Genomic DNA, 144,179 nt, shown 5'->3' with positions numbered 1-144,179 from the left:
GTTGAGTGTCTACCACTTGCCGGGCACCTCACCTCTATTTTAAAAATGAGAAGGGGGCGCCTGGGTGACTCAGTCCGTTAAGTGTCCCACTCGTGATTTCTGCCCAGGTCATGATCTCACGGTTCATGAGGTCGCACCCCACGTGAGGCTCTGCACTGACAGCACAGAGCCTGCTTGAGATTCCCTTTCTCTCTCTGCCCCTTACCCATGTGTGCGTTCTCTCTCTCTCTCTCAAAATCAATAAAGGGGTTTTTTGTTTGTTTTTAATGAGGAAACAGAGGGTCAGAGAGTCTAATTTATCAAAGCACACATACCTAGTGGGTAGAGGGAATGATGGGGATGATCAAACTTTCTTCCTAATACATTATTTCTACTTCTAAATATTAAATGACTAGCACTGTGTGTCACCGGATGCAGAATCATCTATGTAAGAGGTAATTTTGTTTTTATTCCTACACATGTTTAGAGTTTTCCTTGTTTAATTATCTAAACCATTAAAACTGGACATAACCATTGTCCATTTTGGAATTATTTGGAATGATTGTGTTTCAATTATCCACATTCTTCTATTTTCAAAAGTAATTTATTGTTTTGGATAAATCTTCCTTAATCTTGTTTTCACTTATGATGATTATCTCAAAATTAAATTGGGTTTACAGATGTCCCATTGTTCTTATGTTTACGGGATAATAGTAGAATATTGTTTGAGAGCTCCCATTTCTTTCAAATAATAAATCCCAAATAAGTAATTTAATAATTATTTTAGCAGAATTTTTCTTTTACATCTGCAAATGCCCCTTCTATTTTTGTATCAACTAAAATTCTGATGCTTCCATGAGTACAATGAATGATTTTGCCAAATTGGCAGATTTTGCCAATCTGCCAAATCATATTTTCTATGTGCCCTCTGGGACCTAACAGGAGACCCTCTAAACCACACCTTGTCCAATCAGGCAGATTGTATCAGGAATATTGTAAATGTGCTTTATGAAAAACTAATTTAGATAAGGAAGTCTTAGAAAAGGAAGAGCTATCGATCATCTTTCTAGGAAAAAAAAAATGTCCATAAAGGAGCTCGCAGCAAAATATGGGAAATAGGGCTGTGATCACCGCAGTAACAGTAGCAGGCGTTTGTGTCCACTTCCCATCTACCTGTAGCCCAGGTGATTTCAGGACCTCCCCTGGGCACATACAGGCACGTCCACACCCGCAGGTACCCAACTGTTCCTCCACCACTGCTTGCATCCACAATTAAACATAATGTGTGTTACTTTTTTTTTTTAACTGTTTATTTATTCTTGGAGGGAGAGAGAGAGAGGGAGTAGGGGAGGGGCAGAGAGAGAGGGAGACACAGAATCTGAAGCAGGCTCCGGCTCCGAGCTGTCAGCACAGAGCCCGAGGAGGGGCTTGAACTCACAAACTACTATAGCATGACCTGAGCAGAAGTCAGACGCTTAACCAAGGCGCCCCAAACCAGAATCTGTTTTAAATGGAGGGCTGTTGAGGGAACACTTAGAAGAGAATGAATGCCACCTAAAGGTCAATGGGTCAACCTGTTCCCTAGCATGTGGTAGTCCTGGGCGGTGACTGGGAGAATCGGAGGCAGAGGCATCTCAGGTGGAGGGAGCCAGGGACAAAAGACACAGTCAAAAAACTTACAGAATTATTGCTAAGGTTCTATTCAACTTAACGACAACAGGCTAGGAAAAATGGGGCAGAGCATGGGGCCGGGGGGGGGGGAGGGGGTTGATATCACCTATAATGACGGAGAGCTGCACTTTGCATCATTTAGATTTTTCTTTTTCTTTTTAAATTTAACACACCTGATTTCTAATCAAAGCATTTCCTTCTCGGGGGGATTTGTTTTTTTGAGTGCTAACCACATAAGTAAGAGCTGTCATTTATCTGAGAATTTTAAATATATGTAACTGGAAAAGGATTTTTAGAGGTAACTTTACTTTTCTTATGAACATGCCAGGCATCAGGTGGATGTCAGATCATACAAGGTTTTATGCTGCCAATTATTTTTTAATATTTATTTTGAAATAATTGCAAACTTTAGAAAAGTTGCAAAAATAGTACAGAGAATTTCTCTATATTCACAAAATATGCTGTTAACACTTGTTTCTCTTTTCCTCTCCCTCTCTGTCTTTATATATACATTAATATTAGCATTAGTATTTTAATATATACACACACTTTTTTCTTAATTATTTTCATGTAAGTTGCAGGCAAGGTGCTCCTTTGCTTCAGTATCATTGCCTAAAACAAGATTTGTTTTTTAAGAAAAAAGTTATTAGTCTTAAATCTCTGGGGTAAATCTAGCACACTATTCTATCCATTTTAAGTTGCAAACGTCCAAGTGCCATGAAGCTCAGTTGGGAGCAAATGATGACATCCATTCTATTCTAGACCATACATTTAAATATTGAGTAGAGCACAACCTGGGTTTTAAAAAAGGAAAATGCAAATTGATACTTTGGGCTGAACTACCAACACGAATTAAACATTTCTAACTACCAACAGGACTCAAACATTTCTTTTTACTAGGGCACAAAATGACAAACATTCCGACAAAATTTAATTCATTTGACTCAGTAATATCCCAGAACCTTAAAATCAATTGATTGAACGACTACAATGAATCCAAGATATCGAGGATGCGGCAAGGTGGGGATGAGCATGGGTCTAACAGGCTATGGTAGAACTTACTGTTACATAAACCTTTAAAGCTGTTTGAGCGCTTGATGCAGGCTTTTGTTTCTAATGTTTCTGACTTACAAGGAACAAGAAAACATAGAAAATTGGAAAATGCGCAGAATATGATTTTCAGTTCCTACCACTGCCATGTGGCCTCACGTTAGCCATTCTGACCCTCTGACACTTAATTTCCTGAACTGTAAGATGAGGGAATCACATGAAATTATTTCTAAGTTCTCCTTCAGCTTAAATATTTTAAGATTCTAAGATGGAAAGAAAAAATAAATACAATGTTAGAAAAAAAATCAAAGAAGATAATAAAATATAAAATGTGACTAAAAGTAAAAGTTGCTAAGCCAAAGAAACATTTTAAGATATGGATGAAAGATCACTATAATTTTCAACACTTAAAAATTCACCTAAGTTTAATTAAAACCTTGATAGTGAACAAAAGTAAAAGGAATAAAATACATGGTTTCGCTGTATTTTAGAATAAAGAAAACAGAACGAGGACACAGTCAAAAAACTAAATGCAAATCACAATTACTTACTAAATATGTCTTGTGTTGTGATGTCGATGAGACAGGGTTACAGCTCTAGACAAAAATCTCAATTATGGAATAATGCACAACTTGAAAAATCAAGCAACATAAAGTTAAAACATTTCTATCTATTGAAAGCCTGTAAGTCATGGGGGGGAGGGGAGAAAAATATATAACTAAGTGAAGTCAACAACTGTGAAACCAACTCAAGTAAAGAGTAAGCTGATTATTTTTTAACTTCCTAGGAAAAAATATCAAAAATTCATTCACTGCCCTTACAAAATATAGAAGACGCTCGTAATCGTGATTGCACTCATAAGCAGCTTGAATTCCAGCACACCAAGCTTCAGCCTTAGCCCTAGCCAAGGGACTGTGTGTTCTGACCAACCTCTCAACTGGGCCAATAATTCTTTCTTCTGTGGCTTCTCACCAGGATTAAATGAGATAAGGTATGCAAAATGTAAACCTTCGTGACTGGCACATAGTTAAGGGCTCAAAAATATGAACTCTAATATCAACTTTTCCACAATTCATACTCAGTTTTCCACTTTGGGGAGGAAAAGCCAGAGCTTGAGTGGCAGAGATAAAAGAAAATGGGGGGTATTGGAAGCCAGAGAAAGAACGGGGGTCTGACTGATGTGGGGGTGCTGGGTGCCCACCTTCCTGGACCAGTTAACAGGCCCCGTTTCTTCAACACTGCTCTTTGGAACACCAAACTTTCCGGTAATTCCTTTTTCGGTCTGTGTTAACAGCTTTTCTGATCTGACTTTCAAAAATAGAAGTTAATTTTTAAAACAAATATTTACTTTTCTGTGGACTTCTTTAGAATATGCACCCGAGAAATGGAAGATTCATCAAGAGAGTCTTAGGAGTGATGACTAGACATTAGTCTGAACAATACTCTGTCATAGATAACTCATTTGCCTTTTTCTTTTGTTGAATGAATAAAGCTCCTTATGAGAAAAATTAAAACAAGGATTGTTTTAAAACAAGGATTTAAGTAGCAAAGACTACTTGCCTTTTTAGGGAGTTTTTTCTAGGCCTTAGGAAATAGTGTTTAGTCAGTATCAGAAAAAGAATCACTGATGAAAATAAAGGCTATCATTTACTGAACCTGTGCCATGTGCTTTACTCATCAAACTACATTTATCCTTCTAATGAGTCTACGAAATAGGATTATTATCTCCTTTTACAGATACAGAGCTCCAAAACAAAATGACTAAGTACAAGTTCACAAAGACAAAAAGACTTTGGACTTAAACCTAAATCACCATGAATTCACCCACAAATCTTCAGCTGCCCGAGCTACCGGAGGGACCTGATTTGTAGGAGAAAACTACCGTTTAGTTTTCATACTTAAACCTCGGTTTGATATTTTATTAACAGGTTTTTACCTTGAATTTTCTTGAGACTTATTTTTAGTGCACATAATCAAGGGAGAAAAAATAATGAAGGGAAAGGCTGACTCTTCCAGCACCAGGTTATATTTAATCTTAGGGAAAGGCAACATGTTGTTTAATTTTCAAGCCCCACTGAGAAATAATATGACAGATTTTAACTGTATTTTTATGGAAGAAATACAGGACATGTTGCTTATTGAATATTCTTGCACTTTTAACCATATGTGATTGATTTAAGGTGAGTATTTAAGAGTAGTTTTTAAAATTATTTATTTTTGGTAAATTGTAACCAGTTGTTTCCTCCAAAACAACAGTCTCTAGAAGCACTTTCTTCCTTTTGGCTGTGAAAAATATTCACAAAATAAAATATGCACATCAATTAGATGTGGCAAATTGTGTAGCCTCTTAGAAAGACTTGAGTTATATTAGACCTTCTTTTGATTAATGGGCATTCTTTAAATGAATTAGCCCAGATTCTGCCCAGGAGCATAGTCTGGGCATCCCAGGGGAATGCACTAGAACAAGTCAGAATGTGGAATATCTGTCTTCATCATCAAATACTGTTCAAAAGCAATTGGTTTTGAAGTACTCTTCAGACAGAGGTCACAAACTCCAGTGCCTAGAGGAGGTAGGCAGGTGATACAGAGTCAAGTGGGCTGGGTGGAGGAAAGGACCTGACACATCATGGTGACAAATGGCACCTGACACTTGGCCATGGTGTTAGGGAGATGAGCTGGTGCCATGGGACTCTGGCAAACCGGCCATGGAAAGGGGCAGCTGTTTTTCAATTTTGGCTGACTGAGGCCATTTGGGAATCGGGGCTCAATGCTTTCAGATCATTTGATTTTTAAAGAGGAATTAGAATTTCAAATTTTGATGGGTATCTTCTAATGTTTAATAGTTGACGATTACTTTTGAAAATACTAGTTGGGCCAATTAAAAAAAAAAAATACCCTGGACCACTTCTGGTCAACAGGCTACCAAGGGTGCAACTTCTGATTTAAGGAAATGAGACAAATAGTAATAGAAGTGATACCTGCAAATGATCTCATGGTTCTGAATTCTTATACCTCTTTACTAGCCTTTATATAACATTAAAAATGCACTTAAGTTATACTTGACCAAAACAAACAGGAAAGAAGGTGTAGGCCTGGCGTCCTATATGAAACCATATGGTGCGTTCCTTGATGTGTGAACTCTATACCACCTCCTTCAGAATTAACTAAAGAGCTTATTTAAAATGTGCATGCTGGATTTACATTAATTAGGTCTCAGGTGGCTGCTACAAATCTGACTTTGTGCAAGCAAGCACCTCAATCCCCAGATGATTCTAACCGCCATTAACGGAGCTCCCCCATTCTGAGAACACGCAGGGGATGTGGTCACTTCCTTCACGTCTGTATCATCCCTGTACTCCCAAGCAGACACAGCTCTGATTTAAAAAGGGTTAAGTTTTGGACCCTCTGGATCCCTGGTTGCTTGGGTGACCCAGAACACGTCTGTGCTTTTGGGTCATTCAATTCTGTAGTTCACAGTGACAAATGTCTACCTCATTAGCTTGCAGTTTATAGATGCTCAGTACACGTCTTCATTTAGCTAATGTCTTAGTGGGTTATTTCCTCCTGGCTCCATACTGAGGATCAATGTAGTGTACCTGATAGGCGCCCAGTAAGTAATTTTTGATCGACTATAATAATGTATTAATTAGAACACTGTCAACTAGGCCTACCAAATCAACTGTCTGTGACTGAACTGAACAATCATTTACTTTAACCCACGAGGCATTTTGGGTAAGCTAATAATTTGACTAATTTTTAGTTCTCAGAAAATTATTTGATGACATTGACCAAACGAGCCCATCCCCAAATAATAAAATTTCTGGCCTCACCTGCTCTTAAATTCAGGAAGTAAGCACATTATTAGAAGTGTGTAACTCATTATGCATTCTTACACAGGACAAAAATAGTATCATGAAAGTGTGACAGTCACACCATTCTAGACACTGGAAACATTAGCTGTAGAATATGCTGATAGATTGACACGTTCAATGAGCTACACATTTTACTGTGTCTAGGGAAAAACCACAACTGAAATGTAAATTGCTATTTTGCTTCGGTGAAAAATGAACCAAAATGCAAGTTGTATTTTAAAAACATCAAGATCAGGAAAAGGCAATAGACCTGTGTGTTCTATCAACAACAGAATCTGGGTATAGGGCACAGTTTAAGAGATCATTCATCACTTAGCTTAGACTATAAATAAACTGCCTCTTAAACCATTCCACGCATTGTTAGACAAAAGAAAATTTTGACCTCCAAGGTAACCTTCTCCAGAAGATAAACTGATAATTTTTTGCACAGCTTGTCTTTTTTTCATCATTTCCATGCTATTCTAGTTAAGGCAACAAGCCTTGCAGTTCAGAATATTCAAATATGCTATTAGGATCCTGGACACAGTGATAGGTCTTGAATTCACCCCTGCAGAGGTGAAGTAACATTAAATTTGTCCCTGCCTCCTCTAAGTCAGCAAGATGGCACTGTACAATATCTTTAGAAATACTAAGTTAGGAAGCCCATGGAGAAGAAGGTGAAAAGAAGGTTAGCTACAGCATAAAATCATGCACCAGATGTGATGACCCTTCATCAGAGGCTCTGTAGCCTGCAAGTCAGCATAATGTTATCGGATTCCCCTTCCTAGCTGAAGCCAGACACATTGACAAAGGCCACCCCACCTGCACACTGATAAGCCATCAGCATCACCTCACAAACTAGAAACACAGAGCTGGGGCAATTTATAAAGAGAACTTAAAGCTATAAATAGCCTCTTTTATTTTCTATTCCCCTCTATTCCCCTCACCCCAAACCCAAAGAATTGACCTTTTCTTCTAATGTCTGAAGAGCCCATGAATATAAGTTAGACATAAACATTGACCTTTGGTAGCCAGAATTCCAAAAATTACACTTTGAAGAATTCCTAGAAAACTCAGTCCTCCATTTTTTGAGCAACTGGAATAAAAAACTTTAGTATTGCTCAGAACAAATAGAGTGACAGCTCTTCAAATAACCTTTTCTTCCACAGAATACACTTAGCAGAAATAACTTCAACTAGAATTAATGAAGTGGAATAAAAATTGTTCTAATTTTTACTTTTGCCTTCTGTTACGTAGGTAAAGTGCATGGTCTTGGAATCAATCAAACTTGATATGCTTTGATTAATACAGTATAAAAATTTCCAAAAGAGTTCTGTGTGACCTAGAGGAATTAAAAAGTAAGATATTCAATGAATTTTGAAAGCTTGGATGAAATGTATAGTAGCTGTATTACCTGATACACAGATCTTTATTTTAGAAAAGAGAATCCCCAAACTGGATGCGAAGTGGGATTCTAGAAGGCAAATTCTAGGAAATTGTTCATGATGAAATTTTATTTTATTTTATTTTATTTTATTTTATTTTATTTTTTAATTTTATTTTATTTAGTTTTGAAAGAGGGAGAGCATGCAAGAGGAGCAGAGAGAAAGGGAGAGAGAGAATCCCAAGCTGGCTCTGCACTGTCAGCGTAGAGCCTCATGCAGGGCTTATCACAAACCATGAGATCATAACCTGAGCAGAAACCAATAGTCGGACACTTAACCGACTGAGCCACCCAGGCCCCCAGAAATATTATTTTAGAGATTAGAAAAATAATTTCAACTGCTCCCGTTGCAGAAATTAACTCATCATATAATTACTGATGGGAAATTAATTGCATGAAGACAACCAAGGACCTCAGATTAATGATTAGAGTTCATGAATAAGGATCATGGGAAGAAAAATTAATTAGATTGGTTTGGGCAAAGAAAAGAAAATAAATTCAAGCCAGTTATACCTAAGAAGGAATCAGAAGCATGCACTTTAAAAGAATGGTGTTGGGGCCCCTGGGTGGCTCAGTCGACTGGGCCTCCGACTTGGGCTCAGGTCATGTTCTCGCAGTTCCTGAGTTCAAGCCCCATGCCGGGCTCTGTGCTGACAGCTCGGAGCCTGGCTGCTTTGGATTCTGTGTCTCCCTCTCTCTCTGCCCCTTCCCCACTCGCACTCTGTCTCTGTCTCTCAAAAATAAATAAACATTAAAGAAAAAAAGAATGGTGTTGGGAGGGCCGTCCACCACTGGCCAGATGCAGTCTGTGAAAATTCTTTGAGTGGCCAGCCTGTAGCCCTCTCCCTTTCCTGATGCTGAGCAGTCTCTGTAGTTAGTCACATGGGCAACCATGTCAAGGTGCACACAGTGTGACTATCATAAGTGCCTTCTCCCTGGGGGACAGCAACGATGGGAGGGTGGCTTGTTTTCTGCTTGCAGGGCTGGGGTCATGGGCTCCTCTCCTATACCAAGCCCGCTTTTTGTGCAATATCCATCTCAACCACTTGTGTCGGCCTGGTGGACTTGTGGGGAGAGGAAACTGGCGTAAACATGACTTGTGGTTACTGCTTTTTCTATGAGTAATAAAATCATTCATCGCTGGGGAGAAAAGGTGATCAGATGTCCCATCAGCTTCCTAATCACTCAGGATTAAAATTCTAGTTATCTTTGAGCTCTCTCACGATGCTCCCAAATATCCAATCTGTTTTCAAAGCATTGTCTCCACCTCTGAATTTTTTCTGCATCTCTTCCTTCCTCTTCATTTCTACGACCACAGACTTAACCCAGACCCCCATGATCACATTGGTTCTATTGAAACAGACTCCTAACTAGCCTATCCCTGCCCAAGGTTTCCATTTTATTCTATTTCCTGGGTCTGCTCATGTCACTTCCCCTGTTTATCATATCAAGTGCTCTTCATTACTAATGAAATAAGTCCAAACTCTTTGATCTGCATTCAGAGTCATCTGTATGGTCCTCAAGGTTATATAATAGCGTCTGATTCTAAAATTGGGTATCAAGTGCCTGCTATATAATAAAGATATGACACTAGATGTTCTGAGCGATTCTCAAATGAATAGGACACTCTTCTTCTCAAAGATTTTGTGGTTGCCACTTCTTATAATGGCTATCACGATGGTTAACTAACAGGTGCTAAACACATTACAAGCATGATCTCATTTATAGACAAGCCACATGTTCTCCTTACTCCAGTCCACATAGAATGCCTGTGTTTCTTTATGATTCTCCCACCATTGTTCATATAGGCCTCTGCCAGGAAAGCTTTCTTCAAGCCACCTTTCTTTAGGACACATCTATTGCTCACCCAAAGATAGCAGCGAACAAATCACATCCATTCTCTACTTTATGAGAATACATAAGTATAAAACATGTCTGGTGATATTTAAGAAACATAAAGTAAGTTAATAGTGTCAAACTGACCAAGTCTTGCCCCTTAAGGATGGGGTTTCTGTGATCCTCACCACTCTAGGGGAGGCCCTGTTCTATAATAGGGTAGGGATTGAAGGGTGAGGAGTGATGAAGAGTGGTAGGACTAATCTCATTCAAAATACATGGTTGAGGACAATGACCATAATGCCGATGATGGTTAATATTTATGGAGCACTCATAATGTAAGCTCTATCTGCTTAAAATCTCACAATGATTTAGTGAAGTACTACTTTATTCACATGCTATTGACATTTGAGACATGAGAGAGGTTGAATAAAATGGTTGACATTTATAGTGATGATAAGTGACAGTCAGTTGACCCAAGGCAGTCCAGACCTAAGGTCTAAACTAATAGCCATTCTATGAATCGATGCACAGAGTATGAGGGTGCAAGAGATGGAGAAACTCGATGCTGGGTAGATGCCCCCCAAATTTCCATGTTAACTACCTCTGTGCCTCCAATCTCCTCTCTTCTAAATCCCTCCTTCAAAACTCCAAGAGTGCTCTATTCCACAAGAAAGTCCAATTTTGTCATTACCCTGATTAAACAATTCGATGGCTCTCACTGCTAGAGAGAGAAACTATTATTATTATTGTTATTACTATTATTATTATTACTCGCTAACAAAATGTATGAAGTGGTACGTACCTTGACCGTCAGTTTAAGAAAATCTCTACGCCAAACTTAAGCACCTGGTACAGAAGGAAAAGTTTATTTAGTGATTTATTAGCCATTATGAAGAGAATCCTTATTAGATTTCACTGATAGACTGGAATATAGTTTCTATGCACAGAAATATGTCCTCAGGGGCATAAAAGCAAAGTAAAAGGCAGCTCGGGGTGGCAAAAGGAAGAACAAGCACAAGGGCTTTGGAGCCAGAATTTGGAATCATGGCATGCTGACTTCCTTAGAGATCCAGCAGACTTATCTGCAGCACCATCAAGTGCAATTTGGGGAAATTTTTTCCTCCTCATAAGGTTGTTGTGAGCATCAAATGAGACCAGATATTAACAGGCTGAAAACAATGCCCGCATAGAAATTCCTAAGCAAATGATAACCATTATATATTATTAAAGTTTTCATTGTTCTACCCTTATTATATGCTATTATGGTAGTTAAATTCAAGTAGTAATATGTGAATGTAGCTTTAAAGACAAGCAATCTTATATTGCTTGAATATGGGATAAAAATCCTTCTTCCCGAGAAATCCACTGCAAGATTCCTTTTTCTTTTTAATGTTTATTTATTTTTGAAAGAGAGAGACAGAGTGTGAGCTGGGGAGGGGCAGAGAGAGAGGGAGACACAGAATCTGAAGCAGACTCCAGGCCCTGAGATGTTACCACAGTGCCTGACTTGGGGCTCAAACTCAGGAACCACGAGATCATGACCTGAGCCGAAGTGGGACACCCAACTGACTGAGCCACCCAGGCGCCTTTCCATTGCTAAGATTTCTTATTTGTCCTTCTAGAATTTTTGTGTATAAAAATATACATAAGCTCTTTAAAAAGAAATAAATGATAGCATTTATTACATGGTTTGCATCTTACCTTTTTTTTTCCCTGTGAGGATTATTCTGTAATGGCACTTACAGATCTACTGAGTTATCTTCAGTGGCTATGCAGTATTTCAATAGGTAAATGTGGCATAACTTATTTAACAAGCTTTATTACTAATGGACATGTACGTGGTTTTCAGTTATTTCCCGTTGCAAAATAACATTTCCCTGAATATCTTTGTATAATTGTGTTTTTTAGAATTCATTTCTAGAAGGGGAATTGTTGGGTCAAATGGTATGTGCATTTGAAATTTGTATAGCTCTTGTGCAACTGCCTTCTGAAGAGGTTGAAAGAATTCATACTCCTCCTCAGTTGTAGTGTAAAGAAGCTATTTAAATACATTCCTTAAAAATCACTCAATTTTCTTAAGCCAATTTTCTCACTGTCCCAGAAAAGCCCATGCTACATTCCTACCTCATTTCCTGTAATTGTCTTTGCTCCTAGCCTAGAATTATCCTTCTCATTTGTCCTATCTAAATCTTCCCCATCTGCATTAGTGGGACACATTTGGTAGTAAGTAAGAAAACTCAAGTGAAACTAGATTAAGGAAAATTAAAAGAGTGGGGAGGATAATTACTGAATGGATTCTAAGTAGTTCACGGAATTGAAAGATGAGCTGCAGGTTCCAGAGCAATTCTAGAGAGGTAGGACCAGAGTCTGCACACACACATCTAACTATTCATTTACACTCTGAATCTCTGAATGATTGAATTATCTTCATTGGTAGACTGGTGGGTCTCATAACTGTCAAAAATGTGAAAAGGTAGCAAAGTATAAACACAGAACTTCAAAAGTTTGTATCTTTTGAAGATATTTTTGCACTGGCAGCTGCTGGTTTATCCATATTATCGGTATCTTCTTATTTGACGGAATTCAATCAAGAAGTTTAGAAAGCTCTGGTAGAGTGTTCAGAAAAATCATCCCTCCTAAATATCAAGGAGTCATAATTTCAATGTTATTATTTATAATAATGTCCTATAAGTGAAAGTTGTGCAACAACAATTCCAGAATCATCTCCTCCCCCACCTACATGACTAGAATATTTTGAAAGCTCCCCCTTCATCACGCTCTCCGTGGTCCTGAACCACTACAGTCAGTTGAAATGTGTTAGGAGGGGGGAAAGGGATAGAAAAAGTGAAGAAACTGCCCAGTTTTGTTAATTTTTAAATACTCTCAGTAACCAACAAAGAACTAAAACCAATCCTGATCGAACCAAAAGAGCAAGCGATTTTGTAGGAAGCCGTGTCGATCTGTGCAAATGTGCAAGTGCACAGGCAAAGTCATGTAGGGGAGTCAGCAGATCATCACCGTGTAGAGAAATGGCACATCAACTGCCCTTCACAGTGAACTTATAAAAAATTACATGGATTTTCTTTATTTTTACTTTGATGTTATGATGGGATAATTGCAGAACTAAAATAATAATAAAGTCTCACAATTCATAAAGCTGTGTTTAAGTATATTTTGTAGTTCCATAAAGATTTTGAGAGTTATGGCTTTTACTCTTTGGTAAATTGTGTGCTCATCAATGACATAGTCATTTTTATTTTACATAATTATATTGTTGGTGTTGATGTATTTTACAAAAGATTTTATTTCTTACTTTTCCAGCTTAAGACTAAGTGCTAGTATTGATATTTGTCTTTTGGGTGCACTAAATACTTTACATTAATCTTTAAAAATAATTCAAGATAGGGGCTCCTGGGTGGCTCAGTCGGTTGGCAACCGACTTTGGCTCAGGTCATGATCTCACAGCTCATGAGTTCGAGCCCCGCGTCAGGCTCTGTACTGACAACTTGGAGCCTAGAGTCTGCTTTGGATTCTGTGTCTCCCTCTCTCTGTCCCTCCCCTGCTCACACAGTGTCTCTCTGTCTCTCTCAAAAATAAACATTAAAAAAAATAATGTAATTCAAGATAAAGGGGAAAGCTATTATTTATTTGGGAAATTTTTAAAGCAATAAGGTGTGATTAATCTAAAAGTAAATTTCTAGAAATAAACTTTCATATAAAAATATTATTTAAAAGTTTGGTAAGAAAATTAGGACATATGATCTTGGAAATTTTTTCTATGAATCTCTATCTCTCTCCTCACTTCCCCCTTCTTTCCCTCTCTCTGAATTTCAAGAAATGTCTAGAAGTCTAGGTTTTAGAGGCAAGAAGGTAAAAGTCCGTGGTGAGAATTATCTAAATATAACATCCATACCTTTATATATTTCAATACCTTTATCCTTATGGCAATTTTTCAAGTAAGAGTTATTTAGCAATTAGAAAATGTGTTGCCATGATTATCCACGTAAGCGCTACAGATTTTACTATACACATTTACTGTACCGTATACATCTGAAGAGTACATTGAACTCTAGTGATTTCCCTAGAAATCAAATCATACACTGGGCAGTTTGTGTGCACCTGAGATTAATGTTGATCAGTCTTACACATAAAACACAATAAGGCTAAAGCCTGTGCCAATTCCAAGGTTTCCTCTGATTTGACCATCAGTAGCAATTGACTTAGTAGTTTACTTTCTTCTCCCTGATACAGTGTCTTCCCTTTGCCTTAAAGAGAACACCCTTAAGTAGTTACTCTTCCCACTCTCCTTTGCTGGTTCCTTTGTCCTATTCTGTTCTCTACTTTCTGCCTCTTGATGATCGTGTCCAGTATCATGGGCTTTCCATTCCACATATGCCAACAACCCAGCCCAGACCAGTCATTTCAACTTCAATTTTATATATACAAATGCCTACTTGATATCTCAACCTAAACCTTCAACACGCACCTGAAAATCCGCATGTCTAGAACTGAATCTTCCTGATCTTCCCATCATCTGTGTACCTGTTTACTCACAATCACCCAATCTGTGGTGGTTAAAAAAATGGCTACAAATTCTTTAATTCCTCCCATGAAGAATATGGTTCAGGTGTCTTCCCCTTTAATCTGGCAGGGGTTGGTGACTGCTTTGCCCGAGAAAGTACATACGAAAGTGAAGCTCTATGACTTCTGAGATGAGGTCGTTCAAGGCTACACAACTTCTGTCTGGTTCTCTTAGAACACCCCTCTCAGCACATTTGCTCTTGGGGTGCTCTGTATGTAGTCTCGATTCTTTGGAATTTAGAATTTAACCTTCATTCTGACCTCTAGCCACATGGAGAGAGCAGGTATAAGTGTTCTGAGAGACCCAGCCTTTCAGTCATCCCAACCCAGGTGCCAGATGTATGAATGAAGAAGTTTCCAGATGATTCCAGACTCCAGTCATTCAAGTTGCCCCTAGCTATTCATGCCATCCCAGGAAGGGTCCTGGGCATCATGGAATAGGGACACACCATCCTCACAGTGACCTGACTGAATTCCTGATCCATAGAATCTTAGAGCATAAGATTATGCTCTTAGAGCATAACAAAATGGTTAACACTTTAAGACACTTCCTTTGGAGCGGTTTGTTAACCCACTAATAGAAAACGGACACTGTCTCAGTTGTTGGAAACTTAACCTTTCTGGTTGCACAGATAAAAATGCCCTTTTTCTCTCATGTCACATCCAAACCACCTACAAATCCTGCTGACTCCACGTTCAAAAAATATTCAGAATTTGACCACTTCCTCCCCTCTCCACTGCCAAACGGATCTCCATCACATGATCCTTTATGGTTTCATGCACTGTTCTCTCTCAAATCTCTCTGCTTCCTATTCTCCCCTTCCCAACTCTGTTTCAGCTACGCTTCCTTCTTCACCATTCCTTTAATGTGCCAAGCAGTGTCCTAACTTGGGCTCTTTGCCCTGTCTATTTCTTCAGCATGGAACACTCTTCACATTTTTCAGTTGGCTATTAGCTCATCTCCTTTGGGTCTCAATGTCACCTTCTTGAAGGAGACTTAAACCTGGACCATCTACTTATCACTGCAAGCCTCTGCTACTGCCAACATTCCCAAACCTCCTAATCTTGATTTAATTTTTTTCTTCCATAGCACTTATCAACTTCTAACATACTAGATATTTTAATCATTTAAGATGCCTTGTCTTGGGGCGCCTGGATGGGTCAGTTGGTTAAGTGATGGACTTCGGCTCAGGTCGTGATCTCTCCATTAGGGAGTTCAAGCCCCCACATGGAGCCCCATGTGGGGCTCTGTGCTGACAGCACAGGTCCTGCTTTGGACCCTCCGTCTCCCTCTCTCTCTGCCCCTACCCTGCTTGCACACTTGCTCTCCCTCTCAAAAATAAAAATAATATTTTTTAAATGTTTATTTTTGAGAGACTGAGAGAGACAATAAGCCGGGGAGACACAGAGAGAGAGGGAGACAGGATCTGAAGCAGCTCACCGCTGACAGCAAAGAGCCTTATGCGAGGCCCAAACCCATGCACCAGGAGATCATGATCTAAGCCGAAGTCGAGGTCAGATGCTTAACCGACTGAGCCACTCAGGCACCCTAAAATAATAAATATATATATTTTTAAAAAGATGCTTAGTTTTCTCGCCATGTGTCTTCCCTTACTAGAATGTAAGCTCTGTGAAGGCAGGTACCTGGCCACCTTGTGCTGTACGTATCTCAAGCACTTGAAATAGTGACTGACAGTCAATGCTCAATAAATATTTGTTGAATGAATGAGAAATAGCCCTTAAAAACTTAATTTCCTAGTACTCGGAGGTGTTTATGTTTGGTAAATTGGGAAGTACAAAAGAGCATTTAATATTTTAACTAGTTTAATGAAACCAATATCAATAAAACTAATTTACATTACTAATACGTAATTCATTTTTAAATGTGTCTCCTTTACAATAAAGGGCAGTCCCTTTCTTATGTAACCTCAATCCAAAACTGGTGCAAAATTAAAGATAAGTTTATATGAATATATTTTATATGCATTTATGTCTACTTCACCTCAAACACTTTATACATCTTGCAAGGGAAATGATGTTAACAATACAATAGAATAAAATTGAGAAATGATAATAAATGTCTATTATCTTTAAGAAAATAGTAATTGAATTACATTATGTTCTTAATTTGTCTTTCACCTGTATTTAAATTTCCATTGTTAAGATACACGGAAAATTTAGGTGTAGCAGACTTCATTACTTGGCAGGTACAGATTGGCTTCAGTGGAAAAATCATATTTGGTTGGTACTAAGAATCGTATAATTTAAATGAACTAGAATCCACTGGAAGCGTGATGTGCTTTTGTCCTTGGGAAGTTTTATGGTGAGCACAACCAAGAAACTAGAGGTGTGGTTGTTTTGCTTTTGAATTCAGAAATACTCCTATAGTGAGGCAAACTGCAGATCATGACATGTTAATGTGCTTGGAAATTAATTTAGTGGCTCTTAGCAAGCATTAAAAGAGCATGAGAAAAGAGAGAAAGATGAGTAAAAAGATTCAAGTGCATCGCAGGGAATAAGGGTAGACGGTGTTTCAGTTGTGTATGTAGATGTGTACAGGACTTGACATACGATGTGTTTGTAAAATGTATTTTTACTGCGGGTCATGGTCAAAAGGTTTTAAGTCACTGCAGTAGAGTATTTCAGAATAATACTACTGACCAAAGGTCAGTCCTTATGTATTGCATGATATTTTCATTTAAAATATGTGGGTTTAGACATAAGATACAGAGTGGTTTGCAAATCTTAGCACACATGAAACTCAGTGGAGGAAGTGCACATTAAATTAGAGAGCATCTGATCCAGGAGTCAGGGGTGGGATAGAAAAAGGCTGCACATTTAACAAGTACCCAGGTGATTCTGATGCGGGTGACCTTCTGCCCACATGTAGAGCCATACCAGACAATACCGCGGTCATTGATGTGATTATGAATGTCTTGAGTTCAAATTAACTCATATCTTCCTAATCCACACATAGTAAATATTCCTAAACTTCTAATCAGTTGTGCATTTTTTGTAGGTTTTTTCTTTGTTTGTTTTTAAATAAAGAGCCTTAAAACCATAAGCCCTAGTTTGAGGAAGAATTACAAGAAGAAGAAGAAGAAGAAGAAGAAGAAGACGACTACGACGACGGGGGGGGGGGGGGGGGGGGGGAGGAGGAGGAGGAGAAAGAGAGGAGGAGGAGGGAAGGGGGAGGGGAGGGAGAGGAGGAGGGGGAAAGAAACAAAAGATATGATTATTAACCCTGCCATTAAGGGGGGGTTGGTGGGAGAAAAATGAGGGGCCGTGGGTGACCAGGGATTCTTTGTTAGGAAAACCAACATATTTTACCTCCAGGCCCTGACTACTGACTAAAAAGTACTGCAAATTTGTCATTACTAAAATTCTTATTAAAAAACAAGTAAAGTTGGGCCACCTGGGTGGCTCAGTAGGTTAAGTGTCAGACTTCAGCTCAGGTCATGATCTCACAGTTTGTGGGTTGGAGCCCTGCATTGGGATCTGTGCTGACAGCTCAGAGTCTAGAACCTGCTTTGGATTCTGTGTCTCTGGCTGTCTGTGTCCCTTCCCTGCTTGCATTTTGTCTCCCTCTCTCAAAAATAAATAAATATTAAACATTTTTTGGAAACAAGTAGAATTATTTTGAAGACATTTTTTGGTTATCGAATTTTAGACGGAGTGCACCACACCAAAACGTTTTTAAATTTTTTACATTTTTAAAAAGAAAAAGCAAGTCCTTTAGATGAGTGTGTCAGTCATGGGGAATCAACCTAAAAAAATCACCAATCAGTAAAAGTTCTGAAATGGAAAAATTAAAGACTGGCATAGAGTTCTCACCTACTCCCTCCCCTCCAACCTCAGTCATCTGTTTATTTGATGTTTTGTTGATACCCAAAACAGCAAAAGGTTTGGGATTGTCTGTTGAGGGTGCTAATGCCTGTCTGAAATCCTGTGTGAGTTCTCAGTTATCTTCTCTGAGTTCTCTGGGATTGATGGGGAATGAAATCAAGACTAGAGCAGAACTGGATTCTTACTGGCTGACTGCCTGTAACTGATTATTCCCCAAGACTCAGAGACTTATCAGGTCTGAGAAGTCTCTGTTTCACCCAACGGTTGTAAATAGCCCGCAGGTAGAGACCTTTGCTTCCTGGTTAAAGCTGTGCATTTACCTATTCCCAAGGTATTTAATGAAACATTCCCCTTTGGGCCTAAGCCAATGAGTCTTAAGTTTTAGTGTAAATAAGAATCTTTTAGAATGCCACTTAAAAAAGTAGCAGCTCAAAATGTTGCAGGATTTTTACCTTAATACCCGGAATTCATTGTTTTGCTGCAGACACAGCATGAGCAGCAGGCAGAGGTTTATTAGAGTATAAGATTAGAAAGGAAGAATAGTAGGAAAGCTCTCTTTGCAGGGGGAGGACATCGGAAAGCAAGTGCCCGAGGACTATAAGCAAGGGTCCTTGTTTTAGAAAATTCTGGGCAGCCCACCCCCTCCCCTTCCCCCCTGTTCCTTCTCAGGTTCTACACTTATTGGTTTGATAGCTCTAGGTGCTGGGTTGCCCGTTCCGGAATGGCTTGTTTCCATGGTAAGAGAGGTGGCCTATGGCCACTCTTAGGTCTTTCATCAAATTCCTGAGGAAAACCTGAAGGGGAGTAGGGGTTCTGTTACATTCTTAAGAGGAACCTTTCACCGGAGGGGGTTTGCTGGGATCAGACACTCCCAGCATTGTTCCAAAATACGTGTTCTTCTCCACCCAGTGACCTCAGGTCCTATCCTTTCCCTCTCTGCCTATTTTATCGTCTCTTTTCCTATCATAATAACGGCTACTTAAAAATGCAGATGGTGGGGGTCTAGTGTTCTCTGTGACATTCTGGTTCAGTAGGACTTGGATGTAGCCGGAACTCTACATGTTTAATCACACCTTGGAAAACACTCACACAAATGTTTTTAAGAGACAGAATAATTCTTCACACTTGTCTGAAAGATTTGATACCTGTGAATGAAAAGAGAGAAGCTCCAATGCAATAATGCCTCAGTTAAGTAGAATTTTCATTGCTGTTGTTCTCTTGGAATGTATATAATACTGAAATGCAAGTACTTGCCTTTCACAGCAGCATATTGTTGTGCCTTTCAGCCAATCGTCAGTCATTTGAAACTGTGTCACAGAAAAGATGGTGCCCGCATGGACCCGGCAGAAATGGTGTCACTGGGAGTATGTCAAAAATGTAGGACATCAGCCTGCCCTAGACCTTCTGAATCAGAACCTGCACTTTACAAACACCATCAGATTTGAGAAGCATTGATCTTGCAGATTCTCGAGCCAAATGTCACTTTCCAGCTCACTTTCAATTTCCCTACCTCACATTTTTTTTTAATCTGAAAGGATGAAGAGATTTTAATCACGAGAACAAGGTTATTAAGGGGAGGGGCATCTCCAGGCTCCCAAATCATACCATTTGTGATTGATGACTTTTAAATCAGAGGCCAATAGGCTGACATGGGATATTGTCATGTCAATATCTGGACCCTCAACTGGACCCTTAACTGACTGAGCCACCCAGGCATCCCTGTGAGCTATTTCTCTTAAGCAGAACATGTTCTGATATAGGAAATACTAAATGTTTTCTAATTGTCAGTTAGTTGTAGTTTCAGCCCATTCAAATCTAATTTCTGTTATTTGTGACACTGACTTATACTTCTCTATGTTGACAATATATAAAATGTTTAATTTATAGCAGATTAATTCACAACCAAAATAAGTTTTTACTTAGAGATCACTTTAGGGACATAGGTAATAATTTACGAAGTTTTTACGATGTCCCTGATAGCATTACACATAGACCAATATTTTCATTTCAAGCTAAGTGTAGACATATTGCCCAATAGTGCATCCATGGCATGTGAAGTTTTAGCTCCTGGAATCATCACTGCATTTGTGAATATCAACACAACTGTTCCCGTGTTTAGATGAACCATTTCAGCTCTTAGTTTTAAAATGCACTCTAGTCTACCACACAACTCATCTCTAACTATCCTATAGATGGCAGCATTGAGCAACATATTTGGTAATAGGTTTGCTTTTTGGTTTCTGTGAATTTTCAGCTAGAGCTGAATTTTTCATACAGTGTTATTTCATTACAGTACGCCACAAGACTAATTTAGCACGTACAGTGACAAAATAATACTTGTACCTGCTCCAAATTACTTAGATTCCGCAAAAGCATCTCTTTCTATTCTGTATCTTATATGAACCAAATGTGCATTTCCAGAGTAATCTCAACCCATTAATAAAAAAAAATGTGAAGAACAAATGAACTTACTATAGTACAATTATAATAAATATTAACCATTTTAAACGTTGGTAGTAAAAAAAACATCAGCAAATAGGAAGAAATGGCAATAACATCCCGTGATCAGCAGTAACCTTCCACCTGAAACCTGCTGGTCTGAACGGAATTTGTCGCAGCAATCTGGCTTATGTCATGATTTTTATAGAAGTTTTAGCCACTGAAATTCAATTTTTAAGGCAGAAATCATTTCTTACTAAGACAAAAAAGCTTTTATATTATTATGTAATAATTTGTTTCATATGATTAAAATCCAAACCTTTCTGTGAAGGTTAGGGTAGAATATTTATTTGCAATTAAATTGATCTTCTGGCTTTCTCCTCCTTTCAGGAGAGAGTATTTTGTTTTCTACAAAGGCGTGTTTCCTTTATTTAGCTTTTGGGGGGAAGGGAGGTGGGGAAAGGAAGAGGATCATTTGAAAAGTAAAATTCTATGGATTTGGATTATTTTCCTACAAAATGATAAATACCCTCCAGTCCCACCCCGCGCTAACCATCAAACTTGCAAAAAGCCCTTTGGCCTTAGATTATGTTACTAACGAATAACCCTTTCGTCTCACTTTTTTCTTGCCAAGGGTAAAAGCCCACACAATTACACTTTGCTACGAACTTCAGGCTTCCCTGCTCCGCAGCCCCCTTCTCTGCTCCCCACGAAGCAAGCTGTGCCCCCAGAATCCCGGTCCCTGTCGCTGCAGCCTCATTACCAAATATCTGCTATTTATAGCTTTGCTGTAGTGGGCACGTGTGCCCTCATCACCAAGCTGTCAGAGGGAGAGAAGGGCGGGCTTTCAATTCAACAGTGGGTACACAAATTACAGATTAACCAGGTTTAGATGAGCCTGCATGATGGCAGGGAACGTGAAGGTACGAGGAGAAATGAGAAGCTCCCAGGCTTCCGCAGATGCCGGGTCTCCCAACTTACATACCTTACGCCACTGAATGGCGCCTATGGTTCTCTCTCTCTCTCTTTCTCTCTCTCTTACTACGCTTTGCAACCTACCTTGGTACCCTCACCCTCTGTCCCCACCTCCCCTCCTGCTATGCAAGGCTTGAAAGACAGGCAGCCCTACCAATCAGCGGGCTTCCCCTGGAAACAGCCCCCGCCCCTCACCCCAGCTCTAGGCCCAGGCGCGCTCCGCCGCGGCCCAGCCGGCCGGGCCATTGAGCATGCCCAGCGCTTCCACTGCTGCGTTTCCCCGCGAGCATCCCGCAGTGTCTGCGAGCTGGAGGCAGAGGAGGGTCTCCGGCGTGGAGAGGGGGCGGAAACCCCACACTGGCCAGGAACGGGGTGGATAATTAAGACAGCGTTACCCTGAATGACAAACGTCATCTTTGTAGGGTTCTCAATGCCAGGCGGGCGAGCAAGGGACAAACTGCTTGTTCATAGGTCAGCTCGCAAAAACAACTTTGGGGAGCGTTGGCATGTGGTGAGACGGAGACCCCAAGATAACTGTAAGACTATGCAAGCAGATCCAGGATGCTGACCTCTTCTACTCATGAAGTACCCATTTTCCCCGTAGCGTTGAGCTGGCAGGATCCTTGTTTTCTCCCGATTATCCTTGTGGTCAAGGGTAAAAATTTTATGGGGTGGTTCAATGGGTGTGGATGGATACCGTGCGTGAAACAAACACTTAAGCCAACATTTACACAGTAGGGTTTGGGCCTTATGAACCCTCTGTAGGTCCCTAACATCCTTTTTAAAACACAGACACATTTCGGAATATGATAAAGGACGTCTTCGTTTTCTCGCCCAGCCTTCACCCCCGTGAATCCCCGCCCCCTCGCTAGGAACGAGGTAGGGGGAAGCCGTGATATTTACATTTTTCCCCCCAGTTCCTCAGCAGTAACCCCACAGCGCTGGCTATCGAACACCCTACCCGGATCCCTCTTCTCATTTGGAGTGACCAGAATCCCCCAGTAAATGCCCTTGGGCGTCCCTCTGTCCCTTCGAGGTACCTCTCCCTGCAGTGGTTTCGGGGATTCCAAGGTGGAAGGCTGGCCCAGAAGTCCCTTAGAAGACCTTATGAAAATACAGATTTCCTCACCGTGGCCTATCACTGTGAAACTGAAGTCTGGCTTCTCTATTTTCTGGAGGAAAGAGGCTTGACCAGAAGCCACCCTCTCTCGAGGGGTCGATCTTACCTGTTAGGTAAGATCTAGCCCAGCTCCGGCGCCCCCTCCTCCCTGGGTCCTCCCACTCAGGGCCCCGTAGCCGCAGTCCCCCACCCCCCCCCCCGCCGCCCCCCACCCTCACTCCTGCGTCTTCCCGAGCTCGCCCCCCCGTCGCCGTTTTCCCAGACTCCCCTCGTGCTTTCGGGTAGCCACCCAAACACACCCGCCCGCACCCTCGGCGGGGATTCCTGCGGGCCGGGGGCGCCTTGGGTGGCACGCGGGGAGGACGGCTCTGCGCCGGGGCGGGCGGCCGCGCAGGGGCGCTGCCCGAGCGCTGCGCCGGGGCCCAGCGCGGGCGCCGCTGCGGCACTGCCGGGGGGCGGAGAGGGGCGGGCGCGGGGCGGGCTCGGCCGGGAATGTAGAGACCCGGGCGGGAGCCTCCCGGCGGCGGCGGCGGCGGCGGCGGCGGCCGGGCTGCGGAGCGCGGAGGCTCCGTCACGTGTTTTTCTCCTCCGAGTGAGACGGCGGCGCGGTCGGCGGGGGCCGGCGCGCAGAGCCAGACGCCGCCGCTTGTTTTGGTTGGGGCTCTCGGCAACTCTCCGAGGAGGAGGAGGAGGGAGGAGGGGAGAAGTAACTGCAGAGGCAGCGCCTCCCGGGGAAGAGGCGTCTTCCCCGACTCCTTCCCAAACCTCCCCCTTTGCCTCCCGCCCTTGTCCCCTCCCCTCCTCCCCTGCCGACTGGAGCGAGGGGCAGGGATGAGCCTGTCCCTCCGGCGCGTCCCCAGCTCCCTCGGCCGCCTAGTAGCGTTTCGCGTGGAAAAGGCACTTTCTCCGTCCGCCGAGATGGGCCCAAATGGGGGCTGCAGCGGACCCGTCCGCGGGCGGCAGCAGCAGCAGCAACAGCCGCAGCGCCGCGGTCTCTGCGATTGAGCTGGTATTTGGGCGGCTGGTGGCGGCGGGGCGGTTGGGGGGTGGGAGGAGGCGGAGGAGGAGGCGAAGGAGGAGGAGGAGGAGGAGGGAGAACCCCGTGCAACGTTGGGACTTGGCAGCTCGCCTCCCCCTGCCCAAGGATATTTAATTTGCCTCGGGAATCGCTACTTCCAGAGGGGAACTCAGGAGGGAAGGCGCGCGCGCCTGGAGGGGCAACGCGGGGACCCCTGGCCGCCGCCGCCGCCCGCCTGCGCCAGACTCCAGCCCGGGCGGCGAGAGATGCATCTTCGCTCCTTCCCGGCCGCGGCGGCTGCGAGGAGACTGGGCTCTCGGAGGATCCCGGCTGCACTAGCGCCGGACGCACTGCCTCCCCCCCAGGGCATGAAACGCCCGTAAACTCCGGCCGGGGCCACCTCCTTGGCGCAGCCGCTGCGTCCCCCTTCGGCTGCCCCTCCCCGGCGCGGGCGGCGGCGTGGTGTTTGGAGTCGGGGGTTCTGCCGCCTCCAGCCCTGTTTGCATGTGCGGGGGCCGCGGCGAGGAGCCTCCGCCCCCCACCCGGTTGTTTTTCGGCGCCTCCCTCTCCTCGGCGGCGGCGGCGGCGGCGGCGGCGGCGGCGGCGGCGGCGGTGGCGGCGGCAGCATGGCGAGCCCTCCGGAGACCGAAGGCTTCTCGGACGTGCGCAAGGTGGGCTACCTGCGCAAACCCAAGAGCATGCACAAGCGCTTCTTCGTGCTGCGGGCGGCCAGCGAGGCGGGGGGCCCGGCGCGCCTCGAGTACTACGAGAACGAGAAGAAGTGGCGGCACAAGTCGAGCGCCCCCAAACGCTCGATCCCCCTGGAGAGCTGCTTCAACATCAACAAGCGGGCGGACTCCAAGAACAAGCACCTGGTGGCCCTCTACACCCGGGACGAGCACTTTGCCATCGCGGCGGACAGCGAGGCGGAGCAGGACAGCTGGTACCAGGCCCTCCTGCAGCTGCACAACCGGGCCAAGAGCCACCACGACGGGGCCGCGGCCCCCGGGGCAGGAGGCGGCGGGGGCAGCTGCAGTGGCAGCTCGGGCCTCGGCGAGGCTGGGGAGGACTTGAGCTACGGGGATGTGCCCCCAGGACCTGCGTTCAAGGAGGTCTGGCAGGTGATCCTGAAACCCAAGGGCCTGGGTCAGACAAAGAACCTGATTGGCATCTACCGTCTCTGCCTGACCAGCAAGACCATCAGCTTCGTGAAGCTGAACTCGGAGGCGGCGGCCGTGGTGCTGCAGCTGATGAACATCAGACGCTGCGGCCACTCCGAGAACTTCTTCTTCATCGAAGTGGGCCGTTCAGCAGTGACAGGACCTGGGGAGTTCTGGATGCAGGTGGATGACTCTGTGGTGGCCCAGAACATGCACGAGACAATCCTGGAGGCCATGCGGGCCATGAGCGACGAGTTCCGTCCTCGAAGTAAGAGCCAGTCCTCCTCCAACTGCTCCAACCCCATCAGCGTCCCCCTGCGCAGGCACCACCTCAACAACCCGCCACCCAGCCAGGTGGGGCTGACCCGCCGCTCTCGCACCGAGAGCATCACCGCCACCTCTCCGGCCAGCATGGTGGGCGGGAAGCAGGGCTCCTTCCGCGTGCGCGCGTCCAGCGACGGCGAGGGCACCATGTCCCGCCCGGCCTCGGTGGACGGCAGCCCCGTGAGTCCTAGCACCAACAGGACGCACGCGCACCGGCATCGCGGCAGCTCCCGGCTGCACCCGCCTCTCAACCACAGCCGCTCCATCCCCATGCCTTCGTCCCGCTGCTCGCCTTCTGCCACCAGCCCGGTCAGTCTGTCGTCCAGCAGCACCAGTGGCCACGGCTCCACCTCGGACTGCCTCTTCCCCCGGCGCTCTAGTGCTTCTGTGTCCGGTTCCCCCAGCGATGGCGGTTTCATCTCCTCGGATGAGTACGGCTCCAGTCCTTGCGATTTCCGAAGTTCCTTCCGCAGTGTCACCCCGGATTCCCTGGGCCACACCCCGCCGGCCCGCGGGGAGGAGGAGCTGAGCAACTACATCTGCATGGGAGGCAAAGGATCCTCCACCCTCACCGCCCCCAATGGTCACTACATTTTGCCTCGGGGTGGCAATGGTCAGCGCTACGTCGCCGGGGCCGGCCTGGGCACCAGCCCGGCCCTGGCCGGGGATGAAGGAGCCAGTGCAGCCGATCTGGAGAATCGGTTCCGAAAGCGGACTCACTCGGCCGGCACGTCCCCTACCATTTCCCACCAGAAGACCCCGTCGCAGTCCTCGGTGGCTTCCATTGAGGAGTACACGGAGATGATGCCTGCCTACCCGCCAGGAGGTGGCAGCGGAGGCCGCCTGCCCGGCTACCGGCACTCCGCCTTCGTGCCCACCCACTCCTACCCCGAGGAGGGTCTGGAGGTACACCGGGGCCACCACCGCCCAGACACCTCCTCTCTCCACACTGATGATGGCTACATGCCCATGTCCCCAGGAGTGGCCCCAGTGCCCAGCAGCCGCAAGGGCAGCGGGGACTACATGCCCATGAGCCCCAAGAGCGTGTCTGCGCCACAGCAGATCATCAACCCCATCAGGCGCCATCCCCAGAGGGTGGACCCCAATGGCTACATGATGATGTCCCCTAGCGGCAGCTGCTCTCCTGACATCGGAGGTGGGCCCAGCAGCAGCGGCAGCGGCGCCGCCCCCTCTGGGAGCAGCTACGGGAAGCTGTGGACCAACGGGGTTGGGGGCCACCACCCTCACGCTGTGCCACATCCCAAACTCCCCGTAGAGAGTGGTGGCGGCAAGCTCTTGTCTTGTACTGGTGACTACATAAACATGTCGCCGGTGGGGGACTCCAATACCAGCAGCCCCTCCGACTGCTACTACGGCCCGGAGGACCCCCAGCACAAGCCAGTCCTCTCCTACTACTCGTTGCCAAGGTCCTTTAAGCACACCCAGCGCCCCGGGGAGCTGGAGGAGAGTGCCCGGCACCAGCACCTCCGCCTTTCCTCCAGCTCCGGTCGCCTTCTCTATGCCGCCACCGCAGAAGATTCCTCCTCCTCTACCAGCAGCGACAGCCTGGGCGGCGGGTACTGTGGGGCCAGGCCCGATTCCGGCCTCCCGCACATCCACCATCAGGTCCCGCAGCCCCATCTGCCTCGAAAGGTGGACACAGCTGCCCAGACCAACAGCCGCCTGGCTCGGCCCACGAGGCTGTCCCTGGGGGATCCCAAGGCCAGCACCTTACCTCGGGTCCGCGAGCAGCAGCCACAGCCCCCCCTGCTGCACCCTCCGGAGCCCAAGAGCCCAGGGGAATATGTGAATATTGAGTTTGGGGGGGATCAGCCGGGCTACTTATCTGGTCCCGTGGCTTCCCGCGGCTCGCCTTCTGTCAGGTGCCCATCCCAGCTCCAGCCAGCCCCCAGAGAGGAAGAGACTGGCACTGAAGAGTACATGAACATGGACCTGGGGCCGGGCAGGAGGGCCACCTGGCAGGAGGGTGCCGGGGTCCAGCCAGGCAGAGTGGGCCCCACACCTCCTGGGGCGGCCAGTGTGTGCAGGCCCACCCGGGCCGTGCCCAGCAGCCGGGGTCACTACATGACCATGCAGATGGGCTGTCCCGGTCAGAGCTATGTGGACACCTCACCAGTTGCCCCCATCAGCTATGCTGACATGCGGACAGGCCTCGTTGTGGAGGAGGCGAGCCTTCCGGGGGCCACGGCCGCCGCTCCCTCCTCATCCTCGGCGGCCTCGGCTTCCCCCACTGCGCCTCAAAAAGCAGGGGAGCTGGTGGCCCGCTCTTCCCTGCTGGGGGGCCCGCAGGGACCCGGAGGCATGAGCGCCTTCACCAGGGTGAACCTCAGCCCCAGCCGGAACCAGAGTGCCAAAGTGATCCGTGCGGACCCGCAAGGGTGCCGGAGGCGGCACAGCTCTGAGACCTTCTCCTCGACACCCACTGCCACCCGGGCGGGCAACACGGTGCCCTTCGGAGGGGGCGCTGCAGGAGGGGGCAGCGGTGGTGGCAACGGCAGCGCCGAGGAGGTGAAACGCCACAGTTCTGCTTCCTTCGAGAACGTGTGGCTGAGGCCTGGGGAGCTCGGGGGAGCCCCCAAGGAGCCGGCCCAAGTGTGCGGGGCCGCCGCGGGTTTGGAGAACGGGCTTAACTACATAGACCTGGATTTGGTCAAGGACTTCAAACAGCGCCCTCAGGAGCGCCCCCCTCAACCACAGCCGCCCCCGCCCCCGCCCCCTCATCAGCCTCTGGGCAGCAGCGAGGGCAGCTCCACCCGCCGCTCCAGCGAGGATTTAAGCGCCTATGCCAGCATCAGTTTCCAGAAGCAGCCAGAGGACCTCCAGTAGCTCGACTGGACATCACAGCAGGTGCGTTTCATGGTGACAAAGTCAGAAGACAAAACCGCTTTGAACCCTGTGCTGGAATTCTCTTCCTCTTTGCCTAGGCTCCCTTTCCTCTCCTTCCCACTGCTTCCTTAGGGGGTGCATTCCCAGGATGGGAGAGGTTAGGGCACACAAGGTGTGCTCTCCCCCCCTCTCCCGCCCCCCCCCCCCCCATGACACTTGGCTGGTGGTCAAATAAACCTGTTGGAGCAGCGGCCCAGGAGGCCTTTTTCATTTGAGGTTCCCAAGTGAAATACTTAACCGTATGATTTTCAAAAATATATACCCTACACCAGTGCTGAGGCTTGTGAAGTCCCTATATAAGAACCTTGTTCTCTTTATTGAAGTTTTCTTTTGACTGTATATTTAGGTCAGTCCCTAGAAGGAACAGACGACAAAAATACTGGTTAATACAGGGTCTAAACCAAACCCTCCACTTGAGATAGTTTCTTGGAGCTCTTCAGGGTGATCTTATCAAGTTGCTCCATGTCCTTTAGTTCTGTGATTTCACAATACCAAGGCAACATAAATAGCAGTGGAAACATCAATTTTTATTCCTGCTGCCCTAAAACGATTCAGGAGGAAGAGCTTATTCAGGCTTACATATTTAGAGAGACATACTTGCCTGTTTGTGACTCTCTGTAGAAAGTAATTATGGGTGACATTCTCTTTTTGTTCCCGAACCAGGATTTGTGAAATATTATTCACACACCGACCCACCACCTCACAGGCATGGCTGTTTTCATACAGGGTATGCAGTGAAGTCTGCTGGTGTCTGAGACCCATTATTAGTTAAGAGTTATGGAAATTCACCCCAGCGTGTCTGCCTTACCGTTGTCTGCTCTTGCAAAGGCCTCAGGGAGACATCACCCAGATCGTTTGAGGACTACCGCACATCTTCTGTAAAATTACTTAACATTTTTTTGTGTGTGGAAGAGAAAGAGTATTGAGCTAGGGGAGCGCAGGGGACTGGTTTGATTTTGCATTGAATGTTAAAGCCCCTTCCTTTGGGGGGCATTTCTGGTTGGTCTTTAAAGGCAAGAGTAGACACCTCAGTAAATGTGGAAACTTAGCCTGTTACGTCTTCTGTGGCTAAGGCTCTACTGAAAATGAAAAACATTTGTAATAGGAAATCAGCCTGTCCTTCATTCCGTTGAGCCTGTTTTCTGGTGGTCATAATTGTGGGAAGAAGAGAGGAGTGCAGTTTGCAAATAATGTGATGAGTTGGCATTGTAGAAGTTTCCAGCATTTGGAAACACTTTATTCTGACGAACTGATTATCTTGTGATAGTCTTTTTGATATATGCTTCACAGAATGAGCTTTTAAAAGCATTATTCTTCGTAATGTGTGTCCATTCATAAGAAATTGTGCATTGGGTTTCTATTCATAGGTATTTGCTTATCATGTGGCCTCAGTCTCCTTGTTTCTAACAGCCTCTAATATTTGACCCCTATCCTTCTCTGTTTTCTAGAACAAGACATAGATATAAAAACATTCCGACTAAGATTTTAGAGGATATATTACACAAAGCATTATTTGATCAGTATTTAACCTTTATTTTCATGAGTCACTAGACGAGAGATTTAATTGTATATATCAACATCAGTTAAAAACTTTGGTTATTTTTAAATGATAAAAAAAAAAGCTTAGGGGAAAACCCCTCTAATCCTTTAACCGTTTGTGCTGCAAAGTGTTTCATTTATAAAGTAATGAGAGTTTGAAGGAAAAAAGAAAAAAACCCAGCAGAACCAACATTGTGGCCAGAGGGGAGTTGAAAGAGGGCAGGAAAGAAGAAATTCTCCTCACCGGCTTTCTTCGGTCTAACCGGTCTCTTTTTATGCAGAGTTTAAGAAATAATATTTGCTCTAAAAGAAACTGATGACCAAATAGAGTTTTCATCTTTTCAAGGGGCTTTAAAATGCAATCCCCTTTACGTGGAGGGTACCTTAAAAACCAACCAACCAAAGCCAAACGATTTTCTGAGCTTTCTTAGGGAGAGTATAATATTTTGGAACACGCATATAGTCATATCCCTAATAATCTGGGAGTAGCAGCACACCATGCTTTCACAGCACCATGGCAGAAAAATTCGACAGTGAGTATTGTACGATGTAAATGGCGAGATGAGAGGTGTGTGCGGGTGTGTTTTCTGTGAGGCACCGAATGCTGCTTGGCCTGCTTCCCATCGTGAATTCTGCTCACCTGCCTCTGCCCTGTTGAGTTTAAAGACAGTCCATTCTCCTCTGAAACACAAAAGCGGACCCGCCCCTGGCAAACAACTTTTCCCAGGAATGAGTATGCTGCTTTGTGAAAACATCCTTTTCCTAACTCCCTGGGCAATTTCTGTCTTTGCCTGCCTTGCTGTTGCTCAGGTAAAACCCGAAACTGGGAAGGAATGAGGCGCGCTTCCTCCTCACCCCCCCCCTCCCCATTTTATTAAACATTGCGGCTTCTCCAGTATTTTTCTCTATCAAAGGAGAACATTTGTGAGGCAGCTCAGGAGCTCAGAACTGGTGATTTTCCTTCTGATTGACCTCATGGCAGCTACCGGGTTTTGTCAACCTGTGTCTCCTCGGAGTTCTGTTTTTAGTTGTTTTCCGGCATCCCCTTCTCCCCTGTTCTTTGTTTCCCATCTCTTGTTTCCTGTTTCTGGCGTTGTCTTGTGTGTGTGTGTGTGTGTGTGTGTGTGTGCGCGCCTCATTTCAGAATCTCGCAGTCCTTGTGGCCTACTCTGCAGAGAGTGGGTTGAGAGCCCAAGAAAGAAGGCAGAAAGGACACAGCAGCCCAGTTTTTCAATTTGTTTTTTAGTTTTGAAACTGCAGCTCGGGCACATAGATCAGGCTTTGGCAAAGGCACAGACCCAAGCCACCCCTTTTAGGCCCCCCCCCCTTTTTTTTTCTTTTTTGGTCATTTTGTTATGATCCCTTCAAAAAAAAAAAAAAAAGGGAGGGGGGAGCATTTCTTTTCTTTCACTGCATTTCCTTGGGATTTCAAGGATTCCTACCTCCACGACTACCTCCCTCCTCCTCCCTCCTTCCCTTCCCCTCCCTGTGTGGCCTTTTTGTCTGGCGCATACCGTCTCAGCTCTGGCACTTTCCCGTTTCCCGGGTCACCTCCGCTTCCTGCATTCCTCCCTATTTATTTGGCACTTGGCTCCCCTCCCTCCTCCGAGCCCCTTGAGCCGGGGGTTGGGGAATCTGCAGCGGGGCTGAGGCCGCCCTCACAAACCTCCCACCCCGCCCACCTCCGGTCGCCTGGGGGCGCCGGGCTGCCTGGCCCCGTCCCCGCCCCGCCGGCCGCGTGGTGGTCGGGAGAGCCTGCTGAGCCCCGGCCCCTCGGTGCAGGACTGGCTCTGGGTGGGCGGGGCGGACGGGCGCGGATTGGCTCCCGCCAGAGCCAATCAGCGCGAGCATTGGCAGTACTGCGGAGGGCGCGGGGTGGGGCCTCGAGCGGGGGTCGGGCGGGGGCGGTGGGCTCGGGCCTCGGTCCGGGGTCTCCGCGGCAGCCGGCGGCCTGGGGCATGGGGGGCGCCAGTCGTCTACCTCTGTCCCTCCACCTCTTCCCTCTGGAGCCCGCGGAGCTGAGCCAAATGCGCGTCGCTCCCCCCGCCCCCTCCCCCACCCCACGCCCGGAGGATGTTATGCTCTCAGTCCTTATTCGTGCCTCCAGCCCAGAATCCCAAGAATGAGAAAGTCCAACCAGCCCACTGACAGAGGCCGGAAACACACACTTCCTCTTTTTTTTAATTGAGAAAAATCCAGGCCATGACCATGTGACATGCCCCATTTTGTTTCCCTCCTCCCTTTACTACGGTTTACTACGACGCCACTTTCCTTCATCTTCCTGTCTGGAAATCCAGGAGCACGTGGTTGTAGGATTGATTGGGTTGGCTCAAGATTCTTACATTTACGTCCCTTACTAATGGGAGGGAGGAGGGGGAAGAAAAAAACGGAGGAGGAAGTACAAGTGCCGTGGCTGGCACTGTTTGGGGAATCATTCAGGAAAAACTCATTTGGCTGGAAATTGCATTAGGGTCAACACCATATATCGAGCGGCTGCAGTTCGAAAAGCATGGAGCCAGATAAGATCAACAAAAACTGACCCCTCTAGGCCCAGGGGAGCTCCCAGTGAAATGAAAACGCCGGATATAGCTTGCAAATCATGAGAATCTAGAGATTCATTGCAAGGGCCTGGGTAGGGTTTGGTACTGAGGTTGGGGGAAACGCTGCTTAAGCTCTCAAAACCAGATTTGTTTTTTTGACCAGTGACAGCTCCGGGGAAAGATCATCAGGGGAGACTGGCTACCTTTCCTAAAAGCTTGCTAGGTTTGTGTTGTGGCCCTCACATAACCAACAGCATATGAGATGTATTACTTGAGGGGATGGAAAATGTGTTCAGATCTGTCCTTTCTAAAATAAAGGAAAATAAAAGAAATCCTCCCCTTCCCCTCTCACCAGCCAGCATCCCTCATGCATCACTGCAGCATAAGCCCCAAAGGCAGACGTTTTTTCCGTAGGTGTAAATGTAAGGAAGAAGCACCGCCCTGATGTAAATGCCATGCCTCATGCTGTTCTGAGCTGTGGGAGAGTTTCTCTGTTCCAGAAAACTTTGAACATCTAACAATCTTATTAATCTCTGCTCTCCTTGAAGTAGCATTTTAGGTTAAAAAAATAAATCCATAAAAAATTCTGTATATTGTAGTCGTTTCTCAGATTGCGCCCCCCCCCCCCCAAATGAAGACTATCTCCAATATTGCCTACAATAAAGGACTTGCAATTCAAAAGTTCATGTCTCCCCTGATCCTTGCTTCCTCCCTCCCACCCCCGGAGTGGTGGGGAGGTTATCAAAATTTCTGGAAAATAGCTTTATGCTATCTTCAATGATGGAATGGAAAAACCAGTTCCTGGAAGCCAGAGATCTTGGGTTGTAACACAGCCTGTGCCCTTCACTAGCTAAGCGACCTTGGGCAAGTCACTTAATTTCTCGGAACCTATTTCCTCATCGGTAACTCCAGAGTTTTGTTCTAAATTATTCTGACCTCTTTTGCAGCACTAAACATAGGAGTATTTTGGAGACAATAACTGATATTCTTTAATGGGTCAGTTGTAATGAGGATTCTTTCTGAAGAAGCTGTTGATGGGGTCATAATGAAGTGCATGAGAATATTCTGTTTCGTCCTGTTCTGGCTTTTGGATCACTCTTAATAGTTTTGATTCAGGACCTATTTTAACCTTTCTGGTTTGGAGGGGAGCAGATTTTAACAGACCTTAAGACAAGACCTCCAGACTGCACCAGCCTCAATTTTTCGAAACTTTTCTAGACTGAACTGGGCTCCTCCTCCTCTTTCCTTGTTGAAAACTCAAATGTGTGTGGGAATGCAAGTCGGCTGCAAGTTTCTTGCCTCCTAAGGTCAACTGTTGGAAGCATCCCACCCCACAGTACAGGTCAAGCTTTAACCAATCGATGCCTATGACATTATTCTGTTTCTTCTCTTAGAAATCACCCCCTTCTTATGTGGGTGGTCTGCTTATGGATAGTGTTTCTCATTTGTACCGTCAGAATCCTTCAGTGAGGTATCAGAGAGGAAACTTGAGAGGGCAAGTGAGGACTATAGGAAATCTTTTACAATTTTTTGTTTCAGCCTTGTTAGGTGTGTGAAAAGGCCCCATATTTCTCTTGCTGGCAGCCTGAGTGTCATCTAGCTTTTTTGTGTGTTCTCTTTTCCAATCCTTCTGCTACCTATCATGTATATTTCTTAGCTGTATAGTATATTAATGGTTTTTTTTTTTTATTTTGGTGGGTTGGTAACTTTAGGATAATGGGACACCTCCCAATTACAAGGTTTTGTTTTAAAGAAAGCTATTCTCTCAATTATTTCCTCATGTTACAAAGTTACTGGAAATTATATTCAAGGAAAATAGTGTCTTGTGAATTCAGTTTGAAGTCAGTTTCACACTAAAGATTCTGCAACCCTCTTTGCCACATCTACAATTATATACTTGATTTATTATTTCCTTATGAGTCCGTAGCTATGCGTCAGACTCTAAAAGCTCTTCTTAAAATGTTCTTGAAACATGTTTAGAAGTTGTAATCACGTTGAATTTTAATTTAACAGAATTACATTCTAGTATTGGTATGGGATATAATATTAGTATGCTAATTGCCAACTAATGAAATAGTTGCCCCCCAAAAAGTTATCATAAAGCTTTTTTGAATGATAGCTAGGAAATATCATCTACTTACTTCCATTCTTGTCTTGCAAGGTGGAGATGGGAGTATCTTGCCCGTTCTTGATTCATAGAAAAAAGGAAAAGATAGATTAGATGGGTATAAGGTACTGTCATCTATGGGGAAAGGAACATTTCCCATTTTAATAATATTCTTGCTTCAGGCTCTGCTATAATCTGTTTGTTAAAATAGAGTTGGTTGGATAAACGGTATTTGTGCTTCCTCAATGAGCCAGTGATCTTTGAATAATAGAGCTTTTAAAAATGATGTGTTGATGTTGAAAAGGCTGCTTTTCTTTTTCAACCCTCTTTCTGTATTTTCATTAATGATGGCAGTGGAATTGAATATGTGGGTCAGGCTATAATTTTAATTGGATCATTGCATCTGTCTTCAAGCGGAGAGGAAATTTTGTGGTTTTATTACCCCCACCCTGAATGTTTTATTGAGTAATGTTTTACTGAGTGAGCATTCATTGTTTTCCTTTTGCCATTCCTTGTTGGCTCGTTTGTTTGTTCCCCACTCTGTGTTGTACCTTCTGCCATCTACTCCTGGTCCTGTTTGAGCCAAACCCACATACATTGGATGCTAATTGGTTGGGCTGTAAAGAAGATGCCGGTAAACCCAAGTTCATAAACTTTTCCCCCTTGTTTTCTATTGACCAAAAAATACTTGGATGCGAGTTCTCTGATCTGCCCTGACATATTTAGGTCATGCTGCTGAATGAACAGTATCACTTAATCTTCAGAAATTGATAGTTGTGTTATGTTTGTTGAAATGATTAAAGAGACATCCCCCTGCCTTTTTTTTCTGTGAACGTAGATAGTGTGGCAAACAAATTATATTTTGCACAAAAAGTCATGATGCTTCTTTTTAGGAAAGTTACAATCCATGCGAGGTGGGCAAAAATTTGAGAAAAGACATTTATAAAAATATGACAGTTAAAGGTCTGCAAAATATTCATTAGTTACTCTGTCTTCAACTATTATTTGTCTTTTATTCTCTCATGATCATTTCCCTGTTCCCTTTTCAAATTATTTGAAGGGCTCATTAGGATAGCAGAAAATAATCATACTTACCCTTGAATTTTAGGGATTGTGGAGATAATCAGAAGAACTTTAGCTTCTCTGGTGCAAGACCAGAGGCCGCCTACCTCCCAAACTCAACATACATGATCTGCCCTCGGCCTAACAGGCCCCAGACCATGTTTTCTTGCTGGCCCCTCTCCCTCTTTTCCTCAACATACACCACTGAGCACCGATGGTGTTCCAATAGCACATATTTTCTTGTAAGCCGATGGGGGTGGACCCATGGAAGTGGAGGAGGGGGCGGAAAGGTGGTGAAGGCAGTTCAAGTAATTACCAAACTTCTTATGGCACAGCTTATCTGGGGGAAAAGAAACAAACCAAAAAACAAGATTCAGAACATGAAATCCATGAAAGTCAGCATTTTTCATAGCCTTACGGGGTGAATGTGCCCATCTACCTCAAAGGATTACGCTTTTCTCAGCCCTTCTAACCCTGCCTTCCTGGCTGGCAGTAACACCAGCATAATTAAATAGCTTATAAGGCTGTTGAAACTATTTGGAAGAGTGGCCCATTTTTGGATATTCAGCCGGCAAACGTAATATTAGCAGGAAGCAAGAGAAAGATCTCTTTGGCTCTTCTGTGCAGGCGAAGCGGCCAGGAGAGGGGGTCCAGGTGTTACAGGGACCAGAGTTCATGAGGACTTGCTGGAGGTTGGGCCATGTTACGAAGCCTGGGGTGAAGGTGGAGGCTGCAAAAGAAATTGTAAAAGTCTTTTCTTTCCGTCTTCGAAGTTCTATCATTCAAGGACTCCCCCCCCCCCCCCCCCCCCCCCCCCCCCCCCCCGCTTCGGGTGGGTGGTTTTTATTTTTAGTAGTGACAGGCTTTAACCCTCTGACCTCTGGTTCCTGTGCCTGCTTCTGGCTGGAAGTATAATCTCCTTTGAGGTTTTGTCATTGCTGTTTCTTCCGTGTGTTCCCTTGCACTCTCTCTGCTTTGAAGATGGGCAGTCGTATTTGTTTTTAAGGTTAGAGTTATTTCTTACAGGAACAAAAAAGCATTTCTTTTTTAAGACCACCAAGTCTTAGGATAGCTTGCCGGATCTAGTCACGTTATTTAAAAAAAAAAAAAAAAAAAGTGTCGGTGTGGGTAATTCGTGCGTGTGCTCTAAGTTTCAAGCAGTTGAAAACATTTTTTTTTTGTTTTTTTTAAGGTATAAAGTGAAAACTAAGCTTCCCTCCCGCTCTTGCTCCCCAGGTCGCCTTCCTCTAGGCCACCATCAATGCTGGATTTTGTTTATGTTTCCAGAGATGAACTGCTCATAAATTTTGAAGCTTAGTAATAGGGGGTTGGTTAAATGCCCAACTGCTCCAAGTCTTCCATGGAAGAACATGCTCAGATCCCCCATTTTTGCACCGAAGGAACACAGCAGAGAGCATGCCTCTTACAAGAGACTCACTGCCTTTTTTGTTAAGAGGAAAAAAGAAAAGTACTCTTTACTTTCCTTGCCTCTTGTGACTCTTTGGGACGCAATATAAAAAGCATAATCTAGTGTAACCCAGCGATGGAGGGAAAGCATTAGTTAGGAAATGATCTGCTTTTCTAATTTTGAAGCGTTTGTGCAAATTGATTATGAAGGGAAAAGGGTCTCAGTCTTCAAAGTGCAAGTCTTTATTATTCTGTTTTCTCCTCAGGGCACTTCCATGGTAGCTGGCCAGCATTTCCCCGCCCCCTCCAATGGAATGAACAACTAGTTCTTAATATAGTGTGGTAGGATTAACTATAAAGGTTAACGATCCTTTTGAAGGCTTTCTGGTCACCCAGGTCTCCTATTGGTGAGAGTTCAAAAGAATTAATACTTTCTATTGGAATGGTCTGAAAGATTGGGCAAACCATTTCAAATTCTGGGAGCAGGTTATTTTAGACATCATAATCGCACGTAAATAATACAATAAATTGCTTTTGTGATTTCCTCTCCAAGTATTAGTAACTTTGGAGAAAGTGAGTGGAATCTGTTCCATCTCCTGAGGAAATGTGTATCACTGTGTGTATGACAGAGATGATCTCTACTTTGTACCAGAGAGGCAGCCTAATGGTTAGACACATTTATGGCTGATGTCCTTTCTGATTGTGGTCCAGGTACGGTATGAATAGGATGGGGCAGTTCTTGTTACAAAATAGAAACTTTCGAGAACACGAGAACAGATAACATGTAAGTCATAATTACCAATATTTTTTTTATCATTTTTGGTGACTTGTTAATAAGAATATGCTAAAGGCAATAATACCGGGTTTTCTTCCAGATCCTCTGGAGTGAGGGATGAAATACAGCATGCAGGAACTTTTAAAACAGCTGTTAAAGAATTTAATATAGGAAGCAAGCTAATTTCTTAGGTGTATGCATCATTTGCCTTCATTAGGTGTACGCATCATTTGGGCTGTAAGAAACCACCCCAAGACCTGTTGCCTTAAGATATCTGTCATTTGTTAGATCCCAGTCCTGAGGGCTGGGAACCTGGGCTGCATTCAGCCGGGCAGTTCCTGTCTCACCTGGGTAAACTCCTGTGGTTGCAGTTGGTGGACGGTTGGCCGAGGGCTGGTTGGTTTACAGTGGTTTCCCTTACTTGTCTGGTGGATGATGCTGACCGTTGGCGCCTGCTGTTGGTTGAACCAGAGCAAGCTAACCCAAAGTTCGCGCAGTCCTTGGCTGAGCAACCAGCCGCAGCCAGAGGGGGCAGGAGTGCACAAGTACTTTTCAGTGCTCTGCTTACACCACTTTTGCGACTCTCCCATTGGCCGGAGCAAGTCACAAAGCCTTGCCGATTTCAAGGGATAGGAGAATAGACACTACTTCTTGATGGGAGAAGCCATTGTTTCTGACTTCTCCAATGTATGAGCGTATGTAGACGTGCAGTTGTTCATACCATCATTGACCACTTATCAGTTGCATGTTGAACGTTTAGAATAAGGTTATTCTTAAATGTGTATAATGAACATGCCTAGCTTTGGGTGAAACATCCCTGATTCCCTTTGTATGAAGTGTTATCGCTTTTTTCCTTCTAATTTTTCTTTGAAAAACACAAAAGCTTAGAAGGTCTCCACAAACTTTTATTGAGTTCATACTGTGAGCCGGGCACTGGGGACGGAAATAGGTGTGCCCCTGCCTTCCTGGTGCTTGTAGGAGGCAGAGAAGGAATTTCATTGCTGCAGAATGTGGTACGATGGGGAAGAAGGACACGGTGTTACGAAGTAGAATAATGGGAAACCACTTTAAATGTGGGGACAGGAAATGATTTGAGAAAATAGTACATAATATGGTTCTATCATTCAGGTTTGTGAAAGGAGAGCAAATATTTTTATATCACGTGTTCATGGGGCCAGGTGCAAATTCAGATCTTTTTTTTTAAGAGTTTGATTTCCCCCTTGAGATAGGCCTCTTATGGAATGAGTGAAAGCTGGAAGTTCACCTCTAAGAAAAACATGAAAAATGACTCCTGAGGTTTCTAGTATCAGAGGCTGTTGTGGACTACACTTTCTAACAGTCCTCAGGCAGTTCACACAGTCTTGGCGATGAAATGGGGCAGTAGAAAGGCGCCAAAGCCACAGGGCATCAGGCATCTTCCCTCTGCCCCTTCACCAACACCACCCTCTCCCCACGCATGTGGCAAGCTGGACCAGAGCAGAGCTTGTGCAGAGAACTAGACTTTTAGTGGGGAGTGGTGGAGAGTAACGGGTGAAATGGAGTCCAGGACTTTTCGACGGTTTGAAAGAGATTTTCCCACCTGAGCACAAACGTAGACTTTGGTAACGCAGAGTTGCTGGTTCTTGGGGAGCAAATGTTTGATGGTTGGCAGTATCCGAAGGCCAACCCTGTCCCAGATCTCTTACCAGGCAGTATTTCCATTTTTCTTACACCAGAGCCTCGAATGCCTTAAACGTTCCTGAGGTCAGAGAACAAAACAAAACTGGGACACTGGGTAACATATGTCACATCGGGAGGAGGGAAGGGAGATCCCTAAAGTGTTTTGAGGGGCTAGTTGAGTGGTGTATTTATATCCTGATCTTGACAGCTTGCACCCACCCCCCAGCTCCTCCTTGGCTTGCCCTCTGCCCCCTTCCCAATTCCAGCACACTCTTTGAACCGCAGTTAACAATACCTTCCTTTCAAAGCTGATCTCCTTCCCTCTGGTTAGATTAAGGTATATAAATATTACATTTTTTTCCCTAAAGAATGGGTAATGACTTTACTTCTGAAAATATTTTACTTTCGCTGGGAGTCATTGGGATTATAATGAAAACTTTCCCTTTTGCTAAGCTTTTCGTGTGTGTGTGTGTGTGTGTGTGTGTGTGTGTGTGTGTGTGTTTGGAGGCGAGGAGGGCTGGGGAGTGGAAACTACATTCCAATAAAAAGGGTTACATTCCTAAAACTAGGTCTTTAAAAATATTTTGCAGCCTGAGCCTTTGGTCCCTCACAAGTTCCTACAAGGGACAACCTTCAGACAGTGTATGGGCTTGTTGATTCTCGGGCCTTTGAACTGTGTGAGGAATGTGTCTCAAGACGGAAAAAGGAATGACTCCTGCTTTTAGGCTCTAGCCTGAAAGCTGGAAGAATGTTATTGTGTCTTCAAAGCCTGCTTCCCACCACGCTGTATTAGATGGGTTCTTGGAAAGCGTCTTTGCATGATCAAGTGTACAACAAAAGCCCGTGCCACCCAATTTGATCTAATTCAATGGCTACTTTTAGGTGGGTTTTAAATTAATGTGTCTCTTCTGTAAGAATACAGCCCCATTCCTCTGCTCCCTCTTTACCCCAGTTGAGATGATTTATAGTGACTCACTAGATTAGGAAACTTGAGGCCTTCCTTTTTGGGGTGGGGGGTGGGGGAGTGGGGATTGGGGAGCGGGGAATGTTACTTTAAAAAAAATAGTGGCAGTGGTATTTCAGAAGGTAAAGAGTTCTTAGCTCTGTAGAATTGAGAATAGATTTTCACTGTAGGTAAGTCAGATTGAATTTGCATTGTAAAATCAGTACATTTAAATGATCACAGAAAACATGTAGAGTATTTTATTTGCCTGGTTCAAGTGTACCTGGCACCCTCCCTCTCTCCTTTCTTTCAGAAATGTTCCCTCTTCCTGTGATGGTGGGAAAACCCTGGTGTCCAGGCACTCGGGCACTCTTACCTACTAACAATTGTGAGCTCTTTGAGCGTAGACTCCAGTATCTGAAGAGGGAAGGGCCCACAAGACACTTGGCCAGATTAAAAACTTGTTCATCAACAGTTCAGGGAGCAGTTATTGAATCAAGGCAGGGGATAACTTTAGAAAAAGTCTCAAAGAAAAACAATGCTGTGGGTATATTTTGAGTGCCTCCAACCATTTCATTCCCCAGATATCTTAAAAATCAAATTCAGGTTTACCATTGTGTTAAAAATAATCAAACCAAATTACAGGAGCTCTTGCAATCTGATATGACCGGATATCAAAAGCTTGGGTGAAATTAATTGCAGCCTCATCATTCATATGTCTGAAATGCTGGGGTGCTTCCTCTGTTTCCCCCAAACCCTTTTTTTTAAAGATTGATGGAAACTGCTTTGTTTTGACAAGATTTATTTCTCCGCTTCCAACAGGAGTTTAACCAACTTTTAGTCTGCTGAGAGAGTTCTTCTGATGTTAATTGTAGTTTACTAATCTAGGTCAGAGCTTACTTAGCATTCTCACTGATGAGGTTTAAAAGTATCAAAAGCAACGAGAAAATTATTTGAAAAATAATTATTGTATCACCATTACCTCTGCCTTTACAAAGAGGCTAGTTTGTTCTCTGTGCTTATTCCTTTTCTTCTTCCTGAGTATATCTTTGCTAATTAGCCCTTCTACTAAAATACTGGGACGATCTGGGGAAAGGAATTAAATTTAAATGAGTCCGTTCTGCCAGTGTGGCACGTTTTAGCTACTCTGCTACAATGTTATCCTGGGTCTGGGAAGTTGAACCTAATTGCCAAGGTAGGAGACTGCTCCCCCCACCCCCCGGGTTCTGTTTCCACACTCCATTGAGGCTGGGCTGGTTTGATGGCCGCAGTTCTAGAACGTGTATTGTAAACTAGTGTATCAGCTATTAGAGCAATTTTTCTTCAACGTTGCTTTTGCTATTTCAAGTGTGAAGCTAAAACTTAGAATCTAAGCAATTTTACACCTAGCAAAACCAGTTGTCACCCTTTGTTCTGAAACCCCAAATCTGTAATATAAATGCCTTCTGTTTTATTTTGAAGAGTATTTCCATTTTCTTGGCCAGTCATTTGACATTTATGCTACTTTCTAAATAAAACTTTGTAGTGTTTCCCAGCAGGTATATGCATCTGGTATTGGGCTAGGCTATTTCTGGCTCGACCAGCGTGGTTGACTGGGTTCGAATGCTTCATGCAGTGAGTTTGGCATTTGGTAGATACTGTTTGTTGTCGATACTGAATAAACGAATGTGGGGCCATATGTTTTTAAACCACAGTATGGGAAGTATGCCAGCACTTTATTTATCTGTAGACCAGAATCATATTCTGTTCAGGAGGACAGAGAGTGTTTCTCAACTCCATTGCCACGGCCTCACACTTACTTGGCGGGTACTTGTCTTAAATGTTTCCATTCGTTCCATAATCAAGCTGTTGTAATTAGCAAACCTGGATATTTAAAGAAAGCATAACTGGTCATGAAGACAGTGGTGAGGAATTGCCAAAGGCTCAAATGTTTGTAGACCAGACGTGAGAGAATGTTCTAATTAATACAACAAGGAGTTAGTGGGTTTCTGCTGAGTGCCAGGCATAGTCCTAAGTTCTGGACTCACAGCTGTGAAGAACAGACAGCCATTCGGGCCCTTGTAGAGCTTCTTTTCTCAAGGACAGGTTGAGGGAGTAAGCTGTCAAGGACCAGTTTTCCCAGAGGACAAAGGAGACACATTGAGAGATGTGACAAGGGCTTCTGGCCCCCCCCTTTATGGACTTGAGAGGTTGACAACATTGATTTGTACACACACTTTTACCTTAAAACTCATCACAGTCCTTTTGCCTGGATGTAAATACGTCATTGGGACTCTTTGTGGCTTATCAGTCATGACTAAGTTTACCTTGTGACTCACAAATGCAGCAAAGTCCAATTTTTCTGCTGTAATAGGGCTGTGTATGAGAGAGAAGGAAGTAAGAGTTGAAGCTGATGTGTCTCTGCTTGGAAGAGATGGTCTTACACGTAAAGTCAAGATCTGGAGCAGATGACAATGAGGGAAAAAGGGTGAGGGGTATTGATATCTCTGGGGGTCATGGCAAGGATGGGAACTGGCCATAGGTATGGCCACCATTGTGTGTTGGGCCACAGATGTGTGTTGGTGTCATGAACGAACCATAGCTCATGTTGCGATGTTGACATAATTTTCCCTGGGTGTCAAAACTTTTCTTTTGAACACCAGTGTGCAACACTGGTGATGTGTAATACCAATCCTTTTCTGAAATTTTGTCTGGAAATTCTGTTGGAAAAGTATTTAGTATACTTTCTCTGTGCTTATTACTTGTACAGAATGTTTGGGAGGACAGACCAAAATCTTGAAACTACTCCTCTATAGAAAGATTTTATTTTTATATTATTCTGTGTTTTGCTAGTAAGGATCTTCAAGCATATTCCTGTTAGAACCACAGATCACGAGAGGAAATCCCACAGTTTCAGGGAACATTTTCTAGTGGTTTAAAGCTTTTATGGTGAGATTTCTTTATAGCTGACTTAAGTCCCTTATTCTCAAGGGAGAGCATTTCCCTCATTCTGATTTTAGTAGTGGTGAGAAGTGATAACCCCTGTCTTTTTTTTTTAATTGGGTATGTAAATTTTATTTTTATCAGAGGGTTTAAATATATATATATATATATATAATCTACTGTAAAGGACAGTGAGGTTGTAAAAACAAATTAAAAAATAAAACATAATGACTACGTTTATTTATTTTAATGTTTATTTATTTTTGAGAGAGAGCATGCATGCAGGGGAGGGGAAGAGACAGCGAGCAGAGCTCAGATGTGGGGCTGGAACTCACGAACCTCCAGATCGTGACCTGAGCCAAAGTCAGTCACTTAAACCCCTGAGCTACCCAGGTGCCCCTTTAATGGCTAAGTTTAAATGTGCAGAAAATGATACAGGAAATCACAATAACCTTGGTGCTGGTGCTAGTCAGTTTGCTAAAAGAGGAAATAAGGCTGGAAATGATTTTAAACCAACTCTTCAAAGAAAATAGCCGTAAACATAAAATGTTTCATAAGTGATTAGACAATGCTCATTAAACTGGATATGACTTTCTGGGTTTCAAATATGATATATATTCATTAGCTGAAATTTATTTATAGAGTCACATTCTTCTGAAAGAAACTTTTTATATTCTGTTTTTTATTATATTTTATGTTATGTATTTTTAAAGAAATATTTTATATTTTATAATTTACTTTTCTACCAGTAACGACAGTGTACCCAGTACAATTACAATTTGGGGCTCTTTAAAGAGTTTACTTTTAAGTAATCTCTACACCCAACATGAGGCCTGAACTCACAACCCCGGGATCAAGAGTCGTGCCCTCCACCCCACTACGCCAGCCAGGCACCCCCAATTTAGGGATCTTTTATGTGGCCAGGAGATTTAAAGGTGTTTGAAAACCAGTTGGGAGAGCTGCTGAATATTTATACAATTCGGTTTTTCAAGTAAACTTGTTTCATCGTTCATTTTTAACTCAGTATTTTTTTTTTTAAGTGTTCCCTTTGTGACACTACAAGATGCCCCAGGATCATCTGATTTATTTTCTGCCCTAGCCCTAGAATCTTCCATTTCTCCAAGAAGCCCTGGATCCTTTCCTTGGTGAATTGTATTAGGGACCAACATAGTGGCACTAGCTGTGTTTGTTGCTCCGGGTGTCATTTATTTTCTGCCCTCCCAGTTGCCAGAGTGAGGAAACACGTGTGTGTATATTACACCCTATAGATACAGACATACCTACAAATATGTCTATATGTAACCATCTGGATCTATACCAAACTACACGAGTTCATACTGATGTCTCTTAACTCTAATGGATTTCCATATGGATTCTTCTAGCTTTCCCCCTTGGTTATCTGTCACCTCCCACCCCCAACTGTGGGAAACTTTGCTCTCACCATCCTCCCTCCCTTCACTTCCTTGTTGGAATCTACCTCGTGCGTATGCATGCCAGTTTCAGAATTGTTAACTTGTGCCCTATAGGAAACAACTTGATCAACCAGAGCGGGGTGCTTATGTATAGTTTCTTTTGCCTTAAGTCTTACAGATTCCCTTCCTTTCCAAAGTTGCTTTAGTCAGTATCTTCTTCCTTGGCCCCCTTCAGTGAGGTAGTTTCATGTGTTTGTAATGCATTTTGACTCTTCTGTCCCATTCTGTGTTCTACCTGTGATCACTGACTTTTTTTTTTGTAGGATCCCTTAGAATATTTTTTAAAATGTTTTTTAATGTTTATTTTTGAGAGAGAGAAGAGAGAGAAGAGAGCATGAGCAGGAGGGGTAGAGAGAGAGAGGGAGACACAGAATCCGAAGCAGGCTCCAGACTCTGAGCTGTCAGCACAGAGCCCAACGTGGGACCCGGGGCTCGAACTCACGAAGCGTGAGATCCTGACCTGAGCTGAAGTCGGACGCTCAACGACTGAGCCACCCAGGCGCCTCTGTGATCACTGACTTCTTAATGATTTTTAAAAATTTGCAGACATTAAGGTTTATTCTTTTTTTATGTTTATTTATTTATTTATTTTTTTTTTTTTTGAGAGAAAGAGAGTGCAAGTCAGACAGAGAGAGAGAGAGAGAGAGAGAGAGAGAGAGAATCCAAAGCAGGCTCCAGGTTCTGAACTGTCAGCACAGAGCCCCACGCGAGGCTTGAACCCATGACCCATGAGATCATGACCCTGGGCTGAAGTCTGCGCTTAACCAACTGAGCCACCCAGGGGCCCCCACGTTCTTCCCATTTTAATCTGCTCTATGTCAGTATTTATTTGTGCAGCCACAGAGCATTATAGATTTTTGTACCACCTTGGAGCTACTGTGATTGTCACAGCCTGTTTCAGCTTTCTTCTTTGAAGGGTCTAGATATTTGGGCGTTTGAAACTGTGTTGTTTGAATCCTCCTACTGGTCATCTTTTAAAAACCCTATTTTGTAATCTTGCCTCACTGTAGATATTTATAAAATCTTCACTTTTACTTTGCCGTAGTTGATTGACGGGGCTCAAGGAAACGAGTTAATACAGTTAATTTGAGCCTGGTCATCATCAGTTCCTAGACACCCGGTGGGAATCTGGAACTGGCCACACACTGCTGCCTGGGCTGGGCACAACAGCATGGGTCGCAGGAGGCAGCCACAGGGCTCAGCCCCATCTGAATTTGTCCTCTGGGGACAGGGCTTTCTTTGCTGGACTGCAGGAAACTGTTTCTGGGCTTAAAAAGGCCACTTTGTGGTAAATTGGTGCTTATCACCTTTGCAGGAAAAAAGCAGCTACTTAGCAACTGGCCGAAAGGGGCTCGCGGATCGTATTTACAGAGTCTTTTAACACTCAACCAGGTTTTTTTTGGTTTTGGGGTTTGTATGTTTGTTTGTTCTGTTTTGGTTTTTGATCATTTACTACAAGCAAAGTGTAATCAGCCTTAAGGCTGCTCTCTCCTGGGGTGGCTACCCTTGACCCAGACAACTGTGCTTCCCACCAGGAGAGCAGGTGTGCTGTGGGGCAGGTACTCAGAGGGGGGAGTGACAGGGGAGCCACAAAGGCACAGATGTGTGGGTCAAATGCTAGGACACAAAAGACAAATAAAATCCAGGTCATTTATGTTTCATAGTCTTATTCCCTACAGTCTTTTTTTTTTTTTTTTTTCTTTAAAAACACAGACATTGATTTTTTTCTCACCCTCTGAAATTGTCTCAACTTGTGTTTCTGGCAATAGAATTCCTGACATACTAGATCATAAAGATTACTGCTAGGCGTATTTTATATCTGTGTGTGTGTGTGTGTGTGTGTGTGTGTGTGTGTGTGTTTTCTCCATATATTTAACCTTGGGTTACATGTGTAATTTTTCAAACATTCCCTTGTAATCAGTTTTGTTGCCTGTACTTGTTGACTGTGAAAGCCTCTGGAAAAGTTGTTTGAAGTACAGGAGACTCACGGGTTTCTTTGTACGTGTCCTTTTCACCAAAATGAACCTGGATGAAAGTTGTTTTTAAAACCGCTTAAAAACCTACTGACCTAAAATACATCTTATGCCCTTTTTTAACCTTATATTGAAAACAGGCATGTATACCTGCTAATGCCCGTGATTTCAAAATGCCCAGAAATATCCAAATAGCGTCCCACAGGTCATTGACTAGAGACGTTCATGGTATCCTCCATAGAGTTTCTGGCGCTGCTCGATTTTGCACATTCCAGATTGTCACCAGAGTCTAAAAAGAATTAGTATGCCTGGACTGTATTTGCATTTAGAGTGTTAGCAACCCTCCAGAGTACACACACTGGGCTATTTATGAAGCAACTTCAGCTGACAGCTGAAGATCAGAAGATTCTATTTTGGGAAGTGTCCTAAATGTGAGGTTCTGTGGTGAAAAAATTTAGTGCCCTACAGATAAGAATACTTAAAACAGGAAGCAGTGGTAATTTATTGCTTCCTGTGTAAGTATCCTTATCACTATGATAAGCTTTAGGTTTCAGTTCTGCTTTTCTGATCCCAAGATTTCTCTTCTTGTAATCAGCTCCTGTAAGAGGATTACAGATAATAATAATAATAATAATGATAATAATAAATATAGGGAAATGTACAAATCTGGTGTTTGCAGGTGGGGCGGGGTACGGGGAGACAATTTACCAGCATGATTTTTCCTGTCTTGAGAAGAGTCTTTCATTTCCAGCCACTCAGTAGTGTTTGGTAGGCTAAGACAAAAACTATACCACCATTGGCTCATTCCCTTGGCTCTGTCTGTTGCACGCGTGTGCATATGGCATCGATTCCAGGTTAGCATAATGCAAGGCTGGGTTGACTGTGGCTCATGAAAGGTTGGATGATGGGATAGACCAGCATGGATAAGAAAAGAGGAGATGGGAATTTTATTCCTGATCCTGCCACTTCCTGGGATCTACCATTTTTGACCTAATTTTCTGGTTCATAAAATTAGGGGTAGTAATAATAGTTCCCCAATCAATCTGATAGCGTTGTTCCAAGGAGCAAGTGAAGGAATATATGGAAGCTCATTTACAAGCTGAATTGCCTTGGGAACCTGTGGTTTATAGTGGTTTCCCTTAAATCCACCCCTCCCCTTTAGCTCGTAGGACACGAGGGTACTTTTGACTCATGTTCCTTCCTTAGTAATAGTATGTTTCAAATTCAGTCAGCTTCCTAGATTTCTTGGCTGGACGACTATATTGTCATTGTACCTGAGAAGATGCATCAATGTTGACTCTCTAGTGGAGATATTTGTTTCATGAAGTAGGAGTCTGTTGTGCTGTTAAATTCTAGGGAGCTGCGTTGCATTTATTAGCTTGGCATAGAGAAATCAAAGTTCTACATATGGGCTAAATTATTTTATAAGCTGTAAGTATAAATCAGGATTAAAGAGTGAAACGTATTTATTACATTTTAAAAGGAAGTATGTACATGCATTTTATAGTTCCTATGGATTTAATTATATACTAAATATGGAAAATAAAAGTATTACTGGGTAGCACTGAATATTTACTTCCACAGCACTCGAGTTGATAAATGTCTTTGCTCTTGAACCTGTGCCTTCTTTGCCAGAGAGATCTGGTGCGATGCGCTGTGCCAAGCAGGAAGGACAGCCATCCTAAAGAGATGGGTGAAGGAAAGCCAATAGCACTCAACGTACTTACGTAAAGGTTGGTCATAGGTTCTCGATGGCATAACTTACTCTTCCTAAAGAAAGGGAGCTTTGGAGAGCAAAAACCAGCTAAATCATCTCCTATTCACTCCTGCTCTTGCAAAGTGACTTTTTGTAGTGTTGGCTGTGTTGTGATTTTAAAGGGTGCCATGTTTTTATGGAGGAGAGTGAATATTCAGTTGTGAGCTCATTCTTGGTCCTGACTCGCCTTTGTCAAGGTCACAGGTTTGTGGGAAAGATGACGATGATAGGGTACACATGGCTGTAGAGGAGTCTACAGTTGGGTCCCCTTTCCTGTCCTCAAGTGTATGACATTGGCCAGCTCTCCAGAGTAATTATGTCAGTGGCTCACTGGGCTCATATGTGTTCCAAAATTATTTCAGAGCATTGGCTCCATTGGTCAAGGACAAACAGAGATAAAATGAGAAGAACAAAGGGTAGGTTGGAGAAGGAGTAAAATTCATGTGGCGGTTTTGTAGACAGCCACTGACCAGAGTTAATTACTAATTTATAATTACCCAGGGGTCAGGAGTTTGAATTTTAGTTATTTCGCTGTTTTGTTTTCCACATAGAGTGGGTTATGTGAACTATTATATGAATCTTTGAATTTAGTAAGAAAAATACTAGGCTGAAAGTGTCCCTAAAGATGATAACACTTCAAACATTCATTCTATGGTTAAATAAATTCAGGTCCAGAGAAGTGAAGTCAGTTGCTTAAGATGATACAGCTGTTTCATGGTAGAATCAGCAGAGAACCCTAATATATTATCTCCAGCTTGATGCTTTCTCCACCCCCCCCACCCCCTGCCATGCTATACTGCATAAAGACATTCATGCATATAGTGCCTTGTTGATTTTATGTATATATAATGTTACACATGTTGCATACATATATGTGTGCCCAGAGGGTATACACTGTAGATTTAATTGTTCATTTATTTGTTCCTCAAATAGTTAATAATGCTAGGCACTGTTTTGGGTGCTAGGGATATAGCTGGGAATAAGAACTAGTTTCTGCCCTCATGAAGTTTATATTCTAGTGGGACAGACAATAAACAGATACAGTTATTTCAGATACAGTTATTTCTGATAGTGGTAAGTACTCGTCGGTAAAAATCCAGCAGGGTGGAGATAATGGGCAAAATGCACCATCATCAGTTTATCAAAGCAGCTAAGTGGACCACACTCAAATTTAGTTTTAATTTATTGTTATTGAGGTCGTTTTGAAAAATTCGATTGGGCAAGAAGCATTTGGGTTTTCAAAGACATGTTTGGGGAAAAATTATAGTTTATGAGAATAATTAAAGGATTTAAAAGATTGCTTGTTAAATGAAGTTTCCTCTTTTATATGCAGAGTATTTGATTATTAACCCTCCATGAAAATAATTCATGAGCATTGGTAATTAACTGCCTGTATCCATGACTTAGCCAGCCCTATCCGTAAAGTTTTAAAAATGCATTTATGACTGGCAGGAATTTATTAGTGCTCTTTTTTCAGCATCCTCTTTCCTTTCTGGGGGAGGAGAGGACTAGATTTCCCAGTGTTTGCACTGCTCTGCTCATCTAGGAGAGCCCTGAAAATGGTGATGCTGTATTTTATATAACTCGGAAGGACTTATTTTAAATAATAGTAAGGCAATCAATGGATGATATGTCTAAACTAAGATAAATGTATGCTGGTTATCAATGAATAGCCCTGGTTCCTTGGTAAAAGTTGGAAGACTCTTATTTCATTGGCTTATGACTTATTTTTATAGGTACCTGTTCTCCCCACAGTTGTAGATAAAGAGTTTTCTGGAGATAATGACCAGAGTAGTCCTTGCCTATTTTCCCCACTACACAGATCCCTTTGTCAAGTGACTTTGATGTTATGGTAATGGTTGATAAGTTGTTGCTTCTGAAATGGAAGTTAAGTCTCCAGCCTCCTGTGAAGCTCTTAGGGAGCCTAAAATGACATGTCCTGCAGGTCTAGGTCTTGTATTCATAAACTGGTTGGCTGGAAGGACAGGCCCGGAAATGGCTCTCTGGTCCCATGGGGCGCTGGGGACCTGCATTGTTTTGGTCTAACATTTGGACTTTCTGAAAACCCTCTGTGTAGCCTGGCTTGAGCTCCTTTTTCCTTTCGGTCGCTGATCATTCGAACCTGGATTCTCCTGATTTTAGTGTCCATATCCTTCATGGCCCATGTCCTTTCTTGGCTGGTCAAGGGCCTGTGTCCTAATTGTCTTCAGTTCATTGTTCATGACTCTTTTCTGAGCGTGCTCCATTGACTGCAATCTTTGGCATATCTTCTGTGCTTTAAGAGCATACTTGTGGCCACAGAGCAATTTGGTGATGGTGATAGTGTTGAGTTAGGAGAACTCTAATATCAGTTTCTAGGTTCTGGTGGTTTTTCCAGTGGCGTAAACAATTTTGAAGTATACTGAATATAGTCACATAAAATATATAGAATGTGAGTAGTCCCATTATGGCCAAACAACACATCAGTCAGCTCTGATGACTTTAAAGAAGAATCAAGATCTTTGTAAATTTCTGAGGGCCTCCAGATTGGTTTGGTAACAGCGAGAGCTTAGTTCCAAGTAGACTTGAAGGTCAGCAAATATCGAGGAATACTGAAGGCAATTTTATCAATCACCTTTAGACATTCTCTGTAGTACACAAACACCTAAGTCTTTGATTAGCCCTTTGGCTTTGGTTTGGTTTATTTTCATCTTATCAATGGTTATTTGCTTATTATATTCATTACTGTCTCATTATTTCATAAAATATATTTGTGTCAAGGCAACTAATATATGTCCAGTTATTCATTGCATAGGTATTTACTTGTTGACTAACCTACCACGTACCCAGCTACTTTGGAAGATGGAGACTCCAGTAAATTAGGCAGAATTAGGTTTTTATCATCATGACATATATATTACCGTAGTGGAAGAGACAAATGATAAACAAGTAAACAAAAGCATGTAATTTCACGGAGTAAGACCTACCAGGAAAATTAAGTCGTGCACAGTGATGGAGAAGAAGGGGTAGAGCGGGCTATTTCTGATAAGAGTAGTCAGAAAGGAAGCATTTGAGCAAACACCTGAGTGAAGTGAAAGAGAAGCTCCTGTACCTATGTGCTTGTGAAGAGTGTTCTGAGGAGCAGCAGATGGGAGTCCTACAAAGGGAACAATCCCAGTACGTTCCAGTGCATCTGGAACAACCAAGAGAGGGGTAGCAGACGCAACAGGAGTAGTAGGTTAGAGCCAGATCTTGGAGGGCTTGATAGGTCGTGGTGAGTGGTTTGGATTTCATTCTTGTGAGATGGAAAGCCCAGTCAGAAGGTTAACATACGTGCCAGGAGCACCCTACATGCCTACCAAGGATTCTACTGGAGACACATGGAGTTCGTCTGTATAATCTCTTACTGGTCACCTCTTTACTTTCAATTGAGCCAGTCAGCTGCGGCCTCTTCCATGAACTAAAGCCACCTTCGACCTAGGTTTTCATAGATCCGTTCCTAGAATTGCTTAGGCACATTTTAGGGGTACCTCCAGGAGATTTCATCTTCGGTCTTGCCACAGCAGCATGTTGCCCAAGCCGCTGAGATGCCCGTGGGCCAAACCAGCCCCTTTGGATATTGTCACTACAGTTTAGTTGTCATTCCAAGACTTTCTGGATGCTTGGCCACCCACCTAATGATCCTTGACACATTCCTGGCAAGACACGCCTACTCTGGTTTCTTTACAGCCAGATCACAATTCTTTGGAGAATGGCAAAGCCCCTTTCATCTAGGGTAGGGTTCTTGATTGAAGCCTCCGTCAAGCATTCTAGCTGCAAATAATTTAAGCCAGTTTTTATCTACCTTGATTTGGTCATTTTTGTTTTGGAATCCATGTCACCTGACATGATCCGTTCACATATTGGCCTTATTAGTGCTTTCATTTATTTCAGCCCTCTTTTTTATCTTAAGTGGTTTTTAGGTTATGGGATCCAAATTTAGACTTGCTGATAACAGTTGGATGCTAGCGGACTGGCATTGAGTGGAAGTCTGTATGTTTTAGGAAGTACAGTATTAGTTCGTTTTAATCCTTTGATCTTCCTGTATGCTGGATACTAGTCTGCTCTAACACCTACATTCAGAGCACTTTTTTTTCCTGTGACATTTAAAAGCTGTAATGGAAACATATGGCACCAATCAGGTAGAGTGAGTTAGCTTTGACTTTTATTGCTTTTTTTTTTTTTTTTTAAACTGGATTTTACCTACTTCCTGGAAAATGTTGGCCGAGTTCACTTTTAATGATGTTTTGGATATGCCATTTGCTTTGAGGTGTTAACTCTGTGATCTTTCTTGTTTTGAGCTGCTCTGGACAGCTGGCTGTAGTGGCTTCATGGAGACATGCTCATGGGTTGATGAGACCCTAAATATGCGCATGGCAGGGGGAGGTGGCAGGGGGAGAGTGACCTTCATTATCTGAGGTCCCGCCATTATTAAGGATTTAGTAGGGAAGTAGAAGCTATAAAAATATTCACTAATAAGCTAACCACTTCTAGAGTCTCTCCATGCTTATTATCTCTCTATACTTACTACCAGGGATGGCTCCTCTATCTGCTTTATTCAACATTGAAAGTGTGCATTTTGCAAAAGATGCAGAATTTCATGAAGTCAATGGAAAAGACGTTGAAAGGGTGCCTGGGTGGCTCAGTTGGTTAAGCGTCCGACTTGATTCTGGCTCGGGTCATGATCTCACGGCTTGGCTCGTGAGCTCGAGCCCCATGTTGGGCTCTGCACTGACACCATTGGAGCCTGCTTGGGATTCTCTCTTTCTCTCTCTTTCTCTCTCTCTCTCTCTCTCTCTCTCTCCCCCTCCCCTGCTCACACTCTCAAAATAAATAAACTTTAATAAATAAAATAAAATAAAATTCTCAAAAAAAAGAAGAAAATGAACTACTGAGATTCCGAAGTAGTCAGTGACAAGTCTAGATCTAGCAGAATTAGATGAGAGAGCTACTGAAGAAACAAATCAAAGATAATGACTCCTTTAGGGAATGGTAAAAATATAGGATTAAGAGAGGCCCATGGGGAAATTGATAAAGCCTCTGAATATTTCTATAGAATAATTTTTTTTTATGATTGTTCTATAAAAACCGAAGAACTCAAAGAGATGAAATATGCAGGAAAAGTATTTTAAAAAATGAACACTTTGATCACACTCTGTTCATTCTAAGACTTTGCCAGGAGAGGCAGCTGACTTACATTTTGTTAAGTACAGGCAAAATAGCTTTTTCCATCTATTTTAGTTTCAATATTTACAGTACTCTAATTTTCCAATATAAAATTCCATTGAAACTGCTTTTTACTAGAAAAAATGGGCTCCGTATTTTAAGTAGATTTTACTTTTTTTACAACTTTTTTTTGTTTGTTCTGAGAGAGAGGACAAGTTGGGAGAGGGGTGGAGGGAGGGAGGGAGGGAGAGAGAGAGAGAGAGAGAGAGAGAGAATCCTAAGCAGACTCCACGCTCAGCAAAGAGTCCAACGTGAGGCTCCAACTTATGAACCATGAGATCATGACCTGAGCTGAAATCAAGAGTCTGATGCTCAGCTGACTGAGCCACCCAGGCACCCAGATTTTACTTTTTTAAATGGCTTTTTGCTAGTACCAGTTACGTTCAGCTGATAATGACGTTCTGTGTATTTCTTTTATGCATGTGGCATATGATAGTCGTGGGGAGGAGCCCTTCCCTTTTCCTGCCCAAATTTTGCAGAGTAGAATGGAGTTTCTCATTGTGTCAGTCCAGTTGTTGAGACCAGTTGTTGAGTAGGCAGGTAGCAAAACTCCAGGGATAATTCACTCTGGTGAGCCCAAGAAAAACCATTAGTGCTCACGGATGGTTTTGAAAACTCATTGGAACGGAATGATGCTCGCCAACATTGTAGCAAACACAAATAAGTTGTCAATTCCACGGAGTCCCAATAAAAAATTCTTCCCGGCCCTTCCAGCTAGATATGGATCAGTCCTCAAGAAGGCTACGCAGAGAGGAGCCTCTTAAGAAGTTTGTCTGACAATAGGGGCGCCTGGGTGGCGCAGTCGGTTAAGCGTCCGACTTCAGCCAGGTCACGATCTCGCGGTCCGTGAGTTCGAGCCCCACGTCAGGCTCTGGGCTGATGGCTCAGGGCCTGGAGCCTGTTTCCCATTCTGTGTCTCCCTCTCTCTCTGCCCCTCCCCCGTTCATGCTCTGTCTCTCTCTGTCCCAAAAATAAATAAAGGTTGAAAAAAAAAAATTAAAAAGAAGTTTGTCTGACAACAGATAGCCATTCATGAAAAGCTTGCTGATGCTAGTCAATAAAATTTAAAATTTTAAGGGTTTCTTTTCATGTCTAATTCCCATTTCAGCTCAACTGCATATTTCCTGAAGGAGGCGGAGTTAGAGCGGATTTTTTTTTTTTCTAAGAAAGGAATATGAATCAATGAAGCCATCCATAGTGGGAGGTTGGGCTAGGTAGCGATAAAATCCAAGAGGAGGGAAATGGAAATATGCACAGATTTTTCTTGGCTGGGAAGAGAATTATCAAGAAACGAAGCTTGTTTGATACAGTTCTAAGCACGATATTGATGCTGTTCCTATAACCACCACCTCAGTGTGATTATGCACTGCTAGGTCTTCCAGGAAGCACTTAATTAGTGTCTTGTAGAAAAAAATCAAATCCTGTAGGAAAAAAGTCAGTTGGGCAGCTGTCCAGTTTCTGATCTGCTCACGCGTAAATGAAGATGAAGACCTTAAGAACTACAACCCTGAGGGGCGCCTGGGTGGCTCAGTCGGTTAAGCGTCTGACTTCCGCTCAGGTCATGATCTCGCACTCCGTGGGTTTGAGCCCCGCATCGGGCTCTGTGCTGACCGCTGAGAGCCTGGAGCCTGTTTCCGATTCTGTGTCTCCCTCTCTCTCTGACCCTCCCTCGTTCATGCTCTGTCTCTCCCTGTCTCAAAAATGAATAAACGTTAAAAAAAAAGAAAAAAAAAAAAAAAAAAAAAAGAACTACAACCCCGAGCATAAATTGTAGTATCGTTTGTGAACAGAGATGATGACGCGGGATGACCACCACGATCTACTTGAACTCCTTTTTCTGGATTCATAACATCATCCTCGTTAGTCATTCTCTTTTTCCTGGTCTTTGTGTTTCAGGCTCATAGAGCGCTTTCCATAGCAGTTTAAAAGTCCATAGTTCAAAATTCAGTTCTTTGTCACATTCTTTGGGTGATTCTGTTATTGCCAAACCAACACATGCTTTTATTAGTGCAGTCAAAGCAGAAGCAAAATCTTGTTTAGAAAATCTGGCATAGGGAGAAATCATAAAATTTATTTTCAAGTGGAATAGAAATGGTACTGGATTGTGTGCTGTTCAAGTTCATCCATGTTCCATCTTTCATCATTTGGCATGAACTACAGAGGTATGTATAGGGGTTTTCATTTTATTAGTGTTTGAAGTTCACTTGCTGTAAAACATTGATACAGATGAGTTTTTTTGTTTTTTTTTTTTTAATTTTTTTTTTCAACGTTTATTTATTTTTGGGACAGAGAGAGACAGAGCATGAACGGGGGAGGGGCAGAGAGAGGGAGACACAGAATCCGAAACAGGCTCCAGGCTCTGAGCCATCAGCCCAGAGCCCGACGCGGGGCTCGAACTCACGGACCGCGAGATCGTGACCCGGCTGAAGTCGGACGCTTAACAGACTGCGCCACCCAGGTGCCCCGATACAGATGAGTTTTGAAGCCCTGATTAACCCAAGTGGTTGGCCCAAAGATTATTGTATGAAGTAGGACATATTATTGCCCTGAGACCTATTGTTGGTATTGACTAGAGTAGCCTGGGTATTGCTCAAGAGAAATTTGATTCAAATTGTGAATGGAGGATTTACCCAGGGTCTTTTGTGATGTTATTTAAAGTGGACCTGGGATGTTTGTGAGGATGGTGAATAATTCCAGATGGAGTAAAACTTGACTTCTATCCTAGAAACCAAGACACAAAGACCACAAAAATGTTGATACCTTGGCCATTAGAAATCAAACGCACTATGATCAAATATTTTGAATTACTGGCGCTAGGGAAGAAGAGAACTCTTTCTGCTGCCGTTTTGCTTTTGAAAAGCAGATGGCATCTTTTTAAAAATACCCTTGAAATCCAAGCTCTCTGGATTGCTCATTTCATTTTCACGTGGGCATTCAAGGGGGTAACCACTGGGATCTGGGATGTGGCATCTATGGTACTTCTTGTGGCTTTCGTTTGTAATATTTCTGTCAGAAATGTGGCGAGCAGCCATCCAGAGAACCTTAATACAGGACTCTTAGAATCGTGCATAATTTTAGGACCAAAGAAACCACGGCATAAAAAGAAAAACCCCAAAAATGTAGCAATTTGAATAAAAAGGACCCCAAAATAGGATGGTAAGGGAAGTGTTTAGGGAACGAGGAGTTAAAACTAACAAGACCCTCCAGTGGAAGACTATCTGCCATGCATTCTTTCCACTTTCTGGATCTCTCACACAAACCATCTTCCCTCCTTGCCTTCAAGGGCTTTGTCTCTTTCCTCCTTCTGTCTTTCCATTCAGAAAACTGCCGTACGTTCTTTACTAGAAAAGCATTTAAAAGAAGATGATGACACAGAATGCTCTAAGTTGGTCTTATTCTCTTCTGGATGGTCAAAATAGTATCGCAATATTTTTGTAAGAATCACAAATACATATTTATCCACGACAGACCACTTGTTAGCTATTTTCTTGCCTGATTCCTTGCATCAGAAAGGTGTTTTATACTTGCAGGGTTGTTCCTCTGAGTTGATTTGGGTTTTATGTGTAGTCCTCTTTGTATTATTCCCGCTTTACAGTAAAACACGTAATTCTACTTAACGCTAGATAAGGAGTTGACAGAGTAGAGCTTGTGGGCTAAAACCTGGCCGTCACCTGTTTTCGTGTGTGTGTGTTAGTTATAATGGGGATTTGGCCACCCCATTTCTTTATGTATTGTCTGGCAGCTTTCGACCTGGAACAGCAGAAGTGAGTTGTTTGAATAGAGATTGCGGGTACAGATGGTAGGCAAAACTTGACATTCTGATTGCTCTCTATCTATTTTGTGCGTGTCTATGGTCTCATGGTGCGTTAGGTGATTGTATCACAGGAGGCCTGAGTTAGGTGTCTTTGTCAGTACAAGGTGACATCTATTATGGCTTCCCAAAGAATCCTGGACCGTGACTCCAAGTCAGGATGCCACATTCACATGGTGATAGTGCATATTTATAGTCACTAAGAGCAAGGTTTTAAAAAGCGTAAGTAAATTAATAAATCATGCCAAATTTGAATGGATCGTTTCTGGAAAATAACGATCGCCAGTTGTTCAAAGAAAGTGAACCTCTGGGAGCCTCGTAATTCGTACTGGGAGTACTTCTGTAGTGAGCCAGGAGTGGATAGGTGTAGGGCTACGGATCAGCCCTTTGTATTGATTAGTCATTTTAGTCCTGTTTTATATGCTTTTTGAGTCATCTGAATGAAGTGACTGACCAGGGGTCTTTGCTAAAATTAATGGGAAACTAATGTTTGTATAGTTTATGATCATGGGAAAGTTCTGTTATTTGATAGCTTCTATTCGTGACCATGCTTATGGCCCTGTCATAGCTTCTAAATTACACTCATGAAACAGTTATTCAAGATTCACAATTTGTATTTTAGTCTGGTTAGACAGCTCTTCCTTGGGCTGATTCCATGCATTTGGAGAATTTCAGGTGTATTGATGTACCTATAAAATCTTAGTTCTGTTCAAATGTTAGAATGTGTATCATCTGTAATTGGGGATCTTTGTGGGGAGGAGAAAGCCTTTTGAAACCTCAAAAAACCTTTATTCAGTGGGAGGTGTGATAAGAAGCAAAACTTTGACACTGTGAATGACAGTTGACCGCTGTGGCGGAGGCGACTGGAAAGAAGTACATAGGAAAGTACCAGGGACAAGATGGCTACTTTCCAGCTTTTTCTGAGGCATGGTGCTTGGCAACCGGTTTCGAATGGCTTAATGGAACTCACAACCACCGGGCTGTGTACGGTGCAATTCGCAGGGCTGTTCTCACGCAGACAGTGGTATAAACAGCGCCCCCTGTAGTTGTACTGCCCTAACCTCGGTTACAGCAAAAAGCCAAACTAACACCAAAACACATTCCCAAGCCATTATGTTGTTGTTTTAGTTAGATTATCTGGAGAGTTGGGTTTTATTGCCCTGCCTCGCTCATTAAAACTGAGAGTGAAGAACTGGAATTGTCTCTAGGTTCCCACTCCTGCTAATTAGGTGTGTTGTAGCTTGATACAGAACCCAGCTTGATTCTCAGTTTAACTTCCCGTCATGAGCCAGCCCTGAAACCTAGAAGTATTGTTTTTCATGGAAGCCGTGTGGAAGACCTCAGCAACTCCTGAATCCATGCCGAAGTACCCATGCACGAGTCCGCTGCTCTGGGGAGGAAAGAGCTACAGGGTGAAGATTCACAACGCTGCCGTCACAAGATTGGCCTTCGTATTATGCATGTTTGCTTCCAAGGCTTCTAGTGCCGGTAAAAGGCAGCGCCTTGGATTTCAGACAGCTTCCATGGCACGTTTTCAAGCTTTGTTCTTGCAACATCTTTTCAACAAGGAATTATTTGGTGTGTGATGAACGTACAGAATTGAATTAAAAAAATACGCCTTATTTTCCCGCTAATAACTTTATCTGAAAGGGGGAAGAAGAGGGTGCTGGAGGGATTAACCTTTTAGCCAGTGTCCGCGGGCACATAAGTGGGTTCCTTCCTACGTGCCCAGATCTCTATCAGCTGTGTACTTCTTCTTCATCTTTCACAGGGGTGAGGGTTTTCCTCTGACGTAGAGACATTCCAGATGGACAAGAGTGTAAATGCCAGGTGACATTTTTAGGGGCTTACTAATGGAGCCACAGCAGATTAAGAGTGGGGAAAAAAGTATGACTGCACAGATTTGTAGGCAAGTGTGGACCGGACACTGTTAGATTAGCTATTTGTGAGAGCCTCTCTTATTGATATTTCATAAACTTCTTGAGTATTTTTCAACTCTCCCCAAGGAATAGAAAGTAGAATCTTAATGTCACCTTTTGTGGAAATAATATTACGGGCAACCTTTTTTTTTATTATTATTATTTATTTATTTTTATAAAGAAAAATTTTAATGCTTATTTTTGAAGGAGAGAGAGACAGAGTGCGAGCGGGGGAGGGGCAGAGAGAGAGGGAGCCACAGAATCCGAAGGAGGCCCCAGGCTCTGAGCTGTCAGCACAGAGCCCGACACAGGGCTCGAACTCACAGACTGTGAGATCATGACCTGAGCCAAAGTCAGACGTCCAACCAACTGAGCCACCCAGGCACCCCTCAGGCAACCTTTTAGTAAAACCACTTATTGAATCTTGGTTTTAAAATTAATTGTTAAGGGGGCGCCTGGGTGGCGCAGTCGGTTAAGCGTCCGACTTCAGCCAGGTCACGATCTCGCGGTCCGTGAGTTCGAGCCCCGCGTCAGCCTCTGGGCTGATGGCTCAGAGCCTGGAGCCTGTTTCCGATTCTGTGTCTCCCTCTCTCTCTGCCCCTCCCCCGTTCATGCTCTGTCTCTCTCTCTCCCAAAAATAAATAAACGTTGAAAAAAAAATAAAATAAAATTAATTGTTAAGCTTGTCTTAGGGCAAAAGACAATAATGCAGGGAATAAAACAAATTTAATTTGTGCAGATACGCTAAAAAACTTGTTTGAAGGGTGGGCTTATTCTGCGAGTGACTTTTCTTTCTCCTCCAGGCCTACGTACATGTTCTAACAGACTGAGGTCAAAGCATTTCAGCGTATTTTCATGGCTTCGTTATTCATGGTACTGGTGCCATATTTGCATTTCAGTGTGAGTTTCGGTTCTCTTGCATCTTCTCTAGTGTATAGAAAGTGCCATGGTTTTAAATTACAGTCAAAAAATGGATTTGGGTTGTCTTTGCACGATTTTTGAAAGAAGAAGTTTCTATGTCGCTTTTCCTTGTTTTTAAACACGTTCGAAAGTGTATTATCTGCTTGGATCATAATTGCCCTTTTCTGCTCACGCAGTCTCATTCAGCCTTTGTGAAGAAATAAATTTCGTTGCATATCAACATTTTACGATATTATAGGAAGTGCTCCCGAGTTTTGGAATGTGACTTGCTTCAGCTGCTGTTGGTGGTTAATGGTTCAGGAAATTTGCCAACTGCCGTGGTTTGCTGGCCATGTCAAAACCTTTGTAACTTCAGACTCAAGAGCCCAGCACTTACTTGCCCCTTTATTAAATGCAGGTGCCAGGTTTAGAAGTTCCTTTGCTCCAGACCTCCATAAAAGTTTTCTCTGGACAAACTGTTTTGCTTTTTAGAAAGAACTGGTCTGTTTACCAACATGGCATCATAAAAATACAGCAGCTTTATATAGCTTTCAAGACCACATGGTTGCCTAATGAATATTACTTGCTAGTTGTGACTTTTACTTGTGATTTGAGCCCTTGTGTGATATTGTTCCCCCTGAAACGGGCATTTTGGGGCATTAGGGCTTATTTTTTCGGTATTCCCCCATTGGGCCTCTCTGAGTCATCTTCTGGGCACAAACAGAAGTGAATGTATAATTGTAGAGCCTCTCTTATTCCACAGTTACTGGATCAAATAATTTGTAAAGTGCACCGAGGATCTTTGTTAGAGGAATTTACAAGAACATCTTCAAAACAATCCTCATATCCATTTGTCCTTCAAAACCTGAGGAGCCAACATTTCTTTTGGTATATCAGTTGTATTCCAAACTATTAATTATTGGTGCATTAACATCTCACTGACTACAAATCATAGTAGGAATTTAAGAATAGAAAAACAAATATGGTGTTGTCAAAGTATGTTTTTGCGTTCAATTAATTTTTATCAACTTTTCCATCCTAAAATTTCTCTTGTTTCTACTGGTGTATATTTTGCCCAGGATTTTATCAGAATGCTCTTTGAATCGTGAAGTTCAGGGAGAAATGATTTTCGGGGGGGAGAAATTTTACGCAGCCTTTCTCGAAGTGTGCTTCACAGGGCGTTCGAGTTGTTAGTATGGAATAAGATCTACATACTTTCTGATCATAAGTTTGGGAAACACGGGGTTAAACAAAATGTGAAGGCTCTAATGTCAAGAGGGAGATATTTCCTAAATGTCATGGGCCACAGAACCTTCTTTGTCATGGAGCTCATGTTTCATAGAACATATTTGGTACTGTTGGCTTACTGTATGACCAGAACTGGGTCTGTTGGAGTGCACAAATTTGGGGGCACCAACCATCCTCCCTAATGGAAGCTTCTTACCTTGTATATTGTAGGTTCCCCCAAATATTGCTATGACTTGGAGTCTTTGTCCTGATCCATTAATTGTAATACTGTATAAGTAGAGAAATATATTTGCCATTCTTACACATGCCCTTCATCACTGAAAGCAAGCGCACAGCACTTAGACCTTTCTTTGGCTGTATCTATATGGCTGCCTTCTCAGAAGCCTGTTAAGAAAAGGAGGAGCCATCATATTGAAGGAGACAATTTGCGGCTTCCCTATAATTCTATCCTAGTTGGTCTGAATTCACACTGTTACTGTAATGCATCAATAAGGATATAATTGATCAATGAGTCATCTGATCTCTAAAATGATCTTCTCTACTTATATTCTAAAGGAAAAATATATTCCTTTGGAATGTCAAGACATTGGAATATATTTGGATATTTGGATGTCAGGACATTGACTTCTAGTTGCATGGTTAACGTTTACAAACAGCGCCTATAACTCTTGGGCGACGATTCACTGACACAGGAAGCATATCCAGGGCTGTTTCACCGCCTTTCGTGGTGCATATGTTTTGATTCAGTGAGATCAGCGATGCCAGATTTTAACATCGGGATTTTCTCAGTAAGATGAAGTTGGTGATTCACCTTGGCTCATACCTCAGACATGTGGGTATAGGATAAATGCGTTCTTAATGATAGTTCAGAGCCGCCAAATCTTTTATCTGCCTGAACTTATTGACTCTGTTACCATTGATCTTAATTGGCTGTTCCTGATGGAAGTGTGCTTGTATTAAAGTTTAAAAGGGACTTAGAATGAAGTCTCTCCCTTTATACGGACGATTGAAAGTAAATGCGCGAGGCCTGTAGATGACATGGAGTTTTAAAGACTTTTTGCCAACTGTTGATCTGAAAATGTAACAGAGTTTGAGAGGTTTGGCTCCTCCCTTCCCCCTTTCCACTTACCAGGTGGCTGGGATGCAGAGATTCATGCTTTTCGGGTTCGCTTGTTGTGGCATTCGTGCGTTAATGTTCAAAGACAAGAGTTTAAAAACTGGTTGTCGTGATGGGGACACCCGGTTTTCTAAGCTGGAGTATCAATGATCAGGCCGATAAGGATTTATGGGTGGCATTACTTGGTAGGGAGAAGCTATTAAGGGTAAGTTAAAAAAAAAAAAGTTGGGAGGAGGAGGGAGCTAACCAAGGGATGAAGGCACAGAGTGCCCCCCAATAATGGCATCCACCGTCACCCAGGCCCAGTGCCACCCAAGTTCAGTGCAAAGAGTTTTGACTCACAGGAAAACCTTGGGCTGCGAGTGACTTGTTCTGTGAGTGTTCCACTAGACGAGCAAACATGTCTTATAAAATTTAACTTGAGAAACGACTGAACTGTCTTGCCATCCGAGTAGTATGTGACGCCGAACATCCCACGATCGCAACTGAGCCGATAGTTCTCGAAATTCATTTCAATATACGAATGCTTTGGATTACGAGCATGTTTCCAGAACGAATTCTGCTCGCGAACCAAGGTTTTAGCGTGTTTTGATTTGTTAAGCCACTTGTACCCCCTACCATGCAACAGGGAGCATACACTGGAGCTGGATCCCATTTTCAAGATTACAGATATATTTTAGAGCTTTCTGTAGACAGACATCATTAACACAATAACAGCTCTCCACTTGAGCCCATTTTATATCAATTGCTGCCAACTGAAATAATGACACAGAAGCTCTGTTTCTATGTAAACTGTATAATATCTTAAAGCTAACGTCATTGTTTTCTCCTTCCCAAGTACAGCATGTTTTGATCTACATCGGGAATATTTTTAAAAAGTGGACGTCTAAGAATGTAAACAGTTGGGAGGAGAGATACAGCTGTTTATGATTTACTTTTTCATCTTCTGTTCTTTGGTGGCTTCTAATGTCAAAGGACTTTTCTTTACATATGATAGTGTATGGCTTAGGACCATAAGTATGCTTTTTCTGGTTTTTATTTCGGCTTTCTAAATAAAGGACGGAAGGACGGAAGGAAAAGTCGTTGGATAAAAATATCCCCCCACAGACTGGGTCTTGCACTGGAAGCACTGGGCCAGAAGAGCCTACGGTCCTAGAATGGAGAGGGTTTCTATTTTATGGGGCCAATAAATGTCAGGCTATGAGCTTTATCTTTCGGCGCTGTGTGTGTGTGTGTGTGTGATTGTCAGAGTCTATTAGTCACACCCAGTTGCTTGTGTTGACCACTGTCTAGACTCTTCAAGAAATGAGAGATTTCATATTTAGTGTTTTCACAGGAGGGCACATAATAAGGGATAAAAGCATGCATTTATGATGGCAATGTCTTTTACAGATGATTTTCCAGAAGTGGAGGGATTTCTGATATCTGGGTACCTATTGTGTGAAATGGTGTTCTAGCTGATTTCGTTTAGATTTATCAGAATGGCATTTCACTCTGTAATTTCTCATTGCTCTTTGTAAACACGAAGCTTACCCCAATCTCCTGGTGTAAAAATAACTTTGTATATTCCGGTGGACTTTGTTTAGATGAGCGGTTTGACAATCCTTCCACCCATGCTTTTTCTAGCATTGTCTGTAAATGTGTGGTCGCCAGCCTGGATTTTGAATCCCAGTGGCCCCAGGTACCAGCTTTGAGATCTTGAGGAATTTACTATTTTTCCAAACCTCAGTTTCTCATTTTTTAAAACAGAAATAGTAATATAGTCTCAGGATGGTCATGAGGATTACATGAAATAATGTACGTTAAAACTCATAACATAGTGCTACCAAGGAACAAATGTGGGCCCTATTGCTGGTGGGGACTGTGTGTGTGTGTGTGTGTGTGTGTGTGTAACATGCTTACGTATCACCACCTCACCCCAGAATTGCTTTACTCAACTATTTGGGGAAGGGAGGAAGATACAAGTGAAATTTGAAAACAATTATAATCAGTGTAAAATTTGCTTTATTTGTTTAGTCCTGCTTAATTTGTAGTATTAAAAATAGATGGAGCTTTTTAAAAAAATTTTTATCAAAAGGGGATAACGCTTTTAAAAGGTTAACAAAAACCCCACTTACTATTAAATGTAAGGGAAACCACAAAAACTTAAGAGCCTATTTTTCTTTGCCTAAAATTACCCTTAATCAGGTCATATGGACCTTAGACTATGTGTGTATGGCATCTTATTTTCATATATATACCTTTATATCTATAAACATTTATTGAGTGCCAGTTATGTATGAAACACAATGATAAATCAGAGCTGGAGAGTGACAAACCTTGAGAACAATTTGGTAAATGATGCCAGTCAAATGAAAGTTTTATTGACAGGCTCAGAAACTGAGATTTCATGGCGTATGTGGAATATAGTATGATTCTACTATGCCAAGATATACTTTTACCTTTGAGCTAATGAAGTATAAAAATTCAGGTTATAAAAGTTTAGGGTGCTTTAGAATTGCTAAGAACAATCCATTTTAAATAATGGATCAACTATTAAAATTATAAGTTCAGAGCAAAATAGGAAACACCTCCACACCCAGAGATAAAACAATGGAACAGTATTCCTTTAAAAAAATTTCTTTTTCATGTTTATTTTTGAGAGTGAGAGAGAGAGACAGAATGCAAGCAGGGGAGGGGCAGAGAGAGATCCAGGATCCAAAGCAGACACACAGGATCCAAAGCCAGCTCCAGGCTCTGAGCTGTCGGCACAGAGTCCAACACGGGGCTCGAACTCCCAACCCACAAGATCACGACCTGAGCCGAAGTTGGACCCTTAACCGACTGAGCCGGTCAGGCGCCCCTGGAACAGTATTCCTTATTGACGATGAGTGTCATTGTTGGGGTTTTGCTGATGCCATTTTTTGAGGTGCTCCTCCCTGCAAACACACGAACAGTGTTGCAGAGAGCAGAGAGCAGTCAGTGTCAAATACCTTTCCATTTCCTTTGTGTTCCCCTTTCTGCCCTTCCCTCCCATGGCTTCTTGCTACTGGATGGGATGCACGGATTGTTTTGTAATTGCTTAATTGTCAGGGTCTGGGCGCTGTGCTTTACGGTCACCATCTCATTTAATCCTTACCAACAACCCAGTGAGCTAGGTGGGTACTTTCATCTGGCACCTCACTGAGGTCGATCCAGTGCCTGAGTGCCGGTAAGTGCCACAGAGGAGCTAGGGTCTTACCATCATCGGAAAGCCACAAGCCTAAGTGCCTTGCAGGCAGTTTCCACTCCTGTTGTAGCCCATAACCCTTGGTGAAATGTATTTTCATCCTGTCCCAGCTGGTTAGGAAAGCAACTCCCGTGAATCGCACAGCATGCGAGTTGCGCTACCCGGCAGTGGTTTCAGAATTAGTTCTTGGGGAAGATCTCCGGCCACCTCATCATTTTCCTAAAGCCATTAGAAACCTATGCTTGCCTCACTGGGGCTTCTCTCCCAGACCAGTAAAGCTGCACCTCCTAGTCAGAGCACAGGGTCAGGCCCAGTGAATGAAACCGCGGTCAAATAACGAAGACCTTTGTACTGCTGTAAAAGTTCATTAATGTGAAAACGGAACCTCGTAGTCACTCACTTGCCAATCAGTTGGACTGAAGGGCATGCTCTTGACTCAGGCTATGTGCCTTCTAGAAAGCAGACGACTTTGCTACGGTCTGTCGATGTGAGTGGAAGTTGCTAGTACACACGCACCATGCTTCTGTGCTTAAATTTGTAGTCTTTTCCAAATTTTGGTACCTTGGAGTCACTATGGCTTTGCTACTTCCCCAGAGGCAAAGTGTGCCTGCCTCTGGGTCTTCCTCTGCATGCATCTGTGGTTCTGGGGATTTGATACTTGCACATAGAGTCCGCTTGATGCTGCAGAAACATTATGGGGATAAATTAATGTTCCGTGGGAAAATGGGAGCATATTTTTATATGAGTACTTTTGATACCTCGAAGCTGAAGGTGTCGTCATCATGTAATTGTTATGTCGATTCTACTCTTGTATGCCAGATGGGATCGGAGTTGGCAGTTTGGTGGCTTTCGCTGCTGCTGGTCCACTCAAAGAATGAAGCCAGGGAGTTAGGAACTAACCTCCCATTTGTGCCTTGTGGTTTATTTGGTAAAAGACAGCTGGAGGGGCGCCTGGTTGGCTCCGTCGGCTGGCGGAGTGTCCGACTCTTGATTTCGGCTCAGGTCGTGCTCTCACCACCCACGAGTTTGAGCCCCGCTTCGCACTCTGAGCACTGTCCACCCGGAGTCGGCTTGGGATTCTCCCTCTCTCTGTCTCTCTCTGCCCCTCCCCCGCTCTCCCTGTCTCAAAATAAATAAACTAAAAAAAACCCCAAACCAAAGACCTCCTGGAGGGCAGGGTGTACGTATGTGTTTCGTTGAGGTTTGGTGAGTGCTTGTTTATTTGGGTTCTATCATCTGTGAGCTAACGCACATGGCCCGTCTCACTTCCTCTTGACCAGGACCTCCAGACTTCAAAGTAATCTGCATTGGTGTTTTCCAGAGATAGAAATGTGTCGGGTCACAGTTTCCATCCCCCTTTTCCCGCGCCAACTGTCTGTAGTCTCCCTTAGCCTGAACACGAAGCAGGTAAAAGCCCCTCCGTGTGGAGTCTGCCGTTGTCTTCCCAGGGTCTTTTTTTTTTTTTTTTTTAATTTTTTTTTCAACATTTATTTATTTTTGGGACAGAGAGAGACACAGCACGAACGGGGGAGGGGCAGAGAGAGAGGGAGACACAGAATCGGAAACAGGCTCCAGGCTCTGAGCCATCAGCCCAGAGCCTGACGCGGGGCTTGAACTCACGGACCGCGAGATCGTGACCTGGCTGAAGTCGGACGCTTAACCGACTGCGCCACCCAGGCGCCCCTTCCCCAGGGTCTTCTTTGCAGCCATCTAGATCTTGTTTGTTCAAGGGCCCTGAGGCAGAGGCTTCTCATTCTTCTGCAGTTCGCTCTTTTAGAACCTTTCCACCTGGAAGTCTTTCTTTGTGTTTCACTGTAAAACTGTTTCTGTAACCTAACCTCACTTACCTTGCTGAGATGGAGCCCAGATGGCTTATGGCCTGGCCTTCCTTCGAAGTCCCCAGTGAAGTAGTCTTTCCTTCAAGGTTCTTTACTCCTTGGCTACTCAGAATATGGTCCTCAGACCAGCAACCTGAGTGGCACCTGGCCACAGGTTAGACGTGCAGAATCTTGGGCCTGTCCACAGACCTACTGAATCCCAGTCTGCATTTTAACAAAATCTCCAAGAGATCCGAAGCACCTTAAAGTTTGAGAGCACTGCTTTATTTTATCCCTTCGTAGTTGAGTTATTATTTTCTCTGTACTTTTCTCTGGTTTGCCCGAAGAGTGGAAACCCCTACTGGACACGCTGACGTAATAGTGGAAATCGCCGGTGTTGCTGTATCTCAAGTCCCTATTAATTTCATACCTGTGATATTACAACAAGTGTGAACTAAATTAATGTGTATTCTTCATTTACAATACATCTGTAGCCTTCAGAGACTTTTTGGGGTTTCCCTCTGCTCTATATTTGCCCCCTTGTCCTAATGGAAGGCCCCATTGTGACTTGGCTGCTAATATCTTGCTTTGTGCTTATGTTGGGTACCGCCTTGTTTTTCCTCTTCTTTTGGGAACTTCTCACTTTTGCCTGGGGAGTGGGGCTCTTTTCTTTTCTGAAGACTTGGGCTATTAAGATGTTAATGATTCCTGGTTAGAAAGAGTACTCTTTCAGGTGAGGACACCCCATGTCTCAGTGGGATCTTACCTCAGTGGTGCTCTTGACCAGTTTCGTGAGCTGGGGCAGCGTAATTCTAACGCTTAACAATAATCACATGATCAAGGAAGTCTCCGTAATACCAGGCGTGGGACTGCTTTGATCGTTCTGTTTATGTTAAATCTGTGAACCCTTTCTATGATGACTTGGGCACGCCGTGGAAGTCACTTGTTGAAATGGGAAGGGAGCATCTAAAACAAAAGTTGGAATAATTACCATCCAGATGCATATTTTGGTGAGTCCTTGGACTGTCCTTACCGCTAGCTTATTTACTTGTATCAAATGGTTCACTAGTCACCTTCCTATTGGTTTCCTCCAGCTGTGTGTTAGAAAGGACATTAGCAAGGATCTGGCCACTCTTAATCCTTGCACCTCTATATGGAAGACTGTGGGAAGGCCTTTGTCTCTACTGGAAATTCTCTGGAGAGGATGCAGAAGAAATGATATATTTGAAGTCAGTGGCTATGTATAGGGGCTCTTTGGGTGCTGCTGATGGCTGGGAGTGAGGAGAGCTCAGGGTGGAAGGACAGGAGGGAAGAGAAGCATCTCCTAAGATTCACGTTTGACGTGGACACTTACGTGGTCTTGCTCTCCCTTCTACTGTTAAGGAAGGAAAGTGGGGGTAACCAAATGAAGAGGTAGACGGTTGCCCATTCGTGACATTGTTTTATGGGAAAAACTTCAGGCAGCTTTTAAGCAGAATTAAGCAAAGCTCATCATAGGGAAGTTAATTAAATGTTAATTATAGCCTGTCGCCGTTGGGTAGTAATGGTGAAATTGTGTGGTTCAGTTTTATTCTGAAGGTATTTTGTCAGCTTCGCAGGCTACAGTGTAGAAGAATAGAAGCTATTGTTTTCTTTGTATACTTGAGGACCACAGTAGCTTCTGGGGCTTTATTTAAGGAGGATGAGCTCTTATTACCATTACCTTTGGAATCAATCTGCAAAGCTTCATACTTAGCCACCCGGAAATCAACTTGTTCTTTCTGTTCAATGTCTAATTTTTAGAACTTTGAATCCTGTGTACTCTCGTTGATGATGGTATATATGCCCTGCCCAGCCCCCCACCCTCCCACGTCCCCCACCCCCCACCCGCCAGCATTTTTCAAGTTTCAGTTTTAGGGAAAACAGACCCTGAATGTATCTTCCTGGGAAGACATCTTATATTTAGAAACAGCAATTAGGGCCCCTGAGTGGCTCAGCCGGTTGAGCATCTGAGTCTTGATTTTGGCTCAGGTCGTGATCTCACAGTTCGTGGGATTGAGCCCTGCCCTGGGCTCTGCACTGACAGCAAGGGGTCTGCCTGGGATTCTCTGTCTCCCTTTCTCTCTGCCCCTTCCCTGCTTGCAGTCTTTCAAAATAAATAAATAAGCATTCAAAAAAAATACTTTTAGGGGCGCCTGGGTGGCTCAGTCGGTTAAGTGTCTGACTTCAGCTCAGGTCATGATCTCACAGCTCATGAGTTCGAGCCCCACATCCTGCTCTCTGCTGTCAGCACAGAGCCTGTTTCAGATTCTCTGTCTCCTTCTCTCTTTTCTCTTCCCCCACCCCTCCTCTCTCTTTCTCTCTCAAAAATAAACATAAAACAAATTTGAAGATTAAAAAAAATACTTTTAGAAACAGCAACTGGAATTTCTATCTTGTACTTTGATATATATATATGGTAATAAATGCTCTTCCAAGGTGAGTATTTCATAAGGTGAAAAAAATCTCCAGGAACTAGTATTCTGAATTAAGAATAGCCTCTTAGAGAACAAAGTTAGTGGATTTATTTTAAAAGGTTGACTAGGGGCACCTGGGTGGCTGAGTTGGTTGAGCGTCCGACTTCAGCTCAGGTCATGATCTCAGTTTGTGGGTTCGAGCCCCGCGTCGGGCTCTGTGCTGACAGCTCAGAGCCTGGAACCCGCTTTGGATTCTGTGTCTCCTTCTCTCTCTGCCCCTCCCCTGCTTGCTCTTTCTCTCTCTCTCAAAAATAAGCATTCAAAAAAAAAAAAAAAAAAGGTTGACTAATTCTGGAACAAAGGGGACCTAATTCTTAATTTCATTTTACTCCCAGATATTGGAGCCCAACGGGCACGACTAATAGTCACAAATAACATAAGGAAAATCCCTTCTTTCTCAGTGAGTTTTACAAATGATCGTAAGGACTAGGTATTTTCTCCATTTTATGAAATTGTGGAGGCAAAGCGAGGTCAGAGGACTTATCCCAGACCATCCGAAAGTATTGGCTCAGTTGGATGAGATACAAACCTGGAAGTAATAAGGCATAACTCTTCGTGGGGTTGATCTCTTTTTCATGGTCCATGTAGGGGGAGCACAGGGCACCTGCCAGTCTCCCCCACACTCTGTTACTTTGGCCTCCATGATGCCTGGTGCTCTCCCCCCGGTTTAGTCCTTGCTTTTGTGTCACATCCGGACATCCTTGTTCTCCTTTGGAGGAGGAACATGTGAAAATATGGGCCTGGACTGGTTAATCAGATTGGCCATCTTCTAGTAAAAAAGGAGGGAAGGGGACACAGCAGAGGTAAGGCTGTGAGCATGGAGTGTACACCCACTCGGACTCTGAAGCCACGGTGTGGCATTCATAAATAAAAGAGGGTCTTGGAAATGGGAATGCCTACCTCTTCCCGCGTGCACTTCCATAGAATTGGCATGGACCCCAGAAACAGTTAACGGGCACGTTTGGCGGCACGTTTCTCAGCCTCAGCACTGTTGACGTTTGGGGCCAGATAGTTCTGTGTTGCAGGTGGCCATCCTGTGCATTGTGGGAGGTTTAATAGGATTCGGGGCCTCCACCCACCACATGCCAACAGCCTCTCTCCCCCTTTGTTCCAACCCCAGTTGTGACAACCAAAAATGTTTCCAGGCATTGCCAAATACCTTTTGCAGGGAGACATTACTCCTGGCCACCCAAATTGAGAACGAGAGATTTAGTGATGTGCTTGGAAGCTAGAAGGTCTGTGCAGAGAAAAGGGGTTTAGTCCCCTGAGCATGTTCCAGTGGAGTCCAGATGGCTCCTGCCTGGCTCACCAGTGGCTTACCTTCACAGACCCCCTTATCTCCCCTGGGACTGTAATTCCCTCAGGGTCACTGAGCAGCATTGTCTTTTTTTTTTTTATGTTTATTTATTTATTTTGATAACGCACATGCTTATGAGCGGGAGAGGGGAAGGGGCAGGGAGAGAGGGGGAGAGAGAGAGAATCCCAAGCAGGCTCCCTGCCATCAGCACAGAACCTGATGTGGGGCTGAACTCATGCACTGTGAGATCAGAATCTGAACTGAAATCCAAGAGCCGGTCACTTAACCAACTGAGCCAGCCAGGCACTCCATTATTCCTTTTTCTTCTTTTTTTTAATGTTTATTTTTGAGAGAGAGAGAGAGAACGAGAGCGAGAGTGAGCAGGGGAGGGGCAGAAAGAGAGAGGGAGACATAGAATCTGAAGCAGGCTCCAGGCTCTGAGCTGTCAGCCCAGAGCCCGACGCAGGGCTCGAACCCACTAACTGTGAGATCATGACCTGAGCCGAAGTCAGACACTCAACCGACTGAGCCCCCTAGGCGCCCCACCACCACCTCTTAATTAAGAATTTGGCACAGCTGTCCTCAGGAGGCTTCTAGTTCAGCCAGGCAGGCAGCTCAGTAGCCGAGTAACATGATGGGGTTCAATTCAGTGGGCTGGTAAGGGAACTTCTCCGCAAACGCCGTTCTCCAAATTAAAAAGCCAAAGGCTGAGATGTCAGATAATGGGGAAAAGAAAGAGGAACAAGAGCAAAGTGGAAGTGAGACTTGAGACATGAAAGCAGAGACCATGAACCCGGGGTCAGCGGGTGAAAGGTCAGCTGCTCCTTGTCGGCTGGAAGAATTTTGCTTCCTGATCCTGGACAATAGAGAAGTGTTTGCAGTCGCTTAGAAATCTGCACCATTGTCTGCTTCAAAGGCCTTAGAGATGCAAGCAATGTACACGTTGTCAATAATTTCAGATGATCTTTCCAGTTTTTTTTTCCCCACCTCTTCCAGCTGCCCACCCTTCGACGTGTGCATCTGGCTGTAATTTCAGGTTTTCGTCAAGTAAGTCAGGCAGCGTTGACTGGCTGTGTCACATTCCCGTTCGGTTCCTTCAGATGCGAGACTGGGGACAAGAATTCAGAAACAAAAGCCGCCTGTTCCCTCCCCCTCCAATTAGAAACATGCTTTGGAACCTGGAAATAGTGCATAAGAATCTCACTGAACATCCATTTAAGTCTATTCAGGAGAATTCTTTGTGAATCGTTTCGTGTAGCATGGTGAGTCTTTCATTGGCTGACTTAGAAGGGCTGGGGGCTTCAGGCTTCTGATTCCTCTGAGAAAGCAAGAGAAGTGGGCTTTCAACGGTGTTTCTGTAGATAGCATTAATTTAAGATCCGCCAAAGACACGCGAACGCTTTCCGTCCTAATATTTACCTTGTGCTGTTCCCTGTGTAGGTAGACAGGTCTTTGTCTAAAATCCTATCCCAGGGTCTTATTTTTAGCTTCACCACTACTTTTTACCTTTTCTTTTTGTTCTGGCACTTCCTCCATACCACCCCCCTCGCAAATAATTTTGTCTCCCTTCCCAAGACTCATTCTAATCTTGGCTTCAGCCTCAGCCCTTGGCTGGTATCTGGTCTATGGATTTATTCTTGCTTGCAGATTCCACCAGAGCATCTTTGGTTGGTGTGTATTTTCAGGTATCAGGAAAAGATGGGAGATCCAAGGATATCTAGGACTTTTTTTTTTTAATGTTTATTTATTTGTTTTGAGAGAGACAGAGACAGAGGGTGCACCAGTGGGGGAAGAACAGAGAGGGAGGGAGGGAGAGAATTCTAAGCAGACTCCATGCTGTCAGCACAGAGCCCGACTCGGCTTAAACTCAGTAGCTGTGAGATCATGACCTGAGCCCAAGTCAGACGCTTAGCCGACTGAGCCACCCAGGTGCCCCCAAGGATATCTAGTTCTTGATAAGAGTTCTTACAATAAGAGCTGATGTTTGAGGGCTCACATGTGTCAGGCATAATGATGAAAATTTTCGTGTATTATCTCATTTAAGCTTAAAGATAACCCTATGAAATGGGTACTGTTATCCCCGTGTTACAGATGACAATATTGTGATTTACAGGGGTTACTAACTTGTCCAAAATCACAGAGAAAAGAATGAGAGAAGAGGAGATCATGTAAATTCTTAGTCTCCTTTTCAATTTTTTTTTTTCTTTTTAGGAAGAGCACACAAGTGGGAAAAAGGGGTAGAGGGAGGGAGAAAGACAGAGAGAGAGAGAGCGAGGGAGAGAATCTCAGGCGGGTTCCATGCCCAGCAACGGAGCCTGATGTGGGGCTCAATCCCATGACCCGGGGATCACGACCTGAGGCGAAATCAAGAGTGGGACGCTTAACCAACTGAGCCACCCAGGTGCCCCTCCTTTTACATTTTAACTTGGAAATAAGTTTTGAGTTAAAATTGACCAGTTTTTAAAAAGTGTTAACAGCCATGTGGTAGGACCATCTTCGTTCTCAAAATAACCTTTTTTTTTTTGGATTTAATTTCCTAAATTATATTTTAGAATTCAGAAGTCCATACAGGATACACCTCAGTCAGATGGTGACAGCCCTACTTATCGCATGACTTTATTGCAAGCAGGGTTACAGCTTATCTTGAACACAGCCCAGCTACATAGAGGTCTCACCCCTGGCCTTCGGTAGCCTGAGATGGATGGGACTCTTTTCCATCCTCCTTAACTGACTTTTGTTTCAGACTTGCTTTCACAGAAGCACCTGGGTGGCTCAGTTGAGCGTCCGACGTCAGCTCAGGTCATGATCTCGTGGTTCATGAGTTAAGCCCTGCATTGAGCTCTCTGCTCAAAGCACAGAGCCCACATAGGATCCTCTGTCCCCCTCTCTCTCTGCCCTCCCCCACTCACGTGCGTGCGCACACACACACTCTCTCTCTCTCTCTTTCTCTCTCTCTCAAAAAAATAAAAAAAACACATAAAAAACCGAACAAAAAAAGACTTGGTTTCCTAGCCCAGAAGTCTTATCACTTGCATTTCTTTAAAAAGAATTCTTGGGGCGCCTGGGTGGCTCGGTCGGTTAAGCGTCCAACTTGGGCTCAGGTCATGATCTCACAGCTCGTGGTTCAAGTCCCGCGTCGGGCTCCGTGCTGATGGCTCAGAGCCTGGAGCCTGCTTCAGATTCTGTGTCTCCCTGTCTCTCTGCCCCTCCCCTGTTCATGCTCTGTCTCTCTCTGTCTCAAAACTAAATAAAAACATTAAAAAAAATTTTAAAAGAATGCTTCCAGTAAAATGAGTCACAATTGTGCTCTGAATGCATTTGAAATACGCCGCCGTCTACCAGTTTCGATTGGTTTCAGAGAGTTTTCTTTCATCATTTGGGCCACATAAACAACAACAGCTCACATAACTTCCAAGAATCTGGATTAAATTCTCCCCCACATTTTCCCCCTTAGTATTCTCAAAGCAAGAGGGAAGACAAAGGGTAACACCGTTTTGTTTGTGATTTATGATGATGGTTTCCAGGACATGTCACTTAGATTGTGTGCAGTCCGGAGAGTCTTCCACTGAGCTTGACCTTACTAGGAACAGTTGGGCATGGCCCTGTCCTCCGGTAGGCCTGTTTCATGATCAGAATGCCACGGAAGATCAGAGCCACGCAATTGAGGTACCTCATGGTTCCCGTTAAAGATGCCTGTTCGGTTCAGTACTTGCATTTTTCTTGCATTACCAAATTCTTCCATACAGTCAGCCACAAACCCATATTATCGGGGACTCCGGCTAAAAACTTGTGGTAAGTAGGAAGTAGATTAAAAACACAGGTTTTCCCTTTTCCCCGGCTGCCAAAAGTGATGTCAGTGGTGTTAATGATCCTTACCTCAGCCCGCTGCAGACTCGGGGCCCTCTGTGTGAATGCTTGTTCTGTGCTCTGGTTCCTATGCTATTACGGAAAAGCTGCTGATAGTTGATAAGAAACCATTGGGTAGTCAGACAATTCCTCAAATGTAAAATCAGGCACTTGCTTTCTTGAAGCAATTTATGATCTGACTCCAGGGAGAGAGGAGAGAATGCAAAATCTATTTAGTGTTTAGCAGAAATATTAAAGGCAGCAGCACTAGGCTGAGTCTGCTTCATCCCCATTTGCCTAATTCCAGAAATGGTATTGCAAACACTTTTTTACTATCTCTACACCACATTGTAAATTAAGTCGTGATTTGAATTTATGTCTACTGGTTTGGATCAAAGCCAGACCAATAAAACCTACTTCCTGTGTTTCTGAACATTAAAACAAAACAAAACCAAAAAACTGATGCGAAGTGACAGTATAAACTATAAACCTCAGAGCTGGAATTTAATTCCTAGGAGAGAAAATGAACTGCAGAAATAGCTCCCATGAAAGCAGAAGAAAGACTGAATTTTATGACTTGCTTTCTCAGGTAGGGAAGAAGGTATCATATTACTTTCATGTCTTCAGGCAACAGGTTTATTTTGGTTGAGCTCCGTTAAAATTAAAGCTTCCTGTCCCACATTATGTGGTCTGACTTGTAATGTAGAGGGGTTGTTTTTCTGAGTTTCCCCTACCTCGACTGTCACGTATGTGGGGATGCATTCTGATTTCTGTAGAAGAGAGATCTGAGACATTTTGACTCACCTTGCGGGGATGGGGGAGGGCTCTTAACGGTGTTGACGACCCCCGTTTGCTTTATCTTTTGCTTTCTCAGCATGCTCCATATTAATAAAAAGAAATAACCCGTGAAATAACTGAAGTGAATATTCTTTGGCTTAAAAGATTTTTAAAAATGTTTATTTATTTATTTTGAGACAGAGAGAGGGGGGAGGAGGGGCAGAGAGAGAGGGAGAGAGAGAATCCCAAGCAGGCCCCACAGTGTCAGTGCAGAGCCCCACGCAGGGTTGGATCCCAGAAACCATGAGATCATGAGCCAAAATTAAGAGTCAACTGCTTAACTGACTGAGCCACCCAGGCGCCCCTGGCTTAAAAGATTTCTGAATGCTTCTTCAGATTTCCTTAATACATCATTGGCAGAATACTTTTTTTTTCTTAAGATTTAATTTTTAAGTAATCTCGAACCCATGACCCTGAGATCAAGAGTCACCCGCTGTACCCACTGAGCCAGCTGGCCACCCCTGGCAGAATACTTTTAATTGTTGCAAACCATATGTTGTGGTAGTCGTTTTAATCTGTCTTCTCCATAAATTTCCAACCCTCTCGAAAAGTCCCTGCCCTTTGTTTTTGGGGACAGGAGAGGTCCACAGTGCTGGCAGGATTCACCCCGTGGACCACAGCGGAGGCTCGAAGGCTGGATGGCCGGCTCCTGGGTCAGCCCCTCTCCTTTTCTTTTCATAATACACGTTGCCTTTCTTCACTGGTGGTCTCCTGAAGTCACTGGCCCTGCCAGAAGGTCTTTCACTGGGACAAAAGGGGAACTGGAGCGAGGTGGCCTCTCACATGTTGGCAGCTTTCCCTGAATGGTCCTCCCTGGCAGCCCCGTGTGCTGGAAGGGCTGGCCAGCAACCTTGTTATCTTCCCCAGCTCTCGCCCATGTGACTTGCACCAGGAAAAAGTGCTATTTAAGCAGCTCCTTTAAAGCACTGGCCTGGCTGCTCAGTTACCCTTTGCCTTTTAAGACCGTGAAACCAAGTCTTTCCAGCTCCCTTCTGGCCTATTTTCAAAGATGTTTCCTTTCTTTAGCTTCTTGTCAACAGAAACTAGCAAACATCTTGGTCTTTCCTCTAACTTGAGTTCTTTAGTTTAATCCTACCTTGATTTTTCCTTCCTCCTTTCTTTCTCTTTCTTTCTTTCTTTCTTTCTTTCTTTCTTTCTTTCTTTCTTATCTCTGGTTCTTTTCTTTCCTTCTTTCCTTCCTTCTTTCCTTCCTTCCGCCACTTAGGTCTGTCCTTCGCTAGAGTCCCAGCTTGCCCCCACACTTCCCAGCTGTACCTTGTAAAAAGCAGAGTGATTCTCCCTGTGTCCCAAACTTGAAACTCTCTGGAGTTAGCTTTTCTTTTATTTTACTTGGGTGATTATTACGGCTAACAGGGCTGAGCTGATAATTCTGTTTCCTCCCTAAATGCTGACATCCAACCCTCGGTGGTAGAACCAAACTCTAAGCCAGGAGATGTCTTTAACAAGGGTTTCACAGTCCATCAAATGAATCAGCAGTCTCCTTTCTCCATCTGAGATTGAGTAGTGTGAAGGTTAAAATCCAGAGTACACATATACTCCCAGAACTATGAATCTATTTAATACTGGTGTGTGTGTGTGTGTGTGTGTGTGTGTGTGTGTGTGAATTTACTGGCCTGTTTGCCAGAATCAGGTCTGCTTAAAGACAGAATACTTTGGCAGTGTTTTATAATGTACCTTACTAATAATATGTTAGCATTCTAGAAGACTCGATCTTCTCTAAATTAGTGGTACTGTGAATTGTTGCGTTGGCATCAGTGAGGTAGCTGAAGAAATGGACTGCCGTCACAGTAGTAGTATGCAGTTGACTATACTTGTGTCAAATAAGAAGTCAACAGGCCAGGAAAGACAAGATTTAGAGAGATGTCACAGGCTCCATATTCGGCATTCTGCCAAGTACAAAGCTACCCACCATGCCCACCATTTCTCTCTCTATTCCCAGGTGAAGGGAACTGTCTTCTCCTCTGAGAGGAATCCTCCCCTCCTGTTCTTCTATATGCTTTGTCCCATTCCCGTAAGGACTTGGGCTTTTGGACCCCAAAGCCAGGAAGCCAGAGGCTTTTCCTACTTTCAAACTCCCATCCCCATCCCCATACACGATAAATTGGGAGGAAGGGAAAGGGATAGAATACCGAAAAAGTTTAAAAGTTGGTTAACATTTCAAATATTGTCTCATCACAGATTTTTTTTTAAGAATGGGGAAGATCGAAATATGATGAAAACATTATTTTCCAGTCCTATTTAAACAATTTTGACATTAAATGTAGAATTTTAAAAGTTCAAGTCCTTTAAGCAAATAGTGAACTTAGAACCACAGCTGAATCATGGTTTTTACCTGGTTGACAAGATTTCAGGAAATGTTTATTCCTTCTTTACGTTTTTTGTGTTGTATAAATTTTCTATATTGTGATCAAGAATTTTTTTTTAAATCATAGCTGTTTATGTTAAGTGAAAGAAAAACGTGCTGTTTTGACACATGCCTTTAAGTGGAGGAATTTATTTATAAAATTTTTTTTTTTCTAGTTGATCTACGATATGAGATTTCAAACAATGATCTCCACGGAAGAAAAGCCATTTACTGTAGTTACAGTCATTTTTTTCTAAGCATAGTTGGGCGAGGAAGAGTTACGTTGTGGCTACATTCTGGTATAAGACAATAGCCCAGCAACTTATAACATTTTACTCCTGTTTTCTTACTAAAAGTAGAAATTGCAAGGACTGCTTTAACCGGGTATTTAGAACAGTGTTGCAGTTGACTCAACAAACTGGAAGGAGGTTTCAAGGCCTTTGAATACAAGAGAAAACTTTTAGTCAATGGGTTGGACTAAAAATTCGTCGTTGGAAGGGTATGGATCCTTCATTGTACACATATCATATAGCCTGATGCTGTTTTCAGCTGCTTTACCGTGAAGGTTAATCAGGCTGAGTGTGAAAAGCAGCAGAAGCTTTATTTGTTTTTCAGCTTCGGTAGGCATAGTTTAAGTGGGTCGAGTCCAAAAGATGTAAATTCCTACTGGATGCAATAATGCAGTAATCCATAAGTCTCAAGTAGCATTGCTCAAGTGTTGACTTACTTGATAATGCTTTAAAAATTGCATTTTTCATTACTGGCAACAGGATTAGGTAGGTTTTATCTTACGACAAGACACACGGAAAGGTACAAGAGATGCTGATGTGGTGATGAAATTTTATCAAAATGTAATTTCCTGCTACTAAATCTCATGACAGGTGCATGGTATTTCTGAGTTCAGAAGTTATTCCCCAGTGATGTAACTAGACAGAAAATATCATAGGAACCTCACCATTTGGTATTTGCCCAGCTCTTCTCCAAGGAAGTGTTTTTGCTTTTTTGTTTCCAGTTTATGGATGTTACAAATGACTTTTCGTATTTGTAAAACGTTGTTGCAATATTTGCCTCATACGGTTGGTGGGAGTCCGTTGGGGTTGTATATACAAAGTGTATTAAACATACCTATACCCCTGTCTTCCCTTTTGGTGCTAATTATAGTCTTTATCACTGACTTTTCATTTGTCACTAACAGATGTTTCTTGAATTGAATGAGTGCTGGAACCTACTGTGGGTATTGACTTTTTAAAAATATATTCCAAAAATGTATACTATATGTGTTTGCCTTCCTTCAAGAGACTTCGTTTATTGAGAATCAGCCCTTCCTGACTGCAGTTGCATAGAGGCGGGGATATAGGCAAGTGAACTTAAGCCCCAGGAACATAGGCTGAGGTCTGTCTGTAATGTCCTCAGAGTTCATTTCCAATAAAACTCCTCAGAGCATTTGTGAACAGCTATGCTTTTGGAACTTTAGTTTTGGGGTTCTTTGGCTTTAGCTAATGCCTCACTGGGAACCATTACTCAGCTTAATCAGCCCCTGTGTTCACCCTATTTGGCTCCCAAAACTTCTTGCCTGTTTCGAAAGATCAAATGTGCCCTCAAAGGGCCAAGACTGGCGGCTATAGAGATCCTTCAAAAGAATATGCCCGAGGCTGAGAAGGCGGGTGCAAAAAAAAGAAATGGGAACTTGAGAAGGCATTCCAAAAATGCTTCTTCCAACAATGGCTGCCTGATTGGAATAAGTATGCAGACCCCAAGGTGGCTGGAATGAAGGACAGTTCTCACCCAGGCGTGCCTGTTAGAAATCTGTATCATTTACTCAGGAGCGAAGTTTTCTGTGTGTCCACACAGACACACGTACACACACACACCCTTGAACAGAGATAAACAGATGTGAACTTCAGACTTTCCCTTTAAGTTTTTCTGGGCCTCTGTTGCCTGTTTATAGCCTCCGTCCCCATACTCGCGGTCAGCAGACCCTCCCTTGTTTTCACTTGTTTTCACTTTCTCAGAGATCCCCAAGGTGATGGCACCAGAAGGGAGCCTTAGTGGCTGAGACGTGTGCTGATCAGGATTTACGACAAAGGGCTTTGAAAAGTAGTACGCTGAGACTTTAGAGGGAGAGTTTATGGTGCAGTTGACAGATCCTTTATTTCCTGCTCTTTGAACACACACGCATGCGGGAAGCTACAGGGAGGGTTCCGGAGTGGCCCCAAAGCAACAGATTTCAGCATCTGGCGAAGCCACAGTGTTTTTCCTTTTCAGAGGGCCCCCGATCTCTGCCCCGCCGCATTCATGCAGGTTGGCACATGTGACTACAAAACTGGATACAGTTTGTTCCTGTGCTGAGCTGTTCATTCAACCCTTCTGGCCGAGAGCCAGGTATAAAATGAAAAGCATACCGTGTGCCCTCCGTTCCCACCGCACACACACTCCCCTCCCCTTTTCTGTAAATGAGCAGTTTGTTTGTTTGTCTCAAGCCCTTTAATACAGTGGGGCCTTCCCACTTCATCTTAGGCCCAGAGCTGTGAAGCTGTGTCTGGATACTCTGGTCAGAACGTTCGGGTAGATTGCGGCGTGAGTGCAGGAGAACCTTGCAAGCCTATGGGAGATCTGGAGATGGTTCTCCGGGGTTTCTGAAGGGATGGGTTTTCCTGACACTTTGGGAACCACACAGAGTTAAGTCCTGTTTCTCTGGCAACGAAAGGGATAGGCCTGGAGCGCTCTCTTGTTTTCACATTGGTGTCTCCATGTCACGTCTTTATTTGTGTAGAGAAAAATAGGCTGTTTACCTGTCATTTAGGGGTGGGGTTAATATTTTGAAATAAACAGAAATCTCCTCATCAAGCTAGAGTCTCCGTTTAGTACATTTCGACTTACCTGAAAGCCATTATGTAAATAGGGAAGGCTCACAGGTCCCGGCCAAACTCTCCTTCGAGAGAAGAGAGTGAGAAACAGTTCTATCGGTCAACATATACAACTGGACGAATTGTAGAACCTGTTCCTTTCCTTGCCACGGATATGGATTATTATAACTACCGCATCTTGACTTATCATGAAGCATGTCTTTGTTGTCCCTATACTTAAAGGTGTCTTGGGGTTTCCTTCAGAGCTCTTCATCTACCCAACCTACATTTGCAGGTTTACTTCCTTGACCCCTTTCCACATACCTGGTGAGGCAACACGACTATATTCTTCCCTTGGCCTTTCCGCGGCCGCACTCTCTTCCCCAGACCTTGTTTTATCGTGTGCTCACGGTGGGAACTGTGCTTTTCCCCTTGGATTCATTCCACTCGTATTTAGTGAGTACTTACTGTGTGCCAGCCCTGGTGTTGAGCTCTGGACAGGCAACCCCAAAGCAGCATAGATAGGATCCCATTTCCACATCCCCAAACTATCCCTTTCCTTCCAGACCAAGCCATATGTGTCAGTGAATTACTTCCTTTCTGTTCCCAGTTAGAAGTATTCTTTCCGTGCAGCGAGAGCTTTTTTCCTGTGCATTTACCACGGGATTTACCTCCTTCCTGTGCATTTACCAGGGGATTTACCTCCTTCCTCTTTTGTGTTGTGCTATATACTACTGAAGACATTCTGTAAATATTGGTATTTACAAATAACCGTGGGATGCATAAAGAATGTGGCCCTCAGAAGGACTGTCGAATGCCAACACTTGAGAGCGAAGGAGGGTTCATAACGTTGAAAAAGGTGTCTCCTCTCTGGAAGAGAATGGATAATGCCCCATGAGGTCTGCCTTCTTGAATTGCATGGAAGAAGTGTGCTTCTTGCAGAGTAACATTTCTATTAGGTCTAAATCAGAATCCCTTCCCTTTTTAATTTAATGATTAACTGGGTCTGTTTCACCTGGGTCTCCTTTCGCATCTGAAATTTTCATCTCATGTCAAACAACGGCACATTAAAAACTTGACTTCAGATTTTGTAACGTTAGGCCCTCCGGCTTCAAATTCTAAAATCTACACTTGACTTTTAACCAAAAGAAGACGAAGTGTGGCCTGGCTGGACTCTGCCTACCATATTTTATAGTAGTTTTACACAATAACTATAATTCACATTTTTGTTCTGATCCTAAGAACATCCAAGTATTTTGTGTTTTTGTGTTGTTAAACTCTGAAACCTCCAAATCAGATCGATTTGTTTACTGACTTAATATTGACTGTTTTGAGTTTGTATTTGCTTTAGACTCTTGCGTTTTGAAAGGAAAAAAAAAAGTTAAATACAGTCTGTTGATTTTATTTAAGTACACAGTACTGTTTGTGCCCGTAACTTCGGCTTATCTGGTTCTGCCTCCTTTTTAAAGAAAAACCCTTAGAAAATGATGGAATATGAGGTTTGAGATGCCTTTGCTGATGACTCTTTTTCTTTTTCTTTTCAGAATGAAGACCTGAATGACCTCAGCAAATCTTCCCTTAACTCATGGGTACCCAGACTCTGAATATTTCATGATTCACAACCAGGACCTCACATCTTCCTCCTCAGTAGATGGTACGATGCATCCATTTCAGTTTGTTTACTTTCTACAATCCTCAGGAGTTCCTTGACTGAACTGCACGTACTATATTGTGCCAAGCAAAAAAGCACTGTGACACCAGAATAATGAGTCTGCATTAAGTTCATCTTCAACCTTAAGGACTCAGCTGGCCACGTGAGCTGATGTGATCACCTCCATGCCACGAGAGAAGGGGTTTACTCTCACTGCATTTACAAGATACATTTCATCTGCTGCTGAAACTGCGTATGACAAAGCATCATTGTAAATTATTTCATACAGAACTGTTCGCTTTGGGTGGAGAGAGTATTAAATATTTAACATAGGTTTTGATTTATATGTGTAATTTTTTTAATTAAAATGTAACTTTTCTTACAGCACATCTTTTTTTTGGATGTGGAACTGAGGTATACAATGTTCTGTTGTAAAGAGTGGAGCAAATACTTAAAACGAGGCTAACAAGAGTAGAATAGGGTACGATCCTTGTTTTAAGATTGTAATTCAGAAAAATAATATAATAAGAATCATAGTACCATTAGATGGTTCTCAATTGTATAGTTATATTTGCTGATACTATCTCTTGTAATATAGCCCTGATGTTGAGCTGAGATCCTTACAAGAATTGACCTTAATTTTGTATTTTTCCTGTAAGGCAATAGGCCATGTTAATTAAACTGAAGAAGGGTATATTCTACTGGGTATTTTCAAGTGTCAGCTTAAAATTGGCAATTGGATGGAAGTAAAATCACAACTAAAAGAAATCAAAGACTTCCATTGTATATACTGTAAAGAGGAGGAGACTTGGGTGATTCCTTTAAATCAAAAGCTCTCTTTGGAATGAACAATGTGGGTGTTTGTAAATTCTGGAAATTTCTTTCTATTCATAATAAACTAGAGACTGTTGATCTTTTCTTCTCCCCCTCCCCCCACTTCTGTAAGCTTCCTGCTCCATTGCTACCATTTTTTTTTTCTGTGCACACATTAGGATCTTTTATTTCCTGCATTGTCTCGGGAAAGATGGTAAGACAAGTGAGTACTTGTCTTTCATTTCTAACCAGAAATTAAAACTCCAGAAAAATGGTTTTTATCATGACCAGGGCTACATGTCACTTTCTATAAGACCCTTATCTCCTGTTTTCTGAGAACATCCCGTGCCACATTATTTAACTGAATGTAATTTGGCCCATTTGCCCTGGTGGGTACTGGCCTTTTAGTGATTAGTTAATAAAACCCAGTGTACAGAGAGCATGTCAATGCCTAATGACCAGCTACTGAAACATCTAGCCAGCAGTGAAGAGGTTAACCCTCCTCTTATTTGGAAAGTACACACATCTTGGAATTTTTCCTTATGAAAAAGAAAAGGCAGTGGACATAACTTCGAGCTATTGCCTACAGTGTTTTTAATCTTTTTTTTGCCAGGGAACTTCCTAAAGGTTAAGTGAATTAATGCCGATGTCAGGCTCTTCGGAGGCCGTGTGAACTCTCTGTCAGAAATTCCCAGCCCTGCTGTTGAGAAAGAGCAACATTTTATTTCTCCCATGGGTTGAGCTCCCTGGGTGGGGGAAGGGCGACCCGGAAGAGGCCAGGGTTGGGGGCACTGCAGTGGCCGCTGCCCCTCGTCCACTGGTCAGGGGACCACTCAAAAGGGAGTGGACATAAATGGAATTCCTCACGCTGGCAAGGCCTGCGTTCCGTTAACTCAGCCGGATAGCATGTACCTCACAGATTGTTGTACAGTGTTCATTGTGGCAGATTCCAATCATTTGCATGCTCATCAATTTCTAAGATGAATAGGTCTGTGGTCGTAAGAATCCATTGTTTTCAAGGAACTTGCTGAATTACATCATTTCCTATGAGGAGAGGACACTACCGATTTTAAAAATCTGATACGAATTTTTTTTTTTTTACACTTTTATAAAAAAGACTTTCTTCGTCAAACTAACTTAAATGTTTCAAGTATTCTGACTCATACTCTTGCTAGTGTAGGAAGAAAGCAAGCTGTCCTGCTGTCTTCTACTGGGGACATAGGTAGTTAAAGAGAAATCAATGAACAAAGTCAGCCCCAACCACTTTTCCTGTGAAGCTGGTTATGATTTCTCAAGGAAGCTAAGTTTTGACTATGTATTGCCAAGATACCTCTGTGTGTGGAGTATCGACATCTTTTGGGTGAGAACAGAAATGAACAGACTGGAAAAGCCATCTCTTGGTTAATTTCTCTGATGCTTTGTTGAGTCACGTAGCATAAAGTTAGAAAATCTTATAGAAGCTGCTTCTAGGGGTCCCTGAGCTGGGTCTGGTGGTGGTATCCAACCTCATCAATTTAAAACTGGAAGTTGCTGGTATTTAAGGCAAAAACTCATGCTCTGACTACAGAGGGGTTGACCTTGAGCAACATCAGCTGCTAAATCCTTGTGTTCAGTTCCTATTGAGAGCTGGCTTTTATCCATTTCCAAGTATTTGTAGGCCAGCCGAGGAATTACATTAATGGGGCTTCTAGTGGCCTCTGGTTAACCTATAAGTTAGTGGCTTTTCCTCATGAGACCAACCTTTTATAGTGTTCTTTCTTAGAGACCTAGGCAGAGTTTTAAAATTCTCCTTTGTAGAAAGAACAAATATATTTCATGACTTTGAGAATATCTTCATTCTGGGAAAAAAAAAATCCTAGAACCAGCTAGAAGTGAAGAGAATCCATTAATGATCAACCACCTGAGTCAATAATGACAATTCAGTACCGATGTTACATTTGTGGCTATTTCTCGCTAACTTTCAAAGGTCAGGGACTTTCTTAACTAATCTAGGTTGACTGCAAAAGTGGGTTTACTGAACACCATCTAGCCAAAAGTAGAGATTTTTTAACCTTTTTTCCTCTGTTGTCTCCTAACTTAATTTTGGGACATTTAACATATTAAGAAACAATTTTACTGTCCTGTAAGAAACAGCATTTTAAAACACTGAAGCCCGTTTTGTTCGATCTCGCATCCTGAATGCAATACACCATGTAGTTGAAAACTTTAATTTTGTTTACTGCAGGTGGTTTAAAAATGGGAGGGGAGCTCATCGTCCACTGACAGTAGAGCCATGAAAAATGGGAGAGATGTGAAATGCTCTGAGTGCTTTGGCAGAACTCTGTGGGTCAGTCCATCACACAAAGAGGTGCTGAAACCAGAGACACTGTGGGAAGTAAGACCTTGATTGGGGAGATCAGGAGGACCCCTTGGGAGGAATATGGAGATGGATGGAAGCCACATATGAAATTGCTGCTTTGCAATGACTTGACAGGGGAGTTAGTGTTCCTAGGACATCGTGTGTGTTAGGTGGAGGTAACGCTGCATTCATAAAGGCTGCTGAAAAAGTTGAGAGGAAGAAGGATGCATTTCTTGGGATGTGAGGAAATCTGGCCTCACCAATACTGAGAGAAAGACATCCACTCTGGAAAGCAAAACAGCCTTCCTGTAGTCAGAACATCGAGGGTTAGACACCGGTGCCTTTGATCATTTCCAAAACCAAGCCATAGAAGATCTTGGAGGTCCTACCTAGTGTAGCTCTGTATGTCCATGTCTCCTACACCTGGGCAGAGAAAGCATGGGTCGGATGGCATGTTGGGTTTCCCACTTCTTGTAACCAGAGCATCTAGTTCGATGTGGTGAAGAGGTAGAAAGATAGTGAAGGTGTTTGACCCCATTCTTAAGGAATGTATCAGTAATGGAGAGCTTATAATTAGTTAATAAGATTAGAAAATGACTCCGCTGGAGAGTTGCCTTCCTTTCATTGTTGATGACTTGGCATTTGTGATGTATACACCAAGAGCTCTGGTGTTTTCAACCCTTGCCATTCACCTGGCATTTAAATCTCTCCTTGCTTCTGTTGTTAATTTCCCTGGTGTGAACCAGTCTGCCACATAATAGGACAAATTCAGTAAACAGGAAAACTTGTCTGTATTTGTATAGACCTCTTGAGTGCTGTTTTGTGTTTGTTTTTGTTTGTTTTTGTTTGTTTGTCTTAGAACTTTGCTATTTGGCTTAAGAATGTAGTTCCCAGGACAATTTTCCTTACAAAGTTCTTTCATTACACCTCTTGGCTGCAGGGTGGGCCAAATTAAATACATATATATATTTTTTTCATTTAATGTATGTGCAGTTTGGTTTATCATCTTAAGATGGTGGTGCTGTCCATGGTGCTACTTCATCCGTGTACAAAAGGACCAATGCATGGTCTGTATTGCTACCAAAACATTTACTGTATATATGTGTATAACATATGTATTATGTATATATGTAATGGGTACCAGGCCAGGTATATATTTTTATTTAGAAGTGTTTCACTTTTCCTAGTTTTCTTTATAGTGTTATGCTTATTTTCGGTCCCCCCTTCCCCCCGATTTTGTCTGGTACTTAGAACTGTAGTGTCTTCATTGTTAATTAAAGAAAATTGTCTAAATGAATTCACGGATGTGAATGCTAGTGATCCTTAATGTTTTTGGTTATGGGATGTGAAACAAAACTGCCAATTAAAAGAGTTGCTGGGGCATTTGGGTAAGAGCAGCATACACCATTTAACATACTTTAATAAATGATTTTGGAACAGATAGGTTTGCTTCACACTGTCCCTCGTCAGTTGGCTTTCAGTGGCCAGGAGCCTAAAGAAAAAGACCCTGGAAAGATTTTAAGCTGCTTTTGTTGTTGGTGGTAAAATGGGAAGAGGGAAGCAAAAATCCATTCTCCTTGGGATGGAAAGATAGATGTTCTGTTGATAGGCACTGGAACAGCTTTGTCAAAACTTTCAGTGTGCACATGGAAACCCCAAGAGGTTGTTCAAATGCAGATTGTCATTGGTGGGTTATGGGGACGGGGCCAGAGACGCACTGGTGACACATTGCCGTCATCTGGATAGCTTTTACAAAACATCAATGGCCAGACCCACTCCAAAGATGGCTGATTCTTTGGAATGGGGTCTGGGCATCAGCCGTGGTTACTGCCACCACTTTTTACACTGTATAGGACACTAGTACAGGGAAAGTATCTGATTGCTAAAGTCACTTAGAAATGCTGATTCCCTGGAGCTGTGTAGGAACATGTGTTTAAACAGGTGACTCATGGTGGGCGAGTGAGAAATCCCGATTTCTGTGCAAGTGGAACCTTTTGGATTGTTTCACCACTAGAAAAGATAGGACACCAATGACTTTTGCAAATAAGAAAGCATGTTGCCAATATAGAAACAGCCGACTCCTCTACCTTCTCCCAAATTGAGCTTTCTTGCTTAAGCAATTTATTTTTTTAATGTTTATTTTTTGAGAGAGAGACAGAGACAGAGACAAAGACAGAGTGTGAGCAGGAGACAGGCAGAGAGAGACACACACACAAAATCTGAAGCAGGCTGTGGGCTCTGAGCTGTCAGTACACAGCCTGACATGGGGCTCAAACCCATGAACCCATGAGATCGTGACCTGAACTGAAGTTGGATGCTTAACTGACTGAGCCACCCAGGTACCCCTAACTTAAGCAATTTAAATAGGTGATTGTTGTGTCTTACATTGTTAGAGCAGACTCAAGATTAACTTAAAAAACGTTTCTTTTAATGAGGCTGATACTCCACCGAGAGTAAAAAGCCTGAGTTTTCTTATTTGGTGCAACAGGCTAGCACGGTCTTCCCTCTGCCTACATTGTAAATGGTATCCTTATTGCTAAGAAGCAGCACAGAACATGATTGAATAAATGCTTGAAGTCATTGGTTCATCTTTGCTTTACATTAACTTTGTCCATTTATTTTCAAAAGAAAAACAATGACAGCAACTGACTTTGCCCTCCCTGTAGTATTACACACCAAACATCACTAGCCCCTATTGAAATTATATGTGAACATCACTAATTAGGAGTAATTTGAGGGAAGTCTAGTTGGAATGAATTAATGGTGCCATTTATAGCCTAACTGTCTTATTGCCTTTTACACATATACAGAAATAAACCAGAGCACATAAGAGGTGGATGAAAGGACTAGGAGCATTAATAATCAAGTATCTGGTATTATCTCTCTGAAGCGACATTACTCTGCATTCATTCTAGGTTAGATACCAGGAAGTTACATCAATTGTCTCACCTCATCTTTCCAGCAACCCAGAGGTAGGTATTATCCGTATTCCTGTTTCCCAGATGTGGAAACAGAGGCGAGAAGGGGCACATGTGTGTCACTGGCTAGGATGCTTGATGGTGACTTGATGGCCAAGTGTGTATTCTCATCGACGCCACTGCAAGTCTTTGGTTTCTAAGTACTTAAACAAAACTTAAGTTCTGTACATGAAAAACATTTATCACTCCAGCTGCCTTGTGTTACAAATTTGCTGAGCAAGTATGATCTCATAGGAGCTTGAAAGTGAAGTTCTCTTCATCTTAATAACTTTCACCCTAGAAAGTAACAGGGCCTTATTAGGTTTGTTTCCATTCTTTACCTTTGTGTCTAGCTTCGTTTATTTGTGTCAAAAATCTTTTTTTTCTGGTTCCCTTTTGTTTTTCTCAATAGGTATGCCCCTTTTCAAAAGCAGCAGAATAGAAATATTTGGCTTTATTTTAGGAATGAACATGGGCAGCAGGTGAAATGTGAAAGCCGCATAAAATCCAAACCACTGTGTTTTTGGGCATTAGGTTTTACATGTTACCTCTGTAAATAGAGGTAAATCAGAACTTCTTAGGTTCTCTCTTATGGATTATCAATGATCAGATAAATGACAGAGATTAGCCAGAGGAAAAACATGAGCAGGTGGATGCCTGAGTCTCAACGAGTTGAAGAACAAGGCCTCACGTGAAGTGAAAGAATGGTAGAAACTCCTCCAATACAGGAATTCCCTCTCTGCTATACCCTGCAGGGGAGGAAAGAGTTTTCATTGACTCTTAAGGTTCCTGGCTTGGTCTGAAAATTAAACTGACAAAGACTGACAGGAGGAGAGCACACAAATTTATTCAATATAAATTTTGCATAACACGGGAGATTTCCTAAGGAAACAAAGACCCAAGGAAACAGCTAGATGAGGATGTTTAGGCTTGGTTTGATGAAAAGCGGGCAATTGTGGAGGAAGGTGAAAGGTTAAGGAGTATGAGGTTATGGTAGTAAACAGGGAAACAGCAAGGCCTGCTTGTTCAGATTCTTTCCAGACACCCCTTTGTCTTTGGAGAGAAGTATGCTCTTTTCCTGTGGGTATAAGGCAGGCACCACTCATGTGAGCATGTTATGACCTGTTCCAGAGGAGAAGGTCAGAGTGATCTTCCTGCTTCTGCTGTTTTCTTAAACTCCTTCAGTTTAAAATATTTAATATGCGAAGGCATTGTATTTTGAATTTTTTTTAATGTTTATTTATTTTTGAGACACAGAGAGACAGAGCATGAACGGAGGAGGGGCAGAGAGAGGGGGAGACACAGAATCGGAAGCAGGCTCCAGGCTCTGAGCCATCGGCCCAGAGCCCAACGCGGGGCTCGAACTCACGGAGTGCGAGATCGTGACCTGAGCTGAGGTCGGACGCCCAACCGACTGAGCCACCCAGGCGCCCCAAGTTGCTGTACTTTGAACCCACCAGTCCACAGTGCTTCTCAAAGCTTGGACTACACACAAACTACACAGAGTTTCCTGAAGAGCTTTTACCAAATAGATTTTAACAAAGACCTCATGACACTGTATTAGTAATCAGTTGTTTCCCCAAAACACACATCTCTCCAGGGTTATTTTACACCCTGACCTTAAAGGAATGTGTTGTTGGTGTTTGATAAGCATTATCCTTTCTGCTCTGTCCTACGTGTATATCGCCCCAAATCTCAAGCATCATGTTTTTAGTTGTAAATGGCAGAGAAGGAATGATATTGTTGGAGATCCTCACTGCTTCTGGAAAAAAAAAGAAAAAAGAAAAAACAGTCTCTAAAGTAGAAATTAATCTCAACTTACATAGGGATTAGCATAAAAATAAAGGAATTAGGTAAATTTTTACTTACAGTGTTATATACAGCATTCTTCTGATTCTATAAAACAAAATCACAAACAAAAACCAAAATATCCCCAAATATTAAGAAGTGGCATGTCTGATGGCATTATAGATGATTTTAATTCTAGCTTTTCTATTTTTCTGTGTTTACCATGATCCTGTCTTATTTCCATAATGTTAAACAAAGCAAAATATTATTTTAAAAAAGCACAAAGGGGGTTGGGTGGGAATCTCAGTGAATCCCACATGTCAATATTACCATACATCACACCATGCCATGATCAATCAGTCAGAGGTCAGACAGCTATGGCCTGTGAGCCAAATCCAGCCAGCTGCCTGTTTTTGTAAATAAAGTATTATTGGAATGTAGCCATGCTCATTCATTTATTTATTGCCTCTAACACTGTAACAGCAGAGTTGAGTAGTTGGGACAAAGACCAAATGGCCCCCAAATAAAATATTATCTGGCCTATATAGAAAATGTTTGCTGATCCCTGTAACTGATGTTTTTCAAGAGTCATATTTGGGATGAAGCAACGTTTTGTGCCCTGGGCTTCTGAAATTCTCCCCAGTGTGCTGAAAAAGTGTCAAGAAGCTCTGAGGCCACCACTATATTGCTGTTGGACAGAGTTTATGATCATATTATCAGAGCTTCTTAGTCCTTGTACAGTTGATCACTGAAGTGCTAAAAGGACTTCTTTAAATGTCACTTACACTGAAATACTTATTTATAGTTAGGCATGTACAGCTGAATTAGGGTAAATCTGGGATGATACCTTTTTCTTGGTGCCTCAGTATTTCTAGATACTCCCCCACAAAAGGTAGAAACAAATTAAAAGTTTGTCCTTTTCAAAGGGGGCTGGGTTTCCTCAAGAATTCCAAGGGGAGTTCAAAGTAGTTTGTGGTATCCAGAACAGCCGGACCTCAACCAATCAGAGAGACAATAAACAGGCATCCTTTTCCAATCTCCTTTTCTAACTTGTCATCAACTGTCATGCTGAGAATGGAAACCAGGGCCAAGAGCATGAATTCCAGTCAGGAAGATAATACCTGGAAACCTACGAGACAAAGAGAAAATATTTGAGAATTGCTGGATTAAAAAAGAAGAACCATTGTCATCAATTGAGTCATTAGCTAGGAAGGCAATTGCTTGGTACTTTTTAAAATTGTTATAGAGTCCCAATATTTATTCACCCACAATATTATCAAGGAAGTATTATGTCTTATGTGTAAGAGATACCCTCATAATAACCCAGCTCTTGTCCCCTTGGAGCTGTCATTGGAGGTACTCTCAAATCTGGACCACTTGTTTTATGTACAAAGAAACTGTATTTCAGTCCCACCCTCACTGAATGTGACTTTATTTTAGAAGTTGAATTAATGGGGTGCCCGGGTGGCTCAGTCAGTTGAGCATCCCACTCTTGATTTCAGCTCAGGTCATGATCCCAGGGTCTTGATATGGAGCCCCAAGATGGGCTTGGAGCCTGCTTGAGATTCTTTCTCTCTCTCTCTTTCTCTCTCTCTCTCCTTCTGCCCCTCTCCCCTTCTCATATTCTCTCTCTCTCTCTAAAATAAAATAAAATAAAATAAAATAAAATAAAATAAATTGAATTTATATCAGTTGATTAAATGGATTCCTTAACACCCCCCTCCCAGGGAGTGTTTGGGGTTCTTTCAAGGGCCCGGTATGCAGTGAAGCTGGTACACAGATTTGAGAAGTCATGTCCTAGATGGTTGCTGATGTTGACCTAGATAGCCGGTTAGGTGGAGAGTGGGAGATAGGTATAGCACTGAAATGGAGCGGTGGTGAGGACCAGAAAGCTGGCATGAGGAGAGTGAGAGCAAGGAGGTGGGGAAAGCCTCCCACAGCCATCTTTAAAAAAAACCAGAACGCATCATAGAATCACAAATTGTTGCTGTGCAGCAGAGTCCTTTATCTGTCATCAGGAGCAACTCCTTATACTCAACTAATGTGAAGAAACTAAGGTCCCCAGACACCAGCCCATCAATTCGCAACTTTCTCCTGGATCAAATATGGTGAAAATCCAAGTAACACCCCCAGCTCACCTCTAGTGGCATTTTTGCTACATGTCTGAGGCTGGTCATGGATCAGCTCGTGTGCCCATGTAACCCTTCATCCCAAAGGTTTTGTAGATATTATATAAAACACCATTTTACAGAGGAAAAAAAAATCAAGGTCTAGAAAAAGAACTTGCCTAGGGTCACTCAGTGGGTAAAGGTAGAGCTAGAATCCCAGCTGAGCCCAGTTAACTCCAGAGCTTTGTTTTAGAGTTTCAATAATTGAAAGCCATGGAAACAACAACCAAAATCCACGTTCTTTGAAATCCTCGTATACATTTATGACCTTAGGTTGTCAGAAAATGCCATATGGAAAGTTCTCGATTTACAGTTTCAATTCTCCAGACACAACCTATACCCTCTCCTCCACACCCCCCCCCCATCAAGTCCAACTTTCTCTAGTGCTTTTGAGGGTTTCCAGTTAAGTCAAGATGAAAGTGTTACTCAGCTTCTTGAAACTCAATTCTTAATTAAGCGATTTTCCTCACCAGGTTAATGCAGCTTCTAATTTGCTTGTCACAGAAGATGGCAGACAAATGCACACACACCTGCATACCACACCACTCATGCATGTGCGTGCGCACAGACACACACACACAGGCCCCACACACAAACACAATTCAAGGAGGAAATGTTAATGAGGCATCTCAAACAGCCAACTTATTTTTTATATCAGCAGCATGTTTCTGGGTTAAATTCAAGTTGTCCATTTAATTTTACATCCCCCTGTCATCTCCACCACACAGCAACTATTCCAGTTAGCAGGGTCCCATGCCCCATATGTGAAAAAAAAAAATGTAGACCTCTGAATCTGGTTTACTTCATCTGTTGAAAAATAAAATGAGTTGGTCTGAGCTAAACAAACTTCTTCCTGAACAGAGTAACTCTACCATTTGTGTTTGCTGAAATGTTTGACAGATGGGAATCTGATGGAGGTGGGGGTGGAATTTCTTTTAATGGCTGTGTGAATACTTCAAATCTTGTCTTTGCCTTACCACTACCTGTGTGACTTTGGGCAAAGCACTTCTCTCTGACTCTCCACTTCTTTGTGTATAAAATATGAGGGCTACCTAATTGTAACCTGGGTTTCAGGAACCCGTCAACACTAAAATCTGGTGCAATGTTTTTCATGTGGATGGCTGTGTGCATTCTTTTCCCCCTGGGGAGAAGGGACTGTGATTTCTGCTGGATTCACCAAAGATTCAAAGCAAAGAGATGGTTTCTTGAAATCACAGAATTTCACAATTGGTAGGATGCTCTAGCAATTTGTGTAGAATTAGGGACTGGCAAAAATATTGGACCAGCACAAATTTCCCCTGGTGCTTTCTCCCCTCAACTCTACACATTGATTGAAGTTGGATACCTACCACCCCCTTTGCCAAATGTTTTCTTGGGGGCCCAGTTTCCTGGAGTGGAGAAAACACATCTGATAAACTATTTTTCCCACAGGTATATGAAATTAATGTGTTAGCCCTCAGAGCATTTGGCTCAAAAAAGAAAACATATCCAGAAGGAAAAGAACACTTTGGCAAAAAGGAATTAATTGCTAATGGTGGTATTTTAGGTAACCATGTGGGGAGATGTTTAATAAGGGGTGTTTAGTTTAGTTGAATCAGATTTCATACTTTATAGGCACTGAGCCTCGGAAAGGAGTATGATGAGGTAATCCTCTTCTTTTACATGTAATTAAAATAAAACTTTACTTTGGCAATGACATAATCCATGCATGTTTGCTAATGATAACCTTAATTTCTAGATTTTTTGAATAAGTTTAATTTGGGGTAAGTTCACCAAAGTTAAAATTTTTTCCTCCCTTGTTTTTGGGGTGAAAGGAGGGTCTTTGCCTGGCTGGTGCTCTCAAGCCTTTCCTGGGCTCAACCCCCTTGTCTTCACGTCTCTGAGGTCATTCTGGTAGGTGACCACCTACACCAGCCATTTGTGAAGTTGGCTCTGACTCACTTAACGATGAACTTTGTTTACTTGTTGGCAGGGAAAGAACTGAAGCAGGAAAAGAATGAAAGAATTTCCTTTTGGCAGACAAACAATTCCTACTTGTTGCTACTAACAGGAAATCTATTTTTATTCTTCCGTGCCCCAGCAATGGAGTTGATCTTCATGACACAAAGAAACCCTCAGCCAAAAAATTTAGAAAGAGCATTTCTCTTTGGAACTTACCAACTCCCAACATCTTCTCTAGGAAACCACACTATAGTACTTCAAGTATGAAGATGATGCTCCCTGTGCATGTTCCATAAAAATGTTGAGCCCCAGTGAAAACAACCTACAATCAAAGATTTTCAACAGAGATGACCACACAGTTGAAATATGCCATTTAACTTTTCCTTTGGTGGTCACGGAGAGGTAAGTTTTTCTTCTAGAAAAACTATGCTGTAGCATTGGAATTAGACAGTCCTAGGCCAACCGGGAAATGCTGTTTACTAGCTCAGAGACCATGGGAAAATCACTTAACTTCCCAGAGCTATTGTTTTACCATTTGTAACGTGGGGATGATGCTATTTACCCTGAAGAGGTTTCTTAAGCATTGAAGATACTCCTGTCATTCCCAGTGCATTTCAAGTAGCGCTTCACCCGTAGCTGGTACCCAATACATGTAGAGCCCGTAGAGTAATTTTGAGTCTCAACATTTTTACAACTTTTGGACAATAGCACTTCTTTCGTGCCAAAAGAGTTCAATCTATCTGTTTATGTCTGTAAAGTTTAAAAGACCGTAGACACAGGAAGTCTTCCTTGCCTGGTCTTCATTCTGTATTTCTGGCAAAAAAGACCCAGGCTCCAAGGAAAGTTTATGACAGGGCCACTGGTGGAATTGAGTGATCATGGCTCTGCTTCTCAGAAATGCACTCGGGCAGTCTCTGAGCACAAAACTGGCACCGATGAGGAAACTGGGCATTAAGAACAACGAACAACGTTAGCTAACTCTACCTTCCATTCCAGCTACTGCGTTACTCTCCTCAAGACGTGAGTGGGGACTGGACACTCTCCTCCCAGCCAAGCATGGTAACTTTTCCCTTGGATTCAAATATGGTTCCCGAGTGTCACCCTCTCACACTTTCCGCTCGTGCAAACACTGCTGTTTCATTCTAACTGTAGCCCTCTTTTGGAGGTGCCTGTCTATTAGCAAATAGCCGCTGAACCCTTTGGCCCTTGGGGTTGGCCAGGCTTAAGTTCGACTCTTTTTATATTTAAGATCAAAATTAATGAAGAAAATGGGGGGGTGGGGGAGAGGGGAAAATGGGTGATGGGCATTGAGGAGGGCACTTGTTGGGATGAGCACTGGGTGTTTTATGGAAACCAATTTGACAATAAATTATATTAAAAAAACAAAATTAATGAAGAAAAATATGTAAGAAGAGGCTGTTTCTGCCTCGTTTATAATGCGGGTTGTCTCTGTCACAGGGCTCTTAGAGAGGAGGGTGTCCAGGGGACCCTGCTATGGCATGGTTCAGCCACCCCACGCTGTGGAGAGAGCATACTGCCCAAGACAAAGGAGCCAGGCAGCGCGGAGCAGACCCTGCTTCTGGCCAACTTCTTCTCACCATGTTTCATCCCTTCTCCTGCCTTTCGTTTCTTTCGCTCCATTTTAGGGCTGAGCCAACCTTGCACAGCATTATTTTTAGTTCTCGCACGGGAACACGGACTTGTCTCTCTGCTGGTTTCTTTTTCCCCTTTACCAAGGATGTGCGATTGTTTTTCCACCGTGCATTCGGGGGCTCGGGAACATCGTGTGCTTACTTACGGTTAACCCCTTGCATTTCCCCGAGGTGCTTTGTTCAGTCGCTCATGAACTTTTAATTTTTTCCAGGCTTGTGTGTTTTGTCCAGACTGCGGCTCTTCTGGAGCTGGGCCGGCCTCTTTGTTTTGGGGAAGCTTATTGCTTCACAGTGAGACCATCTGACAGTTGTTATCTGTGACCTGAAAGCCAGAGGCAGCCAGGAGCCTGTTCTTCTCGAAGACCTCCCAGCTCCCCAGCCCCCACCGCCATCTGGGACCACCCGAGGAAAGAGACCAGTGTGACAACAAATGTTCACAGGAGGATGGAAGTTTTCTCCACCCGCCAAGGTCGGCCCTGGTCTGTCCTTGAGCCCCCAACAAGGGGGAGAGCCATCAGATTCATCTGTGTGGGTGTCTACCAGGATCTTCTCTCCCTCCTCTCTCTTTCTCCCTTCCTGTCTTCCTCCCTTCCCTTCCTCTACCTTTCATAAAAATCTGTGGGCTGGCTGCTGGGTAACAGCTCTCCAAGCACAATGGCAGATATTACACTGAGTACGAGCCAGTGAGCCATGTCTTCCAGAATGTTCCCAACGCACTGAGAATAAAATCCGCGCTCTTCATCGGGGCCAGCCTGGCCCTGAGGGACTGGCCCCTGCCTGTCTCTTCCCACCTGACCTCTGCATGCTTCCCTTCACTCCCTGTGCTGTCAGCTCCTTCCCCGCCCAGAGCCATCACATTTACGCCCCCTCTTCCAAAATGCCTGGCTTCGGAATTTCTCATAGGTGCTTTCTTCTCATCCCCCGGGACACCACTCAGTCCAAACGCTCCCTTCCCGGAGTGGCCTTGGCTCATCGCCCCTGCCTCTCTAGCCGTCCACTGCACATGTTTACTTTCTTCACAGTGCAGTCTTCATCTGCAATTATCTCTGTATTTATTTGTTTACTTGTTTATTTTCTGCCTTTATCCCGCAGACCCTCTATCTTTTTCTCCATGTGGCCCCCAGTGCCTGACACAGACTTCGTCTTCAATAAATATCTGTTGAATAAGTGGATAAATAAATACTTCAGTAGGGGATGTAAGAAATAGCATCACAAATAATGATAATGATAACAATGATTGACTTCTCTGGGGATGTTTCCAAGCACTGTGTCTTATGGATGCTATCCCCAATCTGCAAAACAATTCTGAGAGAGAATATCATTCTTATATTTTGCCCTCCCACCCCTAAATGAGGCTTCCAAACATTGGTATTTTCCCAAGACCACCTACCTAGTGAGGGACAGACCTGGGATCTATCCTCAGACAGGTCTGACCTTACGGCCAGTGGTTGTTCTTTCCTCTTGACCGTGATGTCTAAAACACGTAAACAACGATCATACAAGCCAGGAAGAGATAAGCTCCATGAGAGGCACAGATAAAATGTCATGGGAATTCAAAGAAGGAAGAAGTGGCCTCTGGATGAGGGCAACAGGGAAGGCTTGTGACAAGGTGATTTTGTTTTGCTGGCCTTGTGCCCCTGATGACTCAAGGGAGAGAGGCGGGGGGATTTGGACAGTTGGAGTGGGTTGAAGTCAAACACCAGAGGGCTGCGTGTGTGTGTGTGTGTGTGTGTGTGTGCGTACACGCAAGCACGCACGTGATCATTGAGGGCAGAAAGGCAAGAACGACAAGATGATTTTAAATTCAGTGCAGAGGAAGCTAGTGCTTGTAATAGGGAGTATTTTCTTCTGGTCTCCAGCTCTAACTCTGATTATTATTTAAAGACAAAAGCACACATCTGTATCTATTAGAGTAAGAGCTTCAAATAAACATTTATTATCTCACATTTCTGTTTAAGCAAACCTCACTATTTATCTACAAAACAAAATATATTTTCTTCCTGAGTCATGTCTTCAGTTCAGATGTAGTCTAAATGTTCCCAGGCCTATCTAGCCTGGGGGGAGGGGGGTCACATATGACCACGTTACCACTTAAACCCAAGTTTTCATGATTCGGTGTCCCCATCTACTTAGTAGGTTTTATGTTCCTTGAAATACCTCTGACCAGATTTTCCTCGCGTTTTCAGGGACACATTGGCTGCGTTCACAGACAAGTCCTTCCTGTTTTCTCTGCTTTGCCCTCTCTCTGCTGCTGGACTCCGTGCTTTGGACCAAGTCCCCTGCCTATGGCTCCAGATTCCCAGTCTCCAAATGGACTGCATTCCCCATAGTCTTCCCGGCACTGGTCCTGTACACTGTGGTCCTCACAGGACGGGGACAAAGGCCTCCTCTCTTCTGAGTCTCAGACCTGTTGGGGGAGGGCTGGCAACTAGAATCAAAAGCACAGCAAAAGCCCTGCCAGTCCCAGTAGATTCCATTTAGATTGATACCAGTGTGTTTTCAGGGAACTGAAAGAGATGATGTCGATGTGATTTTTACAGTGTGATGCGAAGGAGGTCGTGTAGATGTGCTGATTTCCTGATCTTTCAGGTGAAGAGACAAAACATAATTTATAGGTGATAAACCAAATGGTAGAAGTAAACGTATATTCAAAGTGTAAAACTCAATATTACAAAGAAAAATTGATAGCAGAGGAAAGAGCCATGGGAGACAGAAATAGAACTATAATAATTCCGATCTATTGGTTGCCTTTATAACTATAATATATCACAGTTTAGTATGATAAAGAGTGCAATTCAGAGCAAGGATCTAATGGTTTTGAATATACAGAAGCCTAAGAACACAGTGTCAATATTCATAAAGAAAAAAATTAAATACAAGATACAGGCAAAATTACTTTATAAGGGCACCTAGGTAGCTCAGTTGGTTAAGCATCTGACTCTTGATTTTGGCTCAGGTCACGATCCCAGGGTCATGGGATTGAGCCCCACGTTGGGCACCACACTGTGTGGAGACTGCTTAAGATTGTCTCTCTCTCTCTCTCTCTGCCCTCTCCCCCACTCACACTCTCTCTCTTTCCCTAAAAACCAAAACAAGGGACACCTGGGTGGCTCAGTTGGCTATGCATCTGACTTTGGCTTAGGTCATGATCTCATGGTTCGTGGGTTCCAGCCCCACATCTGGCTCTGTGCTGACAGCTCAGAGCCTGGAACCTGCTTCAGATTCTGTCTCCCTCTCTCTCTGCCCCTCCTTTTCCTCCTCTCTCTCTCTTTATCAAAAATAAATAGGGGCGCCTGGGTGGCGCAGTCGGTTAAGCGTCCGACTTCAGCCGGGTCACGATCTCGCGGTCCGTGAGTTCGAGCCCCGCGTCGGGCTCTGGGCTGATGGCTCAGAGCCTGGAGCCTGTTTCTGATTCTGTGTCTCCCTCTCTCTCTGCCCCTCCCCCGTTTATGCTCTGTCTCTCTCTGTCCCAAAAAAATAAATGTTGAAAAAAAAAATTAAAAATAAATAAATAAATAAACATTAAAACATTTTTTTAATAATAAATTAGGGGCGCCTGGGTGGTTCAATCAGTTAAGTGTCTGACTTCAGCTCAGGTCATGATCTCGCAGTTCATGGGTTCAAGCCCCACATCAGGCTCTGTGCTGACAGCTCATGTACTGACAGCTCAGAGCCTGGAGCCTGCTTTGGATTCTCTGTCTCCTTCTCTCTCTTCCTCTCCCCTACTCATGCTCTGTCTCTCTCAAAAACAAATAAAACATTAACAAATTAAAAACAAAACAAAACAAAAATACTTTCTAGCAAAAGACTTGCATGCATTCTATTAGTCCAGGGTGGATCAAGTGAATAAAAAGTAATAAAAACAGAAAAATACTTATACAACAAAATTAACAACCAAAATCTAGTTGGTATATCTCATACTTTGTTTCACAAACACAGACCATACCTTTTTCCCTATGTGTCCATGGAACATTCACAAAAAAAGACCACACATCAGTACACAGAGAAAACTAAGCAAAGTCTAACCTGCACAAAAATCATCTCCTGCTCATAAATGGAAAAAAAAAAATAGAAGAAAACAATCAACAACAAAAGCTCTACGGACTGGAATTTTCTTAGGTAACTCTTGGGTCAAACAGGAATTCAAAACCGAGACTGCAGAACCGAAGTTATTTAGGAAATAATGAAAACAAAAACACTACCTATCAGAACCATGTTATAAAGGTATGAATTCTACTCTACTCCATTTACATGTAATAAAAAATGAAAATAAACTAACAAAGAGGGGAGAATAAATCAAAGGAAAGTAAGAGAAAGTATGAAAGAAGAGAACATAAATTAATTGAGAAAATAAAGAGTACAGTAGAAAATGAAAAACCCAAATCTGTTTTTTTTTAAAAGAAGCAACACAAAACAAAACCGTAAGCTAATTTAAATAAGTGAAAAAGGAAGACACAAAATGAAGACTATATAAACTAATAATGAGAAAAGAAACACAGGAAAGGGGATTAAAAGTCTCTCAGAGAATACACTGCATCACTCCATAAAAATAAATGTGTGAACTTGGTTGTAATGGATACGTTTTCTAGGACGAGTTATAAAAACTGATCCCAGAATAGATAGGAACTGGAAATATTAGAAAATAGCAAGAAAGAAACCTAAAATTCATATTTTTGGAAACTAGGTAACATATAATTATATAACTCTCAAGTTAAAGTGAAAATTGTAAAGAAAAAAGTATTTAGTAATGAATGATATGAAAATACTATAGTTCAGAGTTTGTGAGACAACACACGTGTTTGTACAAAACGTTCACAGATGACTTCTTCATATTAGCCCCAAATTGGAAACAAGTCAAATGTTCACTAACGGGTGAACAGCTCAACAGATTGTGGTATATCTATACAGTGGAGTAACACTCAGGAATAACAAGGAATGAACTATTGATACACTCAACAACAGGGATGGACCTCAAAGACATTATGCTGAGTAAATACCACCAGGCATAAAATAGTAGCTTATGTTTCCATTTATCTAAAGTTCTGGAAAAGGCAAAACTGATCTATAGTACTAGAAAGCAAATCAGAGGTTCCTTTGGTGAAGGATCAGGAAAGATTGACAAGGGGGATGAAGGAACGTTTTGGAAGGTTGTGGAAATGTGACTATGGTTACTCAGTGGGATACATAAGTTAAGATGTCAACCTGTCCACTTAAAATGACTATACTGAATTCAATTTAAATTTGATCTCAATAAAGTTGGTTTTTAAAATTGTGTGGCAGCAAAGCAGAACTTTGAGATAAATTTACTTGGAAACAAGGAAGATTTAAAAAATAAGGATGCTAAAGATACTCACGCTCTTGCTTGCAACAAATTTACCTATAATTTCAGTGCAACCCTCATCAAATTTACATTTGGATTTTTAAAAAGAAACTTAATAAATTTATCCTAAAATGTACCTGGAGGAATAAAGTTCTACAAATTGTTAAGTCAATCAAAAAAAGGAGACAAAGAGAGAGATTTGTCTTACCAGGTGTTATGACAGAAGTCACAGGTTTAGTTTTATGAAAGGCGTGTTAATAGCAAATCATTCCAGTGATCAGGATAAAGAGCTTAAGGACAGAGCCCTGAATGTATGATTCTTAATAAATTATGTTTAAAGCTAAAACTACAGTATTAGGTAGGGTTCTCTAGAGAGACAGACCAATAGGAGATCTATGTATGTACGTATGTATTTATGTATCTATCTATCAATCATCTATTATCTATCTATCTATATGCATATATACACACACATATATAGTGTGTGCATATATATAGTATATGTGTGTGTATATATGCATATACATACACTATATATGTGTGTGTATATATACACACCATACTCCATGGTATGGGGTCCCTGTGTGGCTCAGTTGGTTAAGGGTCTGACTTCAGCTCAGGTCATGGTCTCACAGTTTGTGAGTTCAAGCCCCACGTGGGGCTCAATGCTATCAGTGCGGATCCTGCTTCAGATCCTTTGTCTCCCTCTCTCTACCCCTCCCTTGCTCTCTCTCTCTCTCTCTCAAAAATAAACATTAAAAATAGATAGATAAACTACTCCAGGGTACTGCTGCCTTGGCATCCATTTAATTTGGCCAAACAGCCACTGGGGGCCTTAAACTGACTCTTGCCCCTCATGCAAGCCCATGTTCTAGATAACACCCTCTAGGTCACAAGTAAATGTAGGTTATTGATGTGACTTCCACCCAGGCCTTGTAATAAACAGTCTCTCAGACTCCCAAATGTTCCCTTGTGCATTGCTTAGATAGAATCTTCATGCAGCTTACAAACACCCTGCTTTTTAAATTTGAATTTCAATCTTGCCTTAGTCTGGGGAACCCCCAAAGCACCTCACCCACAGATGCTGATAAAGGCATGTGCCTCAGATCCCATCACTTTCTCTCCTGCTCCCTCCCTTGACCTTCCTATGGTGGAATTTTGAGGAATGCTGTGTACTTCTTCTGGCACCTGTGAGTAATAAAACTCTTGATTTCGATGTCTCTTGTGGTCTTCGTTGAACCAGGACTCACCATCCAGCTCTCTGGGCCTCTGCTTAACAAACGTTAATTTAACAAAGTAATAACACATGATTATGAAGGCTGGCAAATCCAAAGTCTACAGGGTGAGCCGGCAAGCTGGATACCCACAGAAGAGCTGGGTTTCCTCTTTCCAGAGGTCCATCTTTTGTTCTTTTTGGGCTTTCAACTGATTGGATGAGACCCACTCACATTATGGAGAGCAGCCTGCTTTACTCAAGTCATTTAAGTGTTAATTTCAACCAAAAGTACCCTCACAGAAACATGCAGAATAATGTATGACCACTTTATCTGCACACCATGCCCAGGCAAGTTGACACATAAAGTTAACCATCATAACTACATATCCAATTAAGGTGGTATTAGAAAAACTTGGAGGAAAATCCAACTAGATTCTTCCAGAACGTCTCACCTAAAGGTAAACTTGAAATGGATTTAATTAGATAATTAAATATCAAAGAAAAAAAGAACAAACAAGTTGATAGAAGAAAATATAGAAGAATATCTTTGTTACCTCGAGCAAGTATGATATTGTGATTTATGATAATAAATAAATATTTACTCTTTGTCCCATTTCTGGCACAGAGCTCCTAAAAGGATTGGAATTTCCTAAGTGAGGAGAGCAATAAAGGTGTCTTTTCTTATGTTAATGAAGTGACTTTTGCAAAGTGCCTAGGTAAGCTAAGGGGGTGGAGGGCTGGTTATAGGAGAGCTGACCTTGAGGTTGGAGGGTTAGAACTTTCAGCCCCATCTTCCCAACCGCCAGGGAGGGAAGACAGGCTGTAGACTGGTTTCAATAACCCATGGCCAGTGGTTTAATTAATCATGCCTATGGAACAAAGTTTCCACAAAAAGCCCAAAGGATGGGGCTCAGAGAGCTTCTGGGTTGATAAACACATGGAGATTTGGGGTGAATGGAGTACTCAGAGGGTGCATGAAAGCTCTACACCCTTCTCCCATACCTTGTTCTTTCCACTTCTTCCATTGGGCTATCCTGATTATACCCTTTTATAATAAACCAGTGACCTAGTAAGTAAAATATTTCTCTGAGTCCTGTGAGCTGCTCTAGCAAATTAATCAGGCTTAAGGAGGGGGTCACTGGAACCTCCAATCTAGAGCCAGGCAGTCGGAAGCACAGGTGACAACCTGTTCTTGAGACTGGCACCTCAAGTGGGGAGCAGTCTTGTGGGACTGAGCCCTTAAGCTGTGGGATCTGATGTCATCTCCAGTTGAATGGGGTCACAATGGAGATGAACTGTAGGATATTCAGCTGGTGCCAGAGAATTGCTTGGATGTGTAGGACAACACCCATCCCCCCCCACCCTGCCCCGAATTGGAACTGGTGGTCAGAAAGTTAGCAGGAAAAAACTTTCCAATAAAACCTCAAAAGCAAGACCATAAACGAAAATTCTGAGAAAATTGATTACATTAAAGACTGCTAGTCCACAAAAGTCATCATGACCAAAGTGGATAGATCAAGGACAGAGTAAGAGAGGCATTTGCACTGTCTAAAGCCAAGGACTAATATCCAGATTAATCAAGAAACCCTTGAAAACTAAAAAAGAAAATTAGAGCAATTCCGTTAGAAAAAATGGGCAAAGGATATGAAAAGGCAGGACACTGAAGAGGACAGTATTTGGAAAGCTTGTATTTGAAGAGAAATCAAAAGCAAATTTAAAGTAACAATGGTATATTGGTGTGTACCTATCGGACAACAATTAGAAAACTAGACAATCAGTAGGGTTCAAAGAGGAGAAATCCTTACACACTGTTAGCAGGACTGTAGGCTGCTCAGCTATTTTACTCAATGAAACAGGACATCCCCTGTGCCCTGGCCTTTCTACCAGTGAAGTCTGGTGTTGGTTTCCAAGGAGGCCAGGATCAAGGACACTGCAGAGCCACTTGATGGTGGAAGGTGGGGCACAGAGGACAACCTGGGTGCCCATTGCTGGAAGAGGGCAGTATTTTAAAATCAAGAGGATGCACACTTTGGAATCTATTGCACCAGTTAGAAGCAGCGGATTTCATGTTTGCAAAGTGGCATGAATGGGTCTTAAAACATAGTGCTTGACAGAAAAGGTAACAAAAGGAATAAGACACATAGCACAACACCATTTATGGAGATAAAAGAATGCCTGCACACACACACACACACACACACACACACACATACACAAATGCACTTTGCAAGGATATCTATCTGTCTATATATATATACACACACATATATATAGAAAGACGTTCATTAAACATTATTTTTTTATTAAATATAATTTATTGTCAAATTGGTTTCCATACAACACCCAGTGCTCATCCCAGCAGGTGCCCTCCTCAATGCCTATCATCCTCATTAAACATATTAGAATAGTTGCCTGTATTAGGGGGACGAGGATGAGAGAGGACGTGAGGGGTAAAAGAAACAGATGCTTTAAAAATTTTTTTTAATTTAAATTTTTAATGTTTATTTATTTTTGAGAGAGGGAGAGTGAGCACAGATGGGGCAGGGGCAGAGAAAGAAGGAGAGAGGATCCAAAGTGGTCTCTGCACTGACAGCAGAGAGCCCGATATGGGGCTCAAAATCAAGAACTGTGAGATCATGACCTAAGCCAAAGACAGACGCTCAACTGACTGAGCCACCCAGACACCCCAGGAACAGATGCTTTTAAAAATTGGAAAGGGGGGGGGGTCCTTGTGAAACACATGATAATGATGTACCATGAATTGAGGAGTCTGGTAAACCCAACCTTCTGTTCCTGAACCTTAAAAAAACAAAACTAAACTAAACTAAAATGTACACTGGAAAAAATAATATAAATAAAACAGAGCAGTTTGTGAAAGCAAATCCTTGGAAAGCCCCAGGCCCAGACAGTTTCACAAAGAAGTTCTACCAAATCTTTAGAACAGGTAACTCCTGTGTTACTCAGGGTGTTGTAGAACAGAAGAAGGAAAGCTTCTAAGTGATTCTTACAGGGCAAGGATAGTACTGATCTCACAACCCAACAGAGATAGCACAAAAAGAAGGCCATAAACAATATTACATGGCTATCAGTGCAAAAATCCTAGATGACATACTAGCAGACAGGACTCTAGCAAGAAGAATAACTTCTTCTTTATTAAAAAAATAAATCATAGTCACATGGGGATTATTTAAGGAACATACGATGAGTTGAAAACAAAAAGTTTGGGGCACCTGGATGGCTCAGTTGGTTAAACATCCAACTTCGGCTCAGGTCATAATCTCACTGTTCCTGAGTTGGAGTCCCGCGTTGGGCTCTGTACTGACGGTGTGGAGCCTGCCTAGGATTCTCTCTCCCTCCCTTTCTCTCTGCCCCTCTCCCACTCACATGCATCCTCTCTCTCTCTCTCTCAAAATAAATAAATAAACTTAAAAAATAAAAATAAAAATAAAAATATGTTTAACATAATTTAGCAAGTCAGTAGCTAAAGCTATGAGAGTCATTTGTCCCAATGTATGTGGAGAAGGCATTTGATAATATTCAATGTCCATTTTTTAAAATGTTTATGCATTTATTTACTTGTAAATTTTTATTTTTGAGACAGAGAGAGCACGTGTGCATCAGTGGGGGAGGGGCAGAGAGAGGGGGGTGCGGCAGGATCTGAAGCAGGTTCCACACTGACAGCAGAGAAAACGAATGCAGGGCTCGAATTCAGGAGCAGTGAAATCATGAGCTGAAATCAAGAGTCAGATGCTTAACCAACTGAGCCACCTAGGTGCTCCTATTTATTTCTTTTGAAAAAGAGAAAGAGAGAGAGAGAGAGTGAGCACAAGTGAGGGAGGGGCAGAGAGCAAGGAAGAGAAAAAATCCCAAGCAGGATCCATGCTGTCAGTGCAAAGCTCCAAGTGGGGCTCGATCCCACAAACCCACAAGATCATGACCTGAGCTGAAATCAAGAGTGGACGCTTAACTGACTGAGCCACCCAGGCACCCCACAATGTCCATTTTTTTTAACTAAAAAGGTTTTGTATTAAAATAGAAAGAAGTGGAAACCTGTGTAGTCATCAATGAGGACTAGTATATAAATTATGATACATACACACAATGGACTGTTCTGTCCCTGTAAGAGAGAGAGAGAGAATGAGGAACATCTCCATTGCTGGTATGGAAATATCTCCAAGATACATTGTTAAGTGAAAAAAAAAAAAAAAAAAAAAAAAAAAAAAGCAAGGTGCAGAGGAAAGAGCATCACATATTATCAGCATGTAGAAAGGAAGAAAAAAGATATGTTTGTGTTATCTGGAATGTATAAATTTATAAATATCATCTGAAAAGGTAACAAGAAGGCGAAATCATAGTAAGTTGTGTTGCACGCATGTGCGTGTGTGTCGTGAGGGAGTAACTGAAACCAAATAGGTGAAGAAAGCCTTTTTATAGTATATCTTTTCATACTTTTAGTTCTGGGATCACATGAATCTATTACCTATTCGAAATATTAAGTAGGTAATTTGAAAAAGAGGTTACAAGTTTGTGCTACTATGATTATCTGTGCTCTCACAACAAATGATAATACTTTCAGTGTTGCTGGGAGCGTAATCGTAGCACTTTTAAATCTGGAATGATCATCTGAGGAAATCCAAAATCTCTTTGGCCAAGGGTGGGACGTACGCCCAGAGACATGACGTGGTCTGTTTTACCTACTGTCAGAGCGAGCTAGAACTAAGACAGCTTGCATTTTCCTGTTGATTCCCTGGCAAATTTAGTGATCATTTATACAATTCCTTTCAGGCTATTTTAACTCCCCTGTTCTACTTAGTTGGTTCTTGCTTAGTATTAATTGTGTAATAACTACTTCATGGTTCTTCCAAGTTTGTTATTCCCCAATAGGGAATTAGATCCCTGAAATTCATGGCCAAAGACTGGAGTGATAACTAAATTCCTCTGTATACAGGAACATTTTCTTTGTGGTCTTATTCTGAAGTTAGGTATCGCATTATAGCTCCAAAGAATAGAGAGTTGATTCTGTAAGTCAAGAATGTTCAGTAATTTGGCGATGCTGTGCAAGCTTTCTGTTTTCCTAGAATAATAACAATAATAAATAGTATAGCTAACATTTATTGGGTTCTCTCTATAAGCAAGGAAGCAAGAGCTACCTGTATTAACTCATTTAATCTTCTTAACAATATTAGGAGACAGATACTGTCATGGAACCCATTTCACGAGGAAGGAACTGAGGCTTGCGGACGTGAAGTCTCTCAGGTTGTCAGAACCGGTCAGAAATGGAATTGAGTTGCAGGCAAATGAAGGTTAACTCCTGAATGAATCAACATCCTTCATGGTTCCTCAGATGCCTCTGTCATAAGGAATTCTTTTTTTTCTTTAGATCTCTGACTCTGGTTTCCTTCCACTTCTCTCAGACCCACTGGTTTGGAAATGTCTTTATATTTTCATGAATTTCTGAATGCAATGAGCTCTGATGGCAGTCTACCAACAGTTCTGCTCTTGGACACTTTGTCTTATCTAAGACTTCATTGAAGGGGCATCTGGGTGGCTCAGTTGGTTAAGCATCTGACTTTGGCTCTGGTCACCATCTTGTGGTTTGTGAGTTCGAGCCCCATATCAGGCTCTGTGCTGACAGCTCAGAGCCTTGAAGCCTGCTTTGGATTCTGTCTCTGTCTCTCTCTCTGTCTCAAAAACAGACATTTAAAAAAAAAACAAAAAACTTCATTGAAGACATCAGAATGGGGGTGTCTGGGTGGCTCAGCCAGTTGAGCCTCCGACTTCGGCTCAGGTCGTGATCTCACGGTTTGTGGGTTCAAGATCTCATGGTGTGTGGGTTTGAGCCCTGCATCAGGCTCTCTGCTGACAGTGCAGAGTCTGCTTCAGATCCTCTGTCCTCTCTCTCTCTCTCTCTGCCCCTCCCCCGCTCCTGCTCTCTTTCAAAAAAATAAACAGAACATTTTTTAAAAAAGAAGATATCAGAATGCTACAAGGTTATTTCTCTTCATCAGGTACCTACACTTTAGCAAGAGTGATTTTGAGTCCTAATATGTTGTTAACGTGGAGCTAATGTAGGAGATAACCACAAGAGTAATAGAGAGAAATTCTTAGAGAAATTAGTTATTGAGTATTTGAGTAACTCAAATTCAGTTATGCAGTATGGCTTTTAAAGAAATGCCACTTGCATTGTTTTTAAGTAAAAATAGTAAGTAAAATAAAGTCAATAATTTGTCGCCTAATAAATACCTTAGGAAATCTCTTTTAATACATATGCATGATTTATAATATACATACATACCAATACATATTTTAATTTTTATAACAAATAAATATTTTAAAGTACATAAAATATTTTTCTTTCATGACATAGATTTCTTTTTCTGGCCACCTTTTATTTACAAAAAATATAATTGATTTACTTATGTAACAGGATGCTGAGTTGGGGGTTTTCATGAGTTATCAAGATAAAATAAATGCTCACACCATATATGAAAATTAACTCAAAATGGGTCAAAGCCTTTAATGTAACAGCTCAAATGATAAAACTCTTAAGAGGAAACGTGGTTGTAAATCTGTAGGATCTTGGATTAGGCAATGATTTCTCAGCTATGACACCTAAAGCACAAGCAAACAAAGGAAAAATATATAAATTGGGTGTCATCAAAATTAAAAACCTTTGGCCTCAAAGAACATTATCAACAAAGTGAAAAGACAACCCATAGAATTGAAAATGTTTGCAAGTCATGTATCTGATAAGTCTAGTATTGAGAATATAGAAGGAACTCTTACAAGCCAACAATAAAAAAGACAAGTTACTCAAGAAGTGGAAAAATATTCAAATAGACATGTGCCCAGAGAAGATATACAAATGGCCAATAAGCCCATGAAAAGATGGCTAACATCAGTGTCATTAGAGAAATACCAATCAAAGTCATGATGAGATACCATTTCTCATCCACTGGGATGGCAGCAATTAGAAAGACAGGCCGTAACAAGCGTTGATTAGAACGTAGAGAAAACAGAACCTTCATACATTTGGGATTGTAGAATGGTGTAGCCATTTGAAAAACAGTTTTGTGGGGTGCCTGGTGGCTCAGTCAGTTAAGCGTCCAGCTCTTGCCTTTGGCTCAGGTCATGGTTCGTGGGTTGGAGCCCCACATCAGGCTTTGTGCTAACAGTGTTGAACCTGCTTGGGATTCTCTGTCTCCCTCTCCCTTTGCCCCTCCCTTGCTCGTGTGTGCTTTCTCTATCAAAATAAATAAATAAACTTAAAAAAATAAAAGAAAAATACCTTGCAGTTCTTAAAAGTTTCAACATAGAGTTACCATGCAGGCAGCAATGTCAACCTTAGGTCTATACCCAAGAGAACTGAAAACAGATGTCCACACAAAGACTTGTATGTATTACTCCTAAGAGCCAAAACAATGAAGACAACCCAAATGTCCATCAACTGATGAAGAGATTAAAAAAATGTGTTACACCTATACGATGGTATTATTCAATCAAAATGGAGGTTGGTGGGGGGATGAGTGGAATAAGCGATGGGGATTAAGGAGCACACTTGTCTTGATCGCTGGGTGTTGCACAGAATTGTTGGATCACCATATTGCACACCTGAAGCTGATATTACACTGTATATTAAGTGGAATTTAAAATAGAATGAAATAGAGATACATGCTACAACATGAATGACTCTTGAAAACACTATGCTAAGTAAAAGAAGCCACATATTGGATGATTCCATGTGTATGAGATGTCCAGGATAGGCCGATCCATAGAGACAGAGAGTAGATTAGTAATTGCCATGGGGCTGCAGAGAGGGGACAATGGGGAGTGACTGCTAACAAATATGGGGTTTCTTTTGGGGATGATAATAATGTTCTGGAGTTAGAGAGGATCATTGTGCAACCTCATGAATATCCTAAAATCTACCAAATTGAACACTTTAGTGAATTTTGTGGTTTCTAAATTGTATCTCAGTTTACAAAAGGATGTGATAAATGTCAGATACCAAATTTACCTAGGAAAAGATTAACCATATGCACATTTCAAAAGATATATTCCAGAATCTCTTGGATTCCTAACCCAACTGACTCTCACCTAGACGAAGGTTATAAAGTGTGGCCTTGGGCAGACCTACAGAATCACTCTCACCTCCCAAGTTTTCTGGGAAATGTTCATTTGTGTGGAGGGTCTTGTCAACCTCCCAGCTCTGCCTTCCAGCAAATTAAATGCTTCCCTCTGAAAGGTGAAGAAAAAGAGGAAGCCCTTGCAAAGTAAATAACACAGAGCTAATAGCCTGATGAGCTGCAAATGCATTTTCTTAGCAGGTTTACGATTGAAGAAAATATTCACCGATAAGCACTTTCTCACCTATGGTACTGCATAAATTAATTTCTTTAATGAGTAATGATCAGCACTTTCTACAGAGTGTCTTGATTTTAGAGACTTCATGATTTTATTTCAGGAGGTGCTTAAAGACAAAGTGTATGTTGTGATAAATGCTACATATTTATACCATTCATTAAAGTTCAGGAATGGATCTTACAGTGCAGACACATGTTTGTACCTAGGGTCAAACAACGGGCTTTAAATACAGTATTTGGTTAAATGGCATAAAACTTGACGATCACAAATATGATAGTTATGCCAGCTGGAATGATTTTGATTGCTCTCTTGAAATACTCCCTTCAAAAAATAATCATCTCTATTTAGGCTTTAAACAGGATGCTGCTTATTCTATACATTTTTATCTATAAAGGGAAAAATAATTTTCATTGCGTTTATATTCTTAAAAAAACAGCACTATTTGTAAGCTATACATTGAGTGCTGATTTTAAACTATTTGACAGTGCAGACCAGTGAAGTCAATAAATAAGGGAAGCTGGGGTGCAATGATCTGATCTCATTCTCCCATTTTATAGATGAGGACATTGAGGCCCAGCTGTGATGTGTCAAAGGTGAGTTTGTCTAATTCTAAGACCAGCCTACTTTCTACCACCCAATGCTGATGGAAGATCAGAAGTGCCTGAATGTGGCCAAACACCACTTGTCAAAAGTCTTGAATAGTTTCCTCAAGGCTCTTATTCGAAGTCAACTTGACCGAAACAACAGGAATGGAGTTGGAGTAGCTAAGTCCACTCTGTCCTGTAGGTTTGTTGCCCTCCTGTTGAGGATGAGAGAGAGGAACCTTCTCGACTTGCTGTTGATCTGTGAGCATCATTGCAACTCTGTGATTTCTGCTTTGATACACGTAGGGGAGATGGAGTTTCAGGGACCAGTGGTTTGGGACCATAGCATCGTGATGATTGCTGTGAATTTGCAGTGTTTTACCTTGTCTACTATTGTTGAGGAAAAGCAGATGATCTTAACAGAGTTTGGGATATGTGCATCCTGTTGCAGGCTGCCCCATAATCACACCTTCCTCCAAGCTAATGCACCAAAAGCCAGAAGAAACGAGAAGTGAGTCTTCTAGCGGTCATCAGTGGCATGTGATTGACCAGCTGCTGCCTGTTCTTTGTTCACAAAGCATCTGTGATTGTTTGCTACTTATTCAACAAAAAGAAAGTTGGGCACACTCTATGAATGCAGAACAAACTGGTTATTCATTAATAAGCATGAGTCTGTGTATTAGCTTCCTGTCGCTTCTATAACAAATAAATACCAACTTGATGGCTTGAAACAGCACGTGTTTATTCTCCCATGGGTCTGGAGGTCAGAAGCCTAGACTCAGTTTCACTGAGCCAAAATCAAGATGTCAGCAGGACTGTGCTCCCTCTGAGTATCTAGGGAGTGATTACATTTTGCACCTACCTGAATAACCCAGGGTAGTCTCTCCATCTCAAGATTCTTAATTTAATCACACCTGCAGTCTCTTTTGCCATATAAGGTAGCATTCACAGGTTTCAAGGACTGCACCCTCAATATATTGGTGGAGGGCATTGCATTATTTAGCTGACCAGAGTTTGCAAGGCCAATATGCTTTCTCAAGGGTACACATGAGCCCTGCTTTTGAGCGTAATTTTAAGCATAATTAATTCTTCAGGGCCATTGGGTGCACTCACTGTGCCAAAGTGGATCTTAGAAGCCCACAGAAATTCATCTACTTTCTTAAAGGCCCAATTTACACTCAGGAAGGGGCTTTGGAACGGGATTAAATTTTTATCCATAACAGCTACTACTCTTTATATAGGCTGAGTTTGCTTACATTTGTGCAGATCTGGCTGGCGGTAAGGAGAGGGATTATTCCTCTCTCCTCTCGTGTTCTTCTCCCTTCCAAATACAATTCTTATCACCACACAGGACTGGAAGCCTTATTGTCTCGGACCCTACTGGACCTCAGCTGGATTTGGAAGGGTCCCGTGTCAGGCTCTGGTATTGGCTTCTTTCCACTGCGCAATTGGGAGTCCCACCTATGACACTGGCCAGTGATTTTTCTCTCAGTCTACTTGACATAAGCCTTAAGATTTAAGGTATGGGTGCCTGTAACCTCTGGAGGTAGGGAAGCTATGGATGGTGGAAGAGGTGAGTGAATCTTATTGCTGGATACCATGAATAATCCAGATGATGTCAGAAGAAGCATCTGGCTTAAGATTTAAGGGTTCAGGCTCTGGAGTTAGACTTCCTCGGTCTGAATCTGGTCTGTGTGATCCTGGGCAAGGTGGGAAACCTTTGGGAGCCTTGGTTTTCTGAGCTGTAAAATGGGGGACAATTGCAATTCTTAGCTTCTGCGTTTGCTGGGAAGATTGAATAATATAATCTGAGTCAAGCTTTTTTTTTATGTTTCTATTTATTTCTGAGACAGAGAGAGACAGAGCATGAGCAAGGGAGGGGCAGAGAGAGAGGGAGACATAGAATCCGAAGCAGGCTCCAGGCTCTGAGCTGTCAGTACAGAGCCTAACATGGGGCTCGAACTCATGGACTGTGAGATAGTGACCTGAGCTGAAGTCGGACGCTTAACCAACTGAGCCACCCAGGCGCCCCCTGAGTCAAGCTTTTAGCACAATGGCTGGCATCCAGAAGCACTCAATCTGTGGAAGCACTTGTGAATAATGTGTCCAGCCACGGAGACTTTCAGAGCATGGATTTGCTTGTTGATTCCCCAAGGTTATGCTGAATGTGTGTGTGTGTGTTTGGGCGGCGGGGTGGGGGGGGGGATGTACTGCACTCTGAATCCTCTGTTTGGTCATATTTATGGAGATTCTTGACAGAAGTCAGTGCTGTGGGCAAGACTGAAGTGTGTAAGATACAGAACTCAGCATCTGCAAGAGAGAGTGAAGTAGATATAAAAGTTCTCATAAATGCCACAGGACTAAGGCAGCTAGATCAGACTCTAGGAATCCAGAGCAAGATAGAGGGACAGGGATAGAGAATTTGGTCGTCTGATCACTTGTAAATCTCTGCACACCATTGTCTTAATTCTCTAAATTTGTTTTCCATTTATGATTATTTGGTGTCCAATTATAGTTAAGAGTGTTGCATGGAAATGTGATTGGAGGCTGTGTCTGCATGGGCAGAGACTGTTGACTCATGGGTCTCACAGGAGAGGGTTCAGTAGGGGCACTAGCCAGGGCAGTTGGGTGCCCCAGGAAAACCTCTGCCAATCTCCTGCCTGGAAATTGAGTTCTGGAGCTAAGTAGGAAGAGAGGCTGGTGAAGGTTATCAGAACTTTCAGCATGTACATTCCACTTTACCATCCTCTATCCAGGAGATCCTTACTCCTTCAACCCCCAGGATGGTCTTTCTAGATCAAGGTGACTGTATTAGCTTCCCAGGACTGCCATATGTAACAAAGTAACACAAATTGGATGGCTTACAACAACAGAAATTTATTTTCTCACAGTTCTCTGGGCGCTAAGTCCCAAATGAAGATGTTGGGAGGGCTGGTTCGTTCTGGAAGCTGTGAGGGAGAATCCATGTCATGATCTTATCTCTGATAAGGGATCTCCTCATTAGATTTAGGATCCATCTTCATTCAAAACAGGTCTTCTTTCGAGACATCTTTACCTTCATTACATCTGCAAAGATTATTCCAAATAAGGTCACATTCTGAGGTTGGGGGTGGATGTCTTTTGGGGAACACAAGTCAACCCAATACAGTGACTATATATTTTGTTTGTCCAAGCCAAGACATGTTGGGATTGACAAATGCTAAACAGGATGACACGCCAGTCAAGTGTCCTTGCTCGGTCACAGTGGGCAGGCTGCATAACCACCTTCTCGATACCCACCCACCATCTTCCCCTGGGAGAGCACCTGTCAGGCCACATGGGTTAGAAGAGGAAATGAGAGGACTGAACTATTAACACCGACTTCTGAACATTTCCAATATCCTTTGGCAAAAATTCACTTGCTTGCTGAGTCTTCTCCTTTAGGGACACTGAGGTTGAAAGCTAAGTCCATCGTTTTCAAACTTTGTGATGTCCTCTTCCACCATTGTCCCCTCTCTTCTTTTTATTAACCACTGTACTGTCACTTTAGTGGGGAAAAAAGTGAGGAAAACAGTACCTCAGGAATTGGGAAGGAAGAGACATAAGTATGGAGGCTCCATCGGCTTTTGTGTATAGGGATGTGCACTAGGAACGAGTGCATTTTGGTTTTACTTTAACATTAAAATGCGAGAAGTAGGTGTTCCCGGGCGGCTGAGTCAGTTAACCAACTCACTCTTGGTTTCGGCTCAGGTTATGATCTCACGTTTTGTGAGTTCGAGCCCCACATTGGGTTCTGTGCTGGCAGAGCAGAGCCTGCTTGAGATTCTCTCTCTCTCTGCCCTTCCCCGCTTCTCTCTCTCTCTCTCTCAAAATAAATAAGTAAACTTAAAAACAAAAAAGATGCAAGAAGTGAAAAAGGATAAGGAGACCCTCACCCAAAATTTAAGAAATTGTAATTAAAACAATAATGCATACTTATATTTAAATGTCAACCCAGCAGATTCTTTTTACGGTGATGTGATATTTAATACTAGGGATGTGGGGAGAATAGGCAGTCTGACATACTGCTGGTACAATATAGGTCAGCAGACTTTTCTGGGGGAGAATTTTATGTCAATTTTCAAAAGCCTGAAAAATATGCCCATGTGTTCACCCAGCTTCACCTCTAGGAAATTATCTAGAAGAAAAACAAAAAAGATTTGTTACAGACCTATGTGTGAGGGATATGCATTCACAAACTATGTGTAGGTCTCAATCAGTGAAACGTTAGTAGGGTAATAGTTAAATTAGAGGGCATCCGTATAATAGCATTTCATGCAGCCATTAAAAATCACGTTTTAAATGAATATTTAATAACACTGCCAAATGATCAGGACATTGTTTAAAATTTAAGAGGTACGTTACAAAGCAGTAGGTTTGTAATGATCTCTGATTTAAAAAACCCAAACATCTTCATGCATTGTAAAAAAAAAAAAAAAGCTGAATAGCTACGTCAGCATGTTAAATATCTTCAGTATCTCTGGAGGATGTGATTAGAGGGGGCATTTATTTCTATTTTTGTGTTATTTTGCATCTCTGTGTTTTCTACAATGTATGTGTTACTGTGTATCGCTGTTATGTTAAGAAATTAGCCCAAGAGAACAAAGACAAATGGAAAAAAATGAACACAACAGAAAAACACAATCTGAGTCGCTGTCTCCTCCCCCTGTTCCTTACATAGGGCAGTGTGGAGCTATGTAGGGAATGGAATCTATATATATATACACTCCCCAGGCACTGCTGGCCTCTTCCTACCACCTGTGTCTTTGGAATCCAGCCCTTCAGAGCCCTGTTTCATTGAGATCTGACACCTCGATGTTTTTCGAAGCCTGCCTTGTTCATATATCATAGTTGGGCAACTCTTTCGACCTTGGGGATAAAAGAGATTGCTTTTCTTTTAGCTACCAGTTTAGAGCAAAATTCAGTCTTTTGTAGTGCTATTTCTCCATGGTGACCCCTTTCTGCCGGTCACTGCATTAGAGCACTGAGATGTCACTACTTCTTGTACGAGTCGTGAAGAATTTAAGGTGAACGTACCATTCTTCCCCTTCATGTAGTCATTAGCTTTACCTGAAAGCTAATCTTCTGGTCAACCAGATAATCTTAAACTTCTTATGCTCTGGGTATTAGTGAAGCATTTGAGGCTTTTTTTGTTCCTTTAGAGATATTGATTGATTAGTTTCACAAAGTTGAGAAAAATCTCCCTTGACCCCATATGCTACCTTCCCCAAATCCACTAATCAGAGCTGAGATGCTATAATTTCTGATCTTTATATCGTTGTCCTATTAGTCACTTTCACCTAACTTATTATGCCTTCACAGCACCCTCCTCCTGCTGGGCATCGTTTCCTTCTCAACATCACACGTGCTCACGCACCCGCATATGGATAAGACTTGCAGATATATAGCAAAATGACAGTTGAACGATAGGATGTTTGCACACATTTGGTAATCTGTTTGGGATTAAAATGTAAGACTCCCCATTAGGTTGCTCCATGAACATTTATATACTGCTCTTTGTTTAGGTGACCTTAGATTCTGAAGCAAAAATTAGGACACATAATGTGGTATATTTTTTTTTTCTTGTGTTTAAATATCTATTGGTCCAGTTTACAAGGGGATAAAAATTTAAAACTGCTTAGTTTAAAAGTTAGCTGTATTGATGAAAGAAAATTCTATGACATTAGGACTGTTTTAGACAATCTTCAGTACTTGACCACTATTGTATCGTTACCCTTGGTTGGATGTGTGTGTGTGTGTGTGTGTGTGTGTGTGTGTATGAGATTCTTACAGATGCTCAGCCTACTTTGTGTACAAGTAGTATTATATAAATAATTCCAAGGTATTAGAATATATAATATTTCAAAATGCAATTTACATTGACCCATCAGGTTGTTAACTTATCACACCTAAACACACAACACTGAGCAGCCATTGTTCACAGCAGGTTATTTCTTCCTCTTCTTGGCTGCCAGATGAAGGAATGCTAAAAATGGCTTTGTAAGTTGGTAAACTTACACTTAAAAAAATGATATTACTTATTAGAAACACAGAGTGGGAATTTTTGGAGCAAGGATTTCAAATACCTGTGGCTGTGTTACTCATGGTCTGGCCTACTCCATTGTTTATCTGATTATAAAAGTTGCTTATTGAAAATAATTTTTTAAATATGGAAATCAATAAAAGCATTAATAAAATGACAATAACTCAACTTCAACACTCGGAGACAACTTCTATTCAGAATCTGACTTTTAAAATAGTTTTCTGTGGATATATAAATATATAAAGATCCTGTTGAACATGTAATTTAGTATTCTGCTTTTTTAAAATTTTTTTTTTCAACGTTTATTTATTTTTGGGACAGAGAGAGACAGAGCATGAACGGGGGAGGGGCAGAGAGAGAGGGAGACACAGAATCGGAAACAGGCTCCAGGCTCTGAGCCATCAGCCCAGAGCCCGACGCGGGGCTCGAACTCACGGACCGCGAGATCGTGACCTGGCTGAAGTCGGACACTTAACCGACTGCGCCACCCAGGCGCCCCAGCTTTTTTTTACTTAACAACAAATGTTAAGCATATTCTATATAACTAAAAACTCTTAAGAACATAATTTTTAAATTATGTAAACTCCACTGTGGCAGAGATGTTTGTCTGGATAGTGTCTGGACGTAGTAGGCTCTTGATAGCTATTGAATGGTTCTGTCTATTATGAATGTACTCTAATTTACTTGTTTACTCTTATGGGCAGTTTCTTTCTTTTATAAATTATATTACTAGGGATGCTTTTGAACACATCATAAATCACTTGCCTTGGGAGTCATTTTCTAAAATTTGATTTCCTAAAAGTATAAATATCAAGTTAAACAGCATAAACATATTTATGGACCTTGATACAAATGACTTTTCATTTATGGTGCCCACCTTCAAGAGGACTAGTAGAGATTATAGATTTAAATTATTTCTTTGGACAGAACATAGGTAACCAGTTAAAAGGATAAACAAACCATGACTTTCCTGAAATCGTTTAACCAAGCATCCACCAAGGTAGCTTATTAGTCACATACTGACAGTGAAGTCAATATGCCTACATGTTGACTGCCCTATAGTTAACACTAGAAGGATTTATTACTTATTCAAAAACTGCATATGGAACACTCATAATGAATCATGTACAAACCCTGGGAAAAGCAAGATGAAGACAGTCTCTGCCTTTATGGGGCTTACAGTTGATTGGGGCAGACTGAGACCTATGAAGGTCTAGCACCATCTGAGAAGGTTGAGTTGAAAGACTTCAGAGTTCATTTTGAAATAAACTTGGGGAAACTACATGTAATTTACTCATTGCTTAACACATGGTGTTTCTTCTCTCAGAGAAGGCATATTCAACATCATCAGATCGAGTATGGAGGAAGATGAGACTAAAAGAGAGGCATGTACAAGGCATGTGTGAGCCATGTATGAACCATGTGTGAACTCCAGCAGAGGTCTTGGGTTCCCCATTCAACTTCACAAGGTCTTGGTTTTTCACCAAAATAAAGAAGGATAATTTCAAACCCAGCTCCAGTCTTCTTTGATATACTTTTTATTTTTTAAGTTTATTTTTGAGAGAGAGAGAGAGAGAGAGCACGAGCATAAGTGGAGGAGGGGCACAGGGAGAGAGGGAGACACAGAATCTAAAGCAGGTTCCAAGCTCCGAGCTGTCAGCACAGAGCCTGATGCGGGGCTCGAACCCACGAACCATGAGATTATGACCTGAGCTGAGGTCATATGCTCAACCCACTGAGTCACCCAGGCGCCCCTCCAGTCTTCTTTGAAATCAAAGCTTCAAGGGTCTCTGCTTAGCAGTTGAGAGGTGATCTCTAGGCTACCAGGTAGTATTCCCTGATCTCTAAAGGCAGAATTTTGTGTTCACAGGCAAATTTAAGATTTTGGAATATCCCTGAGATGATAGTCTATGACTAGCTTTCAAAAAAAAAAAATTCTTTATAGGTGTGCCTGGGTGGCTCAGTCGGTTAAGCGTCGGGCTTCAGCTCAGGTCATGATCTGACAGTTCTTGAATTCAAGCGCCAGGTCGGGCTCTGTGCTGTCAGCTCAGAGCCTGGAGTCGGCTTAGGATTCTGTGTCTCCCTCTCTGTCTGCCCCTCCCCACTTGTGCTCTTTCTCTCTCTCAAAAATAAACATTAATAAAAAACTTAAAAAGAAATACATAAAATAAATAAAAGAAAATTATTAAAAAATTGGCTCCTGTCTGCCTTCTGCCCATTTAACTTGACACCACATCTTTTTATTTATTTATTTTTTTTGCTGATGTTTTGGACATATCCCAAGCTGAGAGCCTCTAGGAGTCCATATTGATTCCTTTTACACTATTCCTTGGTTAAAAGTGCGCCTTAGGATGATAGAATGACAGATTTATATTATGGCACAGATATCAAGTACATTCCTTTTCTTTCATATGTTTTATATTTATTTTTTGGTGTGGGGTAATGGGCGATACTCCATCTATGTCCTCTCCTAGATGAGCAGGAGCTGAGACACTTATTGGATGGTACTGAGGGGGCCAGGGATGGCTATCTCATGCCCTTGGGTGTTAATTCTCACTCACTGAAGGAACAGCCCGAAGATGCAGCATCCATTCAGATGCAGCATCTGGAAACAGAATCAGATCGAATTATCCAGCTGGTTTGTCCATCTGAAGGACCCATCAGAAGAAAGTCCTGTCAATGGGAGGGAAACCAGTTGAGTCCAGGGTTTAGAAGTGGAAGGGAAATGGAGCCTGAGTTGTGAGAGTGGCTCTAGCAACTTTTTGTAGGCACGTTGTCACTTCTGGGGATAGCAGAGAGGTACCATCAAAAGCAACATCTGGACCTTGCCAACTATGAAATGACTAGAACTGTACTGGTAAAGAGGATCATGGCTGGCCAGCAGCCAGCAGTAGATTTCTCTGGAACTGCCACACCAGCTCAGGGCCAAGGAGTATGACAGGACCCCTGAGTCATCTCTTCTCTCTCTAAGTCCTTCAACAGGAGACACTGTGGAAGCCTCACAGTGGAGCATTGAGTGATACCAAACATTTTGTTTGCCTTGTTATATCAACTATAGTTACAATAGATTTTATTTGATTGGAACAAACTTCCTCATGATGCCTGGTTGCCAGGCAACAGGCGAGTTGGTGTTACCCTTCAGGACTGCTCAATAGATGGCCTTTTTCAGGAGAAGAGCCATTCTGAAGAGATGATGACAGAGTGCTAGATTTCTCTGCCTCCGGGGCTCACACAGTCAATAAGGGGAGGACTGGAGATGGGTTAAGAAAGAAAGGAAACTTCTCTTCCATGGGCTGTAGATCACTGGTAAGAAGAAACTGGCACTCCTCACCTTTCCTCTCCCACCTTAAAAGACAGAGAGAAAGTTTTGTCTGCACACTACCATGATTATGCCAAAGAGACTGAGTAGTCGTCTTATTTGCCCTTGAGTGTTTGGATGGCTTCAACTTTACTTTTTCCTCATGTTAATAACTCTAGGGCTAAATTAGTACTGTGTGTGCTAGTTTAAAGTTTTCCGTTGGGAACCTACACCATTGTTTCTGGTACTAGCTGTTCCTCCTTTATTGAACGGTAGCAAGTGTGTTACCCAGTTTTAAATCCATTTTTGGCAAGTTCTCCATAGTTCGGTGTCAAAAGAGGTGATGGGGCCAGCTTTTCTTGATTTTTATAAGAAATTGAATTCTGTATTTTAAAAGACATTTGCCAAGTGTTTACATTAAAAAGAAATATATCTACGCAAACACTATTTGACTCAAATTAGGATAAGCTATGCTTGGAATTTAGACGAGATGCGTTGTTTGCCAGAATGAAGATTTATTCGGTATTCAACAAACATTTATTGATTTCTCGATGTTGGCCAGGAATTGTGTTAAATACTATGAGGTTTGTATTGATAAATGAGATAGTGCCTGCCTTCAAATCACTCACCGTCTCTTGAGAGAGACGTATAATAAAAGATTAATGGCACTTGTAATTAATGTCTAGGTGTAAGTAAGCAGAGGAAGCTTTAAAGCCATTTTGAGGGGCTCCAGACATAAAATATCAGGTTCAGAATATCAACCATTGCAATGCCAAAGACTTCTATAACTACCTATATGGATTCTTATTTTCTTCGGTTTCCCAAATGCTCTCTGCATATTACAAGGGTTGACAACCCGTGTTCTTTAAGTCTTTCCTCGAATACCACCTTCCTACTGAGGTCTTCTGGGGTTATCAGATTTAAAAATCTATCTTTAGCTCACATCCACCCAGATCACTCTTCCCCCACCCTGTATTCTCTAATCTTCTGTACTTTATTTCTTTTTTGTTTAATTTTTATTTATTTTGAGAAAGAGAGAGAGAGAGAATGGATTCCAAGCAGGCTCCATGCTGTCAGCACAGATGTAGGGCTTGAACTCACGAGCCATGAGATCATGACATGAGCTGAAATTGAGAGTCTGATGCTTAACTGACGGAGTCACCCAGGTGCCCCTCTGTACTTTATTGCTTTTTCTCCAGCAACTCTTGCCTTTAGATAGAATATATATTTTACTTTTTATTAGTTATTATTATTATTAATCAACTATTTTTCTCTCCCCTCACTGGAAATATAAGCACTGTTCTTATATAGTCGTATTCTAAGCACCTAGAATGGTGGCTTTCACATAGAAGGTGCTCAGTAAATATCTGTTGACCTAAATTAAGGATGAGGACTTTTATCATTTGCACAAAATTAAGGACACGCCTAATGGCCTAGGCATTTTATTTTTATTCTTTGCATAGCCAAAAACGTCTGAGGGAGAAGCTAGTAGATAAAAGTTAGGCAGGAAAGTTATCTTGCAATTAATCAGTCGATAGTTACTGAGTGCTGGTTACACATTAGGCGTTGTGTTGGATAATACCTGAAGCTCAAGAGAGATCTTTGCCTTCAAATATCTTAAAATGTAGTTGGTGAAGGAGATATCGATGCATGGAAACTTAAGAACCCAGGAAAATAGTATGAAGTCTTGAGGCAGAATAAGATAAAGAGCTCGGGGAGTGTGTAAGCAGCCTTGGCTGAATGGACTGAAGGTAGCTGGTTGGTGAGGAAAGTTTCCTGGAAAACATAGGGCTTGATCCTATGAGAGCCTAATGCTCAAGGTGGGCTTTTGGAGTGATTAGGTCATGATGGCTCTCATGGGATTAATAATGGGATTAGTGGTCTTATAAAAGGGACCTCAAAGAGCTCCCTTACTCCTTCCACCATGTGAGGACACAGACAAAATGGCTATTAATTAGGGAGTAGGCTTCCACGAGCCCCCCGATCTGCTGGTGCCTTGATCTTAGACTTCCAGGCATCCAGAACTGTCAGAAATAAATATTTGTTGTTTATAAACCACCCAATCTATGGTATTTTGTTACAGCAGCCTGGATGAACTGAGACACCGGCACCAATCAAGCTGGACAATGCTGTTCGAACCTCAACTGAAGTGTGATTTTAAAGTAACGGGCTGTATTTTCAGATGTGTCTCCCACACTGGAGCTAAAGGCAACTCAGGGTTGCCTTTAAAGTTGGGGGTTAAAAATGTGTTGAGGAGAACTGTGTCTGTCGTAAATCACCTTCTAAGGTGACTGTTTTGAAAGCCATTGCTCATTTGGATAAATAATTGCTAAAAAAGCAACGTTACTCCTTCATTCATCACTTTCCACAATTGTAGAAAGGGATTCTTTTCTCATTTCTCTGAATTCCTTCTACGGGCTCTTTGCACATGGAAATGTCTTCTTTGCTTCTGTAATCAAACCAATTAGCTGTGATGTCAAGAAATGACATCTCTGACTCAAGAAAATCATAGGGAAAAGAGAACAAACTCAGCTCATATTTAATTATTATATGAGCATCATTGGTGTGGTCAAAGGAGATAATTAACTTTGACTTTGTCCTTAATAAAAGAGAAAAATTAGGCAGTAGGCACATCATGCGAACAAGACACAGTGCCTGTTTGGGGACACATGTAACCCCTTCCACTTCTCCTGTCCCTTGATGCTCTGCCACACCCAGTTATATGCCTCAAACTTTGGCTTCAGGCCTGAGTCCTGAAACACTCAGATGACTGGCTAGCTGTATGCACGATAATCTCTAAACTTTGCCCCCACTTTCCTGAGTAGATGCTATCTCCATGTTCTTCAGCATTGGATTTTTTGGTGGTAGAGGGATTATGATCACCAAACGATTTTTATTTTATATATAAATGGGAAGACCAATAATCCCATTTGATATTTGGCTTCCGCAGAAATTATTCATTGATGGGAGCTTGCAGAAGACTGACAGGACCATGTGCTAATGCGATCACATTCGAGAGGCTGACCGGATCATTGTGACTTTGAAAGTAATTCACCTCCACGCGTCTATCCCAGGGCAGACCATCAGAGAGAAGAGGTAAGTGTCGCTATCAGCTGGAGTTTCACTAGCTGCTGACAAATAGATCCTAAGTGCAAGGGATCACTTGGTAAGGACTAGCCTTGTTAAAAGAGACAAGGTCAAGCTTCAGGAATGGCAGTTCAATTGTCACCTTGAGTCTTAATGTCCACAAGACTGACAGCCTGAAAGGCATCATGGAGCCCCCTATGTATGCTGTCCTCGAATACATAGAGCTTTAAGGTAGAAAGGGACTGGGGAAAAGAATTCATTTCCCACAATTCACATGTAATTAAATGATAATTTGTCATTGCTGCTTAGGGTGGGTTAGATTTCTGTCCAAGACTAAATCGTGTGTTGCTTGGATATAGCCTAGAAAAGATGCACGTGTACTGTCTCCACTTAGGTTAGCAAGTGTTGGACTATTTGGAAACAGGCAGTTAAATATGTTGAGTTACTGTTAGGACTAACCATTTGTAAGTATGTTTGGGTCTCACGATATCTGTAGAAATACATACGGCGCAGAAACAAAGCAAGTGGGGGAATACAGTGCATTTTGCTGCAGGCAAAGTGACAAGAGACGGATTATTTCACCGCAGACTTTCCTACCCGTCCATAGTTCTCATGGCTGAAGAAGTCACCTAGCTATGTGGTCTTAGCTATTTTATGGGGCTCACCGCCCAGATCCGTAATTTTAAAGGCAACATGCTAACTGGCGTTTGAGCAGGAAAAGAAACTGTGCTATTTGCAACCAAAGGCAGGAAGAGCAGGGGAACGAGAGCAAGTTGGCACTTTGTAGGTCATTATTGCCCCTGCTTAATAAAGTAATAGATGCTTCAAAATCACTTTGAAGCGGTTGCCAACTTCCTCCAAGGGCTGTGAAACCTGATACTTTTGCCTTTAAACCATGCGTGAAAGAGCAAATGGTAGTACTTGTGAATTCATTCAGTGACTTCCAAACTGTAGTCTAAGCAGGGAATGGGAACCCAAGACTGAAGAGGGAGGGAGAAGTGGCCTCTACGAGATTCAGTGGTTGGATGTCAGATTTGGCTGACTTTTAGTTATGCAGGCTTGAACTTTACAGAGATAAACATTGGTTTCCCCAAAGGATCTAAAGGAATTAGAAGAGGGAACTTTGATCTTCTTAACAGTTTTTTTTTTTAATTTAATAAGCTCATGGCAGAGTTAAGTGAAAGCCGGCTCAACCCACATTTAATAAAACACTTATTGGACTACCGAATTTAATAGATGTGTTTTAGAAGGTGGAAATTAGCGTCTGAATAATACAAGGGTTTAGGTCAGAAGAATATTTTTCTGTGCTTGTACTGAGCTGACTAGTGGGAAAGACTGGCTTAATCCTAAGGCTGAAGTCATTTTCTGTTATCTGCCTTCCCTCTCTGAGCAGGCGGTCTGCGTGTTGAGGTTCTTGAAAATGTCAAGAGTCATTTTCAGAAGTGTCATAAAGGCCACACAGGAAACTAAGGAGGCCTTATGTCTAGAACTGCATGATGGCCTTGGTTAGGGACTCACAATCTCTGTTGTAATGGGGGGAGAACATGACAGCCAGGTTGTCCTTGCCCAATTTGCTTGCTAACAGAATGGTTGAGAACAAAGGTTGACTCCTTCACTGCTCACCGCCTGCTGAGTTGTGTAACAGGTCGGCAGTCTCAATCTGTGCGTGACTTTAGCTATTCCTGAAGCAACTAGTCCCAAAGTCAGACAAGCAGAGTGACGACTTTCTTGTGCAATACAGTGGCCAGTACCGAAGAGTCATGTGGTGCAATAGAGAAATCTTCATGTGAACACTGTTGCGGAACAGCAAAGTTTCTCTCCAAAGATTCATCACCCGGTGATAGTACAGGTCTCCATGAAAAAAACAGTCCATGTTCTGCAACAGCTTTGTTCAATAAAAGACCTTGCATGGTGAAGGAAATGTTCTCTGTCTGCACTGTCCAATATGGTAGCCACAAGCCGCATGTGGCTACTGGGACTAAGAAACTGAAGTTTAGTGTTACTTATTTTTATTTTTAGATGTTTATTTATTGAGAGAGAGAGAGAGAGAGAGGATGGATGAGTGGGAGAGGGTCAGAGAGAGAGGGAGAGAGAGAATCCCAAGCAGGCTCCATGCTGTTAGTGCAGAGCCTGACATGGAGGTTGATCTCATGAACAGTAGATAGATCATGACCTGAGCCAAACTCAAGAGCTGGATGCTTAACTGACTGAGCCACCCAGGTGCCCCAGGTTTACTTATTTTTAATTCATTTTAATTTAAGTAGTCCCATGCGTCTAATGGATCCTATGTTGGGTAGCACGGTTCTAGAGGGACCGCAGCACAGATGTGTTGTGAGCACCTGCTTCATGGGCAACACAAAATTCAAGGATGCAATGTCTCGTGTATGTTTTTAAAGCTTGGGAGCTTCCACTTATTTTTCTCACGAAGCTGAAGTGCTGATCATAAAAGCAAGACACATTCCTGCAATATGATAACACCCTCATTAAAAACCAGAAGAAAAGAAATGAAAAAAAAAAAAAAAAAAGCTCAAGTTACAGGTGTTTCTTGGGAAGGACCGATGATTATTTCTTGGCCAGACATTTGCCGTGATGAAAAGCAGTAATGTCTCAGCAAGCAGACCACTCTCCTACTGTCATTCATTTCTGGATGCTGGGTTCCTGCACTTTTATCTGTGTCGGAGAGCTGTCGAACTCCTTTCCAAGCCCCATCTTAGAAAAAACAAAACAAAACAGTAAAACAGAGAGGGGAAGCTGTGCTAGGTGTGGGAAAATACTTTATGATTCAGGTTTCAACTTGCTACCAAGTCATTCCATGTGTGACTGTAACTCACTGACTTGGAATCTGGAACGTGTTCTCTATGGAAGCACTTTTATAACTGGCTAGCTTCCAAGGCTAACCTCTGGTAGTCTATTTGACCCATCACGGAGTTGACATATGGCATATTTGCAAAAAAATAGGAGAAAATGCTTCTGTGGAGTGCAGGTTGTTAACGGAAAGCCACACCCAAACACAGCAAGGTTAATTATTCGATACTGCTCTCCAAAAATGCTTGCGAGGTTTGACACATTGCAGAAGAGTTGATTTTTTGTTTTGTTTTGAAGTGTTGGCTACTCAAAGAAAAGCAGATTAAATTTAGAAGAAGAGGGAGATTTGGGGGGACATTCTGAAGAAGGTGTCTGGGGTACTCTGGGCTTGTTTTTTTTTCAATAGGCTTCGTGCCCAGCGCGGAACCCCATGCGGGGCTTGAACTCCCAACGCTGAGATCAAGACATGAGCTAAGATCAAGAGTCGGGCACTTAATGGACTGAGCCATCCAGGCTTCCCATTCGGGGCTTATCTTAAGAGCGTTCACACTTATTAGCCCTAGCCCTATATTTCACTTCAAGTATTTTATTTCAAAGTTGATAGCTTCCCTTTTCTTGTCTGTGGGCATAGCAGCGGGGCTGCTCTTAGAATCATTAAGTAGCCTTGTGTGGATTTGTGACTGGAAAAATCTATGAGAGAGAAAGAAAAGTTGAGAGGCAAATGGAGACTGATATACAGTGGACAGAAGTTGAAAGAAAGTGAAAGGACAAAGCCAAAGTTTAGGATGATTGCCGGAGGAGAAATTCACGGACTTGGGAATGATAATCCTCTCCACTTACAGACACTTCCTTCCAACACCAGGATCTGAGCTAGGTTATTTACATTGATTATTTCTTGTAATTTTCCTGACAACCCTATGAAGTAGATCTTCTCCCCCTATGCCTCAGCGGGGAAACCCAAATCGAGAGATGAAACAACTCAAGGCAGCTTTTTGACCTCCAGGTAAAAAGGTACATGTGTCTGGATTTACATGCAAGCCTGTTGAGTGCCAAAGCCTCTGCCCTTTCATTATGACAACGTCTTCTCAACTCCACTGACCCCAGGTGAAAAATGGAAGATGTGGGTGGTGATTACGTGTGTGAGCCATTTGGGAGGGATGGAAAGGGCCGCTGACGAGCGTGTTGGTGGTTCCTGTTACTTGTCAGGAAGTGAGTGATGAGGTGGTGAGGAGCAAACCGGGATCAGTCATGGAGGAAGGGGCTGGTAGCAGTCTCAGAATTTTGACAAGCCTGGAGATCCAAACTCAGGAACACCTCTTGTTGCATCTGTGTTAGTGAAAGCTCACTACCACGGAGAAACAATGGAGACAACTTGCGCTCTCCCACTGTTGGACCCACTGTTGGGAATATGTTGGACGTTTGTGGGTTCGTAATGGCTATTTTCTGAGGGCATCCACTTCAGGGAATGTTTTCTCTCATCTCCAAGGGATCTATGTAAACCGTGCAAAATGATTCATTCAAGCAAAATCCACCTTTTTTGAGTACCTCCTCCCCATCCTTCCACGTTCCACAAACATTGAATGAAAGCCTGTTATGTGTCAGGTGTTCTTCAAAGCCACCTAAGGTGAACGCTAACTCCATGTATTGGATGACGTATTTTAAAATTCATATTTCAGGGGCATCTGGGTGGCTCAGGGGGTTAAGTAAGCGTCTGCCTTCCGCTCAGGTCATGATCTCACGGTTCAAGCGTTCGAGCCCCGCATCCGGCTCTGTGCTGCTCGCGTGGAGCATGCAGCTCTGTCCACCCTTCTCTCTGCCCCTCCCTATTTTCTCTCTCTCTCTCTCTCTCTCTCTCACAAAAAGTCAAGCTTTGATTTCCTTAATCTCCTATTTGAATACCCCTTTAATACCACAACACGCGTGGCACTAAAATGGTACCTAAAGGAAGTGAGAGCATTTTCCTTGCAGTGTATTTATAACTTTCTCGTCCATTTAGGGCTTGACAGGGCAGAGTAGAAAACTAAATATAACCAGCATTTGTATTTTTCCCGCATAAGCCTGTTGGGCATTGAAAAGGAAGGACGGGAACCCAAGTTTTGCGAGAAAGGCTTCCAGTGTTAATGAGCAGCTGTATGTATCTCAGGGAAACAGTTTGTAACTAAAAATAGAGTCTATCTAACTATAGCAACTCAGAGCATTTAATACCCAGATTCTACACGGGCAGAACTGAATTCCGAACTGAATTCCAAACGCGTGTGATTAAGGAGGGTGGGATGGGTAGCCTTGAAGGGATCAGAAGAACTAGGGCCCCAAATCCAGGGTCCATCAATCCCCCCATGAATTTCAATCAAATATGCTTAGTCCTTTCAGGTGAGATTTTCTGAGTCTGCAAGACAATTAGAAATCAGTTCCTAACAGTGAAGCTAAAAGAAGAAACAGCATCCAGGCTATTTTTAGCACACTTCACCAAATTGTTTTTCTTCTTCTTCCTTTTTTTTATTTTTTTTAAAGCCAAGAGTAAGTAGAAAGAAGGGAGTATAAATACTTAGAGGAAAAGGTAACAGCAGTTTCTTGGCGCGTAGCCATAATTTCCAAGGATTCCAGGTATTTCCAGAGCATTGAGGATATTCATTTTAAATGGCCATCTCTGTTATTTTATTAATATTTGTAAAATTCAGATATCCAGAAAGGACTACCTGAACTGAATTAGAAAATTTCAAGAGGTACTTTTTGTTATTAACCAGGGCTGTGGACTGAAAGTCCACCCCACCCCCACCCCATTCATATGTTGAAGCCCTAACGCCTAAGGGGACCACATTTGGAGGTGGAGCCTTTGGGAAGCAAGGCCATCTAGATAAGCTCTTGGTGGTAGGGTCCTCGTGATGGGAATGGTGCCCTCATCAGAGGACACACCAGAGTGCTTGCTCATTCTCTCTCTCCCTCCACTATGTGAGGACACAGTGGAAAGGGGCCATCTGCAAGCCAAGAAGAGATTCCTCATCATGAACCAAATCTGCTGGCATCTTGATCTTGGACTTCCCAGCCTCCAGGACTGTGGGAAATCAATGTCTGTTGTTTAAGCCACCCAGCCTATGGTATTCTGCTATAGCAGCCAGGACAGCGAATACAACTAGCATTGCCATTGTTGTGTTGAAAAGATAAGTTGTATGGTTATTGTTCAGTAATCCAGGAATGACCCACCAAACATTTTTCTTCCTCTCCATATTCTTTTCTCCTTCCTCCATGATGAATAAAATCTTTTGGAAATGCCAGCAGGTAAAGATTGCTCCCAATACTTGTTCTGATCTGCACTGGTCCTCACTTGATAAAACATTTCTACCATGTGTAGACTTGGCAAAACCCTCAAAGTTAAGCCTCAAAGTTAAGCATTTCTGTGTCTTTGGCAGTATAATACCGGGAGGAGGAAGAGGGACGCTGCCAATGTTTAAATGACTAATAGCCACATCTTTGTTTTGAAATAGTAATTGTTATGTTCTTGGCCATGGAGGATGACCTGGTTCCATATATACCTGTAAATACATTAAGGAAATAAAACTTCCCGTATGGAAGGATTTTGACTATGGTAATGCCTACTTACAATATAGTTGGTGAGTTCCTTCCTTGCAACGACAACAGATTAACTTGAGAAATGAAAATGTAACAAAATTTTAAAAAGAATACAATCATTCTTGAATCTTTCACACACATGATCTCATTTGTATTTGTATTGGGGGTCAAATTATAGTGGCAGATATCATTGTGTCCTGTTACTGATGGAGAAACCCAGTCAGAAAAGTTCAAGTAAAAGGATACTTTATTCCTCTCTGTTGGATGCTTTCTCAGAAACTTTAAAATACTAGCTTTCCATTTCCAGAGGACTTAGATCGACCATTCTCACAAACTCTGTTGACGCACTTTTCTTGCAGTGATGAAGGGTCCAGAGCCGAGGAAGAAATTCCATTGCTATTCTCAGATGTATATTCCCAAACATGGGTAAAAACAAGGAAGCATTTATAGCGCTGTGTATTGTTGAAGTCCTCTTGGGTAAAAATGGAATAAAACAAAACAAAATAAAACAGAATAAAAACATTGCGGGCAACCTTCTTCCAGCAACTGCAGACACGTACATCGGGTAGGACTGGATGACTTTTCTCAGTCTGTTCCCAGGTTGTTTTAAGTGCAATGTGAATAATAGATCGAACCATATGAAATTGTTTTGCGGGTCAGAAATGGCCAAATTTTGGCCATTTCTTAGAGTCATACTTAGAATGGATATTTCTCGGTTTATATCGCACAGGTTGATTATAAAATTGATCAGTAGTGGTTCTTTCTTCTCTCCCTCCTCCTTACTCCACTACAATGATTAGTTGGCATTTCCATGTGCTACACTCACTGGATGTATTCAGACTTTATGGAAACACCGAATTAGGAGTGGGGGGAAGGTAGGGACTAACGATTTTTATCATCGTAAGAATTAAGAGCCCCTGGCGTAGATAAAATGGGCCATAGGCAACATTTTATTCCCTGGCCAGAGGAGTGCAGCTCTCTCTTAAAGAAAGGGTGAATGAAGTTACCTCTCTTATAAGAATAACCTAGAAAAGGCTCTGACTTATTAAAGCGCTCCATCATTTTCCAACATCAGTAATGAATTATTTTCAGTGTGCTTCATGCCTAGTATACATGGTGTCCTGACTCCATGGACGAGAACCCTTAGCATTGCCTAAGAGTCTGTGGGAACAAAAGGGTTAAACTCTGAAGCTTTGAGCCTGTGCCCCATGGAGCATGTATAATGGGGTGCCCAGGGACTATCAGGATGACCAGGAACTCCACTTGTCTGGGAAACCTCTTTCCGTTTGGATCCAGCTTGGAAGTTATAGTCAGTTGCTTTAAAAACCTTCCCAGATGCTGCAGTCCTTTGGGGGAGGCTGGACGGAGGAGTCTCAGTGGCCAAGATCACTCAAGGTGCAGAGAACAGGCAGAGCCGGGGGGCCTCACAAGCGAACCAGCAAGCTCAGATCGGAGATGGCCTTTCGGAGGGCGTTGAATGAAAGCAACTGGCGTGGCACTAGGGTTGATAGACTGCTCACCCCAAATCACCACTTAAAGCATTGCAGACTGAGAATCATTTGTAGCTGATATGAAATATCTTGCCACGAAGAAACAGCTCACCAGTGAGGATACGTTTAGAGCCCCCTTGAAATGAGTCTTCAGGGGACAGAATTGGGACACCAGCAGCGGGTGAGGGTGGGGGCAGACTCGGCCGGGGACAGGCTAAATCTTACCTGGCTAAGAATTTCTACTGATCCTTCAGTAAGAAAGGGATTCACTTAGAAAAGAATACCAGAACTTCACGAAACAGTGTTCGCAGTTTGTTTTCTGGGTATAGTGTGGCAGCTGTGGTCTAGCTCGTGTGTGTGAGCACGTGCTTATATTGATGAATAAGTCAATCTCTCTAGTTTTTTATTTCATAGCGTGAGTTTGATCGCTTTCAACGGACTCTTTATAAAGCATCGAGTGAAAGAGCCTGTTCTGATATTTTTAGACATGTATGTACTGGGCAGAATCAATTGATAAGTTCACAGGAGATTTAGATTCTTGGAGGAGGCAGACGAGACAGAGTTCTCCTTACAGAGTGCCCAGAAAAGGCTTGTTGCAGTCTGGGCTTATCCCCAGATACACCCGGATGCACCACAGGTTCTCATGCTCACCAGCTCATTGTTTATATTTGGCAGAGATAGGGAAGGAAACCCATCTACATACGTTTTTCTGAGTTTTGGGATAAAGGTAATTAAATTCTAAAGGCTTTCAAAATAGGTATATAAATGAGGAGAACTGGATATTATGATGATTGTAAAAAGGGACAAAGACTTGAATCTTAGGAGCAAATATCTGTGCTGTTAATGAAATAAGAAGAAGAAGAAGAAGAAGAAATTCCCAAAGAGAGGCTAGTATAAGACATTAAATGCACATGAAAACTTTAAGACCAGGTTGGCTTCAGATCATTAGGGTTTTGTTTTTGTTTTTGTTTTTCTCTCTTAATGTCAATTTCTCCTGGTTGGACAATAAGAGTTTTGCGAGGGGAAGAAAAGTGTGAACTCTACTTGGTCATGGACACTCAGGGTGACGCAGAGTCTTTTGCAAACACCCACAAACTCTGAGCTTGATGGGAAAGAAACTTCCCTACGTAAATATGCAGTTCAAATACAAAGTGGTATGTCTGAAATGAGAATTTCTAAATCTGTTTATTATCACTTAGATGTGAAGCACCCCTCATAGTTGGTGCCTGCAGTTTCCTTCCTGTTTCCCTGGGAAGAACTAGCACGTTTCTCTGCGCAGAAAGCAGAATTTGATGCGGGGCACAGTATTTGGGCATCAGCAAGTCACAGAACTGTCAGTGGCCATAATTAGGAATATTATTGTGTGACGGTCCTCAAAGGCATGCATTTCAAGAATCTCTAAAAATACTTTTGGATCAAGGCAGGGCATAAGTACATAAAGCAAAAGTAAAAAGACACATTTAACACTTTTGCCTAGTTTAAGCAAATCGTGATCAGAAAAGACAGGAGAGGAAGGAAACAAAATCTCCCACCCAGCAGTCTAGTGTAAGAAGATGTCAGTGTCACAGCCTTGAGTTTTGAGAGGTCTGATGGAAGGATTCATGGAAAGGAGAGAGGAGACGTCAAAACCAGAGAGACAAGATTATTCAGTTATTTATTATTTATTAACACCTCTTAGGGGCATGCAGACGTGGGGGAGGGGCTTTGTTTCTACTGCCCCTCATTTCTACATGGAGGCACTTCATATTAAGCAGAAATTCTTTGATTTGGGGGGTCTTTTTGGAAGTCTGGCAAAATTTACCGACACCTTCTAAGAATAATGTTTTTTTTTTTAATTTTTAATTTTTATTCTTTAGAGAGAGCACGAGTAGGGGAGAGGGGCAGAGGGAGAGAAAGAGAGAATTTTAAGCAGACCAACGCGGGGAGCCCAACGCGGGGCTCAATCCCATGACCTTGGGGTCATGACTTGACCTGACATCAAGAGCCCGACGAGCCACCAACTGAGCTACCCGGGAGCCCCAGAATAATACATTTTTTTTTTTTTAATTTATTTTTGGGACAGAGAGAGACAGAGCATGAACGGGGGAGGGGCAGAGAGAGAGGGAGACACAGAATCGGAAACAGGCTCCAGGCTCTGAGCCATCAGCCCAGAGCCCGACGCGGGGCTCGAACTCACGGACCGCGAGATCGTGACCTGGCTGAAGTCGGACGCTTAACCGACTGCGCCACCCAGGCGCCCCAGAATAATATTTTTACATTAGATAATACATATACAGTGTGCACATATATTGGATTAGTAGAGGAAATTATATCGTACCGTAGACAACATTAATTCTCTCAAAATGCCATTATCAAACTACTAACACAAATCTAAATCTGGGAGGTAATACATATGTGTTTTAAGATACAGAATGAGATCTAGCAGCACGTCCGCACTTCCATAACTTTGAAGTGTGTGGTCACGCGGCATGAAAGCATCTGAGCTGTGCGTTGCCCACAGAGTCACATGCAACTAACTGCTCATGTAAGTCTGGCTCATTGCCTCCTTTCATAACTGCAGGAAATGCTAAATTTCAGCTAGAGGTGAGTAGGTCAGCCAGAGGTCAATGACAAGAAAGAAGTAATTTTTCCCCTCTCCAATTTCAGAGCCCTCCCTGAATTTTCTCCAGGGACATCTTGTTTAGCACCCCTGGCTATATGCTTCCCTCACTCGTTTTATGCCGGAGGAGGGATGGGGTATCGGCCTGGTGACTTTGGGAAAAGAAACGCAGCCTGCTCTTCTCCGCTCGGCTTCCTGCAGTCTTGTCTCTCTTTTCCAGAGAGCCTTGTCTGCACACTGCCACCCTTCCCACTTCTCTCGGTCCCGCAGAGAAGCCTGCCCCAGAAGGGAGACCTGCCTGCGGTCATCGAGCTGTTCGCCAGACACAAAGAGGGCAAATCTGTCTCTTTCAGGGGTCCCGCACATCATCCTTTGTGATGGTGCTAAGCCTTGTGTTCAGATCCAGTTTTTATTGGCAAGCAAGCTACCGTTTTGGAGCTCCTGATGTCTTGCTGTGGTCGGCCTCCTTGGGCAACCTCCCTCTGCAATCCCCAGGCCAGCCCGACTGTGAGGCTCAAGCCCACAGATTCTGGAGGCAGACAGCTTGGGTGCAAAGCCCACCCCTGCTACTACCTGTGGGGCCTTTGGAAAGTGATGTATTTCTCTGACTCAGTATTCTCGTTTGTAAAATGGAGCTAACAGAACCCGCCCCATAGGCTTGTATGAAAATGCAATGAGTTCATTCACATAAAGGTCTTAGAATGATAATGAGAAAGGGGTGTTTGCTCAGTAAATGCAGCTGTTACGATTCTGAATGGGGTGCGGGGGGGCTGGTATGCTACTGACTGAGCCCCCTAACCCCAGCCACTTCTACTTGAGGTTCAAAAACATCTAGTTGCCTGTGTGGATTAAGTTAACTAGATACTTGCCAGGTCATACCTGTGCAACCCATACTTGTGCTGGGTTACCAGAGTATCAGACTCTCCTTTTTTGAAAGAGATGTAACCTCTGCGTATGCACTCCTGTGGCTGTACTGTTTATAAAAATAGTGAAGCTTTATGAAATCGACTTTTTGTGGGCTGAAAATGGTTAAATATCGGTCCGTTCATGTGATTTAATCCCATACTTCCGTACTGGTTGTTAAATACCCACTGCCTCCCAGGCCCCAAGCGGACGTCCTTCTGCCCCCAGATTTCCTGGGACTCTCCCACCAAAGGGGTCCCCAGGATCTTGCTGTCGTGCTGAGGCTGACATCCCTTCTGGCTGTTTGGTGCCCTTTCTGTATTAAGGGAAAGGTTTTTAAAAGTCTATTATTTACAGAGCATCTGAGGACTTGTATTGGAGGCTGAGACATTGTAAGGCCCTCAGCTAATGGTTTCAACTTCAGTGCTCTGAAGCAATCACCTGAAACAAAAAAACTACACCCCTCAAATTCCCCCAAACAAACCACCACCACCACCAGCAACAAAACCCCTAAACAACAAAGATTCAAGGCTTCTGATTGTCTGCTTGGAAACGTCAAGGCATCTGCGACACTTCTCGAACCTCTATGCTGTGTCCCCCTAAGCCTAATTATCTCAGCTCTCAGACACGTAAGACTTAATGTCTAGTTCTCTTAGGAGAAGCAAGGCGTGAGGACTGATTAAGCAGAAGCTCCTAAAAGGATTATGAGCAGGCACACAGCTCCCAATGGCCACCAGCTGAGCACCGCCTCCTGGGGTGTGAAGAGGGATGGTGTTGTGGTGTTACTTCCTGCCACTGTGTGAGTCACCTCCTGCACACAACAATTTCGACATCTGAGCTAACTTGGGGGAGCAGACCACGCAAGAATAATTACTTTGGCTTTTTAGAACAGCTAGGCTTTGGCTCTGTTTCCTAATCTCTTCTCCAATGGGTCGTCCCATGGGGATTTTCACCTCTATGTTTTTAGCTGTGTCCCCTCCAGAAGGATCTTTTTCTTCCACCGTTCGCTGCTGAAATGGACTACCCATCCCAATGCATCATTCTTCTCAGAGCCTCACAGGGCAGACTATACAACATGATGGTTTCTGGATCACATCAAGGCTGCACACGGCCTCTTTCGCTGTGGGATAGATATGCAGGTCAGAATTTCCTTTTTCAATGGCTGGAACAGTAGGAGGAAGAAGGTTGACGGAGATAAACACTAGTTCAACTCTTGTTATGAATTGAATAGTTCTGAGAACCATTGTTTGATCACTCACTGGGCAAATATTTATGTGCCAGCCATGTTCTAGCCACTGGAGATAGAATGATAGGCAGGACACGGTCCCTAAGCTACCTTTAAAATCTAGATCTTTCTATTGATGAAGCATGGCTTTGAGATTGTTTGCTATTCTCTCTCGCTGTAAGATCATGTACACAAACACAAACACACACGGGATGAAAACTAGATCTATTTTTTCCACTGTAAAATTTCTTCCTCCAAATTAAGAATTTGCAATCACTATTTTTCTACCATAACCCCTGTGGACACTAGTATAAAATAGAAGGGCCATAGAAACAACTGAAAAAAAAAAAAAAAAAAAAGCCAGGGTATATGTGCCTGTTTTCCCTTGTGACTTAAGACCAACTGATTTCTGCCATGTCTCTGGGGACTTTGGTGGTATGAGCACCCCTATAGCACCAAGCATTTGTCACTGAGCTACAAGGACAGTGCCTACGAAAGCCAGGCCACCTGCACGCAGAGGCCTGCTTAATTTACCAAGCCAGTGTGTGCAGATATGGAGAGGTCCAGACTGAACTCCGTGGCAAGCTCACGCTCAGATAAGCAAGGTCAGGCGTCCCTGGGGGCCCAGGCAATTACACAAACGGCAGCTCATTGCAGACCCACAAATAGGTTGCCATTTGCTTCTTGCTTTGTTTTGGGCTTGGCACCAATTTTATACAGGGAGAATTATAGTGTAGCGTTCACTTGCCAGAAAGAAAAAAAAGACTGTGCTTGTTTTTTTTTTTTTTTTTTGTAAGTGTAACAAACAATCTTGTTAATGTAACCCAGTTGGAATTTTATAGTTCTAGGAGTCTGGATTTTCATTTTTAAGGTAAGTGTTTTTTTTTTTTTTTTTAATTTGTCTGCTTTTTGCTTATTTTTGAAACCATTTTGAGAAGCGTAAAAATAAATTTATATATGTGATCCACTGTTGTATATAAGTAAGCGTTTTTGTTTTTTTTTAAATGAGAGCAATGTGACAGCTATATATTACCAGGTGAAGATATTACATATAAAGTATTCTGTAGATATTTATGTCCAAAGATCCTTTTGATTGGGGAAGTTTCTTGGAAATGTTAGCATGAAGTTAGTGTTTGGATGAGGATACTTATAAAGAGTTATGCATATTAATGTGGTAATTTCTAATTAGCAAAACGACTTTCAAATAAACAATCTAGCTATGTGTCTAAGGAGCAATGTCTTTAATTGCCCTGTGATAAACTACTAACGAAACCCACAGCTGGATAACAGATAGCAGTAAAATCTGTCAATAAAACCAATATTGTTATGCTTCACCAGCTCTGTTCACTTGTTAGAGTGCGTTAAGCGGAATTTTAATGGAGAATTATTTGAAAGACATTTAGGCACGCTGGAACATATTTCTGTTCATACGATGTGATTTAGTGGAATGCATTATCCTTCAAAGCTAATCATAAGAAAAGCAACACACATACAAAAGCATTTCGGTAAAAGTTTCCTCCTTTTTTTTTTTTTTTTTTTTTTTTTTTTTTTTTTTTTTTTTTTTTTTTAAGTTTTCTTCTTTAAAGACTTATGTGTTGAAAGGGTAAACCTGGTCGGGATTATCGATATTGGGACAGAATATATATTGCCCCTGTATCTTATGTGTGGACACTGGGTACTACTAGGCCATTGTGGTTGCCTTTTAATTAGACTAAACTTCACTCGAGATTAGTAGACACTTTCGTTACAGTAGTATTCTTAGTCTGCTTGGTGATGTTTATTATTAAACATTTTGTTAAATTTTCTGAACTCTTCATCTACTAAGTGATTTTTGTAATATTACTCTCATTCACATGGATAGGAATGACCATGGCTTATATTATTCAAAACAATTTTTTTTTTTAATGTTTTATTCATTTTTGAGACAGAGAGAGACAGAGCATGAACGGGGGAGGGGCAGAGAGAGAGGGAGACACAGAATTGGAAGCAGGCTCCAGGCTCTGAGCCATCAGCCCAGAGCCCAACGCGGGGCTCGAACTCACGGACCGCGAGATCGTGACCTGGCTGAAGTCGGACGCTTAACCGACTGCGCCACCCAGGCGCCCCAAAACAATTTTTTTTTAAAGTTTATTTCTTTTTGAGAGAAAGAGAGACCGAGCATGAACGGGGGAGGGGCAGAGAGCGAGGGAGACCCAGAACGTGAAGCAGGCTCCAGGCTCTGAGCTGTCAGCACAGAGCCTGATGCGGAGCTAGAACCCATGAATAGAGACATCATGACCTGAGCCGAAGTCTGATGCTTAACTGACTGAGCGACCCAGGTGTCCCATTACCATGGTTTATATTCAAGGTGGGGGATTGAACACATTCGGATTACCTTTCAGGAAGTCACAGAGTAAAGATTAAGACCCAGAGAGCAGGTCAGCCTGTGGTAACTGTGGCCTCTCACTGCTCTGCATGCTTTTTCAGTGTCCTTCTGATAACAGATCTTTGTTTTCCTTTTGGTACCAACCCTACCCATTCCACGTGAACTTGGCGGGCCTGGCAGTCACATTGGCCTGCCCTCTCGTGACCCCAGAAGCCAGGCACATAATTCAGAGTATCCTTTTGGCACGGCTACAGCGATTGATTCCGAGATTGGCACGTGGACCAATTTGAGTCCATCACTAACGGCCTCCTCTAAAATCTCAGAGTTCGCTATTTTCTGCCGGAGTTGCTACACTGAGAGAATGCGGTGGGCAGCGCTGGGGGTCATCTCAGGGAGACACAGGTTGAAGTATGAAGCCAAGTGAGGTAAAAAAAAAGGAGGAGGTATAGAGAAATGGAGGCCTGGAGACATTATTTACTTCCTCACACTAGCTGTGCCTGAAATCCGTGATAATTCTACACCTCCCAGAAATACAGGATTGCCTTTTTTTTTTTTTTTCAAGAGCTCATTTGAGTTGGGTTTCCATCATTTGAAACTCAGAGTTATGATTCCTACGGAGGGTTACCTGTTTGTTTGGGCAACACTCAAAGCAGGCTATATTAATTAGAAAGCCTGAGTCTAATTACTTACAGGCCACACCCAAATAGAGGTCTTCTCTACTAAAGGTGGAAGGTACAGTTTGGGAGACAGTTCTGCTAATTTAACAAAATATATCGATAAGTGTTCTTAGACACTTCCAAAGACCATTTTACGCATCATTTTTGCTTCAGTTCAACACTGTATATCTATAAAGGAGATCCACTTCATGAGATAATTCATTTAGTTCAGTGGGTTATACGTACAAAGTGATCTAGGAAAAAAAAAAAAAAGGATATTGCACAATAAAACCAAAAGAGAACATACCCCTTTCTTACTCAGTCGTTAGAAATACTGCCTCAGAATTGGCTGAGTCCTCTTTCTGTGGCTCCTCTGGGAATGGAGTAGCCCTCCCCGTACTTGTGGTTTCAGTTACCCACGGTCAACTACCGTCCAGAAGCAGATGATCCTTCTGATGTATTGTCAGAAGGTCAGTGGTTGCCTAATGCTATGTCCCAATATCTACATCGTTAACGTCACTTCATCTCATTTCATGAACATTTGGTCATCTCATATCGTCACAAGGAGAGGGGTGAATACAGTACAATAAGATATTTTAAGAGAGACCATAGCCATGGAACTTTTATAACAGCATATTACTATAATCATTCTATTTTATTACCAGTTATTGGTGTTGATCTCTGACTGTGCCTAATTTATAAATTAAGCTTTATCATAGGTATGTATGTGTAGGAAAAAACAGTATATATATAGACTTTGGTACTATCCAGTATCAGACACCCACTGGGCATCTTGGCATGTATCCCCTGTGGATAAAAAAGGGCTATTGTATTACTGTGAGGCTTGCCCCCAAGACCTCATGTCCCCATGTCTTTCTGATTTAAGTCCCAAATTTTCCAACCCCCATTGGGTCACCCCCAGCCTCTAGGGCCTCATGCCTTCATCTTGTCTTTATTTTTCTGTTTCGCAGCCTTGATCCAATTTCTGGGACTACCCCCACCCCCCAACCCCCAAATGTCATTTCCTCTGGGTTCGGTGTGTTTAATAATAGATCTTTAGGCAAAACTCTTCCTGGACTAACTTATGTTCCAGGACTCTGTCTTCACTCACAATGACTTTGAGAAGTCTCCTTCCCTCCCAGATCTGGTCTGTCATTTCCAGCATATGACATGAGAATCATTAAGTAAGTGAGCCTTTCCCAATCGGGTTTCTCTCTGACTTCTAAAATTTCAGAGATTCATTCTCTTGTCTTGTTTCCTTCCTTGATAAAATGTCATCGATCATTTTTTGGGGGGAGGGGAGCTGTGTTAGACCTCGTGGTTGACTCCATAATATCCATCGTACGCACCTCCCCCCCAGCCTGGGTTGGGAGATTTTGTGCCAGCTTCAGGGTGGGTGGGGCCCTGATTAGTCTCAGTCAATAATGGCCCTTCTTCTCCTTATCAGTAGTTGGTTCAGGAACTCAGACAGAACACAGCATTCCATGTATGACAGCTTAGGGGTAAATGACATATGTTGGTCTAAACAGACAAAAAAGAAGGCTTTGATTCAGTGGCTGGGGAAATCATCCATCTTTCTCTCTCCTTCTCTATTCCTCCTCACTTGCCCCTCCAGTAGACATGAAAGGCCTAAGTGATACGTGTAGCTGTCCTTTAAACCACAGGGAAAACAACCTTAGGGTGAAGCTGAATTGTGTTTAGCAGAGCAGAGAGATAGAAAGAACCTGAGTGTTTCATGACATTGTCCAGTCCCTGGATAGGCCTAATCCTTATCAAGGCTTCCAGATAAGTGAGTCATACATTCTGCATTCAAACCCTTAACTTTCACAAAGCTAATGTAACTAATACAATGGGTTTATTAGTGTTCTTTTCTGTGGTCAGGTTTTGAATCCAGGGGAGTAAGTAAAGCCCAGAGGGAAGTCAAAGGAAAATATTTCCCAGAGGAGGAAAGAATAGGGAGTGAGAAACACCAGAAATAAGCTTTTCATACTTCGCAGCGTGCCAGAGGGTCAGCTTTCTATCCAAGTAGCCTGGAGATATGATTATATCATTTTTCTCCCCCTCTTAACCAGGGATAAAGACTCCTTTTCAGACACTTGCCTTGAAACCCTCCAAATCATGGTACAATGATGGAGAGACTTGTCCAGTGCTCCAGGCAAAGATCATAAGGTTGGGCCCTAAGTCCAGCAAATAATAAGAGCTAACATTAACATTTATAAACCACTTTCCAGTTTGCCACTACCTGATTTCATCGGAGCCTGAGAACAATTCTTCAGAGTAACTTTTCATCATCTTCATTGACAAATGAGGCCGCTAAGGCTTGGGGAGACAAACTGAATGAATGGCACAGAGCCACCCAGCTGGAGACAAAGAATCCAGGACCAAAGGCTGGAATTCTGACTCGAAGCTTCACTGTTGCGACCATCCCACACCACCCCTTTGCCCTCCCATGTGGCTTCTCTGTTCCCTGGCACACACGTCTTCCTCTACATTCAGAATCAGTTTTCCTCGTTGGCTTGTCTTTGGGAAGGCAGCCCCAGGCCTTCCTTATCTGTTTGTGGTTGCTGGACTTCTCTTACCATGAAAAGGGCTTTATTTCTTGGCATTGAGTCCCGTTCCTTATCCACTCCTTTTCTCCATTACTTCACTGGGCTTCCTGTTGGTTTGGAGTCATGAACACTCCGGGATGACAAGTGAGGTCAATTTCTGCATTCGATTCAAAGGAAACTGGGTTGGATGAATTCGACACAACGGTGAACTGAGTGGATCATTACGTCTTAAGTAAGTCTCAGGAAATGTGATGAAACTATAGAAAAGGTATCCTTGATCCGAAATAATGTGAGCTAAGCGCGAATAAACTCTTTGGGTCTTAATGACACCCATGAGACTTTTGATGTCTGACCATAGATGTGGAAGAAAGATAAAGGAAGAAAAATGGAAAAGCAGCAAAAAAGTAGGAGGGGGGGAAAAGAAAAACGTATGCACAAACATTGGGAGTCAAAGAGCATGTTTATGCAATAATTTTCTAACCTCTAAAGTTTTTCTCCTATTTTTGAGTTAAAGTAGGCATTGCTGAGCAAGGACGATTAGCCATTCCACAGAAGCTCTTGAGGACCACAGAACATATTAAATCAGTAATTTGTGTGATGGGCCTGATAGAGTTAGCAGCTGACAAAATGGCAGATGTAATCAATAACCTGCTGACTCACAAAACAGTTGATTTGGCCCCCAAATACCTATTGTGTTTATTAGTGAATCCCACGTACAGAATGTGAATTACAAGACAGTGTTGATCATTTTCCGCAGTTGTTTATTTTTCTTTCTCTCCATAAGCCCTTACGAATTAAAATGCAAAGTAGAGGTTGGGAACTCCGAGAAATCTTGTTTTGCTCATTTTTTTTCCCCAGCGCACATTTGCATTTTCGATGGCTGCAATCTCTGCCTCCCTGCTTTGGCGAGGCATACGGTTGTTGTACTCTGCCTTATGAATATTATGATTTAGCTAAGGTGAAACTTGGATAGGGATCAGAACATGTCAACTGGGGACTATTAGGTTAAGAGAACTAGACCTCTGGCCTCTCTTTGGGGCTTGTGATGTCTTTGAATCCCCTGATGTAGGAAATTTGGATGCTGGGGATTTCTTCCACACTCAAGAAAAGGATAGGATGGGTTTTATATGTACTTAAACTTTGTCTTTTATAACCAGGTGGCAGCCAATTTATTTAAAGCACTGATGAATAAGAGGAACCCTGGAAGGGAACATTTGACTCATCCTTATCTTTACTTTCAGGAGGACGATAATCCCTGGAATCAGGGAACATTCAAATAAACCATGTAACGCTGGATCCAACTGATTATCCTCATTAGCAGAACCCTGAGCTTTACTGAGAATAATTGAAAGTTGCATTTGGCATGTGTCTTAATTGTTACCCTGCAGAAGGCAATATAAGGGAAGATTTTGAATATATCAGATGACAGAGTTATAGTGTAGATAAGTCTGGGAAAATATTTGCAAAGTTTAT

General features: G+C 42.7%; 1 protein-coding gene across 1 annotated transcript; it reads left to right on the top strand.

Annotated features, from left to right (window-relative positions):
- Positions 1 to 23,299: 23,299 nt before the first annotated feature.
- Positions 23,300 to 87,408, top strand: IRS1 (insulin receptor substrate 1). Its single transcript, XM_045481495.1, has 2 exons — positions 23,300 to 28,165; positions 82,854 to 87,408. The coding sequence occupies exon 1, from the start codon at positions 24,440 to 24,442 to the stop codon at positions 28,142 to 28,144; it is 3,705 nt and encodes a 1,234-aa protein (XP_045337451.1). The 5' UTR covers positions 23,300 to 24,439; the 3' UTR covers positions 28,145 to 28,165; positions 82,854 to 87,408.
- Positions 87,409 to 144,179: the final 56,771 nt, after the last annotated feature.

This window comes from Leopardus geoffroyi, chromosome C1 (assembly GCF_018350155.1).
Source record: "Leopardus geoffroyi isolate Oge1 chromosome C1, O.geoffroyi_Oge1_pat1.0, whole genome shotgun sequence".
In the NCBI taxonomy this organism is placed as follows: Eukaryota; Metazoa; Chordata; class Mammalia; order Carnivora; family Felidae; genus Leopardus; species Leopardus geoffroyi.
This window is presented reverse-complemented; position numbering and strand designations above follow the sequence as displayed.

Bases quoted from the DNA above. Each gene is read 5' to 3' on its own strand.
- IRS1 (XM_045481495.1), top strand. From the start codon at position 24,440: ATGGCGAGCCCTCCGGAGACCGAAGGCTTCTCGGACGTGCGCAAGGTG.